Source organism: Odontesthes bonariensis, chromosome 18 (assembly GCF_027942865.1).
Source record: "Odontesthes bonariensis isolate fOdoBon6 chromosome 18, fOdoBon6.hap1, whole genome shotgun sequence".
NCBI classification, from domain to species: domain Eukaryota; kingdom Metazoa; phylum Chordata; class Actinopteri; order Atheriniformes; family Atherinopsidae; genus Odontesthes; species Odontesthes bonariensis.
In genome coordinates, this window is record NC_134523.1 from 33,979,003 (window position 1) to 34,123,181 (window position 144,179).

Here is a 144,179-nt window from a genome sequence, read left to right on the forward strand (position 1 = left end):
AGGGCTCGCTAAAGGTCCGTCTTACTTAACGGTGGTCATGTCAAATCTTCTCCGGCTCCTTTCAGTTTTTTTGTATCTATTTATAAAGTTAATTTATAAAAAAAAGTTTCAGTGCAATCTGTTGGTTTCCTTAGCTAGGAAATTGTTTTTGAATTGGCTCTAGATGAACGAATTGGATTATTTTATGAATAATTATGATTACAATTAATTGAATTCCAATTGGCTTGAATTGGACTTTATTATCTAAGTGCCTTGAGATGACATTTGTTGTATTTGGCGCTATATAAATAAAAATGAATTGAATTGAATTTGATTTACTGTATTTATTGTGTTGTCTGAGTACAGTATGAGGTGTTTAAGGAAAATAGATGAATTGTAGCATCTCCCGACAATCTGCGTGGGAAGTGTTTAGGGGACATCTCTATATGATTGCACAAAAGATGGGGTGGTCGGTGGCGTAGTGGGTTAAGCAGACGCCCTATGTACAGAGGCCGGCCCTTGTTCCAATCCCGCATTGAACGGCCCTTTGCTGCATGTCTTTCCCCCTCTCTCTGCCCCCGGCTTCCTGTCACTCTTGAACTGTCCTGTCCATTAAAGGCATAAAAGCCCCAAAAAATCATTTAAAAAAATTAAAAAATGATTGCACAAAAGAATAAACTGGGTAATGGGGTAGAGTTCGAAAACACATGCTAGATTTTTTTCTTCAACACGTTTCCTTGACCTGGACAGAAAACCTCATATTGATTGAGAGGAGATTTATTGTGGGTCAATTAAAAGAATAAAAAAAGAAAAGAAAAAGCCCCAGAAGTAAAAATATTTTGCCACCGATTCCTCGCATTGACGCTCCTATCCTCACGTCTGCCTACATGAGTCTAAATGGATGGGACTATGAGAGAATAACTAGCTCTGTTGTGACCTGGGACTATCTCCTTTTCTTTGGGAAAGGGTGGTTCAGTGTATCCTTTATATATATAAAGGAGATGATAAAGCAGGCACTGAAGGTCCTTTCCACAGCATTCAAAGAATTCAACCAGCTCTTATAATGTTGAACATATAGTTCAACAAGTGTAGTCAGTTACCACAGTAGTACTACTGTATCCCCGACATAAATGTATCATTCAAATGATCTGACAAGCATCTGATATTTCCAGACAATGGTGCTACTGAACAAGTTGGCTTTAACTCAAGCTGAGACAGACATTTTTCAGTGTAATTCCCTGTGAAAGAAACATCTGTTCAATAAGATGTGACAAAAAGAGCATCGCTGGTAGGGCAAGACATCGGTGGAGTGAGTCCCAACACTGAGACGCGAACCAGTGGGTCCCTGAATCTTTACAATCAAACCCGATCAAACCTCAAATCATAGAGCCCAACCGAAAACCTGATGCTGTATCGATCATTCATTACAGTTAACTGACAAAGTTGCTTCTAGCCTAGCAAGTCAGACCCCTACAGCTGTACAGGGGTCTAGTGACGCTGGATAGCAGTGTGGGCAGGGCCGTGGGAAGTAGTTTTTAACAGGGGGTGCGGTTTAAAAAAAAAAAAAAAAGGGGGGGGGGGGGGGGGGGGGGTTCTCAAACTTGTAGAATATTATGTAAATACAATAAATAGCTGTATATATCTCCTTCAATGAAATATTTTAATGAGCGAAAAACGGAGCCTTTCCTGCAATCTGACCGTGGAACTCTATCCGTGCTCGTCAACGCAAACACCCATACCATTCCAAAAAAATTATGCAGCCTCATCAACTGGTAAAATATTGCATTTTATTAAAGCACTAAAAATTCATGGCAACAAGGTTAAGCCTACTGAAATCATGTGTGTGATGTGTCCCACGTCAGCTCACACAGCATCAGTCGAAAGTAATCACTAACAGAACAAATGAAGAATTAACTACATGCTGCGCGGTGGTAGCTGCAATAACAGCATCGTCGAAAATAACTCAAAACTCAAAAAAATAACTATGCGTACATTACTGCTCGGCGGCAGCTGGCTTAACAGCATTTAAAAAAAAATAGGCTATATAGAGAACAGAATGTTGCTGGGCTGAACTTGTTGGCCACACCTCCATCGAGGGTCTCTGTGGATGACGAGCACAGACAGACAGACAGACAGACAGTGGACATTAAACCAGAGGGGCCATAATATCATAAACCACGTCTCATTCTCAGCCTCCTCATGGAATGAGCCTACACGCAGGAGCAGGACTCGAGTCTTAACTTTATTTTTGTTTAACCTTTTTTTTTTACTATTTTATTATGTTTATCAATGCATTTGTAATGGATGCAAACTAGCAGAGAACAGTCGAGTCTAAGCATAGGCTACATAAGTAAACCGCGCTGTCTCGCATTACGGAGTAGCTACAGATGTCAATAGCAACTTTGTATCGGTAGCCCGGAGCAGTGGCTCAGTTGGTAAGAGACGTGCTTCTGTTGCTTGAGTCGGAACGTTTGTGTTTTGAGACGCGTGTTCGAATCCCGATCGGAGGAGACTGTACAATAGGTTTTCATGAAATATATTTTTGTTAGCTCCCCACCATCTCGCAATGCACATTCAGCAGGGGGTGCAGCCGCACCCCCTGCACCCCTAGTTCCCACGGCTATGAGTGTGGGCGGTATAAACGGTTGTCTGTTAAGTTGCCTCTGCACTCAACGCCACGCAATAGGATGGCACAACAACCAATCAGAGCGATGAAGAAGGATTACATATTCAGCGCGACGGAACGTACATGGTGGAAAACGTCCTTTTTTTTTCAAAGAAAAACTTAAGTGCAGTTATCTGTTCGTCTCGCAAAGAAAAATGTATATTTAAATCTTCTAGAGTCGCTGCCAAAGCCAAATGGAAAGACTGTTCGCTGGGCGCAGCCATTGTGTACCCCTCTCTGGAACTACACACTGAAACGTCGCACCTCTGTCGTCACTAGGTAGCCCGGCCTTCGACCCCGCTCCTCACGATTTGATTGGCCTGATTAAGTTGAGATTTTCAGCCTCGCAAAACGACCACAAGTGACTAGACTGCGCCCATGAGCAAATTCAATTTGCGCTCGCTAGGGGCGTCTAGATTTCTAGGCTAAGTTGCTTCAGGATATATACTTAAACTGTCTTTATCACTATTCAATCTGGTAACTGCAAGTATTATTTAAACAAAAACATCCATAGATGGAGAGGTCCCAGATGGTTCACACAGTTGTAGCAGTCATGTAAAAAAAACACATCCTCAGGTTTGTCCGAATCTGGCTGAGACAAGCTATAGATGTCCATCCATCCATCCATCCATTTTCTATAGCTGCTTAATCCAACTGCCGGGTTGCGGGGGGCTGGAGCCTATCCCAGCGGTCATCGGGCGAGAGGTGGGGAAGCTTGAGATGTATCAACCCAAATTATTATTGGTCGTAAACATCCAACTCCCTTTCAGAACAACTCCTTCATTCAACCTTGACTTTCTGTACATTAAGTTTTAGTAGCCATGACCTTTCTGATAAAGAGTTTGTCTCCCCTTTCTGACATTGAAAAAGATTTAAGTGGACAGTAAGGAACAGACTCATTCACTCTATCAAACTGTAAATTTGTCACCATTTGCATTCCATGAAATGTGGAGGATTCAATTGGACTTCGGTGGCTCTACACTGCAAACAGACGGCAGAGCCAGTAACAGAAACTTAAAGCTATACAACTATTTTTTGTTTGTGAATTTACCTATTATTGAATCATACACGACCCTTTTTCTGTTCTTGTAGAGCTAGTTAGTCATGTAATCCTGAACTGTCTGAAACAGCCTATCAAACAAATTGCCCACAGCGTGAACTCAGAACGACGCTAAAATTCAAACAGACTAGCCGTTATGCAGCACAGAGTTTTCTAAAGTGAAGTCATACTGAAAACTGGCCAGGTTGTAGTTTATGTCACGGGACAGTAGCACGTCAGGGACATGGGGGAATCCCGCCTGCATGGCCACGAGATGAGGAGCCAAAGTGAAAGGGACGTCCCCGAGGAGATCTGGGAGGGCCGACACTGCTTCCATCACAGGGGGCCCCTCTGCTGGCCCCATATGAAGTAAAACTGTCAGCGGCTTTTCGTCAGTGGCTTGAGGTGGAGTTGGACAGGATGACTGTGAGGAGAGGGGGACATTTTTTTTGTCAGTGTTCAGTGTTGAAAGTGAGATATTACTTTTATATAAAACCCACAATGACAAAGTGAAAGCATGCTTTTTGTAAATTTATTAAAGATCGAAAACTGAAAACTTAACAGAAGTGTTCAGGTGCTTCAATACAGTACATACAAGAAACTTCTGCGAAAATACTCTTCTTCAGACAAAGCAACAAAACAGAACCCTCTTAATCTCATGCTACTGCCCACATGATGAGGTACATTTGGAAAATCTCTAAAAAAAAATACACCTGCAAATATTTTCTGTGCATATCATTTCTTCTCAAGCTAAACTTGATGACAGCCTAGAAGCTCATCTGTGGCTTGGGACACCCTATTAGCATCTTCATTCACATATTTACATTTTGTGGTGACTGTTCTTATACGCACACACACAAAAACATTTTTCTATACATATTTACCTCCGCCAAGGAGGTTATGTGATCGCCCGAGTTTGTCTGTTGCTTTGTCTGGATGTTTGTCTGGATGTTCATCTGTTCGTGCTGCAATCTTGCGACCTGCCACAAGGTGGCGCGACCTCAAGGTGCCAAAGCCAAACAGAGCCAAAGCCAGACAGAATGCATAGTGCGCGGATTGAAAGCATAATTGCGCGGATTTGCTGTAATTAGCACAACAAAAGATTGCAACGGCAAGCCAGTGTGCATAACTGCATATAGCGTAATGAGAACGGCGAACACTGCTTCCCGACAGAACACTGCTTCCCGACAAAACATTATAATAATAATAATATTAATAATAATTAATAACGCCAAACACTGCTGTTCAATAATGAATAGGGAGAAGGGAATGCCTCTTCTGCTGACAGCGCCAAAGAACAAGTAGCCCACATCAGGAACGTATGTCCATACATGGCTCGCTATCCACAGGTAGGTTGGCGCTTGGCGGAGGTCTGCACTCTCTGAGTGCATTTCTAGTTTATATTAGGGCTGGGACTTTAGCGCGTCAATTTCGATTAATTAACTACACACATATTAGCGCGTTAAAAAAAAAAAACGCATTTATCGCACACTATAATTTTTTTTTTTTTTTAAATACAGACGGATGGACGCAAGTCAAGCAAGACTGATCGCACCCACTCAGAAATTTACTGATGATGAGGGCTGACGAGGGGCTCGTTGTGTAGCCAATATTTCATGCGGCATTAAATTTCATCTGGGCGGAATGAAAGAAAGATATGTCTGGAGAGAGCTTTTGTGTGTGCGCGAGTGCTTCTGGTGAAAACTTCCGGTGATTTGACAGCTAGCTCGTCAGGTTAGGGCCAGTGGCCGTAAACAAAGGTTATAGCCGAGAAGAAAGATGATAATATAACGTAGCTAAAAAGACTAGCTTTCTTCAGTAGCCTAATGCTTACCGATTTAGCATGCCTAGCAGCCTCGTTGCTAATGCTAGCCGCCGTAACGTTACCAACCATACCCGACGTCAAGGAGTTGGCTGAGCAGGTTATGGAAGGGCTGGCAGAGTTAACTTCATAATGGGTGAGTGCAGGTTTCATTCACTTGTTTTCATTCTTTCACAGGATTGATTCACTTCAATGGTTTATCCGGTTGCTGGCCGCCGAGCCATTATGTGTCTCGGACATGTAGCAGCTAGCGTGGAAGCTAACGGGGGCCCAACGCAGCTTAACATCCAAGATTCTATATACTGTGTTTTCATGCATGCTACATTCAGATTTCAAATAGGGATATGTTCTGTGTTTGTTGAAATATTGTTGAAAATGTTAATTTTCTAAAGGATAAAGTATATGCGATTAAAATGCGATTAATTAATTTCAAAGCCTGTAGTTAACGCGATTAAAAATTTTAATCGAGTCACAGCCCTAGTTTATATATATTCTGACAAATAATTTTAGATACGGACAAGAAAACTTTTTTTTTTTTTTTTTTTTTTTAAATAGGCTTATCGGGGGCTTTCTACACACGCGCTACTGGGATGATGGCATCGACGCGCCGCCGCAGCAGCAGCGTTACACGGAATTTGCTACTGTTGCTGCTAACATGGTTCATTATTGCATATTTCCAAAACTAGCAGATAGCCGACCGTCACAGAGCACGGAGTGAACGAGCTGTGCTGCAGCGGCGTGCGTCGATGACATCATCCCAGTAAATGCGTGTGTAGAAAGCCCCCAATAACAACAACACGGCAGCTCTGAGCAATAGTACGCGTTCATTCATTCATTGGTCTTAAAGTATTGGTGAAATAAAGACAGATAATGCCTTATTTATAGGCTGTACTGTCTCTGCCCTGTTTTCTCCCGTTATATGGATATACGCAAATCTCGAGTGATCTAAATATCTTCCGAAGGACGCCGACTTTCACCAAACTGTGAGTAGATGATTTTATACCAGAAAAAAGGTCCAGGTTTAAAAAAAACGAACTTCCCCTTTAAGACTGAATGGTCTTAACGAAAAGAAAGACAAAAGACCAAGAGCTTACGGTTGACCTTCTTCTAATGATTGCTCCACACTGGAAGGAAAGAAAAGATTTTAGTCTAGATTCTGTGCACCGGCTTGGAAACACCCCCAACCGCCCTCAACAAATCATCATGTAGTTCATCGGAAGAAACCAAGGGATGAACTTTGGAAAGCGACAAAATGCCATCCCATCTGCGAGAGTCTTAACCATCGCTTAGCAGAAGATGTCCCCAAAGATGACCGCGAGGCAAGGAAAGCTGTCTGGCCTTAAGTGGAGGTGGCAAAGAAGGAAAGTTTTAAGACTATGTTCCGGGGTCCCTACATTTACATCAATGGTCAAAGAGTATACAGATGGTCCTACATTTGACAAGTCTGAAGTTTGGTAATGTTGCTCCCCAAAGGGGTTGCTCCCATAACATTACCTTTTATTTTTTTTATTTTTATTTTTTTATTATTCCCGCTTATCTTACCTCTTTTATTTCTCCCCCTACCCGAACCAGGGTTTGCATCCCCACCCCGCTGTGACTGGTGTGCAGTTGGTGAGAGGCTGAGGTAGCTTGTGGCTGTAAAAAGATGGTTGTTGTGGTGTGAGGAGCAGATCTATATAGGGAGTATAGGGAATTACTCACTGAGTCTGGTCCTTTATTTTATTATTTATTTTTTCGTTAGCACAAGTTTCTTGTGTTTACCTTGAATAGGGATGGCTCAGGTAATCCTGAAACATCCCATAGTTAAGCTGCTATAGGCCTAGACTGCTGGGGGGCCTCATCTGTCACACCTTTCCTCACTTTACTCTCTTTATGTATATGTGATATTATTGTGGTCATTAACTCGTGTTTCCCTGTTCCAACAGATATCCTTTGAATGGTGTTACAGTGCCGCCGCCGCTGCGGCCCTCCCCCCCTCCCCCCCTTTCTGTCTTCTCAAACCCCAGCTGGTCGAGGCGGATGGCCACCCTTCCTGGTTCTGGTTCTGCCAGAGGTTTCTTCCTCTTAAAAGGGAGTCGTTTCTCTCCACAGTCGCCTCAGGCACGCTCAGGCCGGGAGATTGGACCAAAAAACAAAAAGTTTTCAGTGCAATCTGTTGGTTTTCTTAGCTAGGAAATTGTTTTTGAATTGGCTCTATATGAACGAATTGGATTATTTTATGAATTATGATTATTATTAATTAATTGAATTCCAATTGGCTTGAATTGGACTTACTATCTAAGTGCCTTGAGATGACATTTGTTGTATTTGGCGCTATATAAATAAAAATGAATTGAATAACATCTCATTAGCTAACACATTTGAGAGTAGCACAAACTGTTTATTTAATTTAATTTTCTATTTTTTGTTCATTGTTTTATGTTTACACTCAAAAATGGCATTTCTCTTTTATCTATTAACGCAAGGGGAATAAGAGACTTGACAAAGAAAATGTACTTATTTATTTTGTAAAGGGAAAAGAGCACGTTTTATTTTTCAACAAGAAACACATTCAAAGGGGAGAGGTTTCATTTGTTTGGCTTAAAAACTTTCCTACTCAGGGTATTTCACACATTGCAGATAGTCTTGAAATTTATTTTACTAAACGTATATGGCTACAATAACATTAACGAAAATAAAAGGCTTTTAGATGAGATAACTTTACATTTAGAACGTTCACATTCAACTGAAAATATTATTATAGGTGGGGACCTCAACTTAGTCCAAGATGACTATAATGATAAATATCCCTTAAGATACCTCTCAAGTCATCCTAATACCATCTTCAATAATTTGCAATTTTGCAATAAACTAAGATTAACTGATGCTTGGAGACACCTTAATCCTGGAGTAACGCAATATTCTTGGTTTAGTCCAAATTACAATTTGACCACTGGATTATTTCAAACCATTTATTAGATTATGATGTCAGCTCCACTATATCTGCAGCTCCTCTAACCGATCATTGTATTATCAATATAGATATTGAATCTAAAACCAAAACTCAGTCAAATAAATTCTGGAAATGTAACTCAAGTCTACTTAAAAATGAAACATGTTGCCAAAATATCAGGTTACCGATACACGAAATGAAGTCATCTGAAAAATGTACGACTCCAGTTAAGAAATGGGAGTTCCTTCAATACAAAATCCACAAGTTCACGATTTCCTTTAACAAGGAATGTAAAAAACATATGGAAAAAAAGAGAGTTGGACATTATAATTCAATTAAATCTTTACTGTAATAAACACATTCTAAATGATGAAGACAAGCATAAAGGTTTGGGCTTGCAACCGAAATTAGATGAACTTTATTCTCATAAAGCTCAAGGAGCATTTGTTAGATCTAGGGCCAAATGGACAAAAGAAGGAGAGGAGAAATCTACATACTTTTGCAGTTTAGAAAAAAAGAAGACGCGAAAAAATGGCCTTAAATCTTTAATAATTAATAATATAGAAACAACTGATGAAAAAGCTTTATCCTCAGAAATCCTTCAATTCTATAGCCAACTCTATAGTTCCAAATATTCCAGAACAGACTGGGAGTCCTTCTTGACAAAATTGACAAGTATGTTCCCAAAATAGATGAAAACTATGATAAACGTGTCATAGTCAGCTCATAAGTGCCCAACTGGATGCAGTTATTAATGGACTCTCTCTTAATAAAGCTCCGGGTTCAGATGGGCTCACAGGGAGTGTTTATAGGCACTTCTGCGGGGAGGTCAGAGAATTACTTCACCGAGTTTTCCTTGAAATCTTTCAGACTCGTACACCCCCAACTACTATGAGACACTGGGTCATAATTTCGATTCCAAAAAACCCTAAAAGGATCCTATATTAATAGAAAATAGAAGACCTATACTCTGAGAAGTCAGACTACAGACTGTTAGCCGACATCTTTGCCTCTCGTCTTCAACCAGGTCTGTCAGATACTTTTGCAGAAACACAGTCCGGTTCTTTGAAAGGGAGCTGATGGAAGGTGATGCTTTTGTTCTCTTTTTTGACTTCGACAAAGCTTTCAATTCGGTAGAACACCCATTTATTTGATCTACACTTGAACACTTTGGTGTTAAATTTAGAGACTTAGTTGGCACTCTCTATAAAAGCATCAGCAGCTGTGTTAATCTACTCCTCACACCTCATCCTGACTCAAAGCGAGCAAGCGAAACTGACGCAATACGACGACGAAATTTCGCGAGGGTGTCCTGATATGCAGCGTGACGATTTTGTCGGGAGTGATTCTATTGGTCCAGAAAGTACTCACTTGAAACACCGAGTTATCTGGTGATCGCCGCCCATGCGGCCTCCCTTCGGTTCAGATCTTTGTGGTACGGGTGTTTGGGGTCATAAACCATTGGGTGCTGTTCCGCGGTAAAGATCAGCTTCTCCTCGTCCATTATTCCCTGAGTGATGCTGACCTGTTGCTAACTAGCTTGTCAACAGGAAGCAGCGTGTTCATTTCAACCAATAAGAAGCATTTAGGGGCGGGACGCCGCCCCAAAATGTCGTCCAAATAGAGACAGCGCAGGCGATTTTATAAGGGTTCGACCTCATCGCTGGACGGAGCCGCATGGCTCGCAGCATGTCAGGACAGGCTGTTTGAAAAGTATGCATTCTAATCACTTTTTATCAATCGATCGCTCGCATTCAGTCAGGATGAGTTGTGACTTTACAGCTGATGTTGGCATTCCTCAGGGCTGCCCTATGTCACCATATTTGTTCATTTTAGTGACTGAGATGTTAGCCATTTCTATCAAAAACAGTCAGGACATCAAACCTTTGGATGTTCTGGGTACAGAGATGGTCATCAGCCAGCTGGAGGATGACACAATGCTGTTTATGAGAAATGAACAGCAGATCCCAATAACTCTAGAGAAAATACAAAGATTCTCCAAGGCTTCAGGACTTGCTCTTCATGACGCACCTCTGAAAGAACTTTGCCAAGTTCCTATTAAATCATGTAGATGAAATAGCTTGGTATACACTTAAGCCTCTTTTCTGAGTCGTCTGCAATGTTTTAGAACCCCCCTCACCGCTTTTTTGATGTTTACTGCTGTCTCTGGTATTTGCCTAATTTTGATTCTTCTCAACCTGCTTCAGAACGGCTAGTCATGTGCATGTCTTAAAAGGTCCGTAAAAGCACAATAAACGTCCGTTTTCAAAATAATCAACTCACCGGAGTGGTTACTGGTGTGCACTGGTAATCCATATCAAATTTCGTAGCGAAAAGTTGCTTCTGTCGTGTTTTATTTGACATTTTGTAAATCCCAGCGGACATGTTTGTAGTTCTCTAGCACCGGAAATGCTGCTAGGTGTATTGCATTTCCGGTGCGAGAGAACTACAAACATGTCCACTATCGACGAACATCCAGTCTTCAATACAACTCAATGGGATTTACAAAATGTCAAATAAAACACGACAGAAGCAACTTTTCGCTACGAAATTTGATATGGATTACCAGTGCACACCAGTAACCACTCCGGTGAGTTGATTATTTTGAAAACGGACGTTTATTGTGCTTTTACGGACCTTTGTAGACATGCGCATGACTAGCCGTTCTGAAGCAGGTTGAGAAGAATCAAAATTAGGCAAATACCAGAGACAGCAGTAAACATCAAAAAAGCGGTGAGGGGGGTTCTAAAACATTGCAGACGACTCATAAATGAGGCTTAATGTTGAAAATACAGGAATTCCCCTTTAACTAAAGACCAAAGAAGGAGTCAATTCATCAATGTTGAAAGCAAACTTACTGAATGCAGAACTAAACTGAATATATGGCTCCAAAGAGACTCGCCAATTTTAGGTAGAATATATTTAAGATATATATCAAGATGTATGAAGCCAATCTACTCAAATGCTGCTTCAGATAAATGAATAAAATCCTTCAATCAAATGAACTTAAATTTAATTTAGAGAAACAGAGCCCATTATATCAAAAACAGTGATATGGTTAAAGAAACAAGCGATGGTGGTCTTAAAGTTCTACATTTTGATTGCCTCAGTGGAACTGTAAAAATAAACTGGCTAAACTCTTGGATTAAAAGTCAGATTTTATTCTGCTTCTATATTCCTAACTTCTTCTTTAACCAACTTGGTGGCTTAAACCTGTTGCTACCGAGTCATTGTCAGAGTTCCATAAACAAATACTGTTGTTCTGGAAAATGTTTCACCGCTCCACAATGATCTGGAATAACAGAGATGTGCTGCACCACAACAAATCTTTGTTCTTCAAACACTGCTTTGAGAGAGATATTTGCTCTGTAACACATTTAATGGAAGATGATGCTAATTTGCTGAGTTCTGAACATTTTTGCATCAAATATAATTTCAACCCTCCCATTTTAGACTTTATGTGTAACGCGGCTCCCCAAGAGTGTATATTTCTGACTAAAAACATTATTTAACCACCGGTTTATACAACCACAACTAGCCCCTCTATCAATCGAGGAATCCTATTTCAAGATAAAAAAATCTAATAACATTTTTATTAGAAAATGCTTGACTAACTCATTTTTTCCAAAATAAAAAATGATATCTTCAGTAAATTTGATCAAATTTCAATCACTAAACTAAGAACAACATATTAAGACTTCCTTGTAGCTCATACAGCAAAAGAAACACACGTCAAAATGAAGAATAACATTTATCCATCTAAACTTAACTTGTTAAATGCTTTGGCATTGATGATAAGATTTGTACATTTTGCGAAAATGATATTGAAACAATATCACCTATTCTTCTTTTGTGTAACTGTATAAAACTTCTGGATAGAATTGCAAACATGGTTAATCAGCAAATTCCCATCATCAGCAGTCTCTTTTCAGTTACGACGGAACTTTTGGTTTATAACTGAAAAACAAAAAAGATTTTACTTCTTGTAAAAGTGACTTCCATTTGGATGTCAAATCTTTCAAACCAAAACAGCTCAGAAGTTCTATTCCCTTTTAGTTGATGTTTCCCATCATTTTTATTTATTTTATCGTTTGTTTTGTTGTTGCACATGTATGTTCTTATATGTACTGTTTCAATAAAAAAAAGGAAAAATAAAAAAGAAAGGTGGAAATTTAAGCGACGTTACAATCACCAGCCTATCTTTCTGTTTTGGTCATTTCTCTCCTCTCACTCTGCTCTTTCCAGCTCTCTGCATCAGTCACGAAAGCCCCGTTTCCACTATGCAGTCCGGTACGGGTCGGTTCGGAACGGTTCGCTTATTTCAGTGTTTCCACTACCACGAAAGCGTACCGGTCCAATGGAACCCGTTACCATGTCTGTAACCCTTCTGCTTGGGGTACCTGGCACACAGGACCGGTTCCAGGCTCTGCTCTCCGGTGTTGGTGAGGAGGCTGTGCAGCGGGAGCTCGATGGCACTGTGCCAAACCAAAAAGTTTTCCAGCTGATTGCCGCAGAAATGTCAGAGAGTGGTTTCAACCGGACCGCGAACCAGTGTGGCATTAAGCTGAAGATGCTTGGAGGTGGTTCCAAATTATGGATGTTATTTGTTATTAGCTGTTATTTGCTATTTACGCTTCGGCACGCACTCCGCCCACCCCTGAGGGTCCCCTTTTACAGTGGGAACGCAAGCTGACCCCAAAGTGATCCGACCTGTACCGTTCCGAACCGACCCGTACCGGACTGCATAGTGGAAACGAGGCTTTAGCGTTATTTTTTTCAGAAACTGGCTGCTTCTGTGCTATGGCAGCATCAGCAGCCTTAACCTCTAGTTAAGAATGCACATACCAGCTATGGTGCAGGTAGTTACCAAATGTCAGCTACAAGTTACAGTTATTCTGTGCCAACTCGGTTTCTAATGCCAAAGTGATCCTCACCTTTTTGTTAATGTTCCCATTAAGTTTAATGGCAGTGGAGATCTAAGATGTGTGCTGCCACATGAGCAGCGGTATGAGAACCATACTACAGCGGAAAAACAGCTGCATCGGAGCAGCGTTCCTTTAACCAGTACAGTTAAATGGACAAACACCCTCCAGAGAGGGTAAATAAGACATTTTATTTGACTTTTGCAGACAACATAAGCCAAATATTTCATGCTTTCTCCTGCCAACTTCATATCATTTGTTAAAATGACATTTTTGCATGTAAGACCTGCAACAATGATGAACTAAAGTTGAATTAGGACATTTGGACAGGTCAGATTGCAGGCTGGTCAGTCCAGTACCCATACTCGCCTGTTTCTTAGCAACGCCTTTGTAATGCGTGCAGAATGACTTGAAAAATGCATGGACATCGCTGGAAATGTTAGACTCTTGTGGGCAGCATATACTGCTCAAAACATCTTGATAAACTTTTTTGCATTAATGCTACCATCACAGGAAGCGCATACCAACAGAGCCTGGCTGCAGGGACAGGTTGCTGAGAAGCGTCTGGATGCTTGAGTCAGAGCACACGCTGTCCGTTTCTTTAGAAAAACATTTGGAATAGTTATTGGTCCGACCACAATACATGTTTCCACTTAGCGTGTTGGACCATCTCAGATGCCCCTGAGCACCAAAAAGTCAATGCCACCTCAGGACGAGGTTTACTTTGTAAAGTAAAGGTGGAAGTGGTATTTGTGAATGTGTTGTAGAGCTTAACAAAGATTTGATCAAAAACTGATGAATAATAGCTCTTTATTCAATGGGTGTCCAGATAAAGCTTGTGCCCTTTGTCCTTTATGCGCTTCAATTCCTCCAGAGTAGTTTAAGAGTTTAATAATCTCCTGCACTCTCGATATAGAAATATGCAAACACCTTCCAACTGTTCAATCATTTTCTCACACATCTGTGAGACTCAGCCTTTAGAGACTGGCTTTGATTTCTTCCATAACCTGTTTAAAAAAAAACTTTTTTTTTTTTTTTTACTGGCCCTAAATTCCACATTAAAGGACAAGACCGTTTTTTTGACATTGGGCCCTTGATTTCACATTATAACCAGGGCTTAATTTGAGGGGGAGCAAGCCCGAGCGCGCTCCGGAACCTCTGACGTTGCCTCCGCCAGCTATTTATAGCCGTCATCCGCGATCCGCCATCTGTCTTGACAAACAATATTTATTTAGAAAAAAAAAAAATCAAATAATTAAACAAATAAATTAAAGTTTGTTTAGTGTCAATGTCTGGTTTTGATATCCATCTTGTTGGTGATTTCTGTCATGAAACGAGATACTGAAAATATCTATATTGCGGAAAAGGAGGGTGCACACTCCTGTCTATTGGACAGTTAGCCAGAGAGTTTATAAAGCGGCGCCGGATTTGATGTGACTGTCGTTATTAGGCCTACAATACATGCCCAGATTATTTTCGGTGTGGCGCACAGGGTTGCTCGAAAGCGCCCGCCGCACGCTTTTTTTTTCTCACCGGAGCCACTCATCCTCTGCGCTCCAGGACCTTCCACTTCACAAATTAAGCACTGATTATAACATGATGTTCTACTCACCCCTGCTCGTTGTTGGTAATTTGGAGCTGTTCCGAAGATATTCGAGAGGCGTCTGGCTGCTCTCTTGAGATATTCGGCCATGAAACGGTTTCCTATGGGCAACGTTATACAGGCACAAACTATGCTGTTTATAATTTATTAATTACTGTACACTAGCACTGATAACGTGGAGGTGCGTCGCTTACTTAAAAAAATCCGGGTTACTGTAATTTTGATTTTTTGTCGTAAAGTGGGTCTGTGGGCTGTCTGTGGTAGTAGCACGATGATGACGTCAGTAACACCCAACCGTTTCATGGCCGAATATCTCAAGAGAGCAGCCAGACGCCTCTCGAATATCTTCGGAACAGCTCCAAATTACCAACAACAAGCAGGGGTGAGTAGAACATCATGTTATAATGTGAAATCAAGGGCCCAATGTCAAAAAAACGGTCTTGTCCTTTAACAGATTGAATCATTTTGATGAGACAAAACATGAAATACATCAATTTAAATGGTCACAAAAAAAAGTAAATGTAAGCCTTTTTAATGAGTATTTTCCACACTGTTCCAGTTTTTTCGAACTTGGATTTGCAATTGGAGGACATGATTTTCCGTAATTGTTAAAAGCTTGTGTTTTGGGTCAGTGTGCTGGACTCATAACGTATAAATTAGTGCTGACATCGATGTCATACTTAAGATATCTTGAGATTACAAACGAGCCTTCACTTCCTCTATATTCTAAGAAAGAAAGTCACAAGAAGCAGTTCTCAGGATGCTGAACCCAGCCAGCATTCAAACACAAAACAGCTTTGACTTGCAGGTTGACTTGCAGGTTGATAAAGGTAGAAGAGAAAAATAACTAAAAAGAAGAGCAATCAGTAAAGGCCTGGATATGGAACTCTAAGTGGCAGATCTGAGATTTGATTTTGTGTATGGGAATGTAATTAAAGGCTAATTCTATTATTTTTTCTTTGAATTTTGTTGCTCTTTAAAGATCACCAACGTCCCGAGCTTTTCTAGCATCCTTCACACACTCAACAGACTCAGGGTGGCTGCCTCCGAGTAATGTTTGAGATGTTCAGTTAACCCTGCTTTCTCCACGTTTATCTGTCCGTGTACATTCTCTAGGTGCTCCTCCACTGATTAGGGCAGAAATAACGATCCTAAAATGACACTTAACGCCCGCAAACTGCAAACCTGCGAGTCCCTTAAAACACCAAGCTGACAGACGTATAGATGAGCCCTCAGGAGATCCCAGGACAAATCTTTTTGGATACTTAAATCCAACATGCTACAAGTCACAGCATTATAAGTGATGACTGCATTCCTGGAGCGGAATGTGAGCATCTCTAATACACCTGTGTATTACCTGCTATGACATGTCAAAATATCTGCTGTGAAAAGGCTCCATGAAGAATCCTCCCGGAACAACCATGTGTGGCACACTACTGTTGAGTTAGAACTGGGAGGGAAAATGTTCAAAAGTCTCGCTGTAGCTTTCTCATAGAACTCTATTTAGTCTCCAAATTGCAATTGTGTTGGTAGAAGTAAATACATCCTTATTTGTTCAAATTTGCTGACCTTAGTGATAGTTGGTGATAGGAACAAAGACTTTCTGCTAGGGCTGGGCAACGATTAAAATGTTTAATCTAATTAATCACATGATTTCCCTGATTAATCGCATTTGTACGCAAAATCCAAAAATGAATCCAAAAGTAGAGTATATCTTTTAGCATTTAGTTTTATTTTAAATGTGCTGCCATATGAATGAAAGTGCCATAACATTTGTTGTGCAAACACACTTTTAACATCAGCATCTTTCTGTAGTTTTTATGTAGAAGCCTCGCTCCACTGTCTGTTTCCTTGAATGACTTGCTGCTATCAGTTGTGTGTTTTGCCTTTAAGTGATATTTTAGACTGGAACTACTACGCTGAGAAGACAATTCAACGTGGCTGTAAATGCAGGAGTTTTTTTCAAATTTATTTTGAAATACGTGCTTTTATGTTGAAACAAGTAAAACAGGAAGTAGCGCCGGTTAGCTCCGTTAGCTTCACACCTGTAGCGGTGATGTTAGCTGCTAGTTTATCTTTATTTTATTACTCCATGCTTCGTGGTGTTTGCTGTAACTGTGTGAATGTGATGCATTCAACAGACTTTTACAAAAATAAAACCTGCGTTAATGCGCGATAAAATATTTATCGACATAAAAATAAAATAAACAATAAACAAACCTAAAGAGACCACCAATTGTTCCCATCAGCAAATAAACCACAGCTAATATCTAATTCCAGTGCATAAGAAGTGATTTACAAATGAGTCGAGGCTGATGTCCACCTCAACATTTTGAAAAGCACATTGTAAAATGTTGCACCATACAAGTAAAGACCATTTCCTCGACATTCAGCTAATAATGCCAGCTGATATAAGTGGACTGTCACACTGAAGTCATCCTGCAGCAAATGGCCAGCTGAGATGCTCTCTTACCGATCTCAGTGCTGAAACTTCAAAACGATAAAAATCAAAGAAACTCAGGCCATGCTGTCATGAAAACAACGGGCTTTCTTCATCTTCGTGCTATTAATCAAACAGTAAGTAATGCTTATTACTGAGGTTGCAAATGGTAAGGCTTTCAAGGAACAATCAGTTCCATATTCCATTTCCTGGTCCGGTATAACCTGAGCCATACAATTACAAAAAAAGATGGGCTTTTCCTCCTGAAAATAATGATAAATCCTCCAATCCTTTGAATTAAACTCAACACCTAGACGAGTGAGAAGGCACCGCAAAGAGCTTTGAGTGAAATCATCCTTGGATCTTTTTCTCATATCATTGCTGGAAGACGCTGAGTGTCAGGGCATGAAGAACCGATACAAGGATGTTATTAATCCCGATACACACACACACACACGTATACACGTATACACGTGTATGTGTGATATGTCTAACTGTTAAGCCCAACTAGAATTATTCTATACAACTAGAGCAAGCTGCAGATGTTTTATCTGCATGCATGGCTTGGCTGAGGTTAGTCAGTGGCTCTTCAAAAATCAATTAGTCCCTAATCTTACAAAAACAGTCTCTATGTGCTTTTCAATCAAAAAACTAAAATTAGATCAAAATTTTAAAATATTTTTCCAAAATTGCAAAATACAACAGGTAAATTAAATGAAATATTTAGGATTGGTTCTTGACCCACAACTAAAATTTGATGCACACATAAAGAAAATATCCAAAACAATTCAAAGAAATATAAATTGCTTTGGACTTATTAGGCTCTTCATTCCAAACAGCACCTCCAAATCTGAGACCATGGTCTTCGGCTGGAAAAGGGTGGAATGCCCTCTCCGGGTCGGGAATTAGATCCTTCCCCAAGTGGAGGAGTTCAAGTATCTCGGGGTCTTGTTCACGAGTGAGGGACGAATGGAGCAGGAGATTGACAGACGGATCGGTGCGGCGTCTGCAGTGATGCGGGCTCTGCACCGGCCCGTCGTGGTGAAGAAGGAGCTGAGCCAGAAGGCGAAGGTCTCGATTTACCGGTCAATCTATGTTCCTATCCTCACCTATGGTCACGAGCTGTGGGTAGTGACCGAAAGAACGAGATCGCGAATACAAGCGGCCGAAATGAGTTTCCTCCGCAGGGTGTTTGGGCTCTCCCTTAGAGATAGGGTGAGAAGCTCGGTCATTCGGGAGGGGCTCGGAGTAGAACCGCTGCTCCTCCGCATCCAGAGGAGTCAGATGAGGTGGCTCGGGCATCTGGTTAGGATGCCTCCTGGTCGCCTCCCTGGTGAGGTGTTCCGGGCCCGTCCCACTGGGAGGAGGCCCCGGGGAAGACCCCGGACACGTTGGAGAGACTATGTTTCTCGGCTGGCCTGGGAACGCCTCGGGGTCCTCCCAGAAGAGCTGGAGGAAGTGGCCGGGGACAGGGACGTCTGGGTCTCTCTGCTCAGGCTGCTGCCCCCGCGACCCGATCCCCGGACCAGCGGAAGATAATGGATGGATGGATGGATGGATTCCAAACCAGGCGGCCCTGCTGTACATGCATGGGATGATATTTTGTCATATCTCCTACTGCATGACAGCATGGGCCCAGGCAGCTCCCTCAGCCACAAAGCGCATTGGTTCACTTTACAATCAAGCACTCAAAATTATGGACAGAAAACCAATCCGTTATCACCATTGTCAAATCCTCTACAAACATAATTTGTTGAGCTTTGATAGTTTTAGCAATTTGTGTTTTCTCAAATTATTTTTTAAATGCTATCACAATTTGGCTCCAGAACCACTCAGGGAATTTATAAAGAGACAGCAGCAGGACAACAAGAGGCAGCTCCAACCACAACTGTACAATCCCTGAGTGCAGAACATCATTTGGACAGTCGGCCTTTTCTTACAAAAGCTGTAAACTCTGGAACTCACTGCCCACAGATATTAAGTCCATCAGTGAGTTTAAATTGTTCACCTTTAAACTTAAATTTTGGCTTAAAACAAACCAAAACTGTACTCACTTGTAAAAATGTGAGAGTGAATGAATGAGATGAAAGTTTGAACTGCACTGTTGTATTTATAGATTAATGTTCTTATGTAAATTAATGTCTATTTTAGGTCTTGTGTCAGCATAGAAAAGCCTAACCAGGGACGGGAGTGGTAAAGTAGCACTTGTTGCTATACTCTGTATGCATCACATCAGCTACAAGCTTTGATTTGTAACTATGTCTGATTGTATTGTCCCTGCCAAATAAACTAAATTAAAAAATTTTAAAAAATTTTAAAAAATTATCAACCGTATGGACTGATGGAATTTTAAGGCTCCACGAGTAACTACTTAACATTGAGGGTCACAACATATAGGTCATACACAAGCACTGACATTGGCATTATTTTTCACTTTTTCATACTGACATTTAATAAAAAATAAAAGATTTTTGTTGCTTTCCTTTCACCAACTGTACTGAAAATGGGCTGAACCCTGACCCTAAATCTAAGGTGCCAAACTGAACCACCCATTTTGTGCACTTCTGCACCCTTGCTGAGAAAAATGCTACCGAGTGAACATTGCTGATGATCTGAAAACCTCCTCCATCTCACCTTTGATGGCTGCACTATGACGTTTGTGGAAGGCTGTACGATGCTGGTGGTCTTCCGCCTCTGCTCCTCAGCCGTCTCTCCTGCAGATCAAATGTAAGACACAGTTTAAGTTAAAAAAACACCCTGGAAAAACAAGGCCTGTCACCTAGTGGATAATATTAATGTTATCCCTGGCTTCTCCATTACATTAAGCAATCTATATCACCTTAAAGAGAGAGAAATAAATGCAGGAAACAGACTAACAAACACAATTCACACAACTGGAAATCACCAACAACATAAGGTAAAACTTTTTAAACCATATCAGTGTATGATCAAGTCCTGTTGAGGCTGAATAATAACTCAACAGCAAGGAACACAAGGACACCTCTAAAATGTGCAGGACACCAGGAGTGGAAATGCAAGAAGGGAGAGACCGGTCTTTTTTGAGAAAACTTAGGTCCTTCAATGTTTCCAACATGAGGTTGTTTATCTTCTATCATTGTGGAAAGTGCTAAATTCTTTGGAGCCATGTGTTGAGACAGCAACATCAGAAGCAAGCAAGTCAGAGAAAAGTAGTTTGTGATTTCATAGAAAAGGGGGAAATGCATTTCTTTTGTTTATGGATTTATTTAATCTTTTTTTGTTCTTAATTTTTCAATTGATATACAAGTCTGTCACAAATTTGTCGGTGAAATACGGTCTAGTTGCTATGTTTTACCACAACTGTAATGTCTCGTGTCAAAAAAAGCCTGCAAGCTTGTAAATATTCAACAAAGCATTCCGACAGTAATTACATGTGATCTTGTTGATTTGAAGCTAATTTGTCATTGGACAAAAACTACACAAAACCCGAATAAAGGAAAAACCTGAAATATCCCATGAAGAAAAGAGGAAAAAAGAGCTGCGCCTGGCCTGGTGTGGGCAGAGAACCAAACAGAAGGCAGCAACACCCAAAGAGGAACTTTCAGAAGACATCCCAGAAAAATGCGTCGAAGCGGGTTTAGGCTGTGCTGAAGAATAAAAATGCTCACACCAAATATTGACTTTCAAGTTTTTTTTAGAATTGTAAACTCCATTTTGGCGTTAGATAGAAAGATAGATTTTATTAAAGACTCGTAGTCCAGATCATATAGAAAAACAATCAATAATAAAAGTACATAAAAAAGAACATTCATAAACAATTAAAAAAATAAAAATACTATTAATAAAAAAACACTCCTAATCTTTTAGGCGGCAATCATACCAATGTTTCCAATATAAAGAAGTATATCTTACTGCACTATATTCAATGTTAGTCAACAGTAGGATAATTTTATTATTAGACTCATTTAGCCGGCAAATAAATGTATACATAAGCTTCCTTAAAACAACCATCAAAGAGCTGACGTTTGCAGACACAAACAGTTCACTGGCACTGCTCCATCTGGGCTTCTTTAACTAAAGTCATAATGCTTCATTATAAGCCACCTTCAATCTCTGAAGGCTGGCTTTTTTTTATAACTGCACCATAAGTGTGCCATATACAGTGAGCTACAATATGATCTAAACAAGTTCAGTTTAACTTCATCAGAGCAATATCCAAATTTCCCAACTAGAACATTAGCTTGAGCGTATAACGTTGGAACCTGACGGTAAATCATCTGATAGACGGTCTGTCAGCACATGACCGAGATATTTTACTTAATTTGAGATGTTCAATAAGATCCCAGAATTTGAATTCTGAATCGGGTTGAATTTACCATCACGAAGTTCACCGTGTACCGAACACACATTAAGCAACTTCTGAAGACCGGCTGAACTTGGACTAAAAACCACTGAGTCATCAGCATACATAAAGTGGTTATAACTGCGTGTCCAACCATACAGCCAGTTTTACACAGATTTAACTGCTTAGAAAGGTCATTCAGATAAAAAATTTAACAATACAGGGGAGAGGATGCCTCCTTGTCTGACTCCATGGTTTGATTGGCATACCAATAAGACAGACTATATATTTAGGCACACCAGCTTGACTCAATTTCAGAAATAATTTCCTGTGGTTTACCCGGTCAAAGGCCTTTGTGGCATCTAAGAAACACAGAAAGATCGTAGAGTTCTTGCTATTATAATTGCTCAATATTTCCTTTAGACCATATATGCACAGATCAGTGCATATAGACTGTATTGTCTATTACATTTGCACATTTCAATGAATCCCTGAACGTATTTCCTGTTTTCCTAGAAATATATCAGGAAATGAAGGGTGGCTTTAGACTTAAGCACACTAATGTACAATACATAAAAGCAGCTGGCCAACTTCCCAAACTTTATGTTTTTAGTTTACTTTGGTGAAGAATACATGTTCCTGTTGTGGTGTAAATGTTTGGCATAATGTTTGATCTGACTTTCAGCAGCTACATCAAAGCTGTCACCAAGGCAGCTTTTTACCACCTCAGAAACATCAACAGAATTAAAGGTTTCCTCTCCCAAACAGACCAGCAGAAACTCATCCATGCATTCATCTCCAGTAGACTCCATCACTGTAACGCTCTTTTAACTGGACTTCCCAAAAAGAGCATTAAACATCTGCAGCTCATCCAGAACGCTGCTGCTGGAGTTTTAACCCGGACTAAGAGATCTGAACACATCACAGCAGCTTTAAAATCTTTACTCTGGCTTCCAGTCAGTCACAGAATAGATTTTAAAAGCCTGCTGATGGTTTACAAATCCTAGAACGGTTTAGGCCCAAAATACATCTGTGATATGTTCAGAGAATATAAAGCCAGCAGAGCTCTTAGAGCCAAGGACTCAGGTCAGCTGGTCCAGTCCAGAGTCCAGACTAAACATGGAGAAGCAGCATTTAGCTGTTATGCTGCAAACAAGTGGAACAAACTGCCAGTGGAGATTAAACTTTCACCAAATGGAGATATTTTGAAATCCAGGTTAAAAACATTTCTTTTCTCATGTGTCTATGCATGAAATCTGCACGATATCTTTGAACCTATCTTGACTGTTGCTTGTTTTTAAATTCATTTAAATGATTTTATTTGTTTCTCTTTATATTCTTTTATGTATTTTAATGCTTCTTCCACTACCTGCTGGAATGCTTTTATTTTATGTAAAGCACTTTGAATTGTTTGTACATGAAATGTGCTATACAAATAAATTTGATTTGATTTTGATTTGATTTGATATGATGCGTTCTTACCGATCATGACAAAGCCTCCATCTACTTCCTTGTCGGATGTTGACTTCTTCGAGTCCTTACGGAGTCCAAGGAAACTGAACATGATTTCCCTGAATAAACAGAACAAAAATCATATTGCATAACAGCATGTGGGCCGCGGATTAACGCCATCGTTTGAATGTAAAAATAACTTCATATAGCTTCATTCTGACTAAATGTTAAGCTTGTTCTCTAAGCCACCAAGTCGTATGTAGCTGTACATTTTAGAAAATTCACAAAGTCAGTTCATACTTTCTGTGAACTTATTTTCAGTTCGTCGGTTTCTCTTCCGTTTCTGCTCAGCGTTGTACACTTCACTTAGCCACTGTTCACACCAGAATACTTTTCTTCGGTACTTTCTGCAATATCGTCCGTACTGTTATAGTACTCTGGTGACGTCACCAATATCGCTTTGCTCCGTGTTCGTGTAGAAACTACAAATGGTGCCTAAAGTTCCACTACAAATCTTTTCTGAGTGACGTGATTCGGAACCGTTTCATCGCTAATTGTTTATTGGGGAATACAATCTCAGAGCTCAGCGGATATGTCGTACTGAAATGGGAGGTTTTGTTACTTTTTTATTTTTTTAAACAAACTTTATTAAAGCTCTTGAATAGTATACAAAACAAGTCAGGGAAGTATTCTTGACATTGTTACAGTTTACAAAACCGAATGTGAAGTGAAAAAGAAAGGAAAAAAAAGTACAATAAGAAAAGAACAGCAAGGGGTTTTGTTACTAAGTTAGCCGCAGTTACAAGACGTAATGTTTTCATTGAAAAGAAAACTGGATACATTTGCACAAAAAGGACATTTTTCTTTACTTTGACAATAACCAAATGGAAAAGGATTTAATTTTTGTTGGTACAACTTGTTTTATTTTTAGGTAAATTTCATATCCACAAAAGGAAATGGACTGACAGCAAACCAAATTTTACACTTTTTTTGAAAGAACTATATCAATACAGCACCGACATCAATGGTTAAGAAATGCCTAAAACAAAACTTTATTTTGGAAAAAGTTTTATTTAAATAATCTTTTTCTCTACAGTGATGAATTTTATATGCATGATATTTCTATACGTTTCTTTGTACATTTATACTTTTATATATATATGTTTTTCTTCTTCTCCTAGCTAAACAGTTTTGTTATGTACATAATTGTTAATAAAGTTTTAAAAAAAAGAAAGACGTAATGTTTTCAACCGGAAACACTCCGACACTCCGCCAGCGCGCGCTACCGTTCCATCCAAATGAAACAACGTCCGATTTCGCGCGCTGTTGTCATTATCCAGAAGTCAGCAACGCCATAACAGCAAGCTGCTAAGATGGCAGGCATACTCGATGTCCCAAAACCAAGAATAAATTGCTCTATGCTTTCGCAGCATATCAGTCGGCCGGTTTGTTTCGTTGGCCGCGTTGGAAAGGTGAGAGTTGTTAAGTTAAAATGTCGTTTCAACGGTTACAACTCCGACTAAAAACATACACTCTCAATATCCGTCCCACTGAATGCTTGCTTTCTGTTTTTGAAGGTTCACTCAAGTGGAAAAACGTTTGCTGTCACGGATGGAGAAGGAAATAATGCAACAGTTGAACTGAACGAACCCGTAAGTATCTTAAAAGTGTGTCTTTGGGTAGCCTTTTTATTTGTAACAGCATTACCATATTTACACATTTTCCCATTAATCTGTTTCCTACCGAAAATATGTTTTTGTTTCTCACAGACTTTCCAGGTATAGGGATTTGTGTTTTATTCTTAATGCTTATTTAGCCATAAAACGGTAATCAAATCAAATCAAATTTATTTATATAGCACATTTCATGTACAAACAATTCAAAGTGCTTTACATAAAATAAAAGCATTGCAGCAGGGAGTGGAAGAAGCATTTAAATGCATAAAAGAATATAAAGAGAAACAAATAAAATCATTTAAATGAATTTAAAAACAAGCAACAGTCAAGATAAGTTAAAAGATGTAATGCCAAGGAAATCCCAGTCAAACTATAATTACTAGCTAAAGTAATGTTATTATTTTCATTATCAAGCTTTAATTTTAAATCGTACAGTTATCCATATCTGCTGTCGTATTCTGGCGTGACATCAGATGGCGATTGCATCTAATGTTGCATTCCTGTTACATTGTGCTGATTTCATATTGTCCAGCAGAATAATGTAGTTCTACTTTTTTCTGATGTTGCTTGCAGGGGTGGGCAACTCGCTGATAAAGATGGTGGAACTAAAGTTCTCTGTTTGTTTTCAGCTTGAAGAAGAGCTGACAGGCATCGTGGAGGTCATCGGTATGGTGTCCAACAAAGGAGCAATAATGGCCACGACATACAACATGCTGCGAGAAGACAAGGGCATTCTCTTTGGTAGCTCTCCACTTGAAAAGAGAAAAAGCTGTGATGATACAGTAGCGTTGATTCATTTTTACTTACTGTGTGCTTCGTCTGACCAACAGATTTGGAACTGTACAACGAAGCCCTGAAGGTCATTCATGATTTCCCCCAGCACTACCCATTCGAAGTGGCTGCAAGTGGATGAAGCTGACATGTGAAGATTGTGTCCATGGTTTATTTTGTGTTGTGTGGAGAAAGTTCAGTTCTATTTTTTTTTTTTTGTATTGATATGATTGTCTTTTAATAAATGCATATATTGGAAGTTTTCATTCATTCATTCATTCATTCATTCATCCAAGTCAAGTCAAGTCTTTTATTGTCAGATACACAGAACAGAGTCGGACTGGGCACTGAAATTCTTAGGACAGGACACCGTACAGCAGCTACCATAACAAGACATAACATGCTGTAACATGTCATGTCATAAGTACTGTACCAAAAATATTTACATGACAGTAACAATAGATAGGCAATGTGGATACTACAATATACAATATACATTTTAACGCTAATTACAAGAGCTGTACTGTACATATAATACACATAATAGCCTATGCTAATCTAAGACCTATACTAACCTATAACATAAGGAAAAATAAAAAATACAATGTTGTACAATATTGCAGGTTGCAGTGCAAACAGCAGTGGAGGTAGGCATGTGTAAAGTGTAAGTGTTGAGTGTAAGTGATGAGAGTGCATTATAGTCTATTTAGGAGCCTGATGGCCTTAGGATAGAAACTGTTCTCCATTCTGCGGGTGCGAGACCGGATGCTTCTGTACCGCCTACCAGAAGGCAGCATGGTGAACAGTCTGAAGGATGGGTGACGGCAGTCTTTTAGGATTCTGCCAGCTCTACAAAGACATCTTGTGTGGTAGATGTCCTGAAGGGTTGGGAGTTTCCTACCGATGATGCACTCAGCAGATCGGACCACAGTGCTTAGGGCCTTACGGTCAGGATGCCTTATATAGTGCACCTATAGAAGTTGGTGAGGATGACTGGGTTCATGCCAAACTTCTTGAGTCTCCTCAGGAAGAAGAGGCGTTTCCGGGCAGCTTTGACCACTTTGTCTGTGTGGGCAGACCAGGTGAGATCATGGCTGATATTAACCCCAAGGAACTTGAAGCAGCTGACCTTTTCTACTTCAGATCCGTTGATGTGAAGGGGTCCATGCATCCATTTCCAGCCCCCATGTCATGAGGGGCTGCGGCCTATCGCAGCTGCCATCAGGAAACGGGCGGGGTGGGTGCTCCTTGGACGGGTCACCAGTCTATCACACGGAGACAAACAAAGCTAACAACCACACATGCTAGTGGAAGCTGTTTTTGTCTGATTTGGCTAATATAACTGACCAAGTAAACGCTGTCAGTGTGAGATGGTTATTACTGAACTACAGCTGCAGTTATTTTCTAATTTGTAAATACTAGACTGAGGTCAGAGTTTACTTCATTACATTAAATTAGAAAGAACTCTTAAAAAAAAAACAATGCAGCATCTTGGGTTTATGTTTTCAATCTTTTTTTCTAGAAATGCTTGTATCACATGGATTGAAATGTGTGTAGTCATGACTACTAATTCCAATAGAGTTCATATTTTATACTGGTCAGCAGGTGGGAGTGTGACCTTAGAAACTGTAGAAGTCCCTTCATGAGCCAAGGGGAAAGTGTTCTCATCCCTAATTAATTGCAAGCAAGCACATACTGATTTGGCACTGAAATGACTCTCTTTGGTCTGTGTGAATTACTAAAAGGGGGACAATGGCTCTGATTTGACCACCGAGTTTAAATGGACATAGAGGGCAGGCATTGGAGCTGTAATTCAATTATCGACAATGACTGCTGTGAAAATGTTCAACATGTCCAACTGCTCCTTTATGTAAAACACAATAGTATTTCTAGTTGTAACAACTTCTTATCCAGCAGAACAGCCAATTGAACGAGTGTTTTACATCATTGGATGTTATTTAGCTGTCAGCATTTCAAGGTAATAATGGTTCAAGATGGGACTAATTTCACAAAGAAAATATACCACAAAGAAAAGACAGTATGTTTTTATAAAGATGTCTCACACTGTAAAGACACCAAAAATACAAACGAAGGAAAGAGGACAGAACAGATTTGAGTTCTATGCAATAAAAGTTGATCAGAATTGTAATCAATGTAATGATTTTTTTCCCACCGCAAAGTTGTTTTGATTGAAATTGATTCTTGCCTCGTAAAAACATGGTGTGGCAGGTTTAATTGGTGTGTTATTGAGACAATCATTATTTCTTTTTGAAGTAGATGAATTCAATTTTATTTTCAAGAATTCAAGAACCTTAAAGTTCAGAAAATTTGATGAAATCTCTGATCTGTTGTCACTTGGTCTTGTAATAAATCCTTATGAAAATTGATCCTACAAGGCCCTAGGGCTGACTGTATTTTGACAGGACTTTAAGTTTGTACGTTTTCCAACCACTTTAGAACGCTGACAAAAATAAATGATGAAGCAGGAAATGATGGCTGTAAAATATAGGCGTATTGTAAACCAATGGGTGGATGTGTATATCATCAGGGAAAGGACAGGGTAATAGTGTCGACCTCTGTAAAAATAACTAAGTATGTCCTCAGTGAATCCAATGCAATGGGTGGGAGAGAAGTAGCCTAAAGGAAGGCAGCTGCCGTGTTTCAGCAAGTTGAAACACTGCCATTTATGTTGCACCGTCTGCTCCATCTGCTCCCATCCAGAGATACGATCACTTCCATCTTCCACACTTTGTCATGGAAACATCCACCCTTTCTGTCATGGCCTATTCTTGTCAAACCCTGCACACCCATTCATACATTCTTTGTTTTCCCCCTTTTGGTTTACTTAATCTAAACCTATCATTTTAGAGGGCTGGAGCCTGCATTTCATCCTGTTATAAAAGCCAGAATTCTTGTCATTACCTCTAAAGAAACTGGGAATCTTACTTCATTAGCCAGTCAATAGAAATGTATTCATCATGTACACCATTTATCCTGTTTCCCCCATATTTTTTGATTGATTGTTGTATTATGTAAGCCACTATTTATTGTAGGTGCGCTTGTCTTTGCTTGCCATACAATTTTCATTGAAGGATAAATAAGATATCTATTTGATTGATTATTTGACTGCATATTGTTTACGCACACACTCCTTAAACAGAGGCACTTTACTAGAGTAAACTTGCTCATGGCATCAATGTAGCAAACACAACAGAAAGTTGGAAGGGGACAACAAAAGATTAGAAAAGTAAGGAATACTGAAAGAAACAGCAAGAGAAAGATGTTGCAGCTAATAAGGTTAATGTACAGTAGATAAGTAACCTGATTGGACATAGGAAGAGCACCTTAAAATGATGTTCGGAGTAGATTCACCCTAGGGTCATTTGAACCGTGACATTCAGCCAAGTAGCCCACCCGAAGTTTTTCCGATATTGGCTGAACATCAGCTGAGTTACTGAGTTATCCCGAATAGCTTAGTACAAGGGTTAATGGAACCTCGTCCATATCTCCAAAATTACCACACTAAAATCACATGCCATGACACCAAACTTCTACAGTAGTACAAATATGGTCTGTACTCACAAAACGATGCATTTGGAAGTTTGTACATAGTCCAGGAGTTTATTATTATCAACACAAGCCTAATAGCTTCTCTGCTGCTAAAGCTGCGTCGACGTCACTTCCTTAATCCAGGAGCTTCAAAGTAAGATGAGGGTTGATCTGCTACTGTAGACAACAAAGCAAGGCTGCTCAATTTCTCCATTGATAAAATAAATTCACAACTCTACAACATAAAAATTCATGTAGAATATAGCATATACTTTGTTGTCCACAGTAGTAGATCAACCCTCATCTTACTTTGAAGCTCCCAGATCAAGGAAGTGACGTCGACGCAGCTTTAGCATCAGATTAGGGTTGTGTTGATAATAATAAACTCCTGGACTATGTACAAACTTCCAAATGCATCGCTTTGTGAGTACAGACCATATTTGTACTACTGTAGAAGTTTGGTGTCATGGCATGTGATTTTAGTGTGGTAATTTTGGAGATACTGCCAGGGTCCGTTAGCGCTTGTACTAAGCTATTCGGGATAACTCAGTAACTCAGCTGATGTTCAGCCAATATCGGAAAAACTTCGGGTGGGCTACTTGGCTGGATGTCACGGTCAACCTGCTATCAAGAAAACGTTGAAAACATATATTAAAATGTTTATTTCATCACATTTTGTTTAACGGCAGTATGTTTCGCCCAAATTTACCAAAATTAATTCTCCTATTTAAATCTTTAAATGCCGTTTTCTCAAAATCAGTTTTTTGTGTTTTTCCAGTATCAATATCTCAGCCTATGGAGCACCTACTAACGCCAAACTTTCCAGTTATACACTTAGCAGTATTCTGAAGATATTTACTGAAGGATTTGTTGATAAATCATTCCTGGCCTGATTTATGTGACATTATAATAAAAAAATATGGCGAAAATTGATGTTTTTTAGGCTATGGACAGTATATGTTGATTTCCTAGGAAATGAAAGCAGATATCCTGAAATCCCTCTGTAATTTTCTTTTCATTTTGTGTGTAAACAAAATGAAAAAATAATTTTGCACCTGGCTTTATCATATGTTCAGATCTATCTTCCGGAAATATATGCAAATTTGCACATATTTAATGAGATAATGCATAATTTGCATAATTAAACATACAAATTTCTAAAACTTGTAATACATTTTTTTCATACTTGTATAAGTAATCAACTGAGGAAGTTTCATGGTGATATCTGTTATTTTAAAATATTACCCTATTCACCTTTAGCGTCTCGCCTTAAGGAAGCAGAGCCGTTTGAAGTAGAGATCGCCTGAGGTGCAGCAATCTGCAAACATCTCTACCGATGAAATGTGGAGAAATGCCAGAATAATGTTCCTCAATGTAAATTGAAATTCAATGCATTGAAGAGGCCTTCGTCTGCAGTACATAATATGATCAAAAGATTGAGAGAATCTCGAGACACCCTTGTGTGCAACAGACATGGTCAAAAATCAATACTGAATGCCTGTGTTAGGGTTAGGGACGTCTTTGCTTGAAATAAGCAAACAAATCTGCCAATGGAACTAGTGAAAATCAGCTTGTCAAGATTTCTTGAAATAAGATGTGATATTTAGGACTTTTGAGATAAAAGTGATCTTGAAATTAGCTTGAAAACCTCTTCAAATGTCAAAAAAAGCTTGTTTCATGTGATATGTGACTCAAAACAAGATGTTTTCAAGACTTTTTCATTTAACAAGATATTCAAGATGTATTGTCTTCAAACAAGTCCCTATATCTGGCTGAAATAGTACTTGTTAGGCAGTTGTGTCTATTAAGTGTAATGAGATATTTTGACGAGAAATGAGACAAATATACTTGGTAAGACTTAGATTTTTTTCCAGTGTGGATAAACCATGGTTGCCAAAAATAAAATAAAAACAATTGTCAAAAGAGGCTACAGGCCTTTGTATAACTGTAGGAAAACACAAAGCTGATCTCATGTGAAAAATCATGATTAAATGCAAAGGTATTTCTGATGTTGTGCTTAACGTTTTAAAGTGGTCAGAATTTTAGACAAGCCAGTCAGCTGAAGAACTATTGAGTGAAATTCTTCGGGCGAACTGAGACATGTTTCATTCCAGGTTTTACAGGCTGACACCCCTGAAACTGTCAAATAGAATGATCCTTTTGATATTTTTGGTCAACCCAGACTGACCAAAATCTTGCATATCTTTAGAAAGCAATTACCCTGCTAATTTGTCACAGTACCAGTCAGTCTAAGGCTGTTTGTGTTTGCCTTGTGTTTGGTCGTGTAACCAATTAAGTCTTTAATTAATATTAAATTCCCCTTCTAATGCACACTTGTTTATTTGAAGGACTGGATGTTTATGATGCCATTCTGTTCTCCTTGTTAACCCTAACATTACCGCAATATCTACAAGAATCCACGATGAATCTTGTAAATCTCTGTTTGAACCCATTCCATTCCTCCAAAAGTTATTAGTCCATATTCTACATGCCAAGGTGGACACTGAATTTTATTATCATTATTTATTTACACTGAAGCTGGCTGTGACTGAGCCCATTATGTACTGTGAGCTAACTTGCCTAAAAATCTGTTGCATATCTATCACATGCATCAGAGCCCCTGAGCAGGGCTTTAGATGGATCGTATGAAGCTGTCAGACCTGCCATAGGTTGAAGTGCCACAGGGAGTGTTAACAAACGATCTGAGCATGGCAAGTTCAAGAAGACGTTATACCTCCAAGCATTTCATGTAAGCACCACAGGCTATAAACTATCTCTGCAGCCTGTTACGGCAGCAGAGATGGTGGCACGTTTCGCTGTGAAGTTCCGAATAAACTATGCTTCTATTTTAGATGCATAGCCTTGAGTTCAGTGTGAGTTTATCACCAGCAAATCCCACCCATACCATTATAGCCCTGTTTTTGATGCTCCAGAGTTAGAGCCACACATTTAGATACCATCCATTCACCCGGTCCACCTCTCACAGAGATATGCTACTTAAACTCGGAAACATTAACATTCGTGCAGATCTGAAACCCTGTTCACTGAGAATCTAAGGCTGGTCACAATGAGAAGCTTCCACTCTAAGAGAGCTTCCATTATGGTTAACCCATAAGAACCCACCATGACACAGGTGTAACACGCCCTTTAAATGTTCTAGAAAATTCCATGAAAAACTTTATCCTTGATTTCAACTCATGAATTGCCAGAGTGACCCATACTTAACATCCTGGTGGGTCATGTGACAGGTTATGTGATTTAGTCTTCCCATAATAACATTTCCAAGATGTCTGTGTGCCAGGTTACCACTACGGGCAGAGCTAGCTAAATTTAAATCGCTTGTTTTTGGTTGCTAAAGGAAAGATTTAAACCATTTAACACCCACTGACACATCTTTGACACAAGCGTTATTTTGAGAAAAATGTCAGAAATGTGCTCTATATAGTCTGTTTTATGTCCCCCATAATTTTCCTTGATGGAGAAATTATCCAGGTTCTTAACGCCCAATGTGACATATATGTCACATTACAGATCTCTGACAGTTGGGGGTGGTATTTTGAAAAAAATGTCAGAAATGTGTTCTATGTGTTCAATGTGGTCTATTTATTCTATGTTATGACCCCCTTAATTTTCCTTAAGTAGAAATGGGTCCGGGTTCTTATGGGTTAACAAACAGTAGCGTAGCAGGAGGTAATTAGATAACTTGCTGCTCAGACATGGCCGCTCATTGTCATTTTTTGGACTTCTTAACCAAGGACCTGGCTGGTCCTAGGTTAAGAAGTCATTTCACTGTAAACAGTGTGCAGACTACATCAAAAGTGGACCGTAAAACCCACAAAGTGAGCTTGAAGAAGCCTAAATGCTCCTCATAGGTGAGTGGAATGTTCTATTGCATACTTTAACAAAGTTGTTGAAAGTATATATCACTAAATGCAAAGAGAGGTGGAGCAATCAGGGTGTGTATGTAGAAACCTTGGATGCCAAATGCTGCCGGGTCTATGGGAAGAGACTGGTGGTAAAGCTGGTGGTGGCACTGTCTGCAGACAGCTCTGTGTTAAGACAACACAGTCAGGCGGCGACAAAGACAATACCATACTGAGAGTTTACAGAGTACTTCCTGATGTAGTTCAACATATTTTGATTGGGCCAACTGGCTTTTTCAAGACAGGGACATGCACACAGACGCTATGGTCACAAGCTTGGTTTGGAGAGGAGCCAGTGAGAGCAAAATACCTGTCACATCCCACAGTTAATCCATATTAAGTAATACCGAAATGAAATGAATAAGAGAACATGGACCGATAAAACAAGACACGCATGTGAAACCTGGATGGGTTAAAAGTGGAGGACAAATTTCGTGTGTTACCTTGTACATGACAATAAAAAAATCTGATTTTAAGATTATTCAAAAAAGGGCAAACAAAGCAAAATATATTTCATGCTGTAGTCTCCTCAGATAGGTCACTGCTGGATTAGGATGTCTTTGAACACTGTTGGCATTAGCAACTAGCTTCATGAGGCTATCAACTGAAATGGTTTTAAAAAATTAGCCTTGTCAAAAGTTCATATGAACAAATACACCCAAGGAAAGAAATGTGTTGTCGTAATCTATTTCATGCCAAGAACCCTTACCAAAGTAAAGAGAAACTGGGGTGAATTACTTCTTTCCAAAATGAAGGCAAGTCATGAAAAGTTTCTGATCACAAATGCCATTCAGTGCCACAATGCTCTCATTTGTGTTATTTACTGTTTGCTTTTCTGCCATCACATGAGTCAAATATTGGTGTTATATGTGAGTGATTTGTGTGGCCAATGACAGAGAAATTTGACCCCAAAAAAAGGAATTTAATGTAATGATTAGCCTGTCGTGGATACTGACGGGAAAATTCATCATCTGGTGTCAGCCGAAACAGTTAAAAAAGTCGGTCTGACCTTGTAGAATAAGCTCTACTGTGTGGAGGAGCTGACTTCTGTGCTATTCTGTGTTGTACTTTTGCAGAAAAAGGAAACTTAGACCAAGACCTCGCTGTCTGGTTCATTAGATATAGCTCTGACAGATACTAAGTCAGCATTCAGTTTTATGCTCCTAACATCTGGAACAGTCTTCCAGAAGATGTGAGACAGGCCTCAACTCTGACAATGTTTAAATCCAGGCTGAAAACAGTATCTGCACTCTTCACTTTTTAAATTAATTAATTAATGATTATTTTTAATGTTTTTGAATTTTTTTAAAATTATTATTATTATTAATTTTATTATTTAAATTTTTTTTTAAATGATTTTATTGCCTTCTTGTGATTTTATGTAGCTATGAAGCACTTTGAATTGCCTTGTGTATGAATTGTGCTCTATAAATAAAATTGCCTTGCCTTGCCTTGCCTAAGTCACTTTTGATGGTTAACTTATTGACCATTTTCTCTTTTATGAGGTCAGTTTAGAAGACTGTTTATTCTAAGCAGTAGCAAATTGATAGCCTGCATCATATGGAAGGACATAGGTTTACAATGGTTTCCCTAATATTCCAGGTGAAATTGATAGAATGATTGCTCACTTTTTACAGAAGGATCAGGTGTGGCCCACAGACATATTAATGATTGATGTCAGGCAATGGGCATGAGGCCTTAAGTTAGCCTGTCTATTTGAATTATGGGAGCTGCTAATAGAAGTTTTGCCTACCGATGTCCCCCAGGTACAGCTTCTTACAGCTGCTCAACCATTTCAAGTTGCTACTCAGGACATGACTCCATAAAGATTAGCTTTAAAACATCCCAAAGAGACCTGTTTCTCTCCCTCACCATGAATCAAACATATTTTTCAGTGTAACCCGCAGACGCTGCCCTGCTTTTATCTGCATGGTCTTTCTGCCTCATACTATAAGTCATTTTATGCGTTCCACTCTAAACAGGAGCATATAGAGCATATGCATCCATTTAGCTGACGAATGAATGGCACGGTTGTCCATCTGAACGGACTGGACTGTGTGGCCGCCCCTCATGCCTCCTTTAGACCCCTTCAGCTCACCTGGCTGTGTCTGGACTTTTGCCTTTGTTCAGGACATCTGGGAACCATCTCTGTGGAACAGCCGGCCAGAGAACCTCAGGGCTGCAGGGACTGTTGATGTTTTTAAAAAGAGGCTCAAGACCTACCTTTTTAGTTTAGCTTACAGCTGAATTTTTATTTTTTTAATCTTTTTATCTATTCATTTTTTATTTCAAATATTTGTCTTTTAATTATTTGATTATGTACTTATTATATACTTATCTATCCGGTGTTCTTCCACACCAGGGACTATGCCTCCTCGGGTAGTTGCTGGGGGGATCGCCCTGGTTGGGGTGGTTGGGGGATCCTGCACTGCAGCCCTGGCTGTGGTGTGGACGCCGGTCTGCCCCGATCTGGGCAGTTCCCCGTGGTCATTGGTGGGCTGGCTCCTGGCGGGGACAGATCCCCAAGATATCGTTTCCTCACCTCAGCCAGATGTTGATGTTTATCTACAGATTTTTGTGGGGGGGCTATGTGTACAGTGTGGTGGTCAGTGGGATGTTATATGTGAGTTTATGTATCTATTGACCTTATTATATAAAGCACTTTGCACTGCTTCTGTTTAAAAAGTGCTATATAAATAAAGTTTGATTTGATTGGATGATTTGAGAAGGGGGGCTGTCATGATCTGGACGTTTGTATCATGGTTTCCTTGTTTTTGTTTTTTTAATTATTTTTTTTGTTTCTTAATTTCAGTGCTGTCTTTTCAACTTCCATGTGTATTCTAGTTCTGCACTGTAAAATCCGATTAGTTAACCTTACTTGAAAAAAGCATGCAAACCGGTTGCACTTAAAAAAAGTAAGTACACTGGAAGAGGGTATTGTGTGTTCAAGCAACTAACGCTTAGAGAGTAAAAAACACTTACATCCAGGTCCCTTGAACAAAGAAAAAAACAGTACTAGGTACTTACAAATTTGCTTAATGTATACTATTGATTAAGTAAAGACAACTAAGGACTACCAGTTAAGAACACTAACTTGCATGATGTAAACTTTACTGTTGTGTGTTCCAAATAACACAATCATTTGAGTCAAGTTAACTACAGCAAAATTTTCAATAAATTACATTTCTGAGTTTTATTTACTTGTCGTAATTCAACTCTACATAAAGGTCTTGTTATAGCTATCAAATAATACCATTCAAGGAAACATCCATGAATCAATGATTAGACGTAGTTATGGTCGCCTTTGTAAGAAATTTCTCAATTTAAAACATCAAAAATGCCAGCCAACTCTCGATAATTGTTACAAAACAGAAGTGGAGTTTAAGCGTAAAATAAAAGTATGTAACACATTAATATTTTAACAGGTTTATTTCAAAATCCTTCAGTTATAATATTTCAAACATCTGTTTAAAACATTTTAATACAACTTTAACCACATTTTTAGTTTAAAACTGTTGGGAATGTGGCCAATAAAAGTAAAGAAACGTATTTTAAAGAGATGCCATATTTACTGAGACAATAGCAACTGACACCCTTTTTATAGTCATAAGCAACAACCAGCAGCCATAACCATCAGGCGGTCAGTCAAATGCATTTAGCTTTACACTTCCAACTGAACCAAACCAAACAAGAGGCAAAGTGCTTGTGGCAGGTTTGTGAGATTTTCCATCTCAATACCTTCGAGAATGATGGCAGTTGATCGGGGGTTTAAGTGGAGACTTGAAGACACAGGAACATCTTCTCCAATAATAGTCAGCAACCCAACAGTCACATGTGCCCAGTCCTCATTGTCATTTGAAGCCTGTATAACATAAAATCACCATTACACCAGTGAAACATGACAATCATATGTCATGCCTACACAGCTTTCAAGTCATCAATTTTCTCTTACAATCTTCCAACGATAAGCTCCAGGAGCATCAAAGAAGATCTAAAGTTACTTGTGAGCACTGTAACAAGTAGAAGATGTCTATGTGAAGACAATATAGCTGCAACAAAAAGAGAAATGGTGCAACATTTATGGACTGATGAGGGCAAGATTATTCTTTTTGGGTCAAAGGTCCACAGATGGTTTGTCAGATGACCCCCAAAGAGTCATTTCAAGACAGAACACTGAAGACAGTGAAGCATGGTGGAGAAAGTATCATGATATGGTAATATTTTTACATCAGGGTGTCAGGTCTGTTCATCGCATGCCAGGATCATGGAATAGTTTGAATGCATCATAATACTTGAAAGAGTTCATGTTGGCTATAATGAAGAGACAATGCCCTTTAAATGGGCAATTCAACAGGACAATGATCCTGAAACACACCAGTATGCTGGAGTATCTTTTTACTGACCAACTGATTGTACAGCAACATATTAGTTCACTGATTCACAGGAAAGATAAATGTTTGAGCATTAATTCATGAAAAAAATGAGAAAATGCAGACGGATTTTTTTTTGGAGCACTCAGATTTCCTGTTTCCTGCATTTTATGTAAAATAAACAATAACATGAAACAATTTGATTATTTCTACTTCATGTTTTAATTTGGAATAGAATGTCCAGTGTTCCCAAATGCAGTGCAATCTGTTGGTTTTCTTAGCTAGGAAATTGTTTTTGAATTGGCTCTATATGAACGAATTGGATTATTTTATGAATTATGATTATTATTAATTAATTGAATTCCAATTGGCTTGAATTGGACTTACTATCTAAGTGCCTTGAGATGACACTTGTTGTATTTGGCGCTATATAAATAAAAATGAATTGAATTGAATTGAATGTACGTCTTCAAAAATTCTGAGAATTTTTAGGTTTACTCACTTCAAGCACATTTCTACTGATGATTTATAAAAACAATTTTGCATGTTCCAAATATACTTTTTACTGTACACAAAACATTCCTGCTGCCAATCTTCCACCCCTGACAGCCAGCTGAATTCTTGCTGTAATAGAGCACAACTACCCAACTTACCACTGTGTTCCTTTCTAGTACTGAGCTCTTAGGAACATAAGTCATATTCTTATTTTTCTGTAACTGCGTGAGAACTTACAATGGTAGTGTTGTAGAAGTTACTCGAATCATCCCCAAGTAGTACTGGGAGGCCTCTGAGAACAAGGGTACGTAGGGCTGTGACATCTGGCTTCTGGTGGAAAGAACAAATTTAGTTCAGGATGAAATAACATTCAACATTACAATACGAAAACAAACTATATATGAAATTAGTTTTATCTAAATGTTTTTATTTCATAATGCAGCTAAGTCATCTCCATATATAGTACACAGTTTATCATGAGCATCAGTACCACTGTGTTAACAGTACTACTAGTTGGCAATTCAAACGATACAGTATCACAATAAAATACAGTTTTTGTAATCAACATAATATTTAACTAAGAGTGCTTTAGTAAACTTACGTCTGAATCGATGTGCTGCACAATCTCAGCCAGTTTTTCTCCAACACTTCCTTTCTTGGACTTGAAGATGCTAATAAAGCGTGGTGTGAAGCGGTCCAAAGCACCAGAAAAGTAATTTTCCAGATTTTTGGTGGCAATCCTGTTGAATTCTGCATATACCTACAAAGGACAGAAATAACACAAAAAAAACTTATGACTACACTGGCAGTTATTAGACTGTAAACAAAAAAGCAAGCTAGAGTCGGTTCAAGATGATTTTTTGTGTATATAATAGGTATAATACCCTCCATTCTTTTGGCTATTGGTATCTTACCTTCAGTTTCTTGATGTAATGGATGACCACATTGATGGAGTAGTTGTTTTGAGCATCCAAGACAGTTGCCTTAAGCTTTTCTGACAACAACAAGGAAATTTCTCAGTTAAAAGGACCCTCTATTTCAAATTTTCCACACTTACAAAATAATTTGCATGTGCAAAAATCCATATTCATTAATCCAAAATCCATATTCACTCAATGTTACTTTATCATGCCATTGTTGCTTTTATTCGACTATTATTTTATCATATTATTACTATTATCATCATCATCAGTATTATAGCAATATTTACATTATGAAAAACATCTTTAAACATCTTTAGCTCTGTTTTACTGACTGATGTGCTGTTTGTGATGCATAAAACAATGAATTAACAGTGTTGCAGTAACACATTACTCAAACTGATTCAGTCAAATAACATCATGGATATCACATCTGACCTGACATAAATTTGAGGGACCAGTCCCGCGGCATTGCAAGGGAATATCTGAAGAACCGCCTGGTGTCAGTGATGCAGAATGAGCTAGCACAGCTCTGAGGCTATCCTTAGGTCTAAATCACATATAGTCGTTTTTTCACCGTGTAGGTCAACAAAAATTAGCGTGGTGATCAGCTACACAGTATGTTCAGTGTTCGTATCGTCTACTCTTATAATAATATCCCACCACACTGTTAGCCCGTTTAATTGAGATTTCTCTACTCTCTCGGAAGCTACGGTACAGTCACCACACGTGTCTCAACTTGTGCAGTGTGCTAGCTTAGGTAATATCACAGATTCTATAATACGGCTGTGGTAATATGTAAACAAATGATAGCTGGAGCTATAACAGAAGTCAAATGATCAAATGTACACAAAAATATAATGTAATTGCTAACTTACCTCACTGTTTTTTTCCGTGACGTGTTTCTCGGCTTCCAATATAAGCGCGAAGATGAGCCACTGGCTTCAACTGCGCATTCTCAGATGTGGTTGGTTGGAGGGTACGTTACAGTTTTTTTCAATCGCTAACAAGCGCTTACCCATACTTCAGATACGTTTTCTAAACTCTTAACACAATTAGCACAGCATGGATATTTTGTGGCCATACCATTCACACATTTCATGTCATTTCACACAATATGCAGTCAAACACATTTCCTTAACAGACAAGCTATACCCCCCAACAAAATTATGGATTGTTTTTGCATTATTTACAAATGTTAACACACGACATCCCACAATAGCAAAAACAATATTCCAAACCTTAGATACAGTATAAAAACCTCTGCTTCTGTAGTGATATCTACGGTGGCCGACACGTGCAAACGCTCTGCAAACGGCGAAACAAATCCAACAATAAAATGCTGCAAGAGGAAAATGCGGCAATAACAAAAACGACCGGAGCACACGCGCTGCAAACCCCAAAACACATGCAAGACAGAAACGCTGCAAACATCAAAACACATGCAAGAGAGAAACGCTGCAAACCCCAAAACACATGCAAGAGAGAAACGCTGCAAACCCCAAAACACATGCAAGAGAGAAACGCTGCAAACCCCAAAACACATGCAAGAGAGAAACGCTGCAAACCCCAAAACACATGCAAGAGAGAAACGCTGCAAACATCAAAACACATGCAAGAGAGAAACGCTGCAAACCCCAAAACACATGCAAGAGAGAAACGCTGCAAACATCAAAACACATGCAAGAGAGAAACGCTGCAAACCCCAAAACACATGCAAGAAAGAAACGCTGCAAACATCAAAACACACGCAAGAGAGAAACGCTGCAAACCCCAAAACACATGCAAGAAAGAAACGCTGCAAACATCAAAACACATGCAAGAGAGAAACGCTGCAAACCCCAAAACACATGCAAGAGAGAAACGCTGCAAACATCAAAACACATGCAAGAGAGAAACGCTGCAAACCCCAAAACACATGCAAGAAAGAAACGCTGCAAACATCAAAACACATGCAAGAGAGAAACGCTGCAAACCCCAAAACACATGCAAGAGAGAAACGCTGCAAACCCCAAAACACATGCAAGACAGAAACGCTGCAAACATCAAAACACATGCAAGAGAGAAACGCTGCAAACCCCAAAACACATGCAAGACAGAAACGCTGCAAACATCAAAACACATGCAAGAGAGAAACGCTGCAAACCCCAAAACACATGCAAGAGAGGAACGCTGCAAACCCCAAAACACATGCAAGAGAGAAACGCTGCAAACATCAAAACACATGCAAGAGAGAAACGCTGCAAACCCCAAAACACATGCAAGAAAGAAACGCTGCAAACATCAAAACACATGCAAGAGAGAAACGCTGCAAACCCCAAAACACATGCAAGAGAGAAACGCTGCAAACATCAAAACACATGCAAGAGAGAAACGCTGCAAACCCCAAAACACATGCAAGAAAGAAACGCTGCAAATATCAAAACACATGCAAGAGAGAAACGCTGCAAACCCCAAAACACATGCAAGAGAGAAACGCTGCAAACCCCAAAACACATGCAAGACAGAAACGCTGCAAACATCAAAACACATGCAAGAGAGAAACGCTGCAAACTTCAAAACACAACGGAAGTTCGCCAGGCCACTAGGGGGTCTCGACCTGTGGGATAGGGATCGACTATGGGAGAGCTACCATATTAATGAAAGAGAATAAAGTCAAAAGGTACATTGTCATTTATGTCTTTTTTAAACACTTGGCCGTAATCTTTTACTTTATTATAGAAGAGCAGCGGAGTTATGACGCTATTATAAGGTAAAAGATTACGGCCAAGTGTTTAATAAAGACATAAATGACAACGTACCTTTTGACTTTCTTCTCTTTCATTAATATGGTAGATCTCCCATAGATATCCCCTATCCCACAGGTCGAGACCGCCTAGTGGCCTGGCGAACTTCCGTTGTGTTTTGATGTTTGCAGCGCATTTCTCTCTTGCATGTGTTTTGAAGTTTGCAGCGCATTTGCACGTGTCGGCCACCGTAGATATCAGTTCAAAAACAATATATCTCAGCTGATAATAAACAAACAATTGAATAATTGTTTCTATGCCCACTTGACATGTCAATAAGGGCATACAGTAATGCATATGTTGATTTATTTTATTTTATTTTATTTTATTGTTTTTGGTGCATTTTTTTCTTTGACCTGGTGGTTGGGGACTGCTGCTCTAAAGAATACAACGTCTTCCTTCCTCTGGGGGAAGATGAAAGCTCCTCAATAATGATCAAGAGCTTGCCATTGTAGAAATAATGCAATAAAACTACATAAAGTTCAAACTAGAATTGTGGAGGACCATGAGATATTTGACAATATCGATAGCATCAGCCTCACAACCATTACTCGGACATTGTCCAAACACAGAGTGCGGATGAAGCAGCTCTACACTGTTCCCTTTGAGAGGAACAGTGAGAGAGTCAAGGCGCTACGACCACAATATATCCAGGTATAGTACTGTATATTCAATTCAATGTCCAGTTCTATAAGCTTTGCACTTTGCAAATAGGTAACCTGCACAGTAATAGGTTACAGTACAGTATGGTATGCAGTAATGAGATTTACATAAACTTTGTTTCAGAGAGTTATGGAATTGGAGGCCAACCAGGCCCCTCATGAATTCATATACAGAGATGAGGCAGGATTCATTCTGGCCAAAAGGCGTCGACGTGGACGAAATGTAATCAGAAAAAGGGCCACAGTTGATGTGCCAGGTCAGAGAGGGGCAAACATTACCATGTGTGCAGCAATGCAAATGCAGGATTACTCCTTCACAGATGCCAGGTTGGACCCTACAATACCGAGCGCCTCCTTGCCTTTCTCAATGATCTCCACCAGCGCCTGGTTCCAGAGCAGGATCAGCAGGGTGAAAACACGAGGACCTTTGTAATCACCTGGGACAATGTGGCTTTCCATCATTCGCAAGCAATAACTACATGGTTTGAAGTCCACCCAAGATTGGTACGTCTCTTCCTTCCACCCTATTCACCTTTCCTCAACCCCATAGAGGAGTTCTTTTCTGCATGGAGGTGGAAGGTTTATGAGCATCAGCCACATGACCAGATGTCCCTCCTTGAAGCCATGGATGCTGGCTGCAGGGACATCACAGTTGATGATTGCCAAGGGTGGATCCGACATACCAAGTGGTTTTATCCCAGGTGCCTTGCCTTGGATAATATTAGATGCGATGTTGATGAAAACATGTGGCCTAACCCTGAAGATCGCAGAGATCAGTAATCAGTAATTTTGTGCTTTCTTTAGTTCCCCCCTTTTTATCTGGGCTTTTTGCTGTTGTTTTTTTGTTCAGAATGCTCTTGTGTATTTCATGGATTTTTTTGTTTTCTGTTCTATCATATTGTAAACAGTATTTCTACTGTACCTCCTGTAGTAAACAGTAAAGGAAAAAAAAAACTTATTTGCTTTTTACTGGAATGCCTTTGAATGTGAACATTACATGTGGACATACAGTTCCCAACCAAGAAATTTGGTGAAAAAATGGTGGATTTCATGTTTTGCATGCAAATACCTGTAAAACTGAAACATAAAAGTCTATGCAGTTTTTGTAATGTCAACAATAGCCAGTATTTTGAAACCTGGTGTACTTTGATTGACTGCATGTACCTTGTGAAGTGTAAACAAGTGTTATTCTTTGACAGAATAATTTCATTTTGAGTCAGATTTCCAGTGTTTTGGTAAAAAATGTGTGCAGAGAAAGATGTGTTCTATTTTGAAATGAAGAGTTATTATATATTTAACAAAATGTGTTTTTGAGAAGAAAATTATCCATTTGGCCAATTGTGTTTTGTAGGTGTGAGTCTGTGTTAAGAGTTTAGAAAAAGTATCTGAAGTATGGGTAAGCGCTTGTTAGCGATTGAAAAAAACTGTAAAAAAAAATTGTTCTGAGCAAGTAAAAATAACTTGAGCCCTGTTGTGACAATAAATCAAGCTCGAATAAGTTTATTGAAAACGGAATTAACGAGTGATGGTGACTTACACCATGTATACTTCACTTAGAATAAAAGGTACAATGTAATTTTTTACTATGCAATTACATGTTACTTTATTAAAGTTATTAAATAGTACATTTTAGTATTGCTGACTTAGGTATGTGACTCATGATAGCTATTTGATTTTACAGTGTGCCTTTCGTAATCAATTTACATTCTGCATCTTAGTTAACCCTACTTTGTGTTTGTACCTGCACCTTTTGCATTCTGTTGAGTTGTGTAGTTTAGTTTTCATACCAGGTTCCAATCATCTTTAATCTATCCGTATTTATCCTTTTGATCTCTTCTATATCATGCAAAGTTTAGTTTAGTTTAAGATTATATGAGGTTCTGCTGAAAACTCTGGATGATTTTGTTCCTTTGGCATTAGTTCAACACGGACGATCTGTTCCCTGATGTCTGCTCACTGTCAGGTGTTTGGGCTTTTCTTCCTGCCATGCTTTTGTTACTTCAAATTTTCCTGGCTGACAACTCACCGTCACGCGTCTGGTCCAATCAACTTCTTGCCAACTACTTTTTGAACTATTGAGTCTGATCACTGTTATTTAAAACTCTTTTGTCATTTCCTTTTCAGGCTCACTTTCATGCAGCCCACCTAATCCCTTTCTCCACCTTTTCCTGATACCAGTTCAATTCAATTCAATTCATTTTTATTTATATAGCGCCAAATACAACAAATGTCATCTCAAGGCACTTAGATAGTAAGTCCAATTCAAGCCAATTGGAATTCAATTAATTAATAATAATCATAATTCATAAAATAATCCAATTCGTTCATATAGAGCCAATTCAAAAACAATTTCCTAGCTAAGAAAACCAACAGATTGCACTGAAAGCTTTTTGTTTTTCGGTCCAATCTCCCGGCCTGAGCGTGCCTGAGGCGACTGTGGAGAGAAACGACTCCCTTTGAACAGGAAGAAACCTCTGGCAGAACCAGACTCAGGAAGGGTGGCCATCCGCCTCGACCAGCTGGGGTTTGAGAAGACAGAAAGGGGGGGAGGGGGGGAGGTCCGCAGCGGCGGCGGCACTGTAACACCATTCAAAGGATATCTGTTGGAACAGGGAAACACGAGTTAATGACCACAATAATATCACATATACATAAAGAGAGTAAAGTGAGGAAAGGTGTGACAGATGAGGCCCCCCAGCAGTCTAGGCCTATAGCAGCTTAACTATGGGATGTTTCAGGATCACCTGAGCCATCCCTAACTATAAGCTTTATCAAAAAGGAAAGTTTTAAGCCTGGTCTTAAAAGTGGAAAGGGTGTCTGCTTCCCGGACATTTACTGGCAGCTTATTCCACAATAGAGGGGCCTGATAACTGAAGGCTCTGCCTCCCATTCTACTTTTGGAAACTCTGGGAACCTCAAGTAAACCTGCAGTTTGGGAACGAAGTGCTCTGTTAGGAAAATATCTTATAATGAGTTCTTTAAGATATGATGGAGCTCGGTCATTAAGAGCTTTATATGTAAGGAGAAGAATCTTAAATTCTATTCTGAATTTAACAGGGAGCCAATGAAGAGAAGCTAAAACTGGAGAAATATGATCTCTCCTGTTAGTTCTCGTCAAAACTCTGGCTGCAGCATTTTGGATAAACTGAAGGCTTTTCAGAGAATATGTGGGACAGCCCAATAATAAAGAATTACAGTAGTCCAATCTTGAAGTAACAAATGCATGAATTAGTTTTTCTGCATCACTCTGAGACAGGATGTTCCTGATTTTAACAATATTACGAAGGTGAAAGAAGGCAGTCCTAGAAACCTGTTTTATATGCGAGTCAAATGATAAGTTCTGGTCAAAAATAACTCCAAGGTTCCTCACTGTAGAACTAGAAGCCAAGGAAATACCATCTAGAGTAACTATATAGCTAGACAATTTCTCCCTGAAACGCTCAGGTCCAAAGATAACGACTTCAGTTTTGTCTGAATTTAGAAGCAGACAGTTCTGAGTCATCCAGGTCTTTATGTCTTTAAGACATGCTTGTAGTCTGACCAACCTATTGGGTTCATCTGGTTTTATAGATAAGTACAGCTGAGTATCATCAGCATAGCAATGGAAATTTATGCCATGCTGTCTAATAATGTTACCTAATGGAAGCATGTATAAAGTGAAAAGAATCGGTCCAAGCACAGAACCCTGGGGAACTCCATGACTTACTCTGGTGTGTGAGGAAGATTCTTCATTTACAAGAACAAACTGAAATCTATCAGATAAATATGACTTAAACCAGCCTAATGCAGTTCCTTTAATCCCAATAACATGTTCAAGTCTGTGTAATAAGATACTGTGATCGACCGTATCAAATGCAGCACTGAGATCCAACAGGACAAGCACAGACACAAGTCCGCTATCAGAGGCTAAGAGGAGATCATTGGTAACTTTCAGCAGTGCAGTTTCTGTGCTATGATGCACTCTGAATCCTGACTGAAACTCTTCAAACAGATTATTTCTGTGGAAATGATCACAAAGCTGAGCTGCAACTATTTTTTCAAGAACTTTAGACATAAAAGGGAGATTGGATATAGGTCTATAATGAGCCAACACTTCTGAATCAAGAGTAGGTTTTTTAAGTAAAGGTTTAATTACAGCAACCTTAAAAGTCTGAGGTACATATCCTGTCAACAAAGACAGATTGATCAAATCCAATATGGAAGTGTCAATTAATGGGAAAACCTGCTTGAACAGTCTGGTTGGGATTGGGTCTAAAACACAAGTTGATGGTTTAGAAGAGACTATTGCTGTTGTTAGTTCAGAGAGATCAACTGGACAGAAGCCGTCTAAATACAAATCAGGTTCTAAAGATACTTCTAAAGCTGCTGTACTTGATGATAAATCACTGATAATAGTGGGAAGGACTCCATTAATCTTCTCTCTGATAGAAACAATTTTATTAATAAAGAAGCTCATGAAATCATCACTGCTGAGAGTTAAAGGAATAACTGGCTCAACAGAGCTCGGACTCTTAGTCAGACTGGCTACAGTGCTGAAAAGAAACCTGGGATTATTCTTATTCTCTTCTATCAATGATGAATAATAAGCAGTTCTAGCTTTATGAAGGGCTTTCTTATACATTGTTAAACTATCTTTCCAGACTAACTGAGACTCTTCTAAATTAGAGGAACGCCACTGTCTCTCCAGCTTTCTTGCAGTCTGCTTTAAAGCACGCAGCTGTGAATTATACCAAGGAGCCAATCTCTTCTGACTGATTACCTTCCTTTTCAGAGGGGCAACATTGTCCAGTGCTGTACGCATTGAAACTATAGTGCTGTCAACAAGAGAGTCAAGTGCTGCTGGAGTAAAGTTTAGGTAGTCGTCCTCTGTCATATCTGCACATGGCAGTGAAGAAAAGGATGATGGAATTAATTCTTTAAATCTGGTTACAGCATCCTCTGATAGACACCTTCTATATGTAAATTTCTTCTCAGAAACTGTATAGTCAAGTAATGTAAACTCAAAGGTTATCAGAAAATGGTCAGATAAGACAGGGTTATGAGGGAACACTGTTAACTGTTCACTCTCAATGCCATAAGTCAGCACAAGATCAAGGGTGTGATTAAGGCAGTGAGTCGCTCTGTGTACACTCTGAGAAAATCCAATAGAGTCCAATATAGAATTAAAGTTCATATTCAGGCTGTCATTTTCAACATCTACATGAATATTAAAGTCACCCACTACAATGACTTTATCTGTACTCAGCACTAACTGGGATAAAAACTCTGAGAATTCAGACAGAAACTCAGAATAAGGGCCAGGTGGACGATACACAACAACAAACACAAGAGGTTTCTGGGATTTCCACTTTGCGAGGGAAAAACTGAGAATCAGAGATTCAAAAGAGCTCAAACTAATCTTGGGTCTGGGACTGATGTACAGCCTCATCTGAAGTATCGGCCACATCCTGTTGTTGTTCAGACATCACCAGCATCTAAACTCTGGACATAAAGACTTATTGTCTAATTATCATCATTATTATTATATTATTACATTTTGAACAGGTTTGAGGCAAACCTGAGTTTAATTCACTGAGTCTCTTAAAAATTGCCAGTTTTTGTGATGTTTAAACCACTAAATTGTCCCATATGTTGAGCAGCTTCAACAACGTTCTTTGATCTGGCTCTGATGCTGCTGCTGCAACAGATAGCTGCACATGAAATGGCACTTTCCACTACAGAGTTATAGAAGACATGCAACACCTTTCTGCAAATATTGAAGGAGCTAAGCTTCCTCGAAAAGTAAAGTCTGCTCCGACCTTTTTTGTAAATAGCCTGAGCCTCGTATTTCCAGAGGTTTGGAAAGGTGAACATAGTTCTTAACCTATTCCCAGTTCTCCTAAAATCCACAACTATCTCATTTGTCTTGTTCACTTTAAATTTTAGGTGATAGTTATTTTAACTCTTTTAACAATTATGTGACGCACAAGCTGCATTACTCAGTTTGTATACTTTTTTTTAAACATACTTTTGATATCAGCACTCATACTATGTCCAAAGTATTGATATATTCACTCTAATCAACAACAGCGCTGTCAGAGCTGTCAGTGATTAATAAAAGGTCTGAGGTCTTTACACTGGCTGCCTGTCCATCAGAGGATAGACTTTAAAGTTCTGAAGCTGCTCTATAAAGCTCTGAATGGTCCAGGACCAGAATACATCAGTGACCTCCTGACCCAGTATGAACCTTCCAGACCCCTCAGGTCATCTGGATCCGGTCTTCTATCAGTTCCCAGAGTCAGAACCAGACATGGAGAAGCTGTGTTCAGCTTCTATGCTCCACATGTCTGGAACAAACTCCCAGAAAGCCTCAGATCAGCTGAAACACTCAGTGTGTTTAAGTCCAGGTTGAAGACACACCTATTTTCAGCTGCGTTTGAATAAAGCTCCAAATCTGAAGCTTGAGTTTCAAAACTTAATCCCATTTTAACTCTGATTCTATCTGATTTTATCTATTGTTCTTATTTCTTTCTTTTTTTTGTTTAAAACTTAAATCATGCTTTTTATTTCTACTGTTTTAATGTCTATGTAAAGTACTTTGAATCGCCTTGTAGTTGAAATGTGCTGTACAAATAAACTTGCCTTGCCTAAATTAGCCCAAAAAGACTTGTGCAATTACCATTTGTATTAAACTCTGCTTCCTCTGCTTACAGGGATGAGCTTGATTTCAGGTGTAACTAGATGACCAAACAATGCCATTTGTGTTTCGTGTATTCAATGTGGTAAAAGCTTCCAAATATTTTTTTCCTCTGTGGCCACTGAGACTGCCCACTAAATGGCATCATGTTTCAAATCAAATCAAATCAAATTTATTTATATAGCACATTGTATGTACAAACAATTCAAAGTGCTTTACATAAAATAAAAGCATTGCAGCAGGGAGTGGAAGAAGCATTAAAATACATAAAAGAATATAAAAGAGAAACAAATAAAATCATTTAAATGAATTTAAAAACAAGCAACAGTCAAGATAAGTTAAAAGATAGCGTGCAGATTTCATGCATAGACACATGAGAAAAGAAATGTTTTTAACCTGGATTTCAAAATGTCTCCATTTGGTGAAAGTTTAATCTCCACTGGCAGTTTGTTCCACTTGTTGGCAGCATAACAGCTAAATGCTGCTTCTCCATGTTTAGTCTGGACTCTGGACTGGACCAGCTGACCTGAGTCCTTGGATCTAAGAGCTCTGCTGGGTTTATATTCTCTGAACATATCACAGATGTATTTTAGGCCTAAACTGTTCTGGGATTTGTAAACCATCAGCAGGCTTTTAAAATCTATTCTGTGACTGACTGGAAGCCAGAGTAAAGATTTTAAAGCTGCTGTGATGTGTTCAGATCTCTTAGTCCGGGTTAAAACTCCAGCAGCAGCGTTCTGGATGAGCTGCAGATGTTTAATGCTCTTTTTGGGAAGTCCAGTTAAAAGAGCGTTACAATAGTGGAGTCTACTGGAGATGAATGCATGGATGAGTTTCAATGAGTTGCCTTCAAAGTAAAGGCAGAGAATCTGTCATTCTTAAAACAAGCTTTGTGTAACCACGATCAAAATTTCTAGATTCACTCCAAATGATATAAAAGGGCTATGAAGGAAAATACGAATAACAGTTCTAACTTTAAAATGCACATCTAAATCATGTAATGATATCTCGTTTTCAACGTCAGGCTTTATTGTGAAGGTAGTACCAGGAAGTTGTAGCAGCTGCAGTAACTTGTCACTGGCTGGAGGTTTGTGTTGCCTGTGCCTGTGCAGGAGCAGTACATGGTGCCCCAAAGGGAGTGCAATGTAGTGGTTCATCTCACTGATGGATTAACTCAGAGCTCTTTTTTTATAAACACACAGGTAAGATCTATTTATCTATAAATTATTCTCATTATTATTATTGTTGTTATATTAAGTTCTTAAGTTATTGCAGCATCAGTGGCAGCACCACAGCAAGGCTACTTTCTTTGTAGGAATATAGGTCATTTTGATGACTGGTATGAGTAATACTAACACAGTAGAGTATGTATCAAAGCAAGCAGTGACGGACAGCTGGAGCTGCAGTGTAAGGAAATGAGTGGCAGCTGGAAAGCAGAATATATACTTGATATACTTGGTGGCAGCAATAAAGGTTATCATTGTGGTAGTAATAGAAATGATCATGGCAATGTGACGGGTATTCTATTTCATGATGATTGTATCAGTTAATATGATACAAAATTCAGGGACATGTTGTTATTAAATAAACTAAGCAGAAAGCAATTTCTGTTTTTTTGCTAATACATCAAATATTTTACCAGCGTTGTAGCAGATCACTACCAATCCCACACACAATGTCAAGGGTTGTCTGCAAACTCTGTGTCTCTGTGGTGTGTCATATCACTATGTTGTAGAGTATTCTAATATTCCAATATACTAGCAGCATTAGTGAGGGCCTGCCAGCATTATCAGAATATAAAATGATGTTCAGCAGTCATAGTATTTGATATTGTATGCCGCTATCCTCACTTGACTATAAAATTTACCAGTAGCATCTGTGAGCAGTTCTAATACCGGTAGTCATTTCTTTCTCTTGTGGTGAGAAGAAATAGCTGGAGCTTTGTTACGACCAACTGCATTTCACAGAAGCACAATCTCATCTGCATGTTTCCAGGCTTGGCAGCGGATTCTACAATGACTGTGCAGTGGTCTGTGAAACTTTTAATTCTCACTTTGGCGCTGTCAAGCCCAACTGGATGCCAAAACAGAAGGAGGAAGGGACGGAGAGATGATAATCAGATCATCAGAAATGAAGTCAAAAGTGAGTGTTGTGTCAGTTATCTTTTCTGTGTGTCAGTTCTTTGAAAGAAAGATTTAATGCATATTAGTCACAGAGCAATGTTGGCCCGTGGAGGAAAGCCTAAATGTGTGTAATGTATTTACAAGGATGTATATGTAAGTTGTTTAAATATTCAGTTCTGGATATGTGGAGGGAGCGGTGTGATCTTCAGTACATTATTTTTTTGTTGTGCGAGGACGTTGCCTGGTTGAAACTGAATTGAACTTGGCTGATTTCATTTACTCACACACAAACCAGTTCTGACCCCTCTTGGGAGCAGCTTGGGAGCATTCTTGGGGGTATACTGCCAAAGAATACTCTCGCATCTTGAGGAGCTCCAACCACCAAACAGGCAATATGAGTTTAACCTAGGGTTGCAAAATTCCCGGAATTTTCAAAGACGGAAACTTTCCATGGGAATTTAAGGGAATTAACGGGAATTTATGGGAATAAACTGGGAATTTTCAAAATTGAAGGTTGGCTCTTCTAGGGAACTTAAAAATAGTTGAGGAAAGTATATTTTAGCGTAATCTTGACTAAAACAAACAGATGCCATTCCTCAATCACATGCACAGAGCACACTGCTTACTGCATGGCTATTGAGACCACACCCCCTACTGGCACTGTGCATGCCTCCATCACATGTACAGAAGATTTCTAGAAGACTGGACCACACTTTTGAGCCTGAAGCACAAAGACTATTGATGGCACACATTTGAGACTGTGGACTTAACAAAGTGAAGTAAGTTTTGAGTCTATTGACTGAGCAAATATGCAGAGGATTGCTTGAAGGAAGATTTGCATGTTTAATGGGACGTTTTGGAGGGAGAGTGGCATTTTTCATTTAACATTTTGAATGGGACTTTGTGGAGATTTTTGGATGGGGGGGGGGGGGGGGGGGGGTTGAATGAGTTGGGTTAGGGGATGGGTAATATTGAACCCAAACACTCCTGTTTTTGTTCATCCATGAAACAAGTAATTAGAACGTGTTCTACTCTACTTACAAATAAATCTGTTGAAATATCTGTTGAAAACATTTTGTATGGATGTTTTCTTATGGCTTCTGTTTATATTTATGCTTGGATATAATATATTCCCAATTAGTTCTCCTAAATTCCCATTAGTTCCCATAATTCCCATTATTCCCATGGAAAGTTTCCAATATGGAATATATCCAAAATTCCCAAGCTTAAATTCCCATGGAAATTTACCGGGAACTTTCCGCCCCTTTGCAACCCTAGTTGAACCCCCAAGTTGCTTCAGAGAAATGACTGTAGTTATAGTCCACCAGTGGACCAACTGCTTGAACGTGTTGTTTATGACAAATGTAAGACAGCATCTTTTTCCTCCTGCCCAGCCCTCATTTGCCCAGTGGAGCTCATGTTCATTGCTGACAGTTCAGAAGTAGCCAAAGCGCTGCTGTTTGAACAACAGAAGGAGTTCATCCTGCGCTTCAGCACTAAGCTCATGCATCTCCACTCTGGCGGCCGGCGTCTGCGCCTGCGCCTGGCAGCTTTGCAGTACAGCAGCACTGTATCAGTGGAGCACAACTTCAGAGACTGGCAGGACTTAGATGTCTTCCAAAGTCGGATTGCCTCCATGACTTTCATTGGCCACGGCGCCTTCTCTGCCTATGCCATCACCAACGCCACCAAGTTGTTCCGGCAAGAGACGTCCTCCAGCAGCCTGAGGGTGGCGCTGCTGCTGACAGACGGAACTGACCACCCACGCAGCCCCAGTGCTGTGACAGCTGCTGCAGAGGCCAAACAGAACAACATAAGGGTGTTCCCCATCAGGTTGTCTGGGCCGCCCAAACAGGGGGCCATGGGTGCAAAGCTGCGATCCATCGCCAGCGCCCCACCACAGCGGCACGTCTTCAGCCTCACTGACGATCAGCTGGACGAGAAACTCTTCAGTGAAGTGGTCAGTGATGATAGTGTTGCCGGGCTGTTAAACTCAACAGTTATGCAATAGTTTCTCAGTAGAGGGAGAAAATATAATATTAAGAGAAAACATATACACACAAAACAAACAAAACATTATTTTTTTTTTTAAAGCTCCGTAAACATACATTAAAAAGGTAATAGTGTGGATTCTGACGCAGATTGATGTGAACAATTCAGAGCAATTCATAACAAAAATACAAGATGCAGGTGAAAGCTGTAGAAAAAGCTTTTTAATTTTGTTTTAAAGACCTTAATTCTAAGCTTTACGCGTTAACTTTCATATCATGTTATATGGCTGTTTCTTTTCTTCTTTCAGAACACAATTGTAAAGACAAGGGTAAGTATTTACTTCGATGATCTAGCGTCTTTATTATCTTATCATTAATGTGACTGTGTTTTTACATGTTGTTCTTTACCACCTTCTTAATAGATGCATAGAGGCACACCGACATGAACCGGTCCACAAATCCACTAATAAAGAAATACAAAACACAGACTTAATACATGTGAAATTTTCCACATCTTTATTTCAGTGCCCACAGCCAAAGACATGTCCGTGTAAGAAAGGGGAGAGGGGTCATCCTGGAAGTCCGGTAAGTGTGTTATACTGTATTCATGATGCCACATCTCAAAATCTGTAGTGGGTTCCAGTACTATTAAAATGACATATTAAAGGGCAAAATTCACACAAGGAAAAAATATCTGTCAGACTGTACTTCACCATAAACTCTTTTATTGTTAAAATTGTTCTCAATATACTTATTTGCACACACAGCATTGAATGTTAATTACTGTACTACCAATTAGCACTGTACAGAACACGGTTTCACTTTGGCTATGACTATTGTATGACTATGGTAACCAAAACCAGACTGAGCGAATCACTCTATTTCCCCAAACCAGCTGATACTACCATTTGTAAAGATTCATTCAGATACATTTAGATGAGATGTCAAGCAAATGTGAACAACTGAAAGTTTTTAGATATTTAGAAGAGTACTTCCCTCTTTCATTCCAAATGCCACAGTGTTTTGGCAACAACCCTAACTTACCAAATTACACATACTCTAACTGGTTTCAAATTTCCCAGATATTCCCAGAAACTAAAGTAACTCCTGAAAAAGAGCTCTGTCCACTTTCTCTTATAGATTTCCACACAGTTCTTGTTGGTTTCCCCCTCAAGGTTTGTTTCTGGTTATTTCTTTTTCTGAATTATTACGACTTGTGACGTAGCCTATGCTGCCACCCTCTGGCAACACCATGCAGCCTAGGTTGACTTCAAACCAGTCAGTGGAAATGTATGGAAAATTTATTTGGATAGAATTAACTTCAAGTTCAAGTGTGATGATTGTGGTATTCCTTAATGATACTACCAGTGCACGTACAACACATATGTTTATGTATAGAGCAGTTGGTGTGGAGATGAAACGGGGTCAGCTAAATCTGGTGAGAATTCTGATTATGACCCAAAAACTGAATGGAAATCTTTCCATTGAAATATGATGAGTAAAATCAAAACAACAAAGGCAAGATTAGGTGTTCACCAAAAACAGTAGATGTTACCTTAGGTTTTTGGAATTATTTATTTATTTATTTTTTTCCTTCTCCTGTCCAGCATTATAGCAGCAGAATTGTAATCTGAATACCGTTTATGCTAAACACATTTGCTATGCCAAGGGAAGCTTTATGAATGTAAAGCTCCCCTTGACGCCCATCAACTCCTCATTTTTATTTATTTATTTTTGTTACAATATTTAACATGATATGATAATAGTGCCGAACCGGACCGGGGGACAGAGAGAGAGGGAAAGTGAAGAAGAGAAAAAAAGAACAGAAACATGAAGAGACAAACATAAAAAACAATGAAAAATCCGACAACCAGCTGCTACACCTGTAAAAACAAAACTGAAGACGATTCACGGCTTTTGTGGGGAATCCAACCTTAGCAGCACCAGGAGCACCTGGAAGCAGACAAGCAGAGAGCAAACACACAAACAAAAAAACAAAAAAAAAACACAAGCAGCAGCAATCTCATATAATACACAGGTGACCTTAAACCACAGGACAGCACAGCAACTGCTTAGTGAGCATGCTACTGGGCTAATGAATGTGTGTGAGTGTGTGTGTGAGTGTGTGTGAGTGTGTTTGAGTGTGAGTGTGAGTGTGAGTGTGAGTGTGAGTGTGAGTGTGTGTGTGTGTGTGTGTGTGAGTGTGAGTGTGAGTGTGTGTGGTTGTGTGTGTGTGTGTGTTCATGAACATGCAATACACATAGATGGTCCCACATAATAACCATGCTTAAATATCAGTGTATAGTGTCACCCCCCCCCCAGCAATCAGAAGCAGGCCAAGAGGGCCCCCAGACCCAGGCCACCAACAGCCCCCAAGGTTTTTGGAAATTAACCACACATTTATTGTATGCTCAGTTGTGTATCTGTTATTAACAGTCACCAAATTTGCACACATAACTAAGTTTTTTTTTGTCAATCTCATTCAGATATAGTCAGTAGTTCAACCAACCACTCGTTTTTTTCTGGAGTTTACAGGCAACTGTGAAGTCAGATTGGCCAGTCACACTTTATCGATACGGCTTCATATGGCATTACTTGCCACTGTGTCATCCTTGAGGGTTTATGAACATCTACACAAAATTTCTCTTCCAGTCTTACGAAAAGATGCCTTGCAACAAAATGCTGTTCAGGTTATCAGAACAACTGACAGCTCTCACCAGTATTAGTTTTTATTTTCTTAAATATTGGAACCTTCATTGGTATGAGATCCCCCAGACCTTTGGGTAATGGTGACACAGTGAACAGCTGATACGTAAATACTACTTCTGCAACAGCCTCCTGCGCAGCTGTGGTCATATCTGCTGGTTTTTGACTGATATTCACTTCCTCTGCCACAGAGAACCCATAAAGCTTCGCACAGTGGTTCGTTAATGTTAAATAGTCCGGCATTCTCTCAGATTTAGCACCGGGATGGTGGCCTCTACAAGGAAAAAATGTGAAAGAGCAGGGCTGTTTTTACAGGTAATAGTACTAAAGAGAGGCCTTTGGAAAGAAGTGAAAGTCAGTGATGGAGGATTAGACATGAGCAAACACATGGCTGTGATGATTCAATTCAATTCAATACAGTTTTATTTATATAGCGCCAAATCAAAACAAATATAATCCTAAGGCACTTCAATGATACAGTTCAATTCAAGCCAATTAGAGTCCAATTCATTGTAATCATAATCCAATCTAATCCAATTAATTAAATTCAAAATTAGTCCAATTCATTCATACAGAGCCAGTTCAAAAACTATTTCCTAGCTAAGAAAACCAACAGATTGCACTGAAACTTGTCTTCAGTCCAATCTCCCGTCCTGAGTGTGCCTGAGGAAAGGTGTAACTTTAAGGCCCCCCAGCAGTCTAGGCCTATTGCAGCTTAACCATGGGATGTTTCAGGATCACCTGAGAGCGAAGTGCTCTGTTGGGAATCTAAAATATCTAACAATGAGATCTTATGAAGATATGATGGAGCTCGGTCACTAAGAGCTTTATATGTGAAGAGAAGAATATTAAATTCTATTCTATTCATGTTTGGACTGGACCAGCTGACCTGAGTCCTTGGATCTAAGAGCTCTGCTGGCTTTATATTCTCTGAACATATCACAGATGTATTTTGGGCCTAAACCGTTCTGGGATTTGTAAACCATCAGCAGGCTTTTAAAATCTATTCTGTGACTGACTGGAAGCCAGAGTAAAGATTTTAAAGCTGCTGTGATGTGTTCAGATCTCTTTGTCCGGGTTAAAACTCCAGCAGCAGCGTTCTGGATGAGCTGCAGATGTTTAATGCTCTTTTTGGGAAGTCCAGTTAAAAGAGCATTACAGTAATGGAGTCTACTGGAGATGAATGCATGGATGAGTTTCTCCTGGTCTGTTTGGGAGAGGAAACCTTTAATTCTGTTGATGTTTCTGAGGTGGTAAAAAGCTGCCTTGGTGACAGCTTTGATGTGGCTGCTGAAAGTCAGATCTGAGTCTATCAACACTCCGAGGTTACCAACTTGGTCAGTGATTGTAAGGTCCCGAGTCTCAAGATATTTACCAACGCCGACCCTCTTCTCTTTGCTACCAAACAGAATGATCTCAGTTTTGTCTTCATTTAATTGTAGAAAATTTTCTCTCATCCAGGTGTTTACTTCCTCCAGACACTGACACAGTAGACATGCTTGTTGTCTGACCAACCTATTGGGTTCATCTGGTTTTATAGATAAGTACAGCTGAGTATCATCAGCATAGCAATGGAAATTTATGCCATGCTGTCTAATAATGTTACCTAATGGAAGCATGTATAAAGTAAAAAGAATCGGTCCAAGCACAGAACCCTGGGGAACTCCATGACTTACTCTGGTGTGTGTAGAAGATTCTTCATTTACAAGAACAAACTGAAATCTATCAGATAAATATGATTTAAACCAGCCTAATGCAGTTCCTTTAATCCCAATAACATGTTCAAGTCTCTGTAATAAGATACTGTGATCGACCGTATCAAATGCAGCACTGGGATCCAACAGGACAAGCACAGACACAAGTCCGCTATCAGAGGCTAAGAGGAGATCATTGGTAACTTTCAGCAGTGCAGTTTCTGTGCTATGATGCACTCTGAATCCTGACTGAAACTCTTCAAACAGATTATTTCTGTGGAAATGATCACAAAGCTGAGCTGCAACAATTTTTTCAAGAACTTTAGACATAAAAGGGAGATTGGATATAGGTCTATAATTGGCTAACACTTCTGAATCAAGAGTAGGTTTTTTAAGTAAAGGTTTAATTACAGCAACCTTAAAAGGCTGAGGTACATATCCTGTCAACAAGGACAGATTGATCAAATCCAATATGGAAGTGTCAATTAATGGGATGATCTGTAGACAAAATTTGGAAAGACTCATTACTGATGAATAAATAAAATCCATCCATTTATCTATTTACTATATCCGCCGTATCCAATTCAAACTTGCTGTTGGGCTGGAGCCAATCCCCTCCTCTGGCCCAGTGGCAGTTGTATGCAGACTGAGCTCCTGTTTAAGTTTAGAAATTCCCTACAGCAGTGATCTAGATTATTTCGATCAAAGCTTCCTTTTATTTGCCACCGGATTTGAAAGAGATTGGAGTGTGTCAGCACCCTGCATGAATGGATGGGATTTGATATTTCTTTGCTAATATCTCATTTCCAAGAAGAATCCAGTCCAAACAGTGGGCTAGGCTATTCTAAACAGCAGTTTGGCAAAAGTACAATCTTAACTTTTTGATCATTTTGTTTGTGATAAATAAATGAGTCAATCAAGTTCATTCAGCAATCTGTAGCTCATTTTCTTGCATTCTGTCAGTCATTATAATTATGACAGTGGCCTGCATGGTTGTCCTGGTTGCTCTGCTTTCTCCCCCAATTCAAAACCATGCATGCTAGGTTGATTGGTCATTCTAAATTTACTCTTGATGTGACTGTAAGTCTGCATAATTATTGGTCTCTGTGTTAGCCCTGTGAGGTACTGTTAACCTGTCCAGCGTGTGCTGTGCCTCTCGCTCAATGGCAGATGGCGTAGACTCCAGCTAGTCAAAATCTGTTGTGACAAAGGATCAGTGATGGGTTTCAGTCAAACAATTCAACAGACGCTTGAAAAGAGTGCCTATGTGACTCACTCAATTACTTTTTCAATTGCTGAAAAGGGTCAAATTGATATTGAAATGGACTTCTTGAATAAAATCACCAGATTATGGGGACTTAATGATGATGACATTATTTTTAAAATAACAAAGAATTGAGGAGCGAAGTGAAAATGTTGCTCCTCTTAATTTAATAAAACAATGTTAATGTATTTGCTCAACTTACCTGTTGCTGAGGCAGCTGTAGCAGCTGAGGCAGGCCCAATTGAAAGGGGGCTGAAAGGTCTTGTTATATCCCCTTGTTTTCATTTAGGGGATACCAGGTGAGCCAGGGTCGGATGGACTTCTAGGTCTAAAGGGATCTCATGTAAGTTTCTGCTGGTTTCATAATGTGTAGTGCTGTAAACAGAAATAATTCATGATGGGAATTTGATGGTCTGGGCTTCATCATTTCAGGGTGATCCTGGTAATAATGGCCGTCCAGGAGTCAAGGGCCTTGAGGTAATTATCCAATATTTTCGTCAACCTTCTCTTGCCAGGACACAGGGCCTCAAGCATTTTCCTTTATTCTTGTTCACAGGTCATAAATTATGTTGAAAAAGGATTTTACCTTTGTTTTTACAGTGTTTATTATTTTATTTTTTTAAATCTAGGCATATATATAGACAGGCGTTTGTCCTCTTTTTGGTTATACTTTACATATTGGAGAAACAGGGTAATATTTAGTGAAAAACATTTACTGCCATTACTTACTTTTACTAGGGGTGTTGATCTTCTCATCTACTATGTAGTTAGGCTGGCAGGTATTTCTATGCTTGTAGTATCTACCCAGATACTAACACATTTGGATCGTTCAGCCGGGTTATCACTTAATAAATAAATAAATCTACAGATAATTTTGTTATTGAACTCATAATAACCAGGACTCCACCTGGTCCCTATCAGATAATGTTTGGTTGACTATTCAATTCTTCTATTACAGTAGCATGTAACAGTTCTATTACAGAAACGTGATGTTTGTTGGATAATCAACAGACTGATTGGAAATAGTGATGTAAAGCATTTGTTTCTGTAGGGACAACCTGGCACCAAAGGGGAAAAGGTATGCATTATAATTTATAAAGTACAGTTTATTTTAGAAAAAAATCACCTATGCTTTAGCCTCAAATTTAATTATTACATATATTATTGTGTAACACTTTATTTAACAGAAGAATGTATCTTTTGAAACAATTTTGATGCTTTTATAGATTCATCTGTTTGGATATATCACACTTATGACACAGACAGCAGCTGTTGTCATAGTTTTCAAACAGACAAGCCTGTGAAGCTTCTGCGTCAGACAGTTTAACTCAACTCAGTGCCCAGATTAGTCTTTGAACTTCACGTCGACTATATTTTTTGTTGTTATTTTTTTCCAGGGTGAAAATGGAGAATGTGGTGCCACTGGTACAAAGGGAGAGCAAGTAAGCTTTGTGGTTGATCTTTTATCGATTCAATAAACAGTAATAGAAATAAAAAAGCATATAATATCACGATACTCTGTTGTGTCTTAACAGGGTGCAGAAGGAACTCCTGGTCCTAAGGGTCCCAAAGGAGAGCAGGTGAAATTTGTGAACTTTTACTCCATTGTCCAATATTCTTTGTGCATGGTGGAGCCCTGCCATGAATTATGATTTTCAAATAAACAGACCTACTTGTGCTCAGATCAAACAGAAAAACTGAAAAATATTGGCTTCATCCCAGTAATCTGTAGAGAGTTGATAACAGCCACATAACTTTGATTCTGTCTCAACTACGTTTATGAATATGCTCTTAAAATCCAAAGACAGTATTCCCCCAGTTAGCACCGTCGCCTCACAGCGAGAGGGTTCCTGGTTAGAATCCCAGCTGGGGCCTTTCTGTGTGGAGTTTGCTTGTTCTCCCCGTGTAAGCGTGGGTTCTCTCCGGTTACTCCGGCTTCCTCCCACTGTCCAAAAACATGCATGTTAGATTCATCGGTGTCTCTAAAATTCTCCCTTGGAGTGAGTGTGTGTGTGTGTGTGTGGTTGTTCGTCTCGTTTGTCTCTGTGTGGCCCTGTGTGGCCCTGTGATGGACTGGCAGCCTGTCCAGGGTGTACCCTGCCTCTCGCCTGATGACTGCTGGGATAGGCTCCAGCCCCCCCGCGACCCGACCGACAGATTCAGCGGGTATAGAAAATGGATGGATGGATGGAGTATTCCTCCACTCCGGTCTTTGGGGGCCACTACCCTGCATGTTTTGGATGGATCTCTGCTCCAACACACCTGATTCTACTGAAATGTTTTTTTTACTTTACTTTTATTCAATTTTATTTTATGTTATTTCATATCATTTCATTTTGTCCTTAAGTTCTGCACAGGCCTCTTAAGGACCCACTTATTTGGGCCAGGGATGTTGAAGCAGGGACACATCTAAAACATGCTGGGAAGTGGCCCCAGAGGGCCAGAATAAAGGAACCCTTTCCTAAACTGTACCTCTTCCGAATTTGATGGAAATAAATGGATTAATGGATAAAAATGATGCACCTCAGTGTTAGTCCAAGTTACACCAAAACTGTGATATTTGTTTGCTCTGCAAAGAGACATTAATGTGAAAAGAGAGAGGTATTTCTCCTGGAGGAGTTTGTGTCTCAACAGGTAGCCAACATCATATGTGTAATCAGAATGATTTTGTCAGATTTGCAACCAGGTTTTAGGTTTTTACATTGAGAGCAAACATCGCAACATGGACTAGTGCTAGTTGTTCTTTTATCAGTTAAAAGTGTTTACTAGTGAACTCTCAATTGAACTCAAATTATTGAGGCTAGATTTTCCCTTTGCTTCCAGTCTTAAGGCAAAGGCTGGCCACATTCTAACATTAAGATGCTGTATAGGGAAATGTTAAAGTGTCTTTGGGCAAGATAAACCCCACAGCTTCCCCTCATGTTATCACCAGCATGTGAGTGTAAGTATGGTGGACAAATTGGCTTAATGTATATCAGAAAAATGTAGTAGCTGTGGGTGTAAATGTTGGCTTTTACTGTACACCACTCTGAGTGGTCAACAAAACTAGGAAAGTGCCATATAAATGCAGTCTGTTTACCAAAGACAGTCCATTTCTCATCTTTTTTAACAAGGCTGCATCTATGCAAAATGATAACCAAAGTGGGAACTTGACATTGATACAGAATGTGCACTGTCCCACAGCTAGCGGTCACCTTCAAGCTTATTTTACCATTATGTAAGTCACTTATGATACAGACACATTTGGGTGTGAGTTCAAATTGAAAGAATTTGGTGTCCCCCTTCATCTTTGATGTAACAGTCAGAGCTGCAGTGAAAACTACACACTCTTAGTCTATCTTCTGCTTTGCACTTGTGGAATGTGAGCTGTGGATTAGGTCTTATCCCCCTCCAAATGTAGCTTTTCTAAAGCAGGGATTCCAAGCTTGCAATGTTTGGTTGAAGTCTTTTAACAGACGTTGTCCCAGAGGATTAGGATTTGGGCACATTTTATCCATTCGCCCTCTCTTTAAATTCTTGCTGCCCCCTTCAGCATTGGTAGAACAACAGGGACCATCATCAGTAGTCCACTAGGTTTTATGTCAATCTAGTCTGTCTCCAATTCCCATGAACTCCACCTCTAGATACCGCCAAAGGTTTAGCCAACTATCTATTGTTGCACATATACCGTTTAAAATATTACTATCCAGCAGTATTTAAGAATAATAGTTCCATATTTCCAGTTTAAATGGCCAACTGGTGTTTTGCTTGAGTCTGCCCTGGTGAAAGAAAGGCACAATGCAAAGTTTGCTGCTCAAGTGTGGAACAAATGTGGCAGATGGTCACAGTTTCTTAGAAAGACGTTGATAGAATTGAACTTATTGGTGTGCATGAAAAACTGTGGAAAGCAGTGGAGCCTATAGACTAACTCCCAAAAATGTTTTGCTCCCTATCAGAACAAGGTCTATTATTATCACTATTATTCTTTTTCTTCTCCTTACTATTATAATTACAATGATCATTATAAATGTTATTGACACGATTATTATTATTATTTTTATTCCTTAAAATAATGGGGGGGGGGGGGGGGGGATCTTAAAACAACCCCAAAATAAATTAATGCATTTAACTAAATTCATAGAACAAATAATTAAAAAAAATCAAATGTATTTGACAGGTCTGACTGATTCAAAATCCCCAATGCAGACAAAGGTCAAAGTACACAAATTGACACAAATTTATATTTCTGATAATTCATGAATCATACACCTACTTTTTGGTTGTCTTACTGTGAAATAAAATAAAACTGAATTTCTGAGGCTTTCTTGGATTTTATAATAGGATTTGTGCATTCAGACATTCTGTTGAATAACAATACTCCTGGAATCCAGCAGATGGCAGCCATAGCCAACCAGAGGCTCTCAACCAAAGGTTGTGCTCATGAAAGATGTCATGTTCAGTTAAATCAGAACACTCTTTGCTCCATCCGACCCTTCTGATATTAACTGAAATGAATGTCTCTGTGGAAAATGGAATAATGAGACATACCTTAAAGCGAGGCTTCACTTTTAATATACAATCATTGTAAATATATATATATATATTTTTCATTTTGAGCTACTTGACTAATTTTGAATTTCCCCCACTGGGTGATGAATAAAGTATTTTTGTATTCTATTCTATTCTATTCACAGATTTCACGCATCTACATGTCTTTCCAGGTGTCCAAGTGAATGCTAGTGAATATGTGCAGATAGGTGGATAAAGCCTTCTGCAGAGTATGTTTGCAGAGGCTTATTTAATGTTACACAATCATCATTGGTAGGCGTTAATTTCTGAAAAAGTTAAAAAGTTGTGGGAAGTTACTTTACCTGAGCTATGTTGCGTATTTCTCATTTCTTCTGCTGAATAAAGGCTCCTGGCGGCATGATGTACTTGAATCTGAGACGGAAGTGTCAGTGGTTGAGCCACGTTATGATTAAAGGGATAGTTCGGTTCTTTTGACATGAAGCTGTATGACATCCCATCCTAGCAATATTGTGCATGAACATTTTCTTACCCCCTACTGCGTCCTGTGAGCAGAGTTCCAGCCTCGTTTTGGTGTTGACGAAGGTAGTCCGGCTAGTTGGCTGGGGTCACAAAAATAAAGCGTTTTGCTTCTCAAAACAATATACGTTCAAAAGAGTAATACATTTGGATCACAAGATCGTTCTCCAGGAAAAAGTCAGACCTCACAATCGCTTGGCCCTATTTTCTCTCCCTCCGTATCACTGCACGCTGCCACCTGCCGACAGCCGCGCCTGTTGCACGGTCTCTTTATATTATTTGCAACATCACATGCATCTTCTTGACCTTCCCTGTTCTTTTTATTTTTTAGGGAACCAAAGGGGCACTTGGAGAACATGGTCCCGAGGGGGGTTCTGGACCTAAAGTATGAACATTGGCAATACTGATACTTTAAGAGAAATCTGCTATGCTTGAGGGAACTTGAATGAATCTTATATCCTTTCCTTGAAAGGGTGACCGTGGTCCAAGAGGTGCACCCGGACCTACAGGAGATAATGGTGTTGGATTCCCTGGGCCGAAGGTGAATTCATACTTCCTTTAAGATTTGATGAAATAAAGACTGTTGCATTACTTGGGAGAGCCAGTGCATGCCTTGCACTCAATCATTATTATCATTCATCTGTTATTAACGTTTCAGGGTGACAAGGGGAACCAGGGAAGATCCGGTTCACCTGGACCGATGGGTATCGGTGAGCCAGGGATGCCTGTGAGTTAATAACATTTAGTTTAGGAACTGCTCTTACATTAGAATAGTGTCAGAACATTTCTCACTACTTTTTTCATATTGATACATAAGAAGATTTTCACATTAGAGAGCCAACGATCAGGCAAAACAATGAACATTGTAATCTATTTCTTGAGGAAATGATCCAGTATTGCATATCTGTGGGTGACAATGATTGGTGGTTTTCTTGAAAATTCCTCTTCATCCAAGGTTGCAATGTGTTCAGATTTTTTCCATTACTTTCTATGGCAACCTCAATGTGCATTGTTACCTTTTGAAATGAGATTTGGACTATTTTAGCAGCTTGAATAGACTTAATTGAAAATCTACATGTATTTACTATTTATATCTATGAATCTTTAAAGATATTTGAAATCACATTGATGATATATGAAAAGGCTATTCAAATACTGCTATTCATATTATAAAGCATAACTCAGACTTTTAAAGTAAATACTTAAGTTAAATAAATTAAACAAGGAAAGGCATATCAGTCCATACATGAATTTGTGTTTTAGTCTGCTGATATATTCAACATTGGGATTTTTACTTCCTAGAAAGTATGGTGGATAGTTAGAGATCCAATCCTGAGATCCAATTAAAAAAATATTTCTTAAATCTAGAGGGGATCATCAGAAATGTGAGATGTATGTAGATTTAGTGGCCTAAAAAAATGCTTATATTTATGTAGTGTAGTAGCCCCTCTAACAATTCTGTTTAGATTTTTACAAAGGTGTACATTTTTGTCTTGATGTGTTTAGGGTTCACCAGGGCCTTCAGGAATACAAGGGTCACCAGGTTTTCCAGGTGAGGGTCTCCCAGGATCCAAGGTAAGTTCCCGGATCATACCTTTTCATTACAAATATCACATGTTCTTACTTTATTGTTATTCATATATATGTGTATCTGTCTATATATATATATATATATATATAAAACTGTGGCGTAATCCAGAAATGATGGTTTTATGATTTGACTCTTTATTTTCCTCTATGTTTCTTACAGGGTGAGAGGGGGTATGAAGGCCCCAAGGGTAGTCGTGGACCTCTAGGACTCGGGTACAAAGGTGATAAGGTATGGTTAGTTGTTGCTGGAACTGCCAACACATGTGCAGTACAAAGCTGTGATGCCATAAAGGTTGATATGCCTCACCTCTTATTACTCTGACTCTAAGGGAAATGTGGGTGACCCTGGGCTGCCAGGTTTATTAGGGTTTCAAGGTGAAGGCATCCAAGGGGAACAGGTAAGGCCATTTGAATATTAGGATTTTCCCTATTCCTATTATTTTCCATTTGATTAAATTTTAAATCTTAAAAAATTCATGCTGACTTTAGGGGGAAGGAGGACCTGCTGGCCCCTCTGGACCCAGAGGACCTCCAGGACTGGGCACTGTTGGATCAAAGGTTAGAATAAACCTGAAACTGTGACTTTCATGTTTGCAGCAGTGGAGAACTGAGAGTAAAGTTCTCTGTAATTAATTATTTTAGGCTTGATGGAGGAGCTGTAAATATATTTTTATAAAAGTTTTGCATATATAACTTTACTTAGATAGGAAGGTTAATAATAAAGTGAAAATGTACTTCACGACAAAGGAAGTGCACAAAGGATTAAAGTACTCATTATAGAAAAGTAACCCCTTGGACTGTCTATATTAGTTCATATACAATATACAACCCCAATTCAAAAGTTGGAAAACTGTGTAAAATGTAAATGAAAACAGAATGTAATGACTGGCAAGTCTAATGAACCAATATTGTTTTACCAAAGAATATAGTGAACATAACAATAGTTAAAAGTGAGACATTTGATCATCTTATGAAAATTATTAGCTCATCTTGATGTCAAATTGATGGCAGTGACAAATCTCCAAAAAGCTGGGACAGGGCCATTTCTATCACTGTGTAGCATCGCCTCCTAATGGTCTATAAAAGTCTGGGAACGGAGGACACCAATTGTTAGACCTTTGGGAGAGGAATACTTTTCCATACTTGTTTTACATAACATTTCAAGTACATAAGACTCATGGGTTTTGTTTTTTTTGTATTTTGCATATCATGTTTTGCCAAATGTTTTCCGTCATTTAATGTACCTGTACTTTGCTTCTCTTTTATAATCACAAATATAGAATAATATTGAAATACTTGTAGTCATGCTAAGTAAAAGTCAAATGCTGTAATAAATATAACTCAGATATTTAAAAATTGCTAATGTCTGAGTTTACAATGATATTGTTCAGTTTGCTGCATGTAGTACGACATTTTGCAGAAACATTAGTAGGCCTCTTCCTTTCCTACCACAGCTGGATTTAAACAATGTAGACTACACAGACAGAGTGAGCCACGGACATTGAGGCCAGAGGCAATTCAATTCAGTTCAATTTAATTCAACTTCATTAATGTATGATTAAAGCAGGTGTTACAAAAAATGCTTGGAAAACATGACAGAATTATAAAATGACAATATCAAAATAGAAATAATACAACTCATAAAAACAATTAGCTATCACAGTAAGATGCTTACATAAAAACAATGGGCCTCATGCAAGATTATTTCGTATTGTTATTCTAAATTTCTTTCACTTTTTTCGTACGAACGTCTCTAAGATTCAACAAACGCTCTTAACTTGGGAAAAAGTGTGTAAACGACCTGCGTAAATGATGAATCCCACCTGTGCGTATTTAAGTGCACGTGCACGAGGATAGTAAATTTGCATACTCCACGCCCAAAATAATACCATATAAGGCTACGCTTCCTCTCTCCTGTGCCAGGATGTGTTGAGTCATGAAAATGGCATCAAGGCACAAAAAGACTTAACTTTATGGGCTCTGAGATTGAAGTTCTGCTTTCAGAGATCCAGAAAGGACAATCTGTCATTTTTAGCAGTGTCAGCAGTGGAATTACGGGACCTGCTGAAGCGAAGAAAAGGAAAGTTATGCAATCAGTTGTTGCCTCATGATGGCTCTTTGACGGGGCGGTCCATGAGGGGGGTCTTCTGGCACCACATCTTCTGGTCTGCCTGGGCTGGTTCTGGGAGACCCTCGTTCATTGCAATATTGCAAAATGCAGCATGCCAGATTATTCTTCTCTGGGCTACATAGCAGTTTGCTGGCCTTCAGCTCAGTGCGCTCCACAACAGCACGGGTGCTTTGATGCGTATTTGTGTGCAGTCTAGTGCTCCGATTATGTTTGGCAGTCCAGCCACGGCATGAATGTCCCTCTTAATTTGTACTTCTTGGACAGCAGTGTATGGGAATTTGATGTACCATGGGTGATAAACTGATGAGAGCTTTGATGACCAAGGGGAGCGCACGACTCACAGAGGACTAGGACACCCCCGATCTGTCTCCAATCTCCCTCTGAAAGGTTCCTGTGGCCAAAAATGAGGGCCTGGACGTATGGTGGAATTGGGGTTTGATCGGCGTGTTTCTCTCTGGAGTTGTGGCTCTAGCAAGCTGCATATTTGCAGCAGCACAGTCCTTGGGGATCTAAATCGTGATGTCAGCCATTCGTCTGTCTCCGCGGTCTATATCTACACGGTCTCGGAACGCACTCTCTCTTCCAAGAGCCTGACGCGCTAAAGGCTCTAGCATGGTTGCCGCGTCTGCTAGCGCGAGTTGCAGTGGTGGAGGACTACAAGTACCTGGGAGTGCACCTAGACAACGGACTGAACTGGAGGACTAACACCGATGCTGTCTACAAGAAGGGGATGAGCCGACTATTTTCTGAGGAATCTGAGATCCTTCAACATATGCAGCAAGATGTTGGAGATGTTCTATCAGTCTGTTGTTGCCAGTGCACTGTTCTTCGCTGTGGTCTGCTGGGGGAACAGCATCAGAGCCGGTGACACCAGCAGGCTTAATAAACTTATAAAGAAGGCTGGTTCTGTCATCGGCTGCAAACTGGATTCATTTGAATCTGTGGTGGAGAGGAGGACACTGAACAAACTGTTATCCATCATGGATAACCCCACCCATCCTCTCCACCAGCTGCTGGTTGGACAGCGGAGCTCCTTTTCCAACAGGCTCATCCAGCTCCGCTGACACAAGGACAGATTCAGGAAATCCTTCCTACCAGCAGCCATCACCATCTACAACACCTAGGGGAGGTGTAGAGAACTTCAAGCTCAATAGGCTTGAAGTCTCTCCTAAAAAACAATTTAAAAAAATTTAAAAAAACTCTTCATACTGTAGATTTGTACATAGCGAATGTTTATTCACTATTTCTTTTTCTTTTTTAATTTAATTTAATTTTTAATTTTTAATTTTTAATTTATTATTTTATTTATTTATTTATTATTTTATTTTATTTTTTATTTTTTAATTTTTAATTTTATTTTTATTTTTTTATTCTATTCTATTTGCTTGTTTTTACTTTAATTGTTTTCATATCTTTTACTGTATGCTGCTGCAACAAAACAATTTCCCAAATTGGGATTAATAAAGTATTTATCTATCTATCTATCTTACCGCTACTCTACAACCACAAAAGTAGAGAAGAAAACAATGCCACTGTCAAGAGCAGGAACACTGTCATCAATGATACTGCTGCAGTACCTGGATAATTTTATTTTTTTAATTCAGTCAATAGAGGTGAAGGTCTGAAGCCCCCGGCATCACCACTTGGAGTCTCTGCCCTCTTCTTTGCCTTCACGCATCTGTCCTGTAGCTTCTTCCACACATTCTTACAGAACTCTCCCTCTTTCCCCAAAGTTCTGCCAATCTCTGTTCACCAGTTTTGGGAGTTTACGTGCTCCCTGTGCTGTTTCCCTGCAGTTTCGTACAGCTGCCTGTACAAACGCACCTCCTGACTGAGCCTGGTCTCACATTGGTCCATCCGGTTTGTAGTTCTCGGCGCAGCCAAGTTACAAAAATCGACTGGTGCACGACAACGCGATGCGCCGTCTTTTCAAGGCAAGCGCCATGCCTGAAACGTCATTTTGACGTCACGGGCCGCCACTGCCATGAGCCAACGCTTCAACTGTAAATCCAGCTTAAGGCATCCAAAAGTAGCAAGTCAGCTGCTGGTTACACTTCCCATTGACCTTGTTTCATACAGAGTCAAATTAACCTTCAATTAGTGCATAAGAAGTCAAACAGAATAATGTCAGCATAATTATGGGGTATAATGTATATATTTATTTATCATATCTTCAAAGTAATGAAATATACAATCTATAAGTCAAGCAAACTTGATTGGAATAACAGCGGACTATTTTACGTGACTCGTACGACAGGTCTGGATCAGTCGTAAATTCTGTTCGTACCTGAAAGAAAACTCAAAATATGAAACAATTGGTGAATACGCAAGTTCTCTTAAATTACTCATACACACAATTTAAGAACAAATCTGTTCGTACGAGTGGTTCTTACATGATGCCCAACGAGTCAAAAATATAGAAAAAGTGAGAATTAAACATATTTTAAAAAGTTGCATAAAAGATCAATGACTTACTGTGAATGTAAGCTCTCTCAAAAATACATGTTTAAGGTTAGTTTTAAAAGCAGAAAGGGTCCAGTGGCGGCTCCTCCATAGGGGCGATTTGTGCGACGCACTACCAAACACAGAGTTTTTTTTTTCTTTTAAAGGGGCACTAGGTAGCATTTTCACCTAAAATTATAGCCTTCAGGAGTTTAACAAAGGTTAAACAAGTCAATAGTAAGCGAATGAAGCCTGTCTCGCTCCCAACAGGGGTCTGTATGCTGAAAATCCCATATGTAACTTCGGCAGGAGCGACCCGCTTCTGAAGTGTCGTGATGCGCGAGAAGAGTCGTTTGTGTTTACGGCACTTAGCTAGGTACTGTATGCTAGCTGTAGTTGAAGGCTATGTGTTCGCTTGCGTTGAAGAGCCAACACCAAGCGTTTCATATTCTGCCTTTCACAGACTGAATATGAAACGTTCGATGTTGGCACTTCCCATCTTTGTGAAATTTCTCCAAGCGTGATCTTGTTCATCTACCATAGTGATCTGCGTTTTAGATCGTACAGAAACAGGTGATGACGGTGCTCTAATTCCTCCTGAGTTCGAGACGTAGCCTAGCTTCAGAAATACACGGACTGACCTGATTAGAATAAGAATAGCGTTTTGATCCGAACAAGAATTGTTATCTACAAATGAAAATTGATTAATTTGTGATTATAATCGGAATAGTGTAGAGCTAGTCTGCGTTTATTGCGGCGTGTGTTGGTAGTGCCTGCGCGCATCTCTGTCTAAGATGTAACTTTTGTAAGTGTCTGCTAATACAAAGGAATCACTCCACGAATACACCATGATGAGGGAAGAATCCCATTCAAGATCAGCAACAGTCCATCCATACATCCATACATCCATTATCTGCCGCTTGTCCGGGGATCGGGTCGCGGGGGCAGCAGCCTGAGCAGAGAAACCCAGACGAGCTGTCCCCGGCCACTTCCTCCAGCAACAGTATTATAGCATATTATCTTGAGTTCTCTCTTCAGAAAATCTCTGATTATAGTATCTTACGTGGGCAGTCTACACTTGTGAATCAGATGACCTAACTGCACTGACTAAATAACACAACGGCAGCATTCGCCACGATGGTTAGTTAGTGGGTGTGTACAGGTGGGCATTTTTACGACAGTGTAGAATTTCAGTTTGACCAATAGAGATCGCTATACTGCCGCTAAACTACCTTGTATCCCTTTAATCTAGTTGCTAAGGTGGGACTGATCTGCTGTAGGCAAACTGGTTGTATATGTCATTGTCCAATCAGTTTAAGGTCGCGCCTGGTGTTGCTACGCCCATTTTGTGCGATTTCTGTCAGGGTCGAATTTGCACCAGGAAGCTCCCATTGACATGAATGGGACCTCGGTTTTTTTCAAAAATCCTGCTCCCAATGCATTTTCTATGAGGGTTTATGTGCTCGCACAAACGACGCACAACGTGCTTTCGTCATATGTCTGTTGCGCGGGACCATGAACATTCTACTTGTTGTTGTAACATTGTGGTTTTCAATAAAGAAAAAAAAAAAAAAAACATTCTATGAAGAAGATGGCGAGTGTCGAGTGCAACAATACGGTAGTGTTTCTGACAGAAGTACCCTTTAGTCGTCGTACTAATGCGGAGAAGGAAGTTTGGAAGAATTTTGCGGGATGTTTGAGCTAGCCTTGCGAGGCAAAGATGAAACCCAGGGCTCCACCAACCCTGCTATTTTTCCAGGTAGTATTTGATGTAGCTAAATAACTTACCCTTTTGTGCTCAATCATTGACTTGTAATGATTTAAATCTTTTATATAATGTTGACAATGATAGCAGAATGTATAATGACACATTCATTGTTAACGGTGCAGTATTATATTTAAAAAAGAGAGAAATCTCACATAAGTAAGCTGCACTTAACCATGTTTGACAACTGGTTATGCTTTTCTAAGTCATATTTTCCAAAACTTCCATAAACACTTGGATTTATATGCTGTCATTTTAATTAGATTCTGTAGAATGAAAATTGAATGAATCTTATCATTAAGAGCTTATGTGTTTACTTATTTCATAGAATCCTGGAACAATATGAGGAAAATAAATAATTAATGGTTACGGTGTAATATTAACTAATTGGCAAATTATGCAAAAAATAACAAAAAATTATTTAAAATTATTACAATAAATTATGCTACCTAGACAAATATACCTCAGTCCTATGGACTTTTATGGTACTTATGGACATAACGGGGGGAAATTGCAGTCACTTTGGTTATTTGGAAGACCAAATAACCCCTCGACTCTGCGTTGTGTTTATTTAAGGAAGACAAGGAGTTTCTGGACGATTGGACATTTTATTTCCTGTGTGGGAACATAACAGGTTTGCATCAGTGCAATCGGTTCAGCTTCGCACAGCACACTCTGATGCAGCTTTCACAGACTGGAAATTGCACTACCTAAAAAAAATGTCAGGAGCCGCCACTGGAAGGGTCTGTGTGCCGTATTCAAGTAGGTAGTTGGTTTCACAGGAGAGGAGCCCCGAAAATAAAGGCTCTACATCCCTTTCTAGTCCTAAAAAACAACAACAAGGAACAACAAGAATAGAGATACTGAGAGCAAAGTATTCTTGTGTGACAACAGAGAACAATGACATTCATTGTTAGGTTGGAGCTGGGGTATGAAGTGAAATGATGTTATGTAATAAAGATTACTTTAAATTCTGTTCTAAGATTCACAGGGAGCAAGTGTGGGGATGCTTGCAAAGAAGAAATGTGAACTCGGATAATAATCGAATTAAAATAAAAACAAAGTACCAGTCATGTGGACCTTTGTCCTTCCAAGACAAGCCTTAACTTTAGAAACTGATTAGTTTCATCAGGTTCCATTGATGAACAGAGCTAGGTGTCATTGCAATGTCAATGGAAAAATGTCATGTGTATGTCATGCGTCCTCATAATGTTTCTCAAAGGAAGCATGTATAGAAAAAACAGTATAGGTCCCTTTTGGGCAATTGTTGTTGTTAAACTTTTTCAATGATATTTTAGAAAAATGAAGATTAGACAAAGCTCTATAATAGGCTAAACACCAGGATCAAGAGCAGGCTTATTAAACAATGTTTAATCAAACCTGCCTTAAAAGCCAGTTGATAGAAACAGATTTATTTGAGCAAATAGAGAGGTGTTGATTGAACATCTTCAGTAGGATGGAGTCCAAGAGACATCAACATGATTTAGATGCCCTTATTATTGACATTAATTCAGAAAGGTCATTGGGAGAAACTCAGTGTAAATATGAATCTGAATCAGGCTTTCCACAATTTTCTAAAGCCATAGCCTTAGACAAAAGAGTGAGTCAATTGTGGCATGAGAAACATTTTTTTCTAGACAACTTTCTTGGTAAAAAGGTTGATAAAATCATTACTACTAAGCACCACAGGAATGCTTTGCTCAAAAGCACTATGACTCTTTGTAAATCTGGCACATATTCACACAGTGCTGAAAAGAAACTTAGGGTTATGCCTCTATTAGCTTTGAATCATTTGCACCAGAAGCTGTGAGAGATTTTATATCTGCAATAAAGGTATCTTACCATGCTCAGTAGCATTAGTCAGTATTTTCTTCTTTAGTGGAGCAACAATATTGTGTGTGGAATGTAGAGAGGCTGCAATACTGTCAATCAGGCAGCCCAATTGTGTGGGCAACACATTTGGAAGGCTACCCTAATCAGAGTTTATATCTGAGGATGTTGGAAATGATGATAATAGTACTTTAAATCGGATTTCAACAGCAACATGAATATTGGAATCACCAATCTAAGGACTTTGTCCATATTAGGTACTATTTCAGGTAACAAATCAGACAAATCAGACAAAAACACCAAATAAAGCTGATTTTTGTGTCTTCCAATGTGGGTGAGACAGGTTGAGTGTGAAGCTTTCAAAATATTTACTTTATTTTTTTCTTTCATATTCAAGGTTTACTTGAATTTACTTTGGCTGCCACTTCTCCTCCTCTGCCAGCGCTACTATTTAATTCAATTCAGTTTTATTTATATAGCGCAAAATTAAGGCAAATGTCATCTCAAGGCACTTCAATAATACAGTCAAATTCAAGCCAATTGGAATTCAATTCATTGTACTCATAATTCAATCAAATCCAATTTATTAAATTAAAGAAATTAAACGGGGGGGGGGGGGGGAGCAAAGTGAGGAAAGGTGTGACAGATGAGGCCCCCCAGCAGTCTAGGCCTATAGCAGCTTAACTATGGGATGTTTCAGGATCACCTGAGCCATCCCTAACTATAAGCTTTATCAAAAAGGAAAGTTTTAAGCCTGGTCTTAAAAGTGGAAAGGGTGTCTGCTTCCCGGACATTTACTGGCAGCTTATTCCACAATAGAGGGGCCTGATAACTGAAGGCTCTGCCTCCCGTTCTACTTTTAGAAACTCTGGGAACCTCAAGTAAACCTGCAGTTTGGGAACGAAGTGCTCTATTAGGAAAATATCCAACAGTGACATCTTCAAGATATGATGGAGCTCGGTCATTAAGAGCTATATATGTGATTAGAAGAATTTTAAATTCTATTCTGAATTTAACAGGGAGCCAATGAAGAGAAGCTAAAACTGGAGAAATAGGAAGGGTGAGCCACACTGAGGGGTAACTGTGGTAACTGACACTGACATGAATAGGAAGACTAGCATATGGCAGATTAACAACAAGACGAACCCTTTAGGAAAGCGTTACATTATCTAAAATGGTCAGCCACACAACTGAAAGTGGATTTAAAATAAAAACAGACTTTGCAATGTCTTTTAAATCATCAAAGACATGGTCAAAATATTTTTTTATGTGGTCAGACTCCCGACAGGTAGTTTAGTCCTAACACGAACAGTAACTTTCTTAATGGAGACCAGGAGTAAGGGCAGTTATTCCAAAATATTACCTTCAATGGCAGGAAGTGCTTCACCTGGGAAACAGACTATTGTTGTGTTTATGAACGAGTACTCCAAGTCATGGAATCACCGATGATTACTCTGTTTGGTAGGAACAGGTAACTATCTTGGTAGGACACTGGATGTTCAGCTTTCGTTGCATGCGCTGCATTAAGTGGCCCTTGGCTGGAGACTCCTGGCTGAAGGGTCTTCCCTAGATTCAGGACCATCACAGGAGTTCAATGTTCATATCATGTGAACCTCACAGTTCCCTGTCTGAGATACATCTGCTAACAAGCACTGAAATCTCTCCTCCTTTATTCTTACCTCTCTGGATGGCAATATATATATATATATATATATATATATATATATATATATATATCTGAAGATGGTTATCCAGATTTCAGGATATGTCCCTAATACTATGTCTAAATCAAGCACATAGTACTGCATTCCAGCGTTCAATGCCATTGAAATAACTGGGTATGATAGTTTAAAATATGATGAATGCATGGTAGAATACTCATTACTTGAAAAAAAGACACGTTCATTTTTTTCTTTTTTCTTTCAGTATTGGTCATGTAGTGTGCAGTATGTGACTTACTTCTGTGATTTGTTTCTTTAAAGGGTGACCAGGGTTTCCCTGGAGACTCTGGACCTCAAGGAGAGAGGGGAATAGGTGAACCAGGACCAAAGGTAGGAGAGGCAATTTCAATTTTCAGTTTTAATTATATAAAACTGAAGGCGCTCAAGGTACTTCAATAATATAGTCCAATTCAAGCCAATTGGAGTTCAATTAATTGTTATCATAATCCAATCAAATCCAATTAATTACATTCAGAAAAATCCAATTCATTCATATAGAGCCAATTCAAAAACAATTTCCTAGCTAAGGAAACCAACAGATTGCACCGAAACTTGTCTTCAGTCCAATCTCCCGTCCTGAGCGTGCCTGAGGCGAGAAACCTGTGGAGAGAAACAACTCCCTTTGAACAGGAAGAAACCTCTGGCAGAACCAGACTCAGGAAGGGTGGCCATCCGCCTCCACCAGCTGGGGTTTGAGAAGACAGAAAAGAGGGGAAAAAACCACTGTAACACCATTCAAAGGATATCTGTTGTAACAGGGAAACACGAGTTAATGACCACAATAATGTCACATGTACATGATATCATTATAGCATAGCTCATTTTTGTAAAACCATATTCAGAAGAAAGAATGGAAGGATGTCACATGTTCAGAGTTGATATATGTGTGATTTTCCAGGGTGAGTCAGGACCTGATGGGGCTGCTGGGATACCTGGCATTCCAGGTGAAGATGGAACCGTTGGTCCAAAGGTGAGTCTGCAGGCCTGGTGACTTGATTGGACTCAAAGGTCAAAGGTCATCCTTTCATCCATCTTTTTTCTGGGACCAGGTTGTGTGGGGCAACAGTTTAACCAGACAGCCACAGACCACCACCTCTCCCCACAGTGTCTATGGTCACATTTTGTTTCAAGGTTCATTCTGGATTAAGTTCAGCACGAACATGATAGTACAGTTTTTTATTTTTCAAAGATTTTGAATTTTTTTACTGGCGACCTGTCCAAGGTGTACCCCGCCTCTCGCCCATTGACCGCTGGAATAGGCAGATTTTACACCACTATTTTAGACTTTATACAATTCTGTGACATGGGTTAAATACTGCAGAATGAGTCTAATATTTGAAACCATATTTCTGATCAAAATATCCATCCATCCATCCATCCATCCATTGTCCTCCGCCTATCTGAGGTCAGCTTGCGGAAGCAACAGTTTCAAGAGAGAAAGCCAGACTTCCCTCTCCCCAGCCACACTCTCCAGCTCCTCCTGGGTGATCCCGAGGTGTTCACAAGCCAGAAGGGACATATAATCCCTCCAGTAAGTTCTGGTTCTGCCTCGAGCCTCCTCCCAGTAGGCCGCGTATGGAAAACCTCCAAAGAGAGGCGACCCGGAGGCATCGTAACCAGATGTCTGAACCACCTCAGCTGACTCCTTCAATGTGGAGGAGCAGCAGCTCTACTCCGAGTTTCCTCTGGATGGCCGACCTCCTAAATTAATGCTATATATTATATTATTGGCCTGCTGATTTAATGATTGTTTGTGAAGAATGCAAATAATGTTTACAAACTAATAATTAGTATCATCCTATAGGTGAGCTGAGCATCAGAAATGTTTCTCCAAAGAAACAGCAACCTGCTGCTATACTTGGTAAAATGGTCATGAGAGCTGTTAGCTCTATATATACAGTATATAGAGTATATACTAGTATATACACTATACTGTGTTGCACTATAATGTCATTATGATTGGATTGGGAGTGACCGTAACAATGCTTTATGAGCTTCTGACATATTATCAGGACCAGGATTTTAGATTTATTGGTATGTATAATACCCAGAAGTAACACCTGAAAGTTAGGAGTTATTGAATATGCCTTATTTAGTCCATCTGTCTTGCCTGTGATACGAGATACATAAAACAACAACAAAAAAAACTTACCTCACACTCTTATTAAAAAAAACTTTTTTTCACATGTGTTATGATGACATCTCACAAGTCTCACATGTCAAGTAACAGACTGTCTTGTGATAAATGTGGTTGTTTAATCCTACTGATGCACGTTCATCTGTCGTTTAAACAAGGGAGAGTCGGGGTTGCCAGGTTTGCGAGGACCAGAGGGAGCACCGGGGAGAGGCATACCAGGAGAAAAGGTCATTTCAGCCAGCCACAGATTTTATAAACACCCTTTGGGAGAATGTTCTGGTTGATTTATGTTGAACATTAACAAATGCTGTTTTAAGAGTCCTACACCTTTAGTTTTCCTGAGCACACATGACATAAAATCACAGACTCTCATGTAACCATTTAGGTACATGTTGGCCTACATATACAGATTATAGTTTTTTTTTAATGTGTGCAAACAGACTAGTAAAACTAACTGTATTATTTACTCTTCAGAGAAGAGGTGGTTTTTTTAAATGTCTTCCTTCCTACAGTGTGAGGGATACTTATTTATGTGATGCTGTGCGTTTGTGGTCTTCCACAGGGAGATAGAGGTGATCGAGGCCCAAGAGGACTCTTAGGGTCTCCAGGCCCAGTTGGACCTGCTGGAGCAAAGGTATGTTAACACAGGTTAGCATCAAGGTCTTATAAGATCAACATGTCAGTGTGAATTTCACAACAGTATTCAATTCAATTCAGTTTATTTATATAGCACCAAATTACAACAAATGCCATCTCAAGGCACTAAAATAGTATAATCCAATTCAAGCCAATTCATTGTAATCATAAACCAATCAAATCCAATTAATTAATTTCAAAATAATCCAATTCATTCATAGAGAGCCAATTCAAAAACAATTTCCTAGCTAAGGAAACCAACAGATTGCACTGAAACTTCTCTTCAGTCCAATCTCCCATCCTGAGCGTGCCTGAGGCGACTGTGGAGAGAAACGACTCCCTTTTAACAGGAAGAAACCTCTGGCAGAACCAGAACCAGGAAGGGTGGCCATCCGCCTCCACCGGCTGGGGTTTGAGAAGACAGAAAAGAGGGGACAACAAACACTGTAACACCATTCAAAGGATATCTGTTGTAACAGGGAAACACGAGTTAATGACCACAATAATGTCACATATACATAAAGAGAGTAAAGTGAGGAAAGGTGTGACAGATGAGCTCCCGACCTATTGGTTTCATAGATAAGTACAGCTGAGTATCATCAGCATGGCAACAGAAATTTATGCCATGCTGTCTAATAATGTTACCTAATGGAAGCATGTATAAAGTGAAAATAATTGGTCCAAGCACAGAACCCTGAGGAACTCCATGACTTACTCTGGTGCCATCCATCCATCCATCCATCCATCCATCCATTATCTTCCGCTGGTCCGGGGATCGGGTCGCGGGGGCAGCAGCTTTAGCAAAGAGACCCAGACGTCCCTGTCCCCGGCCACTTCCTCCAGCTCTTCTGGGGGGACCCCGAGGCGTTCCCAGGCCAGCCGAGAAACATAGTCTCTCCAGCGTGTCCTGGGTCTTCCCCGGGGCCTCCTCCCAGTGGGACGGGCCCGGAACACCTCACCGGGGAGGCGTCCAGGAGGCATGCTAACCAGATGCCCGAGCCACCTCATCGGACTCCTCTCGATGCGGAGGAGCAGCGGTTCTACTCCGAGCCCCTCCCGGATGACCGAGCTTCTCACCCTATCTCTAAGGGAGAGCCCAGACACCCTGCGGAGGAAACTCATTTCGGCAGCTTGTATTCGCGATCTCGTTCTTTCGGTCACTACCCACAGCTCGTGACCATAGGTGAGGATAGGAACATAGATTGACCGGTAAATCGAGAGCTTGGCCTTCTGGCTTGGCTCCTTCTTCACCACGACGGGCCGGTGCAGAGCCCGCATCACTGCAGACGCCGCACCGATCCGTCTGTCAATCTCCTGCTCCATTCGCCCCTCACTTGAGAACAAGTCCCCGAGATACTTGAACTCCTCCACTTGGGGAAGGATCTCATTCCCGACCCGGAGAGGGCATTCCACCCTTTTCCGGCCGAAGACAATGGTCTCAGATTTGGAGGTGCTGATTCTCATCCCAGCCGCTTCACACTCGGCTGCGAACCGCTCCAGTGAGAGCTGAAGGTCACGGCCCGACGACGCCAACAGAACCGCATTGTCCGCAAAAAAGCAGAGACCCGATTCTGAGGTCGCCAAACTGGACCCCTCAACGCACTGGCTGCGCCTAGAAATTCTGTCCATAAAAATTATGAACAGAATTGGTAACAAAGGGCAGCCCTGACAGAGTCCAACCCTCACAGGAAACATGTCCGACTTACTGCCGGCAATGCGGACCAAACTCTTACACCGGTCATACAGAGACCGAACAGCCCATATCAAGGAGTCCGGCACTCCATACTCCCAGAGCACCCCCCACAAGAGTCCCCAAGGGACACGGTCGAACGCCTTCTCCAAGTCCACAAAACACATGTAGACCGGTTGGGCGAACTCCCATGCACCCTCCAGGATCCTGCGGAGGGTATAGAGCTGGTCCACTGTTCCACGGCCAGGACGAAAACCACACTGCACCTCCTGAATCCGAGATTCGACTATCCGGCGGATCCTCCTCTCCAGTATCCCCGAAAAGACCTTACCAGAGAGGCTGAGGAGTGTGATCCCCCTATAGTTGGAACACGCCCTCCGGTCCCCCTTTTTAAAGAGGGGGACCACCACCCCGATCTGCCAGTCCAGAGGCACTGCATGTCCACGCGATGCTGCAGAGGCGTGTCAACCAAGACAATCCCACAACATACAGAGCCTTGAGAGCCTTCCTCTCTGGTGGGTGAGGAAGATTCTTCATTTACAAGAACAAATTGAAATCTTTCAGATAAATAGACCTTAATCGAAATTAATGCGGTTCCTTTGATCCCAATAACATGTTCAAGTCTCTGTAATAAATAACAGTAACAGCACAAACTGTCAATTTTTAATATCCACTGTCATTTTAAAAACAAAAAGGATGCTGTCAGCATTTTTACTGCCAGTAAAACAATTCAATTAACAAATATCATCCCAAGGCACTTCAAAGATGCAGTCCAGTTAAAGCAAATGATTAACTAATTCACTGTAGTACAATCCTAATCCAATAAAATTAAATTTATTAAAATCTAAATTCGGAAAATTCATACCAATTAATAGAACAATAAAAGTTGCCAAACTAAGGAAACCAACAGATTGCATCAAATTTTCTCTTCTGGTTCAGCAGAACTAGACATCTGCCTCGACCAGCTGGGGGTTGAGAGAACAGTAAAGAGGGGACAACAAGCACCATGACACCAGTCCATGGATACCTGCTGAGAAAGAGAAACACAAGTTAATGACAACAATGATGTCATATGTACATGGAGAGTAAAGAGTAGAGGGAGGAGAGGTGCGTCATGGGAGGTCCCTAAATAGTCTAAGCCTATTGAATGCATAACAAAAGGGATGTTTCAAGGTCACCTGAGCCATCCCTAACTATAAGCTTTAAAGGGAAGTTTTAAGACTAATCTACAGGTAGAGAGGGTGTCTTCCCAAACCCTAACTGGCAGCTGGTTCCACAGAGAGGGGCCTGATAACTGAAGGCTCTGCCTACCATTCTACTTTTAGAAAATATTTTATAGTGAGATCTTTAAGATATGATGGAGCTTGGTCTAAGAGCTTCTGAATTTTGAATTTAACAGGGAGCCAATGAAAAGAAGCTAAAACTGGAGGAATATGATCTTTCCTCTCATCAGAACTCTGGGTGCAGGATTTTGGCTCAGCTGGAGGCTTTTCAGAGAATTTCTGCGATAATCTAAAAATGACTTATTACAGCAAGTCCCCTCTTGAAGCAACAAATGCATGCACTAGTTTTTAAGCATCATTCAGGGACAGGATGTTCCTAATTATGGCAAGATCACAAAAGGTAAAAAAAAAAAAAAAAGCTGTCCCGGACACCTTTTTTAAACTCAAGATCCTGTGAAAAAATAAGTCCAAAGTTTCTCGTGGTTGTACTGGAAGCCAAGCTAATGCCAAAGTAGTCAGTACAGTAAATCCAAAACAGTGAATGGACGCTTTTTAACCAATTACAACTGTATGACTGAAGAGAAACAATCCACAAACTCTTGAAAGAGACTTGTGCAGAAAATACTATTTATTGCATATTTGAGCCTCAAGGTTTTGAAATTAATTTAATTCACAACTAATAAAGAGGTCTGTGTTGCAACCCTCTGCTTCTTCTGTCTGCATATATCCTAATATTACCCCAGATTTATCATCGGTGTGTATAGAATTAGAAAAAAAAATAGTTATGATACATATATGTGTAACAGAGCAAATGTAGCTTGGAATGTAAGGGCTTAAAGTGGGAGATAAGGTTGTTTACTTAAAGCAATTGAAGCATTCCACTTATAGCATTCACAGTCTGTTAATAAAAATAAATGATAAAATGAATTTATGAAAAATAAATAAGTAATAAATACTGATTTTACAACCACAGCGTGGCTGAAGAACATCAAGTTTGAGCAGTGAATTTGACTCTACTTACATGTAAGATGATCTCCTACAGAAAAAGTTGGAAGCAGAAGAATGTCTCGTTGGGGTTTGTGGATTTTTTGGTCGTTAGATTTGTTTTTTCTTGTCCGTTTTTGTTTCTGTTCTGTTTCCTTGTTTAGATTATTGGTGTTTTGAGTCATTAAAGTGATCTCATATTAAAAATGAACATACTGACGAGCAGGTCACTTCCTTAATTCAAATTTGGTGATGGATCTTTTATGATGGAAGCTTTCATTTTCAACTGAACAAGTTTTTGTAAAATTCATGAATCCAATGTATTTGCATGTTGTGGACAAAAAAATAAATAAATAATCATCTTTGACGTTTTGCTGACTCAGGGAGAACCTGGCAGCCCAGGAATGGTCGGACTTCCAGGTCCTGCTGGGACTGGCTTTCCAGGGTCAAAGGTGAGTCATTAGTCATACGCAAACAGAATGATTTTCAGATGGAAATGACTAATACTAGGATTTCAATGAAACTAATGCTAAAATTTAAAAAAGAACTATACTTTCAAGACTGATCACCCAGAGTGACAAGATTAATCCTGCTAATTTACATTTAGTAAAATAGCTAAACATGAGCGCATTCAGCATGAGCATTTTGTCAGAACGAGGTGTTGCTCGGTGATGGTGAGAGATGCAGATATCCCCCCCAAAAAATGGATTTATTCCACAGAACTGTAAAGCCGGAATACCAAAAAACCTAACTATGAAAAAACTGACAAAATGATGTTATTTTACGGGGTGTGGATGGTCACAACGTGGGATGCCGCCGAAGAACATATGCGGAGAATACAAGAGCACTATAATCTCCAAGTTGAGGAAATCCATCGACAATTTGAAGTCTGTCTGTCATCTTTCTCGCCAGCCCTTCCAGCAGAGGTCCATATTTCACCGTCCCCGACATGTGGCGGTAAAAAACGTCCTCTGCTCGGAGGCTGAGGAGCTCGCGGACCTCCTTGTCTCCCCACTTGGCCATCTTGCAAAATGTCTCGAACTTGCAGAGTAGAACTTGAAGTGAAACTTGTCCTCACCTGTCGCTGTTGTTCTGAATCAGCAGTCCATTCTGTCTTTTAAACTCCTCACGTCACGCCACGCCCACGTCCGACCCGCGTCAATTGCTTTCACACCAAATTCGGCTCGGCAAAAACACTAGGGTCCGACGTGGGTGGAATGGCGAATCGAGTTGACACCCCAGCCCGGATCGTCAGTGTGAAAGGAACAGTGGACACACTAAATTCGTGAATTAAACGCGGGTTCTTACTCAGTGTGAAAGGGGCTTCTGAGAACAGGTGATGTGAGTGAGGCTGATGGCGGGGCAGGAGAGACGGTGGAAAAAAGTGGCATAACATGGCAAAGCTAAACTCTAAACTAAAGACAGAAACAAAACTCAGATTGTGACACATCCAACCAAAGGTCATTAGTGTTACTAATTATGATATTTTTTCGGTAAACTTTATGTGTGGGATAGAGCAGATGGCGTTGCTGTTAGGATTAATACAAGAAAAATAAGCCTTTTAACACAGCTTAATTAAAGGTGGGGTAGGGGATCTTTTTCTGGAACATTTTTTTACATATTGCTTGAAATACTCTTCACACCCCCATTGCAACCAATTAATTAAAAGTTTTGACAAATATAAAAAGTTTTAGTGGCCTCTAGAACGTACAATCTAGGAAAAACACTATCCAATCATACTGAACGGACCGTTAACAATGATTGGATTCTGATGCCGTCTATCAAACTGCAATCTGCTCCCCCCCTCCCCCTCCTTGCCCCTGTGCACGTACCCTGCTCCGTGAACGAATTACGCGTCCAGAAGCTTGGCAGGAAGCTAAACTAGAGCCAGCTTGGCTAGCACCTAGCATTATTAAACGTATAGTTATCATATACTAAATACGTCAACGATCGATGCTTGCTGTCAGAACAGCGCTCGTGCACCTTCGTGCTTGTGCGCGTTCATGTACTCTAGAGGCGTGCCTTCGGGGGGAAAGTGAAGAAAAGGGTTGGGACTTTTTACATGTGTATTTTCAAAATGCAGCTTCGCTGGACTCAAAATCCAGGATCTCCTACCCTACCTTTAAGAGAGTGTGAGGAGTAATGCTCAGATTATTGTGCCTCTGTTCATTGTAAATATTAACCTGAATAGAATATGTAGCCATGAATGAATTAGTAGGTGTGTTTCTATTATTAAGGTGAATGGATATTGCTATTCTTTTGTGTCGTTTGTTTTGGTTATAGTATCATTTATTATCCATTTTCTATACCCATTAAATCCGACTCGGGTTGTGCAGTCTGTCCATCACAGGGCAACACAGAGATAAACAAAACAAATATTCAATGCACACTCATTCCTAGGGACAAAGAGTTACCAATAACACCAACGTGTGTTTTTGGGTGGTGGGTGGAAGCCAGAGTTCCTGGAGAGAACCCACGCATGCATGGGGAGAACATGCAAACTCCACACAGAAAGGCCCCAATGGGTATTAAAACTAGGAACCCCCTAGCTGTGGGACGAAAGTGTTATCCACCTCACCAAACATGCAGCCCCTTTACATGGCAGTTATACATATTAGTGTTGCTTTGTTCTAAGGTAATCAATTGTATTCATGTCAGCTGTGATTAGGTAGAATGCTTTACTGCAGCTTTTCAATATAAATCTATAAATAGCTGCTTTTTCATCTGCTCAATGAAACACTCACCAGCCATGTATGCATTTGATCATCTCGTAGTTCCCTGTGAGTTGGACTGCACATGGTATTCAGCAGTATTGAGTAAGATTTCATTGTAAGAAAGAAACTATTATATAAGGGAACTTTGGCTAAAAAATGTAACAATCACTTCACAACTGAGTAGTAAACCTACAATTAGAAAGTAAAAAGAAAATAAGAGAGCTTGTTGAAGAGTTCACATATATATAAGTGTGATTAATGCTATTACTGATGTCATTTGTGAGGTTACGTTACCTCAAAAAAACAATTTTCTAATATCTACAAAATTCTTTAAGATTTTTAAGAAAATAAGTTACTGCTAAAATATCTAAAACAAGACTAAGCTGATGTTGGTTCAGCTATCTTAGCTGTGGATACCTTAATGTTAGCTTTTGATGCTAAAATTTATTTCAGCAGCAGTAACATATACATGTACAGTCACGATTCTGGCCCGTCTGCCTGCTGTCTCCCTTCCCTGCTCACCATGTCTGCAGTTCATCTGCTTCACCTGTCCCCTGCTACTCCACACTCAATCAGCGTCATGCCACTCACCTGTTCATTAGCAGTTATTTCAGCTCTCTGGCAGGCAAACGGTGCCAGATTTTTGAAAGTCTTCGAGTGAGTAGATATCCAGCGTTCCTTCTCTGACTGATCTTGTTCTTGACCACGTTCTGCCCCACGGATTTCCCTGCTCTGTCTCGCCCACGTTGGATATCTCTATTCTGGAAACCGACCTTGTTTTTGCCTCTCGACCTCCGTCTCCTGCCTACTCCCATGAAAGGACCGTTTGCCTCTGCCTCCCTGGTTCTGACCCTGTTTCTGCCTCCTGGATTCCGAGCTCTGTTCTGCCCCTCCATTGAATCTCAAGGAGAAACTAGACCTCACCTTTGGTCCTCGGTTTCTGCCAGACAACAACTTCGATTGTTGTCTGGCAGAAATTCTGGGTCCTCCGTCCCGAGCATTACAGAAAAATGGACCCCTCCCCAACACAACAGTGGCGCAGCAGTGTTGATAATTCGATTTCCCGATTGGACGCTGGAATGAGTGAGATTATCTCCATGCTTCGTACCATGAGGCCTGTTCCTGCGTCGGTGTCATCACAGCCGGATGTTCCCAGTTCTCCAGTTGCTCCTATAATCTTAAAGGAACCTCGCTTAACTCTACCAGAGTGTTTTTTTTTTAGTGGGGATTCTGATCAGTGCCGGGGCTTTTTGACTCAGTGTGAAATTCACTTTGAATTGCGGCCTTCGTCTTTTACGTCTGAACGATCACGAGTGGCATTTGTAATCTCTCTTCTGTCGGGCAAAGCCAAACAGTGGGGCACGGCTGAATGGCAGAATAATTCTGTTTCCTGTTTATCATTTTCTGCATTTTCCAAGGAACCCATTAGAGTCTTTGACCCCGTTCTCCCCAGTCAAGAGGCCGCTAGGGGCTTGTTGTCGTTGAATCAGGCAGAGAAAAGTGTGACGTCATATATTATTGATTTTCACCTGTTAGCCGCCGATAGCGGTTGGAATCAGGAGGCTCTCATGGATGCCTTTATGCAAGGCTTAAACGAAAACATCAATGATGAGTTAGCAACTCGGGATTACCCCAGGTTCTCTGGCAGACCTAGAAGATTTGGCTACACGTATTGATCTCCGGTTCACTGAAGGGAGGAGAGAGAGGCGTTATGAGAGGGAATCTACTACTTTCAGATCCTGGGAACCATGGCCCGATTCTAAGTGTCAGTCCTGTCATTGAGGTTGACGACCCTGAACCTATGCAGTTAGGGTAGACCAAGATTTCTATGGAAGAACGTTCCCGTCAAACAGTTTAGACTGTTTTTACTGTGGAGGCAAGGGTCACATTGCTGCCGTGTGTCCATCTAAGGGTAAGACTCATCAGGAGGAGAGAGTTCTGTTGAGCCATGTTTTGACGTCTGCCTCCTCATCACTTTATTTTCCCGCTAACATTATAGTTTCTTCTGTCTCTCATCAGGTATCAGTCCTCATTGATTCAGGAGCTGATACTGAATTTATGGACAAATCCTTTGCCAAGAATCTTGGAATTAAACTCCACTCGACTCAGTCCACCCTTAATGTCCTTGCTTTGGACGGTCATTCCCTCAACCATTCCCATCAGGCCACTGAGAAGGTTACTTTAACTCTCGGTGGAAATCATCAGGAGGAGATTTCATTTATTGTTATCCACTCCCCTCAGTTACCCATTGTTTTGGGAGCTTCTTGGCTTAGAAGACATAATCCCTACATCGACTGGCAAGCCAAGGAGATCCTGGGATGGTCCAGATCATGCTCAGCTTCCTGCCTGTTTTCGGCTGAGACTTTTTCTGCCTCTTGTAAGGCCATTGAAGACACTTACTCTTACTTATCCAATGTGCCGCAGGAATACCATGACCTGAAGGAGGTTTTTAACAAGTTTCGGGCAAAAGCACTTCCACCCCACAGACCTTATGATTGTGCCATCGAACTCCTTCCAGGTACGTCACCTCCTAGGGGGAGACTCTATTCTGTCTGCCTCTGAATACCAGGCCATGGAGAAGTATGTGGAGGACTCCCTCAAGGCTGGGATAATCCGTTCGTCCTCCTCTCCAGCTGGACTAGGGTTCTTCTTCGTGGGCAAGAAGGATGGGTCCCTGAGACCTTGCATTGATTAAAGGGGCCTGACTCATATCACTGTCAAGAATCGGTATCCCCTGCCTCTCATGAACTCTGCTTTTGACCAGATTCAGGGTGCTAAGATTTTCAAAAAGTTGGATTTACGTAATGCTTATCACCTCGCCCGCATCAGGGAGGGTGATGAGTGGAAGACCGCTTTCAACACCCCTACTGGTCACTATGAGTACTTAGTCATGCCTTTTGGTTTGACCAATGCCCCAGCTGTGTTTCAAGCCATGGTCAATGATGTCCTGAGGGACATGGTGGGGTGCTGTGTCTTTGTTTACCTTGACGACATCTTAATTTATTCCCAAGATCTTGAAACCCATAAGAGTCATGTCCGTTCGGTTTGCCTTCGTTTGCTCCAGAATCAGCTTTTTGTCAAGGCTGAGAAGTGTGAATTTCACACTACCTCCAATTCTTTCCTGGGGTTCATAATTTCACCTGACCAAGTTATTGTTGATCCCTCCAAAGTTTATGCAGTCATGGAGTTGCCCACACCTACTGATCGGAAGCAGTTACAGAGGTTCTTGGGTTTTGCTAATTTTTACCGTCGCTTCATTCGGAATTATAGCCAGGTTGCAGCCCCCCTTCATGCACTCACTTCTTCTAAGGTGAGGTTTGTCTGAAACAAGCAAGCGGAGGAGGCCTTTTCCAAGCTCAAGGCTTTATTTACCAAGGCTCCAGTTCTTCGATCCCCAGACCCTGAAAGACAATTTATTGTTGAGGTCGATGCCTCTAACACTGGAGTGGGGGCCGTTCTCAGTTAAAGGACCCCAGAGGGTCGGATTCACCTGTGTGCTTTCCTCTCCAGAACGTTGACCCCGGCTGAACATAACTACGATGTGGGGAACCGGGAGGAATGGAGACACTGGTTGGAGGGGGCCAAGGAACCATTTATTGTGTGGACTGACCATAAGAATTTAGAGTATCTGAAGTCAGCTAAACGCCTTAATCCCAGGGACGCCAGGTGGGCACTGTTTTTTTTTGGACGATTCAACTTTGTGCTCTCTTTCTGGCCTGGAACTAAGAATATGAAACCGGATGCCCTTTCCAGAATTCACGCACCCTCTGAATCAGTAACCTGCGGGGCTGACTAGTTTATTCTCCCGGAGTCTGTCAGATTATCTTTCACCAGATTGGAGTTGGAAGGAGAGATCAGGGACGCCACTAAGGATCTCCCTGTACCTGCTTCATGCCCCCCAGACCGAGTGTTTGTTCCTGATCGCCTGGTTCCAAAGGTACTTGATTTTTGCCATAACTCTCGTTTCTTCTGTCATCCCGGGATCAGCAGAACCCTACAGATTGTCCGGATCCAGTTTTGGTGGCCGTCCCTGACCAAGGATGTAAAGGATTTTGTCACGTCATGTCACCAATGTTGCCGGGCCAAGTCGTCCCGCCGTCCACCTCCTGGGTTACAGCGACCGCTCCCCATCCCGTCCCGCCCGTGGTCTCATATCGCCATGGACTTTGTCACAGGTCTACTCTCGTCCAATGGTTTCACTGTCCTCCTAACTATCATCAACATCCATCCTATCCCAGCAGTCACTATCATCAACAGGTTCTCCAAAATGGTCCATTTAGTCTCCCTCAAGAAATTGCCATCTGCTGAGGAGATGGGGGAGGTTCTGGCTCAAGAAGTTTTTCGTCTCCATGGACTCTGTACGGACATTGTCTCTGACAGAGGGCCACACTTTTGGCACGCCGTACCTGCAACCGGCACGATTTTTCGTAACACCTCAGCCCTGGTTCCAAGTGGGCCGAAGCGTTACTAAAACGTGACGTCAGCTGACCGCCTTCCACTGATTGGGCGATGAGTGTCGTCACTGGAAGCGTCATATCGCGGAAAATAAAAGCTAGCGTTAGCAACCGTTAGCTTACCTCCAAACGTCGTCTTTTTGTAGCTTGTAACAAAACTCTCCAGTACTTTTCAATACTGTTTTGTCTGGCGGCCAGGAGTCTTCTCTGGCCCTCTTCTCTTGCCTTCTGTGCGACAAAAAGCCACAGGGTGAGCAGCAACACGCGCAGCCGTGTTACGACGACCCCGCCCACATCGAATAGGCACGAAGTGTAATGGCTATCAACGTCCTGCCTTCTAGTACCACTGGTCTTTCCCCCTTCTATGTTGTTTATGGTTTCCAGCCTCCGGTGTTCACGGTTCAAGAGAGGGAGGCTAAAGTCCCATCTGCCCGCCTCCGTGCCCCCTCCTCCCACCCGATTCCTGGATGGGGATCTCATATACATGGTTCGCCGCATCCTCCAGTCCAGAAGGAGAGGGCGTGTGTATTATTTGGTGGACTGGGAGGGGTACGGACTAGAGGAGCATACCTGGATTCCTGGTCGGTTCATAATCAACAAGACCCTCATCAGAGATTTCCACCGCCTCCATCCTGATCAACCTAAGGGTCCGTCAGGAGTCGGACCTTGAGAGGGGGGAACTGTCATGATTCTGGCCCGTCTGCCTGCTGTCTCCCTTCCCTGCTCACCATGTCTGCAATCAAGCTCATCTGCTTCACCTGTCCCCTGCTACTCCACACTCAAACAGAGTCATGCCATGCACCTGTTCATTAGCAGTTATATTCAGTTCTCTGGCAGGCAGACGGTGCCAGATTTTTGAAAGCCTTCGAGTGAGTAGATATCCAGTGTTCCTTCTCTGACTGATTTTGTCCTTGACCACGTTCTGCCCCACGGATTTCCCTGCTCTGTCTCGCCCACGTTGGATATCTCTGTTCTGGAAACCGACCTTGTTTTTGCCTCTCGACCTCCGTCTCCTGCCTACTCCCATGAAAGGATTGTTTGCCTCTGCCTCCCTGGTTCGGACCCTGTTTCTGCCTCCTGGATTCCGAGCTCTGTTCTGCCCCTCCATTAAATCTCAAGGAGAAACTAGACCTCACCTTTGGTCCTCGCCAAACCAATCCCAGAAGGAACGGAACCTCAGCCCACAGTTCCACACGAGCTCCGAAAAGGTTAGTGGCAGTTTTTCAGAACTTTCGATCCTCTTTCTGAACCAATATAAGCCACTAACCTGTTTCTCCGTCCTAAGTGGTTCCTGTCCTTGCTGCTGGAGATTCCTGTCCAGAACTCTGTTTTATAATAAACTGATTAACACTTCGATTGTTGTCTGGCAGAAATTCTGGGTCCTCCGTCCCGATCATTACATGTACAGGGTTTTTACATGGAGTTCCAATCATCCATCCATCCATCCATCCATCCATCCATTATCTTCCGCTGCTCCGGGGATCGGGTCGCGGGGGCAGCAGCTTTAGCAGAGAAACCCAGACGTACCTGTCCCCGGCCACTTCCTCCAGCTCTTCTGGGGGGACCCCGAGTCGTTCCCAGGCCAGCCGAGAAACATAGTCTCTCCAACGTGTCCTGGGTCTTCCCCGGGGCCTCCTCCCAGTGGGACGGGCCCGGAACACCTCACCGGGGAGGCGTCCAGGAGGCATCCTAACCAGATGCCCGAGCCACCTCATCTGACTCCTCTCGATGCGGAGGAGCAGCGGTTCTACTCCGAGCTTCTCACCCTATCTCTAAGGGAGAGCCCAGACACCCTGCGGAGGAAACTCATTTCGGCCGCTTGTATTCGCGATCTCGTTCTTTCGGTCACTACCCACAGCTCGTGACCATAGGTGAGGGTAGGAACATAGATTGACCGGTAAATCGAGAGCTTGGCCTTCTGGCTCAGCTCCTTCTTCACCACGACGGGCCGGTACAGAGCCCGCATCACTGCAGACGCCGCACCGATCCGTCTGTCAACCTCCTGCTCCATTCGTCCCTCACTCGTGAACAAGACCCTGAGATACTTGAACTCCTCCACTTGGGGAAGGACCTCATTCCCGACTCGGAGAGAGCATTCCACCCTTTTCCTCTGCCGGCAATGCGGACCAAACTCTTACACCGGTCATACAGAGACCGAACAGCCCATATCAAGGAGTCCGGCACTCCATACTCCCGGAGCACCCCCCACAAGAGTCCCCGAGGGACACGGTCGAACGCCTTCTCCAAGTCCACAAAACACATGTAGACCGGTTGGGCGAACTCCCATGCACCCTCCAGGATCCTGCGGAGGGTATAGAGCTGGTCCACTGTTCCACGGCCAGGACGAAAACCACACTGCACCTCCTGAATCCGAGATTCGACTATCCGGCGGATCCTCCTCTCCAGTACCCCCGATAAGACCTTACCAGGGAGGCTGAGGAGTGTGATCCCCCTATAGTTGGAACACGCCCTCCGGTCCCCCTTTTTAAAGAGGGGGACCACCACCCCGATCTGCCAGTCCAGAGGCACTGCCCCCGATGTCCACGCGATGCTGCAGAGACGTGTCAACCAAGACAGCCCCACAACATCCAGAGCCTTGAGGAACTCAGGACGGACCTCATCCACCCCCGGGGCCTTGCCACCGAGGAGTTTTTTGACCACCTCGGCAACCTCAGCCCCAGAAATGGGAGGCCCCACGTCCGAGCTCCCCAACTCTGCTTCCTCATCGGAAGGCGTGTCGGTAGGATTGAGGAGGCCCTCGTAGTATTCCCCCCACCGACTCACGACGTCCCTAGTTGAAGTCAGCAAAGCCCCGCCCTCACCATACACGATGTTAACGGTGCACCGCTTTCCCCCCCTGAGCCGCCGGATGGTGGACCAGAATCTCCTCGAGTCCGTCCGGAATTCGTTCTCCATGGCCTCCCCGAACTCCTCCCAAGCCCGAGTTTTTGCCTCAGCAACTGCCGAGGCTGCGTTCCGGTTGGCCTGTCGGTACCCATCAGCTGCTTCCAGAGTCCCCTCGGCCAAAAAGGCCCGATAGGACTCCTTCTTCAGCTTGACGGTTTCCCTCACCACTGGGGTCCACCAGCGGGTTCGGGGATTGCCGCCACGACAGGCACCGACCACCTTACGGCCACAGCTCCGGTCGCCTCAACAATGGAGGCACGGAACATGGCCCCTTTGGGCTCAATGTCCCCCACCTCCCCCAGGACATGGTTGAAGCTCTGCCGGAAGTGGGAGTTGAAACTCCTCCTTACAGGGGATTCCGCCAGCCGTTCCCAACAGACCCTCACAATACGTTTGGGCCTGCCAGGTCTGACCGGCTTCCTCCCCCACCAGCGGAGCCAACTCACCACCAGGTGGTGATCAGTTGACAGCTCCGCCCCTCTCTTCACCCGAGTGTCCAGGACATACGGCCGCAAGTCCGACGATACAACCACAAAGTCGATCATCGAGCTGCGGCCTAGGGTGTCCTGGTGCCAAGTGTACATATGGACACCCTTATGCCTGAACATGGTGTTCGTTATGGACAGTCCGTGACGAGCACAGAAGTCCAACAACAAAACACCGCTCTGATTCAGATCGGGGGGCCGTTCCTCCCAATCACGCCCCTCCAGGTCTCACTGTCATTGCCCACGTGAGCATTGAAGTTCCCCAGCAGGACGAGGGAGTCTCCCGGAGGAGCACTCTCCAGTGCCTCCTCCAGGGACTCCAAAAAGGGTGGGTACTCTGAACTGCCGTTCGGTGCATAAGCACAAACAACAGTCAGGAACCGTCCCCCCACCCTGAGGCGGAGGGAGGCTACCCTCTCGTCTACCACCACGGGCAACTCCAGAGTGGAAGAGAGTCCAACCCCTCTCGAGGAGGCTGGCTCCGGAGCCCAAGCCATGCGTCGAGGTGAGTCCGACTATATCTAGCCGGAACCGCTCAGCCTCGCGCACCAGCTCAGGCTCCTTCCCCAGCAGAGAGGTGACGTTCCACGTCCCAAGAGCCAGCTTCAGTGGCCGAGGATCAGACTGCCAAGGTCCCCGCCTTCGGCTGCCGCCCAGCTCACACTGCACCCGACCCCCATGGCCCCTCCCACGGGTGGTGAGCCTGTCGGAAGAGGGACCCGTGTCGTTTCTTCGGGCTGTGCCCGACCGAGCCCCACGGGCACAGACCCGGCCACCATGCGCTCGCCGGCGGGCCCCACCCCTGGGCCTGGCTCCAGGGGGAGGCCCCGGTGACCCTCGTCCTGGCAAGGGAACACGGTGTCCAAAAATATTATTCATCATAGGGGTTTTGTGAGCTGTTCTTTGTCTGGTCCTTCATCTAGGATCTGTTTGCCATGGGTGACCCTACCAGGGGCTTAAAGCCCCAGACAACATAGCTCCCAGACTCATTGGGGCACGCAAACCCCGCCACCACGGTACGGTGACTGCTCAAGGGGAGAGAGTTCCAATCAGTTCCAAATAAATGAATTTTGTTATAAAAAGCCTCTTCAGTTGACCATCCTTGAGCACGGAGCAGTGAAGTATAGTGTTGTACTATACTTCACTTCTAAATTTGTACTGGGATGAATTAATCAGCCCTCACAATGCACTACAGTTATAATACAGTGCAGCCATCTGTTCTATTTTGATCTAAACTTTTAAGTAAATGAATGTATTTCTATGGGTTATGAAGGTTCAGTAAAATCATATCATATGCTATCATTTAGCATAATATGAATAATACCTGCTGTGTCTCTTACCAACAGGGAGATAATGGGCCTGTGGGACCATCTGGACCTGTGGGAGATCTTGGAGTGGGAATCATGGGGCCCAAGGTAACAGTCTTTACAAGTTATACATCTAATATGTGCACATATTAGATGTATAACTTGGCATTACAAAATTTATCATTCTAAAAGTAACTTTCACTTCTTTATAATATAGCAAGTTGATTTGTGTGGTTAGTTGCTTTACATTCAATCTGCAATTGCTCATTTTGTTCCTTTCAGTTTTCTGACTATTCCTTTCTCCCTCTTAAGGGAAACAAAGGAAATATTGGACCTGTTGGTCCACGGGGGGCCAAGGGAGTTGGCCTACCAGGACCACAGGTAAACACAGTTGGGGTGCTACACAATGACTCTTGTATTGAGTGCAAAACTAGAAAGGTTTTGTCCGTGAACATCTTTGACTCGATCACCAGGGTATGCCTGGCTTGCCAGGAGTACAAGGAGAGATGGGACCTCAAGGGAAAGGATTACCTGGAGCGGAGGTGAGTTTTATCTTATTAAATGAAGTAAGATAAAATCCTCCAAATTAAGAAATCGAAATTGTGTTGAATTATGAGGTAGAGACATAATGTACCTAATACATATGGACTGAATATGATGGAAGAGAGGTGGAAAGTTGTTTTTGTTTTTTCTTTTTTGTTAGGGTGACAGAGGCTTACCGGGTGTCCCAGGACCATCTGGTCCTCCTGGAATCAGACTTTATGGACCAAAGGTCAGGATGTGCACACAGAGGAAGAACAATTTTTGTCCTCTAATGAAAAAATTCTTATGCTTCTCATCATACTATTAGCCTTATAACTTGGTAGTAGCTTCAATGTACTGTGTTTCCAGGGTGCTATAGGACAGCCCGGTCCATCTGGCTTGCCAGGGCCTCCAGGAGAGGGTATCCAAGGGCCAAAAGTAAGCAAGAAAAACACCTTTGTCAACATCATAAAATCAGAATTGGCCAAATATGGGTCAGATATTTCTGCCTGGTATTTGTCCACCCCACTATGGTGGAGCTTGCTGTATTGATCTATTATCTTTCTGAGTCACTGGCCTTCACTGTCACTTCCAGTCAATTGGTATGTTTAACACTATGGATGGAGATTTGGATAAGTTTATAGTATATAGATGACAATTGGTACTCCTACCAATACATCTATCTTTATCCTCAGGGAGAGCCTGGGTTTCAGGGGGCAATAGGTCCTAGGGGGAAACCAGGTGACGGTCTTCCTGGAGAGAAGGTACAATAGTTCAGATACTGCATGTGGTAATGATTACACAACTCGTCACATATTGGATTCAACTACCAGTGCACCAAATTGCTATCAATTGTATGATTATTATTATTTTTTTTTTTTACATACGCAGGGTGACCAAGGAATTCCTGGAAACAGAGGAAAGAAAGGAGACAAAGGGGACTATGGGACAACAGGTTCACCTGGACAGATGGTAATATGACATGTTTTGTGATGATCACAATATTTTGTCAATGCTTTGTTCTTTTTGATTTACAAAATTACAATTTATTCTAGGAAAATTTATTCTAGAAACAATTTATTCTAGAACAAAATGTCTTTTAAGCACAATCGTCTCTCTCACCGAATATAAAAAAAAATTAAAAAAATTATTTGAATTTAAAGCAGATTTTAAAGCCAAAGCAATCTTCAATAAAATAATAAGGTCCTGTTTGTGAAGTCCATCTTCAAGGCAGGTGCCGTAGGCACTAAACAAACAGACTGGACATTGACTGGACCAGACAAGTTGCCATTTTAGATTGGTTGTCTTTATGTGCTATTGGTTTTCTCAGTTTCCAGTTCAGGTGGCTTTGTTAAGTATACTGAAAGTAAAAATGCAGCATAATTCTACTTTGTTCTCTATTTTTTCCTTACAGTTTTCTTGTTTTCAAGGTATTATTAGAAACAAAACTTTTTTTAAATCTCTTCCTTTTTAGTGAGAACATCAGACAGCAATGTAGGCCTATGTGGAGTACTTTTTTTTTTCAAATGTAGATATTAGCCAACTGCCTCAGCCATTTTGGCAACAATCATATTCCTATCAACTTCCCCTCAACTTCATTAATAGCTTATTCTTCCATGTTTGCCTACTTCTTTACTTTTTGAGGTTGAAGATACTTATTTTTTTGAGTAACTGATGTTGAGGTAATCGGTAATGAATGAGTTACTGTTTACTCTGCAGTGTATGGTATGATTAAAAAAAAAAAAGAAAAGAAAGCTGAGAGATTTCGTTTTGATTCTATTCGTTTCTGTTCTATATCTATTGCATCCAACAGTTTCAGTAGCTTTAAACCGAATTGAATGAATGTGCTGATTTCACTTACAGTACATTTCCCCTCCAGTCATTGTGAAATTGTAGAAAATCAAGCTGCATTCACATCATGTTTCTTTTTTTTTTTAGAATTTGTTTGATCAAGACTCCAAATGCACATTTTTAGAAAGCTGATTAAAAAAAGATCAGTTGATACCAAAAAAGTCCAGAGCATCTCATTCAAGGTTATATGTACTGTCTTATCATTATATTTGATGTGAGTTCAATCTTACAGGGGAGACCTGGAGAAAGGGGGATACCTGGGCTGACCGTGAGTAACTGACAGACACAAATTACATATGCAGACAATACTAGTTTTCTAATCTTCTTCTTCTTTTTGTTCCTCACATAGAGAGAAGACGTCATTAGAATAATAAGGGAAATATGTGGTAAATTTGATGAAATTAACTTTTATTTGAAGAGGTTTATTTTTGTGTTGCCTTGTTATAAATGAACTTGTCTAATTAATGTAACTTTAGTTGACCATACTGTATATTATTAATATCCTCAAACATAATCCAGACCAAATGAAAAACTTTGAAACATAGGGTTGAGTCAGAGGATTAACTGACCTGAGGTTTTGATGTGATTTTGTTTTCATAACTGTTGTATGGTGCATGTTCCATTATAATGTCTAAGCTGCTAAAAGATTACAAAATGCAAATGTTTAACAATTTTTCATGTATTTATATCTGCTCATGTAAATTTCTGAATATTTAATTTTCCCTTTACATTTGTTGACTAGGATGTGGTTTCAAGTGCAGCAAGAGCCCTCTGGAGCTAGTGTTTGTGATTGACAGCTCTGAGAGTGTGGGGCCGGAAAACTTTGAGATGGTCAAGGACTTTGTTAATGGACTCATCGACCAGGTGACAGTGAGTCGGGAAGCCAGTCGGATTGGTGTGGTGCTTTACAGCCATGTGGACATGGTGGTGGTCAGTTTGCAGCAGCAACCCAGACAGGACGAAATCAAGGCTGCGGTCAGAGGAATGCCCTACCTGGGCGAAGGCACCTTCACGGGCAGCGCCATCCATCGGGCAAATCAGTTGTTCCAGGCCTCTCGGCCGGGTGTGAGAAAAGTGGCTGTAGTTCTAACAGATGGGCAGTCTGACCCACGGGACGTCATGAAGTTTGAAGAAACAGCCACAAAGGCCCATGCAGAAGGGATCGAGATATTTGCCATAGGAGTAGTGAACAAGAGTGATCCTCTGTATGAGGAGTTCCAGGCTGAGATGAAGACTATCGCCTCTGACCCTGATGAAGACTATGTCTACCTTATTGATGACTTCAGAATGCTACACAGTAAGAAAAAACAGCAAAGCTCACTATTGACATAGGCATGCTGACACATTTATAAAAGAATAATTGATACAGTATTGATCACTTCTATAACATGTTGATAACTCTTCAAATCTGATGCAGTTTGCACCAAAACTTGCACCACTTCACAGATTTCAATCTGACAGGAATATAAGATTTCAACTGTATGAAGAAGAACGCAACTTAAAAGGAACTGTGTAGGGAAGAACTGAGCAATGGTTCATCACTTTAGAGTTGTATAGGAAAATTACCAGTCAGTCACTGCGTTCCATTTTCCTTTACAACTCTATACTAAAAAAAGAATATAACCACATACACGTGTAATCACGGAAGATACAACTTCACAAGTTTAGTATCATGGGCATGGTTTGGTTTACATCTTGAAGTCAGGTTCCAAAAAGCTCAAGAGATGGGGCCAGTAAGTAAGCAAATATTTCATCATAGTTCTCTTTTATACCCCTAACAAAGGTATCCACCTGCATTGCTCTCAGACAGACAATTTTTCGACACAGATGTGCAGTCCTCCAAAAAACTAAAAACGCAAAGACTCACACAATGTGTTGAACTAGTACTGATTGATTGAAAGTTATCTCAACCTGATTACAATCGATTTCAACAAAAAAAAAAAAACAACAACAAAACGATAAAGCTCCAAAAAGCATAAAAAGCAAATTAAAGAAGCACAGGTGAATAGTTTACACAACAGCTGCACTAGATAATCTTCATTATCTTATGGCCCTGTCACACTGTTGCGTATGGCACTAGCGTATGCCAGAGTATGAAAATTATCACTCATACGCTGGTATACGCTGACATACGCCAGGGGAACGTTAGGCATAGGTTGTATACGTTTCAAGCACGCTGGCATATGTTGGCATACGCTGAGGCAGAAATAAATTTTTGAACATGCTCAAAACTTTTGTGCGTATGGTTAATACGCTAAGCATACGCTAGGCATACGCTGAATACGCTAGAGGTACGATATAGGTACGTTACTGATAGGTCGAGAACGCTGGACATAAGTTGCCATACATTGGCATGAAGGTGTACCGTACAGCTAGCGTATTTATAGCCTCCGCCCGTCACTGACATATTTGAGGCAACCGACGATTCACGGGAGCGGTCAGGAGGAGGAGTTGGGGATCTTGATCGCTCAGAAGCATGTAACTCATCAGCCGCAGGTGCATCAGGCATTTCAGCAGGTTTGGGTGAGAATGATTCTTGTGTTTTTTTGCCTTTTCCTCGACCTCGGCCTCGGCCCAGGGCCCGGGCAAACTACGATTGCTTCTTGGGAGGCATGATCGAGATGAATGTCTCGAGATGTTGATAGCGCGTCGTCTACTGCAATAATGGAGCAATGTGGAAAGGCTGCTGATATAGGCGCGTTGAAACGTACGCTGGGCATGCGCAGTTCATATGCTACTCATACGCTAGTTATACGCAGAGTACGCTGGTTATACGTTGTTCATACGCTGGCCATACGCTGTCAATACGCTGACTATAAGCTACTCATACGCTACTCATAGGTTCAATACGGTAAGTATACGCACAATTCTTTATTTTCAAGGACTTTTCGTGCGTATGAAAATTATATTATTAATTTTCATACGCAACTCATACGCTTTTCTCATATGCAACAGTGTGACAGGGCCATTAACCCTCATTCACTCCTTCTCAAAGCAGATCTTTATCCACTTTAACATACACTATATTGCCAAAAGTGTTCACTCACCCATCCAAATAATTAACTTCAGGTGTTCCAATCACTTCCATGGCCACAGGTGTATAAATTCAAGCACCTCAGCATGCAGACTGCTTCTACAAACATTCGTGAAAGAATGGCTCGCTCTCAGGAGCTCAGTGAATTTCAGCGTGGTGCCGTGGTAGGATGCCACCTGTGCAACAAGTCCAGTGGTGAAATTTCCTCACTACTAAATATTCCACAGTCAGCTGTCAGTGTATTATAACAAAGTGGAAGCGACTGGGAATGACAGCAATTCAGCCACGAAGTGGTGGGCCACGTAAAATGACAGAGCGGGGTCAGCGGATGCTGAGGCTCATAGTGCTCAGAGGTCACCAACTTTCTGCACAGTCAATCGCTACAGACCTCCAACCTTCATGTGGCCTTCAGATTAGCTCTAGAACAGTGCGTAGAGAGCTTCATGGAGTGGGTTTCCATGGCTGAGCAGTTGCATCCAAGCCATACATCACCAAGTGCAATGCAAAGCGTCGGATGCAGCGGTGTAAAGCACACCGCCACTGGACTCTAGAGCAGTGGAGACGCCTTCTCTGGAGGGACCAATCACGCTTCTCCATCTGGCGATCTGATGGAGGAGTCTGGGTTTGGCGGACTTTGTGGAAAAAGTTTGGGGATGGCCCCTTCCTGTTCCAACATGACTGCGCACCAGTGCACAAAGCAAGTTCCATAAAGACATGGAGGAGCCAGTTTGGTGTGGAAGAACCTGACCGGCCTGCACAGAGTCCTGACCTCAACCCGATAGAACACCTTTGGGATGAATTAGAGCAGAGACTGTGAGCCAGGCCTTCTGTCCAACATCAGTGTCTGACCTCACAAATGTGCTTCTGGAAGAATGGTCCAAAACTCCCATAAACACTCCTAAACCTTGTGGAAAGCTTGCCCGGAAGAGTTGAAGCTGTTATAGCTGCAAAGGATGTGCCAACATCATATTTAACCCTATGGATTAAGAATGGTCACTTAAGGTCATATGCATGTAAAGGCAGAAAGATTAAATTCCAGTACTTCAATATTCAATTCAGTATATTATAATAGCGCCAAGTCATAACAAATATCATCTCAAAGCACTTCAATGACAAAATCCAATTTGAGGCAATTCATTGTAACACAATCAAATCAAACACATTAAATTCAAAATTAGTCCAATTCATACATACAGAGCCAATTCAAAAACAGTTTCCTAGCTAAGGAAACCAACAGATTGCACTGAAACTTTGTCTTCAGTCCAATCTCCCGTCCTGAGCGTGCCTGAGGCGACTGTGGAGAGAAACGACTCCCTTTTAACAGGAAGAAACCTCTGGCAGAACCAGAACCAGGAAGGGTGGCCATCCGCCTCCACCTGCTGGCGTTTATTCAAAATCTAACCATAATACAATGTTGATTTAATAGAATATTTTTAACATTTTACCAATAAAACATAGCCTGGGAATTCCCATGCTGCTTTGCGCTCGATTTCATTCTCACTGCAAAGTCAGCCTGGAAACCACCGCCCTTATTTTTGCCAGAGTTTGGGAACCAATCACAGAACGGGGGGGGGGGCGGCGGCAGCAAGACGATGACGACGTCTATGCGCTACACCGAAGCTTGTAGAGTGTTAATTCAACATGACAGCGGACACAACGTTACCGTTCAATGCAGCCTTAGAAAGTGATAGTTCGGAGTAGATTCACCCTAGGGTCATTTGAACCGTGACATCCAGCCAAGTAGCCCACCCGAAGTTTTTCCGATATTGGCTGAACATCAGCTGAGTTACTGAGTTATCCCGAATAGCTTAGTACAAGCGCTAACGGACCCTGGCAGTATCTCCAAAATTACCACACTAAAATCACATGTCATGACACCAAACTTCTACAGTAGTACAAATATGGTCTGTACTCACAAAACGATGCATTTGGAAGTTTGTACATAGTCCAGGAGTTTATTATTATCATCAACACAAGCCTGATAGCTTTTCTGCTGCTAAAGCTACGTCGACGTCACTTCTGGGAGCTGGGAGCTTCAAAGTAAGATGAGGGTTGATCTACTACTGTAGACAACAAAGCAAGGCTGCTCAATTTCTCCATTATTAAAATAAATTCACAACTCTACAACATAAAAATTCATGTAGAACATAGCATATAGGCCTACTTTGTTGTCAATTTAAGTAGCTTAGAGCGCAAGTTTACTTTTATTTTCCATTTTTTTCTTCTTCCTCGTCGAATTTCTGTCGTCATCTGGTATAAGTGATACAATTGGCTATGAATCGCGCGCAAAGCAGCATGGGAAATACCTGACGTCATTTGATAGACATTCGTAGCGCCCAATAAACGGCTCTAGGCATTCGTAAACCACGCCTCAAATACGAGAAAATGCACACCTAGTTCCCAGACCACCATCTCATCGAGATTGTGGACGCGTCAGCCAGGCTAAATAAAACATTCATTCACAATAAACTTTCAATGTAAACCAAAAATCAATCATATTGGCCCTAAATTAAAACTGAATTAATAGCCTACTGTTCACTCACTCTTTAACTATGCGGCATTAAACAGTTGCATGTGGATGATAAACTATTGCCACTGACATCCTTTAAAATGAGTCAATATAATAGCAAACACTTTCTATTTTTTTTTTATGATTTATTATTAATTTCACCACCAAATACAATTATTTTCTCTTTAGTTCTTGTAATGACGATAATCTAGAATAACTTTTCTGTTACAGCTCTAGAAAGTAACACACTGATGCAGATTTGCGGTCGGGATGACACAATGGCCTTTCTACCAAAGTCTGTCTTTCCACCTGTGGAAATCTCTCCAGGCGCTCCAAAAGACAGCCACACTAAAGAGATCCCAGAGGAGAAAAACCTAGAGGTAATGATGCACTCATCTCATTTAGAGATATGATAGATTGACATAATAAATGAAAATTTTACTTCAGCCCTCAGTCGATGAATGCTAACATGTAACATATGGTCATTTGAGTTTCCGTTTTGGAATCAGATTATTATTTAGAATGTTAATTGTCTTGACGTTTGCACAGACAGCATCGGACCTACTGTCTCATAGCTTCAACGTGAACCTGACATTTTTATTGTTGAGAATGCCTCAACAATCACTAAATTGTTTGCTATAAAGTTTAAAAGGAGCTGTACCACTAAGGATGATATCATTTGGGTTACCCCTTTATATTTCTTTGAGTACCATCAAATCACGATTTTTATCCTCTTTTTTTTTTTTTTTTTTTTAATTTGTCAAGTTATTTGTTTTCTGATTAAATGCATACATACTTTCCCTTCACCTTCCGGGACACTTAGTGCTAATTCTGTCAGTGCATACCAGTTGCTGTTTGATGAAAGTGTAAGTAGGCTACATGTGGCCAGGGTGGTTGTGGCTCAGTGGTTAGAGTCGGTCATCCAATAACCGGAAGGTTGGCGGTTCGATTCCCACTCTCGTCACTCAAAAAAAAAAAAAATAAATTGGTGGAACTGATAGCTAGAGGGATGTCAGTCCACCTCCTTGTCACGGCCGAGATGGCCTTGAGCAAGGCACCGTACCCCCATGCTCCCTGAGCGCTGAATGATATAATTCAGCCCACTGCTCCAGGTTGGCATCTGTCTCTGAGTGTGTAACCGTGTGTGTCAACAGGTGCCAACCTGGATGGGTTAAAAGCAGAGGACACATTCTGTGTGTATTTATGACCAATAAATCAGATCTTAATCTTAATGTAGGGAGTGAGTACCATTTGGTTTTCGCCTATGTAACTTCTAGAACTTTAGACTTCACAAATTAATCTTTGTGGTAACTGCTATTTGAGGAAGGGGGGAAAAAAGAGACAATACTTTGGAAGTATTAGAAGTTATAAAATCAGTCATTTTGGGGGGAGCATAACTTTACTCAGCTTTTTTTTTTTTTTTTTTGTACAAGTGGAAAGAATGTCCTAATGGTCAGGAAAGGTCAGAGTTTCAGGACTCCACTTGTGGGGACCATGAACATCCTCAACTAATTTATTATCAGTCCACCCATTAGCTTTTGTGTTATCATTGTGTAGAATACTTACATGTGTAGTTAAACCAAATAAAACGCAGGAAGATCATCAACACCAAATCATCTTTAAGCACAACTAGTTCTACTAAATGTCATTGAAGCTATTCTGGACAAAGTCATTAAATCATGTAAAACTAGAGAATACTTTGTTGGTTGGTAAGACTGCTTTAAACCTAAAATATTGTCAAATGTGTTGTGTTTATTATCATCCTCCACTTCTCAGCTTGAGTTCCCAGAGGAGACCGCAATGGTCCAGCCTTCACAGACCCCTGAGTCAGGAAATCCTGATGAGAACCAGGTTGAAACTGATTTGTTGTTGGACCCCAAAAATAAGCCGGCAGACTTCACATATACTCTCCCTGATGGCAGGACAATGCACGGCCCAGGGCTGACCTCGGTTACAGGCCGACAGAGTCTGACCGACTGGCTGCATGAGACGGAGAGCACACAAGCTCCCTACAGTCCTCCTCCTCCCACCCTGACAGAGTCACCAGTGTCAGGTAAACAGGCAGAACAACCACAGCTTGATCTCACTGATGTGCTTTACCTTTGTATTATATAACTGACAATAGATTCACGCAAAACAAAACCCTTTATATATTTATATATGTGTGTGTGTCTATAAGTATAAAATGATAGAAAATAGAAAGGGAAAACTAAAGTAGGCTGGACCCACTCTTGGCATGCATGGTGTCCCTGATAAAGTTTTCAGTGACCTACATTTTACTTTGTATTTTTTAATATAGGAATTTAACTTGTGAGTGAATGGAAGGAACTCCTGATTCAAAACTGCTAAATGCTGTTTACGCCACAAACGGATTATAATGTGCTGAGTCGTCATATGTTGAAACTGAAAAACTCGGGGGAACTAGTAAAAGGTCCTCTTAGATCCTTTTGGCTATATTTTGATATATTGGTATGCAATCAAGAGGCCCACGACATCACAATAAGCTGATGTTAGTGTCCAGTGAGTACGGTTAGATTATTTTTAACCACCTTTACAGATGTCTGTTGTTTAACCTTTGTCTCAATGACTGGCACGTTGGCAGGTTTAAAATAATTGCCTGCCACATTATGAGGTAGCTGAAATTATTGTAATAATTTATCAACCTAATTGAAACAGTTCACACATTGCAGATATCTTCTTCTTTCAGATGATCAGTGCAGTCAGCCTTTGGACCCAGGTCCCTGTCGGCAGTACATTATCAGGTGGTACTATGATCCCGAGGCCAATGCCTGCGCCCAGTTCTGGTATGGAGGCTGTCAGGGCAGTGCAAATAACTTTGAGACTGAAACCACCTGCAGGAATACTTGCATCTACACGTAACATACTATTAAGGGGGAAGGGCGTACGCAGAGCTAACAGACTCCATCTGTGCCACTTATGAACAAAATGACTCAGGCTTTACTTTTCAACCGGTGCCCAGGCCAGCAGCTGTCGCAGTCACGCTCTGTGGACTACTGCAGTTGAAGAAGATGATGGAGAGCAGATCTGAGCCTTTCTGCAGTCTCTCAGACTACATTCACACCGCAGTCCCTCCTGCTATCTGACCGACTGCACATGATGTGTCATCATTGTAGGGAAAAGATGCAAAGACTCATTTGTTGTGATAACTCCATGCCCCCCTAAGAACAAGTCTTTTGAGTCGTACTTTGTTTTTTTTGTTGGTAAGTTGCTGTTCAGATCAACAAACGCTTTGATTTATATAAGTCACCAGGGGATTATCATAATGTAAGTTGGACAAGTCTGTCCCTCTTTGCCTTACCTGATTTTACTGACTACTGTTACCTGACAATGAAAAGACATGGCTTAAGGTGGTCAGTTAATTACATACATTCAGATTTGATTTCAGCATCGAACATAACCATCATTAGAATATGAAATCGAGCACCTCCAGAAAGTGAGGAATAAGCTAATATGAGAAAATAGAAGTAAATGAGAATAACACGCCTGTATATACAAACACATGAATATTTTCAGTATTTTAAGTAGTCCATTATGAGTATTTCATTCTTAAATGCCCTTCTGGTCTCAGGAAGAATTTATGACAATGTGAGGCACCTAGTTGTGTTGAGATCCATTGAACTGATTCTTCTGTTAGCAGGCTGATCATACTAGCAGTGTAGCTGCAGTTATTACTGGCTGTAATCCACGATTGATACATTCAACTCCACACATGTTCAACTCTGCCCACACCGAATCTGACTGGTTAGTGGGCGGGGTTAGTGTTTAGTGGGTATTAGTCTTATGTGTAATAAATCAATAAGCGAGGTCTTGGTCTAAGTTTCTTTATTCTACAAAAGTACAACACAGAATGGCAGGTCAATTTTATGACTGGAAGCTTCCCTTGAGTAATAAATCATCTTATCTACCTAAGCAAACCTAGCCCTGTGTAGTGTCCCTGATACCCTGAGCATTCTGTACCTAGCACAACTACAATCAGATACATTTTAGATTACCAGTATCCATCCATCCATCATCTTCCGCTTCTCCGGGGATCGGGTCGCAGGGGCAGCAGCCTGAGCAGAGAAACCCAGACGTCCCTGTCCCCGGCCACTTCCTCCAGCTCTTCTGGGAGGACCCTGAGGCGTTCCCAGGCCAGCCGAGAGACATAGTCTCTCCAACGTGTCCTGGTTCTTCCCCGGGGCCTCCTCTCAGTGGGACGGGCCCGGAACACCTCACCAGGGAGGCGTCCAGGAGGCATCCTAACCAGATGCCCGAGCCACCTCATCTGACTCCTCTCGATGCGGAGGAGCAGCGGTTCTACTCCGAGCCCCTCCCGGATGACCGAGCTTCTCACCCTATCTCTAAGGGAGAGCCCAGACACCCTGCGGAGGAAACTCATTTCGGCCGCTTGTATTCGTGATCTCGTTCTTTCGGTCACTACCCACAGCTCGTGACCATAGGTGAGGGTAGGAACATAGATTGACCGGTAAATCGAGAGCTTCGCCTTCTGGCTCAGCTCCTTCTTCACCACGATGGGCCGGTGCAGAGCCGCATCACTGCAGACGCCGCACCGATCCGTCTGTCAATCTCCTGCTCCATTCGTCCCTCACTCGTGAACAAGACCCCGAGATACTTGAACTCCTCCACTTGGGGAAGGATCTAATTCCAGACCCGGAGAGGGCATTCCACCCTTTTTTTAACCTATTATGTCTTATTCTATTTTAAATTAACACAAAAGGATCCGTCAGACTTGAAAGCTTCAGCTGTTATTGAGCTGTAAAGGCTTCTTGTCGTTTCTTCTTTCATCAGAAAGAAGAAACGACAAGAAGTTCCGTTTATTACAAAAACCAAAAATGGCGATACAAAATGGTCTAATGAGTCTCAACAAAAAAGCAGCTGGAGGGTTTTACAGCAGCATCAAAAGGATGTTCGGAACACAACTACCAATGCAGAAAAGGATGCTGATTTATACCTGTTGAGGAGGAGTGGTTTTTCGTCTCGGTGAGAGTTGTGAGTATGTGTTGAGCATGAATGAGCCAATGACAAGTGTGGAGAGAAGGAATGTTCAGCCAATTAGGAATTTGTTTTTGTACTCTCAAACTGCTATACTATGCTTGTAGGCGCCATAGTGGGGCGCTGCTGCACCATGGCTTGGTGTCCGAGGGCGAATTTGGATGAACAAATGATGCAGTTTCCAGGCTAGCTGTGCGCAGCTGTGAACCACAGGATGAGTTTGGGATGGAGTTGTAGGTATGGATGTGGGATAGCTCTTACAGCTTGATATTGCCAGCAAGCTGCAGGGGTTTGTCTACAAGCCAGAGTGGGTGCCATTGCTCAGTTTACATGTCAATGTCTGAGGGTACTGAGGTGCGACTGAGGTGTGCGTTATTGTAACGCAGAGCATTGAGCTCCAGGTTGTTCAGCCCACACCAGGTCACCAGATGGTCAATCTCCCACCTGTAGGCCGACTCATCCCCACCAGAGATGAGTCCAATGAGGGTGGTGTCTTCCGCGAACTTCAGGAGCTTGACAGACTGATGACTGGAGGAGCAGCTGTTGGTGTACAGGGAGAAGAGCAGAGGGGAAAGAACACAGCCTTGAGGGGAACCGGTGCTGATAGTCCGGGAGTCTAAAACCTGTTTTCCCAGCCTCACGTGCTGCCTCCTGTCAGACAGGAAGTCTGGGATCCACCTGCAGGTGGAGTCAGGCACCTGCCACGAACACAGCCAGAGACTCGCGGAGACTGCAAAGGGTTGTGATTGGTCGGCTAACAACATCATTTCCGGAATCACTTTTCCGGTTCAGCTCCTTCCTCTCACGACAACAACACGGCCATTTTTGAAAGAGTTTACTGTGTGCCGGTCAACATTTGGTCAAAATGATTTGCATTTCAATGTCAATAAGCTCCAACTCCAACAACAGTCTTTCTCTCCCGGTCGCCATCGTTCACTGTGAGGAGTGGAACGGAGCCGGAAGGTGAACCCTCAATCAACTACTTTCACCATAGACGTTGCCAGATTGGGTCGTTTAACGTAGCGGCGCCTACTGATCGGGAGGTGAACTGCCTTGGGTATCCGACATCCCGTTTGAGAACTTCGAAATGTTTAATAGCCTCTCCGTGACCACGGAGTCGGATTGACGGATAGCGACGGAGTAGCATTCCGAGGCCTTTAGATTAACAGCATCAGCAGCAGAACGACTACAGGACTTACAGCCAAGTGACTGAAATTCTGGAAGGCGTGCCCATCATGCAAAGATGACCATAATAATAATAATAATAATATGACGGTGGAACAACAACACAATCTTCAACCACTGTCAACAAAAAGTATCTGAATTCTCTCCTGAATTGTCCTAAAAGGAGATTAGTTAGATTGAAAGGATTAGGGGTGGTAAAGACCCCTTCATGGAAGTGAAGTGCTAGTAACCTCTCCTTCCGAGTTAGCTCCGGATCAGAATGCTGAACTGAAGTTCAGCCAGAAGGAGAAGAGAGCCCCAAGCAGAGACAGGAGTGGACCAGAAGAGACTGAGCTGCACTATACGACTCGGCACATGGTCATCATAAAATTTTCACTTAAAAAGAAATTGTCAGTTATTACACATCATTGTATCATTTATAATCATAATTTCTCAACAGGGTCATATGCTCATATTTACATGGTTAAATTTGCAATGGTTATGTTTTTCATTTTCCAAAATCCTTTTTGTGTAATCATTTAGTTAATTCCCCTTTCATATTGTTGCTGAATAATTTTAAGTTTACAAATTACCAATCATAGTCAATCATACATATGTCCATTGCCATTGTTGTTAATCAACTCTTCGGAGCGGGACCTTAGGCACTGAAAGGTAATTAAGTGGTGGCCGGGCTGCCCACCCCTCCAGTGTTTGTGCCCCTGTGCATGAATGTGTCAACAGGTGCCAACCTGGATGGGTTAAAAGCGAGGACAAATTTTGTGTGTCTGAATGACAATAAATCTGATGTCTTAATCTTAGCTATTCTGCTACCCTGTGCGGTAATTAGCATTCTCAGAAGCTGCTTCATGGTCAATAGGTTCAAAACAGCCTAGTTTTCTACTGTCTTCTACAAAAGCTAAGAGAAATTTCACTTCCAATCATGTATTTTAACTTTTGATTATGTATTTAAATAAATAGCTCCAATTTCTTAAATATTTTTTCGAACCTTCCTACCTGGAGTAAAAAATTGCCAGTTTCTTTAACTGGATAAGAGCTTTCATATGTCAGCACATGGTAGCTCACGAATATATGTTTGCTTTTACTCTACATACCAATCATCAAGTTTCATGTTTTCTATGCAGAACATTGCAGAACTCACAGTTGTGGGGAAGGAAGCAGTTGTAGCAATAACATGAAAAACCAATTTGTTAATCATAAGTTAAGTCTAAGGATTAGTGGCAGGCTATCGAGGACCTCTTTTTTCTGCCTATGAGGAGCAACAGATCAGTGAAAGAGGCTCGGATCTGCATTATTATATAAAAACAACAGAGTTAAAAGACAAATAAATCAGAACCAAAGTACTTCCACTTGGATTGTGAATGTGGTTTACTGTATATACTTTTATTACAGATGGGATCGTATATTTTCTATTACAATATAAAATCCTATGTTCAAGCATCATGTTATAACCACTTCAGTGTTATTTTCATGAGATATAGTTGTATTCTTTCATGACCAAATCTATTAGCATTCGTTTTATTGAATGTTGCATGAAAGAGCAGCACTGTATATAATTTATTGTTTAACATTGTTCAAGTATCTGAAGGGATAGTAAGCAAGTAAGTAATGAAAAAATGAACTCGTTTTTAATAGATAAAATTATTTTATTACAAGCTTGGTCATTTCTGTTTTAAAATCCACAACACACATCTGGGAGTTTTAAAGCCTTTACCAGTCTCAGCTCTTACATTATAGATTGAAACAACATGTTCACAGGTTTATCAAGAGGTAATTAAATAGACGCAGAGATGTACAGCACAAATGGAAGGCAGGGTTGACTGTAAAAACGGGGGTGCCCTGCCACAAATGTAGATGTCAAGATTGGAGGGTTTAAACTCGCAGAGTCCATCCGGATGCCTCAGTAGATACAGGCATTTTGAACAGTTAACTTCAATATTTTAGAAAATAATAAAAATATCCAGCTATAATCTCAAGCCATACAAAAAATAAAATGTGGAAGTTTTTGTGTTGCTTTACTTTACAATCCAACAGCTGTAACTTTGTGAGGTTACAGAGAAACACAAAGCTTGCTGGTCTTGGCTATGACTAAGCACACTAAATTGTGGGTTTCACAGGCTGCTGAAAGGTGGATTGTGGTACTGTTGGACAGAACCAGCATAGCTGTTTCCCCAATTCCCTGTGTTGTGTTGTTAGTCCGATTCTTTCATTGGAAGCCCAATAACAAGCCAGAGGAATCCTGAGTTCACAGACAAAGTCTTTATTTTGGTCACAGGTAAAGTATGGCAGTGCTGGCCCTCGCAGGGCCTCCGTCAGAACGAGCCCCGATCTCTGAAATTAGTTCATATTTTTCTTCTTGGGCTGGGTCAGCCCCCTACAGAAGTTGGACTTACACGCAACCGAATGTAATTAGCCAGTTATTAGTGACGTGAGCAGGTCAACCATCGTCCACGTCATGTTCGTTGGGATGTGATAAACAACGTGTGTGTGAGTGTTGTTTTAGGCGTGTATCTAATGTAACAGACCTATCTGACAAGATGTAAAAGCTTCATCTGACCCAGTTATTTACATACATTGTGTAGTATGAGCAGAGTGGAATACAGAATATGAATCCATAATGTCTAAGAACAAAGCCAATTTTAACAGTGTAGAGGTAACCAACATAAGTAACATTAACTTTGATTCGTCTTTTTTTTGGTAGCATAAGCAGAAAAATACTCTTAGAAAAAAGAAGACACCCTTCTTCAAGGACCAGTTTGCAGCATCACCTTCAGTTATGTTATAGGATCATCATTTTTTGTGGCCTTTCCAAACAAAAAGGAAGAAAGATTTTTGGCAGGGACTATCTTTACATTTGATTTTTCATCACAATTCTTCGTGACTTATTGTACTAACGCATTTAATTTCAGTACATTTATCATTCAACTGCTCAGTAAAACTCACTCACACTGCCAAACATCATGATCACAGTTGTCACAGTTAACAGAAGACCTCTGTGGGAATACTCCAGTCAGTGCACAACCTTTTGGTTGCATGGAATTAGCTGTTTACTTCCACCTTTGCCTCTGGATTGAATCTGTATTTGTATCCATATGGCCGTAGATGGTAGGTCAGGTAGTTCAACACATAGAGCTGGACACTGTCGATGTAGTGAAAGGATACAGCTAAATCTGAGCAGCAACCTGGACCCTGGAGACAGTAAGAGAAAAAGCATTTGTGTCAAAGTGAAGCAGGCAAGCAGAAGTGTAGACCTGAAAATTGTCTGCCAGAATACACAGTGACTCATTGTAAGATGAAGCGGCATTAATCTTATAGTTTTTGTACATTCTAACGATTTTTTTAAATCTATGATCGGGTTAAGTGGGATTCAACTTAACTTTTGTCTGAGCCGGCTGACCTTATGAACTGGCCTAAAATGCAACCACCTTCCCTTTTATCTATTTCCTGTTTATTAAGTTTGAGACAGCAAGTACTCGCTAGAGCTAATTTTGTTAACCCAAAAGTGGGTCGGTATAGAAAATGAATGAAAGAATGAATGAATACTTATACTGACATTTAGGTAATTGCAAATATATTTCTTGATTTATCTTGTAAAACTCATTTCAACTTACATCAGACAGGCAGTGTGTCCTTTATGTCGCATCAGTGCAATAGATGAAGTGTTTTGAAAGAAATTGGTTATGTTCGGGGTCTTATACACCAAATAGACAGTTGGGCACCCCTGGAGCCTTGGCGAACACCAAATGTTGCATAAGTGTTGGGTCTATCTATCAGAGAGAGCCCACTCTGATTGGCAGTTCACGTAGAAAATCGTGCACAGGAAAGGAGGCTAACTTAACATATCCCACACTCAAATCGCTTGAGTGGTCAGAGAGACTAGAAAAGCACAAAAGTGCAGTCCATTCACCACTACCATTGACAACATCTTCTTATTTATCATATTTTTTAAAATCCAAAACAAGCAACACTTATGACAACACTTTCTTTTGGAGCAAAGAAACTGAGTACTCAAGAGAGAACTGCTCTGTATGACAAACAGAAAGCAAACACTGCTTTGTTTCATTTTATTCATATGATCGTACGGTTTCCCGTATTGTACAGCAAACGTACTATTAAACTTAAATTTCATCTTGCATAGGTATTGACTTTACATCCTGTCCAGCTGTCGGAAGTCTTCTTTGCAGTGTGTTCATATGCTATTTTTTGCCCAGACCCTGGCAACATGAGGAGACCCATTAGGGTCCCTCTTGTTGCCTCTGGTTCTCCAAGTTAGTTTGGAGTATAAGAGCTTTAAGTTTGAGGTCTCAGATTTTGACTTGACTTCAAAACCAGTTTGGAACCTGTGTCTTTTTCATTTTTGTTCTAAGTTTAATGTTCACTCAGCGTATAAGTTTCATTCCGGCTGGTTTATCCTATCCTCCGTGTCTGGAAGTGATTCACGTTTATAAATAATTATTTAAGTTACCACTGTTGGGCCATGTTGATAAATGTGCACAACTCTCTTGCTTTGGAGATACTCACATGAATTCTGCAGCTGTATGAACCTTAAATGACTTATAGTGACACTTCGTGAAATGGCATGAATATAATAAAATACAAAAATTGCATCTGAGTCTATAGAGTAATTGAGTAGTTCTCTTCAAATGATGTTAGAAAAGTATCGATATGGGGTACTTTGTTAGACATTACCATCAGCATATGTTGTATTTGTGTTTATATGTTTTATGGAGTTACTTACCTCTACTGGAGTGTAATACTCATAAGTCAGATGTGAAGGGAGAGGTCTAGGTGGCTGTCGATCTAGGTATTTTTCTGGAGGAAATGGATGAAATGTTTGCCTCTCTTTCATGTCTCTGGTGTCCACTGGCTTCACCTCCATTTTCTCCATACATGTCCCAAGAGCCATGTCTTCTATGCTGGAGAAATGGGTGCACGCTCCTGTACTGAAACCTGTGACAAACCTCCTCAGTGCTTCCTTACTCAGGATGTACCCTGCTCCTCCGCTCATGTAGCCTTGGCTGACAAAAGGTCTAAACCTTCTTCCCAAGTACAGTGGCTTCTCTGGATCATACTTTGATAGCATGTAGTGCAGATTCTCTATGACTACAAACGTATCGTCATCTGCTTTCAAGAACCAGTCTGCTTTGTCCAGGTAGTGCTGGTGGATGTACTGGAAGGCCCGGATGGTCTTCCAGTACAGGTTTTCCCTACCCTCACTCACGTTCAGTCCCACGGTGGGGAAGTCGGTCTTCTTCGAGCTTATGTACAGCACGTTCTTGCAGCGTTTGGCCCATGTTTCCCTGATGTGCTTGGTTCGGGATTCCAAATAATTGGGTCCTGTCATGATCCAGCATAAGATCCGTGTTGTGTGAGAGGAATTAGCCGAAGAGCTGTTTTCACCTGCTGATAGTATAAAAACAAAATATCATATATGTGTTGCTCAATAACAGGTAACCCCTCAGCATTGCCAGTTTAATCCCAGAAACAAAAGTAGTCATTTCATCACAGTACAGCATTAAACACTGAAGGTTTTGTGAATGAACGACCCACTCAGCCTCATAAAAGTGCTGTGTTTTTGTTTCAATGATACAACGGCTGATTATAATATTACATGTACAGTTGAGTCAAGCCATGGTTAGAGTTCAACTTGGCAGTTTAATTGGTCCACAGTCTGTGTCCCAGTTTACATGCATGGGAGGGGAATTTACTGTCCCTTGCGAAAGTATTCGGCCCCCTTGAACTTTTGAACCTTTTGCCACATTTCAGGCTTCAAACATAAAGATATAAAATTTGAATTTTTTTGTGAAGAATCAACAACAAGTGGGACGCAATCGTGAAGTGGAATGAAATTTATTGGATGTGTCAAACTTTTTTAACAAATAAAAAAATGAAAAGTGGGGTGTGCAATATTATTCGGCCCCCACTTGCGTTAATACTTTGTGACGCTGCCCTCTTGCTGCAATTACAGCTGCTGCCAAATCTACAATGGAAGGGTTCACAAATAAACGTATCCTGGTGTTGGAATGGCCAAGTCAAATTCCAGACCTGAATCCAATCGAGAATCTGTGGAAAGAGCTGAAGACTGCTGTTCACAAACGCTCTCCATCCAACCTCACTGAACTCCAGCTGTACAGCAAGGAAGAATGGGCAAGAATTTCAGTCTCTCGATGTGCAAAACTGATAGAGACGTACCCCAAGCGACTTGCAGCTGTAATTGCAGCAAAAGACGGCGCTACAATATTGCACGCCCCACTTTTCAGTTTTTTTTTTTGTTAAAAAACGTCTCTATCAGTTTTGCACATCGAGAGACTGAAATTCTTGCCCATTCTTCCTTGCTGTACAGCTGGAGTTCAGTGAGGTTGGATGGAGAGCGTTTGTGAACAGCAGTCTTCAGCTCTTTCCACAGATTCTCGATTGGATTCAGGTCTGGAATTTGACTTGGCCATTCCAACACCAGGATACGTTTATTTGTGAACCCTTCCATTGTAGATTTGGCAGCAGCTGTAATTGCAGCAAGAGGGCAGCGCCACAAAGTATTAACGCAAGTGGGGGCCGAACAATATTGCACACCCCACTTTTCATTTTTTTATTTGTTAAAAAAGTTTGACACATCCAATAAATTTCATTCCACTTCACGATTGTGTCCCACTTGTTGTGATTCTTCATAAAAAATTAAATATGTTACATCTTTATGTTTGTAGCCTGAAATGTAGCAAAAGTTCAAGAGGCCAAATACTTTCGCAAGGCACTGTATTGACCGACGTATGTCCACTTCCAGAAGGCTGCCCTTCCAGTCTGGTTCTGATGGAGGTTTCTTCCTGTTAAAAGGAAGTTTTTTCTTCCCACAGTGCATGGTCAGGATGGGTAATTGGATCGAAGAGAAGTTTGATTCCAATCTGTTGGTTTCCTTAGTGAGGCAACTTTTTTTTTTTTCAATTGGGTTGGACCATTTGGATTTTGATAAATTTGACTTGATTGTATTACAATGAATTAGATTTTAATTGGCTTTAATTGGACTGTGTCTTTGAAGTGCCTTGAAATAACATTTATTGCGATTTGGATTTTATTGAAGTGAATTGAATTCTAACGTTCTCTGAAGGTGATTTTTGTTATTAATACATAAGTTATACAATTAGAATTTCACAAGAGCAGAGAGAAATTGCTTTCAGTTACCATGAGTTCATGTTGTCTTAATTGGTTTATTTTTAGTCACAATTTCTGAAGAGTTTGGCCATCTGACAAAAGAAATAAACAAAACAAGACAAAAAAAATAAAAAATGACAGCAGCCAAAATAATATACACTTTACACTTTACCATTACATTACTATGTCAGGATGGGGAAATGTGTTTCTGGAACACTGGAATGCAGTACTGGGGCTCTGCAGGGTACTGTTTTGGCTTCTTTTCTTTTCACCCTGTACACTTCAGGAGGGGCCAGAGCCGTCTCTTTTTCCTGAGACGGCTCAGGTCCTTCAGTGTCTGCAGTGATATGATGTGCATGTTTTATCACACTATAATTGAGAGTGCACTGTTCTATGCTGCTGTCTGCTGGGGGAGTTGCACTACAGACACAAACTGTAAGCGCCTGGACAAACTGATGAAAAAGGCTGGTTCTGTTGTAGGCAGAAGGCTGGACCCTCTCAGTGCTGTGGTGAAGCAACGGATGAGGAGGAAGTTAATAAACATCCTCTCCACAGCATCCTGCAGGACAGAGGAGCAGCTGCAGTGAGAGGCTGCAGGACTGAGAGCTTCAGGAGGGCCTTTGTTCCCACAGCCTGAAGGCTTTTTAACAGTGGCTGCTGACATGTTCTTCTAAAATTTATTTATTTAGTCATTTAGTCATTTATTATTATTATTATTATTATTATTATTATTATTATTTGCAGTAATATTTTTATTTGTATTATTATTATTGTTATCTAATATACAATCATTGTAAATATTTATAATTAAATATTCAAAAAAATTGAGCTACTTGACTAATTTGAATTCCCCCCACTGGGGGATGAATAAAGTATTTTTCTATTTTCTATTTCTATTTATACAAGAAGATCTAAAACTTGGAGCTTTGGAGCATGTGTGGAGCCCTGAAGCTTGTTTGAGGTTAGCTAAACTTCATCTTGGAAGAGGGATTTTAACCACAATTTTGTTAGCCTGGAAAACCAGCGCCAACTGCTGGACGGCAAAATGTTTTGCCTGCGGTTGGGTCTGGCTTCGAACCACTTTTCATTTTGAAAACACTGCCCTGAATCTGGCAGATGGCAACTAAACCAATCACAACGCAGAGATGTGTTTTGAATCAACGCGGGCGGGGCAGAGGGTCAGAGCGTTGGCCTATAGGCACAGACACGGTTTGAAAGACGGGTTGTGCTCATCAACAATGTTCCGTTGTATCCATTCATCGGAGCCAGACTAAATTAGACATCCAATCCATTTAGGCTGGTTTATCAGGCTACAATTTTGTGGTTGTACCAATCCAGTTTGCAGAAACTTGATTTTATGCAGTTTGTGTGGGAAAAATGTGTTTACATGCAGTTTAAAAGTCTAGTTTTGGTCAGACAAACTAAAAACTCTTACGTAGCTGTGTAATCACTGTAATGTGTCTTGTTCTCCCTCCTGTGTAGGAGTTTTGGTTTTGTTGCTGTCTTTCGGTTACTCCTGACCTCGAAATTCCCTGATTATTTTCACGGCTCTTTTGTTACTCAATCACTTGTCAATTTGTTCAGTCTCAATCCCTGCCCTCACCTTCCCACTTTATATCATAACCTCCTCCACCAGAGATGAAAATGGAGCAGAGGAACAGACATGAGATAGAGCAGTTGAGGCAATGCAGATAGAATAGAACACAATGTCTTTATAGTCATTGTAAAATCGCAACTGAATTCATTGCAAACACTAGTGATCCTAAAACCATGAAAATATTATCCCTAAAGATGCTTGTACATCTAAAATACTATTACAAATATAACAAAAAGTATCTAAAAAATTAGTAAATAAATAAGAACACACATACAACCAAATACAGACATTTCTGCTATTACACAATCCTAAAAAATATTGCATGTGGAAATTGCAATGCAAGAATTCAACTTTTAACAGAGTTTACTACGTTTGTCATCTCCGATGTAGACACCTAGGAAATGGAAGTCCAGGACCCTCTCTACACAGTATAAACTGGGGCTATATGTCCATCTTTTTACTCTTAAAGTCAAATTTCAGCTCCTTTGTCTTGGTGGTGTTGAGGACCAGGTCATTGTCCGAGCACCACACAGACCGCCGCTCAACCTCATCCCAATGCGTTGTAGCAAATGCCTGGCATGGCAGTACCAGAAGAACGTAAACAGTTTGACAAATGGTGTTCTCACTATTTAATTAATTAAAACTCGATAGGGGGCACTATTCCTTGGATAAAGGGGGAAAAAATTAATATTAAAATGAATGTTAATCAGCCTCAAAGTGCTACTTCATGAGTTATCGCTTGAATTGACTGATATTACATAAAGAAGCATTCAACAACGACTTGTTGAACACATTAACTATTTATTGAAAGCTGTCACAAAACCATGAACCTTAAAGGACAAACAGGAGAAATGCGTGGACTATGTATGGTGGTATAGGGCAGTGGTTTTCAAAGTGGGGGCCGCCAGGGGGCACTAGGGGGGCCTCAGAAAATTGGAGTGAAGATAAGAAAAAAATGCAAAAATATAATTAAATTTTTTTTAAACATCATTATAAAAAATTGTCACATTTTTTTAATCAGTATTGTAAAATACAATTTATAATAACATATCATATCGAAATGTTATTTGCCATGCTTGTCTTTCTGATTAGCTGCCAGTCAAAACATCGTAGACCTGGCGGTTTGCGCCTGTTCTCAAGCTGCTCTGCTCCTCAAGCTAGCATGTAGGTATCTTAGCCAAAATGGACAGATTTTTGACTTGGAAGATACTGAAAGAACTGGCCGACTAAAATCAGAAAGTATGAGGCAGACCCTCTCAAATGAGTGTTCAAAACCTTCGAAACTTCAGCGTCATACAATACAAAACAAAAACATCCGTCAGAGTCAGACTTCTTCAGATGTAAAGAAGAGCATTTAGTGGCTGCATTCACACGGCAAGCTACTGTCCGTGAATAAAAGAAAGAAAATACGTTCTAAAAGTTGATGTTTCTTCACATATTTTGTAGCATTGTCTGTGGTTTGCAAAGGGGGTCCCCGGCCAGAAGCTGTTTGGGGGGCCTTGGCATGGAAAAGTTTGGCAACCCCTGGTATAGTGAACACTTTGTGAAAGGGGTAAGAGAATGGAGAAATGTATCAGAGTTGCAAAAATTGGGTCTTAATTTTAGTCACTGTTTACGGTTAAAGGCTTACAACTTTGGAGTCATTTATCATTTTTAACAGTGAATTCTCTCAACATCACCGTACCGTCCGAAAAAGGAGAAGAAGATAGCAGACCTTACTTTGGCTGACATTTAGCCCAGTTAGTCAGCTGTGAACACACCAGGTCAATGGCCAACAGTGTCCAAGTGGGTCTCTCTCGGGGCCGCTGTGTCTTGGACTTTTTCAGGAGTTAGCTGATGGTGGATGGGTTTCTGTGGACTTTCAATGTGCCTGGGAAGTTGCCAAAGAGACGGAGGTTTGATATCGAGACTTCACCATCAAAAATAACACAATGGTAGATTTTCACGTTGGTTGTTTGTTTGGTAAAATAACCGACTCTGGTGAAGTGAACTTCAATTCACAAAATTATTCACAAAAAGTTGCCATGTTTACGCTGGCTTTGTTTGCAGGAAGAACCATACTGTATGGTAGCTTATGCAGCAGCGGAGGTTAAAACGTGCGACGAAAAACAGACATGGAGACGAGATAAAACGAGGAACAAACGAAAAACAAAAAACATATCTTTCTGTTAATTCATTCTACTTTCTTCTTACTGTTCACTTTTTTGCACTTTCTCATTTCATTCTGTTGGAATGCTTGCCAAGAAAAAAGATTAGTGGGAGAGCAGGGCCTTTGCACTGCTGGAAGTACACATTGTGCCTTATTGTTGCTCGAACCGTACATATTGTTTGAGGTTAGGATGAACTCTGTCTAGATAATGGCGAAGATGTAGCGCCAGCCTCGGACACCAGGTGCGGAATAGAGATTGGGTTTGGGCCACGTACGCACAGAATGACAGCGAAGGGTATAAGAGGTTATCACAAACTGAGGTCATTGGAAATTTCCATGCATGCTGAAATGTAAATGTCTCTGTGACGGTCTGTTCAATAAATTCCCCATAAGAGTCTGACCCGACGAGTCCGACTCCTTTTTCTCCACAACATTATCTTGCAAACACAGTAATCTTAGTACAGAAAATTGCCCACTCTGAGGTAATTTTGTAATACGCTACAGGCTCTTGTCTCAGTTGTTGTCTAAATCTTGAAAAAAAAATCTTTATCTACCTGTATGTGGATGCTGGAAATTGATTTTGGTTTCAGCATCCCTCCCTGAATAGATAGGCTGTTGATAGGGTTGATTTTGTTCAGAATCAGAATCAGAATCAGAATTCGTTTTATTGCACCTTACTGCGGCGTAAGGTGCAAACATGTAACATAGGATATAATAATAAAAAATAAAGAATAAAAATATATGAATATAAAATGTACAAGGTGTGTACAACAATTCACAGTATCCAATATACAGAGCAACAACAGTGCAGCTTCATTAGTGCAATTTTAATGATGGTAAAGTGACTGGGGCAGGTTATGAGGTGATTATGAAGTGTTCATAAGTCCAACTGCAAGGGGGAAAAAACTGTTTTTGTGATGGGAGGTTCTGGTCCGAATGGACCGAAGCCTCCTGCCCGAGGGGAGCGGTGCAAATAGAGAAGGGTCAGCTGTGATCCGACCTGCTCGCCCCATAGTCCTGGAGACGTGCAGGTCATGGATAGATGGGAGGCTGCAGCCGATCACCTTCTCAGCGGAGCGCACAGCTCGCTGCAGTCTGTGTCTGTCCCTGTCGGAACTGACCCTCTACTGAGCAAAATTCCGACTGAAGCCTGCTCGGAATCGTGCAAGGTTTGTGAAACCGTACTCCGTGAAATGTGCAGCGCAAAGGAAAAGTCGGCGGTTGTATGTACTGGGGATGCTGTTAAAAATAAATAAAAGCCATTGATCGCGAACATTGCTTTCCGGGATCGTAGTCCGCTTTCACAGCCTTGGAAGGCTCACCAGTTCCTGTTTCTTGCCGAAGGGGCGTGTCTGAAACGGGGTGGCTGTGGATTTGGGTGTGTGTGTGTGTGGGGGGGGGTGATTGCTGAAAAAGTGACGTCACTTTTTCACAAAAACGGATTGGCACTTTTTCTGGGGGATATTCAAAATAGGGGGAGTACTAGAGGTTCCGACACTTGCTGGCACTTGGTGTGTACTCCCCACAGCGGGGAGACTCAGAACTAACACCAAAAATGTGAAAAAGATGATTTTGATGATTCTCTATCCCCTTTAAGTCATTTGATCTTCATCCTTGTACATGTGTTAAGATCATTGAAATGTACTTTATTGTTCTTTTTTTTTCTTGTACTGTTGGGGTATTTTGAGGCACTTTAAGAAAGGCATTAATAATTGATTCTATGCTTATGGCAAATTTTCTCTTCTGAGTAACTTCTGTAGTTTTTGCGCAACCAAGTCACTTGTGTTGCTGCCAAGAAAAAAGATTATCATCTCGCAAACACAGTAATCTATCCAGAGTGTCCTGCTTGGCCAGTTTGCCCCTCCTTCAGGATGCAACACACACCCTTTTTAATGTGCCATTGGAAAACTGTGGAATGTTTATGCACAAAAAAAAGTGTTCAAGTTTAGACAAATATTAGTTTGACTTAATATAAGCATTTTTTCTAATGATGAGAGCACTTTTGTTGCCATGGTTAACTTATTAAATATGCAGTTTTAGAAACAATGTTGTTTTTCAATAGTGTAGTATAGCTGTAGTCATGGACAATATCAAACTTTCATATTTTTGCCCAGTTTTAGTGACATACTGTGTCCTACCATAGTAGCAAGTAGATAAGTACTCAGTTCATAATTAATAACAAAAGTATGAGCTAACTCTGATTAATAACATATATGTACAAAAGCTTCTTATTGTGTAGTTTTACATAAAGTTCCACAACAACTACATACAGAATACGTTACATTCTTAGTACAGAAAATTGCCCACTCTGAGGTAATTTTGTAATACGCTACAGGCTCTTCTTTCAGTTGTTGCCTAAATCTTGGAAAAAAAAATTGTTACCTACCTGTATGTGGATGCTGGAAATTGATTTTGGCTTCAGCATCCCTCCCTGAATAGATAGGCTGTTTTATCCTATGGCTTGAGTCCAACAGGTGAAATAAGAAAAATCCAGTCACAAGGCCAAAAGTGAACAATAAGGTAGATTTGATGTTTTCCATTTTCCTGATACCCCTGCTAAACACAGACATGATTAGATGGTGAGAGGGGAATTAAGGAGGCTCACAGAGGAACAAATAAGCACAAAACACAAAGTTGCCGAAGCCACACAGGCTTTGTTTACCTATTCAAATTCTATTCAGGTAGAGCTAAGGTAAACACACCCTGATGTCACCGACGAAAGCAAACAGTGAGGGAAGGAAGAGTTGGAGGGGAGAGAAGGTGTGGGAGGAGGACAAAGAACAGGCCGAGCAGGTAGTCTGCCATTTGCTTGGTTGGATAGATATTGACTTTTAATATGCATGTTACAGGGTTACAGCACAAGCACAAAATCCTTCAAAGGAGACAGGAGGACCAACATTGTTATTTTTAACTCATTTTAGTTTTTACACTTCAGATTTATGTTCAGTTCATAATTCAACAACACTTTACTAAACACACTTCACACTTCCTGGTTGAGTTTTGCCAACTGTCAGGGTGGGGTGGTGAAGGTAGGACACGGATGCGGACCTTTCAAAAGAAAACTTGGTTTATTTCACAAAAAACAAAAAATCAAACAGAAGGCTTAGCTTGGCGGGTGACGAAGATCATGGGAAAAAACAGGTATCATGTCCTCATCATATCCAATAGTATTTTAGAAGTACAAGCATTTTATAGGGATAATATTTTCATGGTTTTATGATTACTAGTGTTTGCAATGAATTTAGTTGTGATTTTACAATGACAATAAAGACATTGTGTTCTATTCTATCTGCTCTATCTCATGTCTGTTCCTCTGCTCCATTTTCATCTCTGGTGGAGGAGGTTATGATAGGTAAGGTAGGTCAGGTAAGTATGACAAAGATCCGGCAAACAGACAGGGGAGACAGGAAACTAAATAGAGGGCTGGGAGATTAGTGACTGGGTGCAGCTGGTGGGGAATGAACAGGTGCAGTGAATGAACTAATGAACTGAGTGAAGGGAAACTAAAACATGGCAAAACTAAAAACTAAACATGGACTAAAACCAAAACGTGACCTAAAACATAAAACTTAAAACATAAGTTCCGTGGCGTGACACCAACAACATTACATGGTTAAAGTTAGGAAAACATCATGGTTAGGGATAGAATACATTATTTTTTCAATTCAGCTGTCACTCTCAGCGATGGCATTTGGCCGGTTTCCTTTGATGCAAGTAAGCACAACGTGGTACAACAAAACTGTATCACTTCCTGGTTATGTTTCACCAGAAGCTTGACTTAAAGGAACAGTTCACTATTTAAGACCTTGAGTCCCAGTTCCAGCTTGTTTATCAAGAATAAGAAATGAGGAGACCATTTTCACAACAATAGCTCATTTCTATCCATTTTGGCTGTTTTCGCTGGTCCATCCTGCTGCTACAGACAGGGTTCCATTGGGCACTCTGTTCAATGTCCTTAAAACAATACTAATGTTAATTTTAAAGAAAAGGTCAACTCACCGGGTGGTTAGTGGTATTAAAAAAAAAAAATGTCGGCGCATTTTATGGTTTTCCATCCGTGTAATCCGTGTTCTTTGCTGTTCAGGAACTATTTTTCATGCTAAATCACGACACACGTAAACATCCGCTCTATATTTGAGTCTGAGGCTCTAGCCCTGGCGCAGTGATCTGACAGTGAAAGTGAAAGTGAAAAGTCTTCCAAACGGAATACAATCACTGCACGAAAAGAGGGATTTGTGTCACTGTGGACGGCAGTGAACATCCGCGAATTTGCCTAATTTTCGGACGCACCTGGGCGCTTGCAGGCAGACAAACTTTAAGTTTGTTGAGCGAGAAAATCGTCGGAAACGAACCCGACTCGCCAGGCTCAGCGATTAGCACCCCGCTGTGAGAGTGCCTGGACCTCTCACTGGCCTCGCTGGTATTGGACGAAAAAGGCACGTGATTACATAAAAAAGCTCCTGTAAAGCTGACCGCCCATTGGCCAATAAGGTTAATATATTCATACTTTATATGGGCATATCACTCAGCAATTATGATTAATAATTGTGATTATGATTACTAATATTCCTGGGATGTTTGTGTACTTCATATATTCACGTCATTCTTATAAGCTGCACTATGACTAGGCTATGAATGCAGGCATGAATGACGTGAATCTATTGAGGAAATGAAAAAGGAAACTTTTTTTTTTTAAAGCGCTTTTATTGCCACACCACACAATGTACATAGCTTACATTGTAATAAGAACCATATTGACAATAAAGAATTGAAAACTATATACACACACACTGCTGTAGCCTACAATATACACAATAAGCCTAAACGCCGCCGTTTGGAATCCGCATTACTCCGGTCCCTGCAGGGTCTGCGGGAGTTGTCAGACGTCCTCATCCTGGATCAGAAGCTGGCTTCTGGGAGCTGTTGGAATAACCAATAAATAATCAAAACATAGTCTATCCATGCACAGCATATTGACAACTTGTCTATAAAGTAACAAAAGTCATATTGACAGCGTATATGTTCTTACTCTCTTTTACTCTTCTGTGGTGAGACTGTGAGTATTTCGGGTTGGCTTCAAGACGCGCCTGTAGCACAGCACACAGGTCCGTCACGCTGCTAAAAAAAACAAACAAGAGGAATGAATAAAATGACCAGTGCTTAAAAGTATCAGTGCCAGCCGTGGTAAAAGTCAGCGCCGCTCACCCTCGATAGTGTCGCCGTCTACCTCTCTGAAGTTCGGACTGTTTGACACCGCCTCCTTCAAGCGACTCGTTACATCCATATTGTGAGGTGACAGTAGCCTGTAAAAACAATAGTCCTATGGTTAATAAAAAAAAACCTGCATTGACGTAACGTAACATCGGGTCCAACTCAACTAGATATTGGGAGAACATTCACTTATTCTTACCCTTGACCTGGATTATAATGCCACGGTGAGTTATGCAGGCGGCGAACTGCTTCCTATAAATTGAAAACACGAAATACATTTTTTTAAATAAAGCAACTCACACTGGTTTTCACGTGATGGACACAATTAAGTTGAGTTTAGCCTAAAGCCACAGTCAATAACCTACTCTTACCGCGATTTTCGGATTCTGTATCCGCCTTCTCTTGGGGGTGCGCTCTTCAACTTCTCTGGAATGTAACTCCAGTCCGTTCTCGACGGCCATCTTGCCTCCAACCTAGCGAATCTCTGGTCGATTCCCTCCAGAACCCTCTCCACGACCGTATCCACAGTGCTGGCCACCATACGAGACATTCCGGTCATAGCATTCAACAGGACTTTCATTTTATCTGCCTGTAAGCAAGTGAGTAAGTAAGTTTAATACACAGCACATTTAAAATCAGCGAGAACTGTCCCACGTGCTGTACAGTGTCAACAAGACTAAAATTAAACAATCAAATGGTCATGTGCAAGTAGAAAAAAACACACAAACCTGTAGACCCGCAGAGAGTTGCTGGGGAGTTGAAAGCAAGTCGTCTTCCAGCCATTGTATTCCGCAAACCAGGGCAGTTTTCACAGCACGGGACTCTGTCTGCCTTTCTGCCCCCAGATCTGCTCCTTAAACTTTTTGTTTACACTGCACGACACAATGTTTCTCATACGTGATTGAACGAGAGCTTATGCCCAGCCGTTAAGCTCCACCAATCATATGCGTAGACGTCATTACACCGAATACTCGCGAGACAACCTCCCGTCCTTTTGCTATTTAATGTTGTCTGACCACAGCTGGCAATTTGCACTGTTTTGACACAAAAATGGACTCTGCAAGGACAAAGAAAAGACCTCGGCGATATTGTGACCATTGTGACACCGAATTAAGCCATACACAATAAAACACTGAGCGCACTACTGCACATTATGTATACAGGCCAGATTTCTATATTTTTATTTCTATATTTCTATTTTATTTAAGAAACCTTTTAGAATATTGCTGTTGCATGCTTATTTTATCTTTATCTTATCTTTATTATTATACATTTGGACATCCAGTGCGGGCAACAAAGAAAAGAATTTCATTGTTCAGGGAAACACGTTTCTAACTGCACATATGACAATAAACCTTTGAATCCTTGAATCCTTGAATTTTGCCCACAAAAAGCGGTATTACAAAAGAGGTGTTTGGGAGAAAAAAAACCAGATATGCATCACCTGTCACCAGCAGACAGCGTGCACCTCTTCTTTTTCAAGACAACACAGCAACAAACTTGGCTGGAGTTGGAGGTGATAGTGATGAACGTGTAGAAACAGGCCTGCCCACCCCCCACCTCACCTCACCTCACCCCACCCCACTTGAAAATGACTGTGGCAGCTCCTGACCTGATCACTGGCATTTACATATTAAAGGCTCTCCTAAGTAGGGGAGGGGAGGGGGGCATGGGAGGGGGGCATGGGGGAGCAGTTGCCAGGTCAATTTGCGACAACTTGGGCCAAGTTTTCACTTTTACCACCGCAAATGCAGGGGCTTAACGTATGCGGACATGTAAGGGGCCACATACATCCACAAATCCCTCTTTTCATGCAGTGAATTGGATTACAAAATGCTAAATAAAGCAAGAAATAACTTTTATTTCGCAACGCAATTTTTTTTGGGACACACAGGAACATCCACGAACCACCCGGTGAGTTGACCTTTTCTTTAAAATTAACATTAGTATTGTTTTAAGGACATTGAACAGAGTGCCCAATGGAACCCTGTCTGTAGCAGCAGGATGGACCAGCGAAAACAGCCAAAATGGATAGAAATGAGCTATTGTTGTGAAAATGGTCTCCTCATTTCTTATTCTTGATAAACAAGCTGGAACTGGGACTCAAGGTCTTAAATAGTGAACTGTTCCTTTAATTAGGGTTAGTAAGGAAAGCTACACGGTTAGTGTTAGAAAACGGTCATGGTTTGGACTGTAATACATTCTTTTTAGAATGTGACCAAAGCTTTAAAGATGCCATTTTTACTATTCACTTTGAAGTGTCTGATATTTAAGAGAGGATTCGAAAAGGAGCATCACAAAGGTCACTGAGTGTATAGCCCCTTTCACACTGCCGAATAACCCGCGTTTAATCCGCGAATTTAGCGTGTCCGCTGTTGCGTTCACACTGCCGACCCGGGCTGCCGTGTCAACTCGACTCGCCTTTCGACCCGCGTCGGACCCTAGTCTTTTTGCCGAGCCGAGTTTGATGTGAACGCAATCGACGCGGGTCGGACGTGGGCGTGGCGTGACGTGAGGAGTTTAAAAGACAGAATGGACAGCTGATTCAGAACAACAGCGACAGGTGAGGACAAGTTTCACTCTGTTTTAGCCTACATCAAGTTGGAGACATTTTTTAATATGGCCAACTGGGGAGACAAGGGCTGTGTTCGAAACCGCCTACTACATACTACATACTTGAAAATGGCATACTGATCGATCAAACAGTATGCAGAGCGTTTACACACAGTGCACTTCACTCCTGCCCGTGCCGAAATCAGCCGGCCTGAAAAGCTGATTTCACTTAAGCTATAAACTCTGTAAATATATAACTTTAGCAACATTTGAAACATTTTCAGGCGAGAAAGTAGTCGTTTAGACCCCAAGGTGTTGAAAATCTGACAAAATACCGGCTATTTACAATTTTGTTCCCACAAATTCGGCGCTGCTAAAGCTAGCCGCAGTGAGCAACGCACTTCCGGTTCAAATCAAAATCAAATCAAATTTATTTGTATAGCACATTTCATGTACAAACAGTTCAAAGTGCTTTACATAAAATAAAAGCATTGCAGCAGGGAGTGCAAGAAGCATTAAAAATACATAAAATAATATAAAGAGAAACAAATAAAATCATTTAAATGAATTTAAAATCAGGCAACAGTCTAGATAAGTTAAAATATATTTCATGCATAGACACATGAGAAAAGAAATGTTTTTAACCTGGATTTAAAAATGTCTACATTTGGGGAAAGTTTAATCTCCAGTGGCAGTTTGTTCCACTTATTTGCAGCATAACAGCTAAATGCTGCTTCTCCATGTTTAGTCTGGACTCTGGACTGGACCAGCTGACCTGAGTCCTTGGATCTAAGAGCTCTGCTGGGTTTATATTCTCTGAACATATCACAGATGTATTTTGGGCCTAAACCATTCTGGGATTTGTAAACCATCAGCAGGCTTTTAAAATCTATTCTGTGACTGACTGGAAGCCAGTGTAAAGATTTTAAAGCTGGTGTGATGTGTTCAGATCTCTTAGTCCGGGTTAAAACTCCAGCAGCAGCGTTCTGGATGAGCTGCATATGTTTAATGCTCTTTTTGGGAAGTCCAGTTAATAGAGCGTTACAGTAATGGAGTCTACTGGAGATGAATGCATGGATGAGTTTCTCCCGGTCTTTTTGGGAGAGGAAACCTTTAATTCTGTTGATGTTTCTGAGGTGGTAAAAAGCTGCCTTGGTGACAGCTTTGATGTGGCTGCTGAAAGTCAGATCTGACTCTATCAACACTCAGGTCACCAACTTGGTCAGTGATTGTAAGGTCCCGAGTCTCAAGATATTTACCAACGCTGACCCTCTTCTCTTTGCTACCAAACAGAATGATCTCAGTTTTGTCTTCATCTAATTGTAGAAAATTATCTCTCATCCAGGTGTTTACTTCCTCCAGACACTGACACAGTACGTCTGCTGGGCTGCAGTCGTCCGGTGACAGAGACACATAAAGTTGTGTATCGTCTGCATAACTGTGATAATTGATGTTAAAATTCTGCAATATCTGACCCAAAGGGAGCATATACAAGTTAAACAGAAGAGGTCCAAGAATTGACCCCTGGGGGACTCCACAAGTCATGGCCACTCGCTCAGATTCATAGCTGCCAATAGTAACAAAATAACTCCGGCCTTCTAAGTAGGACCTGAACCAATTAAGGACCGCTCCAGAAAGTCCAACCCAGTTTTCCAGCCTGTGCAACAGGATTCTGTGATCTACAGTATCAAACGCAGCGCTGAGGTCCAACAGAACCAGGACTGAAACATTACCAGAATCAGTTTTCAACCTGATGTCGTTTAACACTTTGACCAGAGCTGTTTCAGTGCTGTGATGACGTCTGAAGCCTGATTGAAACTTATCAAGACTTCCACTTTCATTCAGAAAGTCGTTGAGCTGGTTAAATACAACTTTCTCAATAATCTTGGATATAAAAGAGAGATTAGAGACAGGTCTGTAGTTGTTCATCATAGAGGCATCTAGAGTTCTTTTCTTTAGGAGTGGCTTAATGGCAGCTGTCTTTAGTGACTTGGGAAAAATGCCCGATGACAGTGAGCGGTTATGCCGTTTTGACTGCTCTCGTCCCGTTAACGGAATTTGACCGTTCAAATGGCGATGGGCAACATCACGTTACGTTGCATCTTGGGTAGTTTGAGTGTGACAAGTGACCTCATGATGAATACTCAACATTTCGGCGAATCTAGTATGCATCTAGTGTACATCCGGGAACTTAAAAAAGTAGGACTAGTAGGAATAGTAGGACAAGTAGGCGGTATCGAACACAGCCAAGGAGGTCCGCGAGCTCCTCAGCCTCTGAGCAGAGGACGTTATTTACCGCCACATTTCGGGGACTGTAGTGCTCTTGTATTCTCCGCATATGTTCTTCGGCGGCATCCCACGTTGTAACCATCCACACCCCGTAAAATAACATCTCCATGAACTGTATATACAATTGCAAAAACGAGTCCTCAAGGTGTATTTAACCCTACCTCCGACGCATGGCTTGTGCCTACGTCATTGTACACGCCCAGCATTTTATGTATTTCGTGTGACGCTCTGCCACTAGGCAACGCCCCCTGAACTCGGCTTCAGGTGACACGGGTCACCAACACCCCAAGCGTTCACATTGCTCGACGCGGGTCGAAGGTGCAATTTGGAGCCGCTAAGGTAGCGGGTCTCAGTGTGAAAGGGGCTTATGTGTCCCCAGCCAGAGGTTCATACAGTCAAATATGGAGACTTGGTGGAAAACACAACCTAAAGGCGTGAAACCGTTTACATTATTTTCTGGCTAGATGCCTGGAGACAGGGACATGGAGCATCTTCAGGGCTACCAAATAGGGGAAAGTTATCCCACATAAAAACGAGCTGCATACGAAGAGAGGCAGAGATTTCATTCAAACATTGGGCTCGGATCTCTCCAGACTTGATGCATCATTCTAGCCTGGGAATTCCCATGCTGCTTTGCGCGCGATTTCATTCACACTGCAAAGGCCGCCTGGAAACCACCGCCCTTATTTTTGCCAGAGTTAGGGAACCAATCACAGAATGGGGGGGCAGCAAGACGATGACGATGTCTATGTGCGACACCGAAGCTTGTAGAGTGTTAATCCAACATGGCAGCGGATATAACGTTACCGTTCGATGCAGCCTTAGAAAGTGTTTTAAGTAGCTTAGAACCCAAGTTTACTTTAAAAAAAAGAGCAACGTTCTTCTTCTTCCTCGTCGAATTTCTGTCGCTCTACATACGTCATCTGGTATAAGTGATACAATTGGCTATAAATCGCGCGCAAAGCAGCATGGGAAGAACCAGACGCCATTTGATAGCGATTCGTAGCGCCCAATAAACGGCTCTAGGCATTCGTAAACCACGCCTCAAATACGAGAAAATGCACACCTAGTTCCCAGACCACCATCTCATCGAGATGTGGACGCGTCAGCCAGGCTAGCATCATTCTGTAATTCTGAGATGGACCTGGTTGGCAATAACGGTTTCTATGTTCGACTAAGTCCGTGTCACCAGAGTTCTTCATTACCCATCTACACATCGGCTGATTAAAGGTGACCATCCTCGATTCACCACAAACTTGGCGTCACGAACTAAGAGGTTGCTGCTCTGCGATTCAGCTTTTACCTGACCTCTCAGTGGGGCTGTGGTCTCTGAGGCCGGCTAATCAAAACGGTTAGTTTTTCCATCTTCTCATGGGAGCAGGAGCCGTACTAGGGGGTTGGATGAATTCTGTTTTGCAACTGGGCATGCTTAAAGTACCTGTTCGGAAGGTCGCCTGCCATGTATTATGAGAGAGGAAACTCTGTCTAAATTTGTGTTGGTTTAAAGGTTAAAAGTTTTTTTTAAGGAACTGAAGTAAATGAAGAATGATATAACATAACGAGCTGTTGTTACAGGTTTATTGACCTGATGGTTGCATGGACATTATCAGAAACTTTTTGTCGGTAAAATGATTTTGGGCACGCTGAATTATAGTAAAAATGGAAGTAAGTTGCTGAGAAAGTTGTTAAGTGCCGCCACGGGGCACGCTGAGCTCTAAGAACTTTAATTCTATATTGGACTCTATTGGATTTTCTCAGAGTGTTCACAGACCGACTCACTGCCTTAATCACACCCTTGATCTTGTGCTGACTTATGGCATTGAGAGTGAACAGTTAACAGTGTTCCCTCATAACCCTGTCTTATCTGACCATTTTCTGATAACCTTTGAGTTTACATTACTTGACTATACAGTTTCTGAGAAGAAATTTACGTATAGAAGGTGTCTATCAGAGGATGCTGTAACCAGATTTAAAGACTTAATTCCATCATCCTTTTCTTCACTGCCATGTGCAGATATGACAGAGGACGACTACCTAAACTTTACTCCAGCAGCACTTGACTCTCTTGTTGACAGCACTATAGTTTCAATGCGTACAGCACTGGACAATGTTGCCCCTCTGAAAAGGAAGGTAATCAGTCAGAAGAGGCTGGCTCCTTGGTATAATTCACAGCTGCGTGCTTTAAAGCAGACTGCAAGAAAGCTGGAGAGACAGTGGCGTTCCTCTAATTTAGAAGAGTCTCAGTTAGTCTGGAAAGATAGTTTAACAATGTATAAGAAAGCCCTTCGTAAAGCTAGAACTGCTTATTATTCATCATTGATAGAAGAGAATAAGAATAATCCCAGGTTTCTTTTCAGCACTGTAGCCAGTCTGACTAAGAGTCCGAGCTCTGCTGAGCCAGTTATTCCTTTAACTCTCAGCAGTGATGATTTCATGAGCTTCTTTATTAATAAAATTGTTTCTATCAGAGAGAAGATTGATGGAGTCCTTCCCACTATTATCAGTGATGTATCATCAAGTACAGCAGCTTTAGACTTATCTTTAGAACCTGATTTGTATTTAGACGGCTTCTGCCCAGTTGATCTCTCTGAACTAACGACAGCAATAGTCTCTTCTAAACCATCAACTTGTGTTTTAGACCCAATCCCAACCAGACTGTTCAAGGAGGTTTTCCCATTAATTGACACTTCCATATTGGATTTGATCAATCTGTCTTTGTTGACAGGATATGTACCTCAGACTTTTAAGGTTGCTGTAATTAAACCTTTACTTAAAAAACCTACTCTTGATTCAGAGGTGTTGGCTCATTATAGACCTATATCCAATCTCCCTTTTATGTCTAAAGTTCTTGAAAAAATAGTTGCAGCTCAGCTTTGTGATCACTTACACAGAAATAATCTGTTTGAAGAGTTTCAGTCAGGATTCAGAGTGCATCATAGCACAGAAACTGCACTGCTGAAAGTTACCAATGATCTCCTCTTAGCCTCTGATAGCGGACTTGTGTCTGTGCTTGTCCTGTTGGATCTCAGTGCTGCATTTGATACGGTCGATCACAGTATCTTATTACACAGACTTGAACATGTTATTGGGATTAAAGGAACTGCATTAGGCTGGTTTAAGTCATATTTATCTGATAGATTTCAGTTTGTTCTTGTAAATGAAGAATCTTCCTCACACACCAGAGTAAGTCATGGAGTTCCCCAGGGTTCTGTGCTTGGACCGATTCTTTTCACTTTATACATGCTTCCATTAGGTAACATTATTAGACAGCATGGCATAAATTTCCATTGCTATGCTGATGATACTCAGCTGTACTTATCTATAAAACCAGATGAACCCAATAGGTTGGTCAGACTACAAGCATGTCTTAAAGACATAAAGACCTGGATGACTCAGAACTGTCTGCTTCTAAATTCAGACAAAACTGAAGTCGTTATCTTTGGACCTGAGCGTTTCAGGGAGAAATTGTCTAGCTATATAGTTACTCTAGATGGTATTTCCTTGGCTTCTAGTTCTACAGTGAGGAACCTTGGAGTTATTTTTGACCAGAACTTATCATTTGACTCGCATATAAAACAGGTTTCTAGGACTGCCTTCTTTCACCTTCGTAATATTGTTAAAATCAGGAACATCTTGTCTCAGAGTGATGCAGAAAAACTAATTCATGCATTTGTTACTTCAAGATTGGACTACTGTAATTCTTTATTATTGGGCTGTCCCACATATTCTCTGAAAAGCCTTCAGTTTATCCAAAATGCTGCAGCCAGAGTTTTGATGAGAACTAACAGGAGAGATCATATTTCTCCAGTTTTAGCTTCTCTTCATTGGCTCCCTGTTAAATTCAGAATAGAATTTAAGATTCTTCTCCTTACATATAAAGCTCTTAATGACCGAGCTCCATCATATCTTAAAGATCTCATTGTAAGATATTTTCCTAACAGAGCACTTCGTTCCCAAACTGCAGGTTTACTTGAGGTTCCCAGAGTTTCTAAAAGTAGAATGGGAGGCAGAGCCTTCAGTTATCAGGCCCCTCTATTGTGGAATAAGCTGCCAGTAAATGTCCGGGAAGCAGACACCCTTTCCACTTTTAAGACCAGGCTTAAAACTTTCCTTTTTTATAAAGCTTATAGTTAGGTCTGTTGAATCTGCTAGTGTATCTGCTAGTGTGTCTTGTTCTGCCTCCACCTCTGGCACCCTCTATACTTTCATTACCCCCTACCCGAACCAGGGTTTGAATCCCATTCCCGCTTATCTTACCTCTTTTATTTCTCCCCCTACCCGAACCAGGGTTTGCATCCCCACCCCGCTGTGACTGGTGTGCAGTTGGTGAGAGGCTGAGGTAGCTTGTGGCTGTAAAAAGATGGTTGTTGTGGTGTGAGGAGCAGATCTATATAGGGAGTATATTTTTGAAAACAAAAAGTTTTCAGTGCAATCTGTTGGTTTTCTTAGCTAGGAAATTGTTTTTGAATTGGCTCTATATGAACGAATTGGATTATTTTATGAATTATGATTATTATTAATTAATTGAATTCCAATTGGCTTTAATTGGACTTACTATCTAAGTGCCTTGAGATGACATTTGTTGTATTTGGCGCTATATAAATAAAAATGAATTGAATTGAATTGAACTGAATTAAGAAAATAAAAGAGTTTTTAAGCGTGGATGCACGCTGGTGTTGAGGTTTTAAGTCAATACCAGCAGGATGCACGCAGGTTTATGTTTTGAGTTAAATTCACAGCGAACTTGTGCATACATAAGTCAGTGTTCATAGCTGAGATAGAAAAATACTTTATTCATCCCCCAATGGGGGAAAACATGGGCACTGTGTCCATGTTGATGACAAAGCCGATGACTGACAGATACCTTCAAAAGAAAATGTTTCATCAATATGATCATGGCAAAGCAAGACACCTCGCAAGCAACTAGTAATTGTAGTTATTGAAAGACGTTAACTGACTTTTCTACAAATATTTATACATGCATCAATACATATTTTGCTCCAATTCAATTCAATTCAATTCAATTCATTTTTATTTATATAGCGCCAAATACAACAAATGTCATCTCAAGGCACTTAGATAATAAAGTCCAATTCAAGCCAATTGGAATTCAATTAATTGTAATCATAATTATTCATAAAATAATCCAATTCGTTCATATAGAGCCAATTCAAAAACAATTTCCTAGCTAAGGAAACCAACAGATTGCACTGAAACTTTTTTTTTCTTTTTTTGGTCCAATCTCCCGTCCTGAGCGGCGACTGTGGAGAGGAACGACTCCCTTTGAACAGGAAGAAACCTCTGGCAGAACCAGACTCAGGAAGGGTGGCCATCCGCCTCCACCAGCTGGGGTTTGAGAAGACAGGAAAGAGGGGACAACAAACACTGTAACACCATTCAAAGGATATCTGTTGGAACAGGGAAACACGAGTTAATGACCACAATAATGTCACATATACATAAAGAGAGTAAAGTGAGGAAAGGTGTGACAGATGAGCTCCCCAGCAGTCTGGGCCTATAGCAGCTTAACTATGGGATGTTTCAGGATCACCTGAGCCATCCCTAACTATAAGCTTTATCAAAAAGGAAAGTTTTAAGCCTGGTCTTAAAAGTGGAAAGGGTGTCTGCTTCCCGGACATTTACTGGCAGCTTATTCCACAATAGAGGGGCCTGATAACTGAAGGCTCTGCCTCCCATTCTACTTTTAGAAACTCTGGGAACCTCAAGTAAACCTGCAGTTTGGGAACGAAGTGCTCTGTTAGGAAAATATCTTACAATGAGATCTTTAAGATATGATGGAGCTCGGTCATTAAGAGCTTTATATGTGAGGAGAAGAATCTTAAATTCTATTCTGAATTTAACAGGGAGCCAATGAAGAGAAGCTAAAACTGGAGAAATATGATCTCTTCTGTTAGTTCTCATCAAAACTCTGGCTGCAGCATTTTGGATCAACTGAAGGCTTTTCAGAGAATATGTGGGACAGCCCATAAATAAAGAATTACAGTAGTCCAATCTCGAAGTAAGAAATGCATGGAGCAGTTTTTCTGCATCACTCTGAGACAAGATGTTCCTGATTTTAACAATATTACGAAGATGAAAGAAGGCAGTCCTAGAAACCTGTTTTATATGCGAGTCAAATGATAAGTTCTGGTCAAAAATAAAATCCCTGATTGGTAAATGATTTAGGCACACTACAAATCTACTGGGTGCTTCTTGAGAGTATATGTCAGTGTCAGGAACAACTAGGAACTATACTAAAACTGAAAAAGGAGACCTTAAAAACAAGAACATGTCATACATACCATTTGACACATGTATGACCTGAAAAACACTGAACACAAGAAGATTCCAACAGGCAGAGACAAACATCATAAACAAGAAGAAGTGCGATACAGGATATGCTCCTGAAAGCAGGAGGGACTCACATTACCACCTGACTCCTCCTGGTTTTGCACACAGCAACATCATATGAACATAAATACCATTTTTGACACCTGTCCTGTATGACCTGAAAAAGACTGAACAGAAGAGTCCACAGAAACAAAACTGCTGACAGCAAAAAGATCCAAACAAGAGAACAGAGCATCATATTAACTTATGATGTCGTGAACCTTTTATGGAAACCATTCACTATTCTAAAAAACCTCTTTGTTTGGTGGAGGGGAGTGCCATCTTTCATCTTTCCAAACTGAGCAAATATTCCCTGCCTCTCAACAAGAGCGCTACTCTCTCTGTCCAATCCAAAGCACCCAGGGGAGTTTGGATCCCTTGGGAATGCGGATTGCGGTTGTTCAGGATGTCAAACAACCTGTCAATCATCTAAAAAAAGCACAAGGCTCTGTTAAGTGATATTTTACCCCAAACAGTGGTGTCATATCATGGACATCAAATTATAATCTAATTTCAATATATAAAACAAGTAAGTATTTGAGTACACAGCTCTGCTTGGATTCCCCTCTACAGGTAAGTATAAACAAAGTTGAATTTCATGCAGAATATGCAGTGTTATATATCACAGCGTTTGTTTGTATGTTATTACCTCAATGAATTCCGCTGTTGCTTCACAGTTTTTAAACTGTGAATAACCAAGGTCCCTCAGTGTGCGCAGTGCTACCACTACAGAGTGACTCAAAGTGTTTGTGCAGCCAGGGACACCTTCATCTTCTGGTTATCAAAGTGGACATGCTTGTTTGTGATCTTGTTGGCCGTATGCAGTCCTTCTTTTGTTTGGACATTGTTGAGCTCAACAATGTATGACCAGCGGATTTCTCCAGTGGCGCTGGTTATCGGGCTGTAAACCTGCAACATGTTGCGGGCCAGTTTCAACATGTGACACAAACACCCTGTCGGAAGTCACTGGATGTTCAAAGAAAGTTTTTAATGGCTCATGGGGGTTTCCCTTTAGCTGACACCCAAGCTGGTTGCACATGTTGACATTGGAGGCATGCCCATCCATTGTCATGCTTACCACTCTCATGCCATGTGCATGCAATTCCTCCAGAGCATGGACAACCAGGACTTTCTGTGTGTCTGATGACAGAGACTTTGTGAGGTAGAAGGCAACTGGAGCTTTCCAATGACCCTGTATGCCTACCACCATAAAAACAAGCACCTCTGTGGCTAAATCAGTCTCATCCATGCCATTCCCCATATCCACATATCCAGACATTTTCTGGGTACAGGGATTGTACTGGACATGTTTTTTGATGGCCATGGCATCCAACATGAGGACCACAGAGCCATATTTAGCGGGGTCTTCTTCACATCTTCTCTGCAACATGTCCAACATCAGGGGCGATTTTAGGATCTGGTCTTTAGGGGGGCCCAGCCCCCAGTGCTCACAGAGGCACATTATTTCTCACTAATTGAGGCGAACTAGTACATTTATAAATTTTGGAGCCGTATTAGTTTTGCTTTGAGTAGTGTTTTCTCCTACAACATTCAATTTTGACCTCTTCATTTCAAAAGACTGTGGCTTGACAGGGATAACAGAGAGCCTGAGACAAATATTGAAGATAACTCAACATTTATTTTGGGAGTAAAGAGTTAAAACAACAAAAAAAAATGCTAGAAAATAAATAAAATGGTCACTAAAATAATGCATCCTTGAGCAAAAAAAAAAAGTGTTTTTGCATAATAGAATATTTTAAAAATGTGCTGAGCCAGGGGGTGCCAAGCTATCTCACGGTGGTGCCTTGGCACCTGTAGCTTGCTCAGAAAGGGAGAGAAAGAACATTTGTTTCTTCCTTCTTGACAACCAAGAGACCAAGGAAAACCTCTTAACGGATTAACAAAAAGATAAGAAACCAGGTGTGGGACCTTAAAACCCCAAAAGGTCCTTCGTTCAGCCTTTCTCCCCCAACAGGATACCACCATGCCATGTATGCATATTAAATTATCCATCAACACCTCCTGATAAGGAATGCAAGCTGCGGTACTCCTTTTGCCTTGGTTTCAGCAGAGGAATTTTCAGTTATCTATTTCCCAGAGAGTGAAAATCCACTAGAAGCTACGGTTTTCTTGGACTAAAAGTGTGAAAATCGGGACTGGATGAGTTCACAGGTCATTTTAAGACTTTCCACATATTTCTACAAAGATTATTCGAAAAGTTACGAAAACATTATTTTTATAGAAATCCTCCCGTGGAGCCACAGTGCCACCAAGAGGACATGGATAACGAACACTTTTCGCTGTATCAGCCAGTAATCAGAAAATTAAGATACCATGTATGTTTTAATGTTTTCATTATTGCAATGCCTAATCCCATGGTTTAAATTGTATAGGTATTAACCAAAAGTTGCATTTGCCTTCATTAATAAGAATTCACGAAAGTTGTCATATCATTTTCATTGTGATAATGTGAAGTATTCTGTGTTGATGACCGTTTCATGCTCATATTTGTGTTCATGCCTGTTCTTATGCCATCTTCAACCCCCTTTTACAACCCTAGGCTCCCGTGTCAGCTAAACGCTGATTGGTCGAAAGCTGAGCGTCACACTGAGCTTAAAGCCAGAAGCGCGCTTTCGCCTCGCTCTCTTGTTTTCAAATCCTTAACTCTTGGAGCCCTCTCTTGGTGCTTTGAATCCCGAACTCTTAGGCTCTCTTTTGTTTTGCTCCTTAACCATTAATTCCCATTTTTAGACTTCCCTTTTTGTTATCTAAGTCTGGTTCCGATACCCGCGAGTGTTTGGTTAAGCTTGGACAGCACCGGCCAGAACTCAGACCCTCTACGCCAGTGTTTCCCAACCGGGGGTACGCGTACCCCTTGTGGTACGCGGAGGTACTGCAAGGCGTACGCGGCGCACGGGGAGTTTTATTTTTATTTTATTTATTCATTTATTAAGGCGTCACACTTTTAAGGAGGACTGTTTATGAAGGAGACTCCAGTTTTGTGATGAATGTTACATGAGTTAGGCCTGTTAATGTATTCTTAAAAAGAGAGAGAAATGTTACTTGTTTAAGTTAGATAACAAAGGAAGATTATTTTGATTTAGTATTTGTGCTATTTTGGTTAATTATTCATATTTCAAGAAAATGTTTTTTATTCTTGTGTTGAATTCAACTGAGGTTAAAAAAAGAGAGAGAAAGCCTGAGAATTTTATGTTCAAGTTAAGGATATTAAATAAAATGATTTTCATGTAATAACCACTGTGTTGCTCTACTTTTGGAGAATCATCGCACGCGTTGTATGTGTGAGGGGTACTCGTGGTGTGACAAGAAGGCTCAGGGGGTACTCAGGCCAAAAAAGGTTGGGAAACACTGCTCTACGCCAAAGAAGAAGAAGAAGAAGAATTTGGAGGTTTTATTCGACGTCATCCCGCTGGTTACCACGGAAACACAGCCTCCGACAACGACGTTCATCAGAAGAAAGCCACGCGAGCCTCCGACTCTACCACAAAGTAAGGTGCTGAATTCTGAAATCCTTGAAAACGGTGGACATGCTGAATCCTTCCTCTGAAAGTGGTGGCTGTGCAGGAATCCTTGGAAAGTAACCGGCCGAAGTGATTAACCATATAAACTCCGGGTGAAGACCCAGACTTAGGATTACGTGACAAGTCATTATTCATCCCTCTTAGTTTAGCTATCTCTCTCTCCCAACCGTATTTCATTATAACGACAGCAAATTACCCATATTCTGTCCCTTTATCAACTGTTTATATATATGCTTGTGGAATGTTAAATAAATGCTTGTAATAAGTCATCAGAGCGTCACGGAAAAGTTATTAAGCATCGGTTGTCTCTTCAGAACAGAACTCATTTCAGTGAGACTTCTTATTTCATAACCTTAACAGTTTCTCCTCCCAGGACTGTGACGAAATTAAGGTTAATAATCACATGGGAGGTGCTGCCCCCTTTCTGTTATTTTAATCCATTATCAGTGCATAACGCTTCACACCACTAAAAATACCCTAGCCTCGCCCCTGTCCAACATCATTGTATTGAGCCCAGGCTTGGCATCCACAGATTGCATCCACCTTTACCAAAAGAAAATAAATAGCTATGTAAGTGCTATAACCCTTGGATCCCTATTTTGGGCACTTTTTCATTTTTTTTCTAAGATTGTTCTTTTTTCCAAGACTTTCAAAAAAAAGCACATACACGCTCAAAACTTCTGCAATAGTTCCCTGTTTGTTGTACATCACATAGAGCTGAAGTGTTTTAAGTATTTTAACCAGTATGTTTAAAAAGTGTAATTAAAAAAAACATGTACTACAATGTATGTGGATGTAGCAGGGGAAGATGCAGAGAATCCCTCAGGTAACTGTATGCTTTCGGACCATGGAGTTGCAGTGTGAGGGCAAACTCTCTCTGGTCCTTCGTGTATTAATGGCCCCGCTTTGAAAAGAGGTCTCTCTGAAGATCTGAAATTCAGTTAATCCAAACTGGTTAGTAAGTTCCCTTGAAATAATACCTTTATAAAGTTTGACAAAGAGTTTAAACAACATAAAATTCAAGGTTGTATTATCAATTTCTTTTACCTGAGTGGAAGTCAAGCTTATCTTTCAACTCCTCATTTCTAAGGTTCTTTTTCTTCAGATCTTCCAGAAGACTCTTTACGGTTTTCTTTGCTCTCCGTTCTCTGGCCTTTGCATTTTGCTTCTCCCGCTCTAGACTCTCCACTCTAGCCAAAGAAAGAGAGAAAGGGTGTGTGTGTGTGTGTGTGAGAGAGAGAGTGTCAGTGAAAGAGGGTGTGTATGCGTTCACCTGTGTATTTATTTATTTATAACATATGAAAAGTGTACATGAGAGTATGTCTGAAAAGAGTTGCAGAAAGCAAGGGAAAGATATTGATATGACCACAGCCTTGATGCTCACAGCTGTATGGGACATATCAAATAGCCTACAAATACTCACATCATTGATCTGAGGTTCACTTTCAGGGAAATGCCGAGAAAGGTCCACTGGTAGGCTATCTTCAGCTTTCCTTGATGTTTTTGTAAACCTTGTCACTACAGGCTAAAATATAAGAAACATAATACTTAAAATCAACTTAATTAAAAACACTAGAAAAGGTGTTAGTATCCCACAGTGTATTGTAATACACAATACATCACTAATTCTAAAAAATACACCTACTCTTTGGAGATGAGATGGGAAGTTGAAGACAGATGGGGTCGCACCATCTCTAAGCCAGACAGTCTAACCCGTCCTGACCCGTCCTGACCCGTCCTGTCAAAATTACCAGGCTCACTACAGAGCTTTAACGACTCAGTAGCAACAAAACCCTCCCGTCTTATAGCAACTTCCCATTGCCTTCTCAAGCCTGTATCACTGGGAAACCTTCAAAATATGAAGAAAAAAAAGAAAACAGCAAGAGACAATGAGAGAGAGTACCAGTTCCTGCTGTAACAACGTTACACGGAAGTAATGTTAGTTACGATGACATAATATTATATATGGTAAAATAACCAAAGTCATTGTTCAATCTTACTTGTGAAAGGTAATCCCACGCGATCTGGTGTCAATATTGCGCCGGTTATTGCAACCGTAAGCTGCACAAAATACTGGCATAGTTGCTCGCTCTCCGTCGACTCCAATTGATTCTAGTGCTAGCCTGGATTGATGAGACCCACCCAATATGTTACGTTTCAGCACTCTATGAGGCGTCTACGTATATTATGTCTATGGCAGAGTGGTGTAAAAAGAGAGTGGCGACACTCCCATAGACTTCTATAGAAAGAAAGGAATGCGGAAGTCAGGGGGGTCATGGAGACGCCAATAGTTCCAAACAAGAGACGCAGCTCCGTTGATCTCAATTTCTCGTTAAAAGTTAAGAGTTAAGAGTTAAGTTAAAGAATGAACAGCATTTGAAACGTTTTTTTTTTTTTACATTTCTAAGCATTAGCTATCTGAAGTATACTCTTAGACAAAGTTATTTTTACATTTGGTGTGCATGAAATGTCGATGTTGATGTTAAAAATGTAATGGATTTAGGGACCTAACGAGGCTAACGTGAGGTAATTAACGTGAGGTAATTTCAATAAAGTTTGTTAACTTTTTATTGTCAGGTGACATTTTTGTTTTGTTTTGATTGTTAGGTTTTACAACATTGCCAAAATACTATATAGGCCCATAGTAATAATACATTTAATACATTTTTGGTATTTCTGACGTATTTTCTCCGGTAAATTGATTAAATTACAAAATTTTTGGCAATGTGAGGCATTAGCTGACTGGTCTTTAATGAAGAAAGTTTTTTTCAGCATGACTTTGCAGCTGTGATCATTGATTTATGAATTTCTCTGTTGTTGTTGTTGTCAGGGAGGACATTTCTACAATGTCCAAACCCTTAAATTTGATCAAATACAGTTCATTGTTGCAGATTAATTTACCCAACAGCATAAATGCAGTGAAAGAACTTCTTTGTTAAGGCTTGTTTTACATTTTCCATGAAGACATTTTATGATAAAATGTTTGGTTTAAATCTTTTTTTTTTTTGTTGCACTACTGACACTTTTATTTTGTCATTTAATATGGTTTTAATCAGAAAAAAGTTTTTAGATTTGTTGCGGAAATTTTAGTAAGGCACAGAGTCAGTTATTTTCTGAGGAGATAAGATGCTTTTAATAATATCTTGCAAGAGAGAACAACACAGAACAGAGTTCAGATTTGCTCTGAGAATCTTAGACGAAAACAAGTCAGTTAATATACAGGTTAATACGTAGTCACTCCTTTGATATGTTCAAGACTTTGTTATCTATCTTTCCTCCCTTTCTACAGCCAAGGCGCCTCTGTATCGTGCCATCTTCCCTGTCAAACCCCTTAAAGTTGTTAAATCATAAGAGCACAATACCCTCATTGAAAGAGGGAGAAAAGAGAAAAACAAGTGTCTTAAATGAGTTATTACCGGGTGATACAGAGTAACACTCATACGATGTATATGTGAATTAATTTTTCCCTTACACTCCACCCTTTTGATTATAATAATACCATTATATTAATCAACCCAAAAGAAGCAAGAAAAATAATAACTTTATCCGTAAACATCAGCCTGCATTCACACACAACGTGAGTTTAAAACGCAGGCATCATAGTGATAAAGGGTCCAATGATAAACAATCAAAACATCAACAATTAAACAGAAACATCATCATCCATGTCCAAATCAGACAACCTGAAAGCAAAGGAGTTTGCTGAGTCAGTTGAATCATTTGCAGATTCAGGTTGGGATTCATAGCAAATTATATAAGTATTTCGTGCTCTAGATAACTTAAAATGTGGCGGTGGTGGAATAATGCTACTGGTGAGTGGCGGACATTCAGTACTCCAAGGATAATGGTCTCCCTTACTATGATATTTGCCATCCACGCCCTTAAAATAACTTCCTCTCATCAGCCAACAATGTGTCAAACACAGGTGATAAGTACAATTCATATCACGGAATGGAGACGTTGTCATCTCAGGGTCAACTTCAGGCAGGTACAGTGTCACATTACGACTGCCTTTAGAGCAGATAGCATAGGAAGTACAAGTTAAAGGATCAACTTCCCCAGGCACACCTGTAAAAGCAACAGGCTGTGCGTCTTTCATACAAACCACACAAGAAGCATCGGTGACAGATTTAAAGCTGCAGTCTGCAGGATTTGTTGTTGTCATACGTAAAGTCCTACTTTTTGGCATTTTAAGAGTTAACATGATCTATCAGAACGCTTGAAGTTGAAAACGGTGACCTCCGTAGTCGCAAAATGCAAGAAATGCTTATTTTTTAACCGAAAAATAAAAAGTTATTCAACTTCCTGTCCAGCCCCATCAAAACACATGAGAACTCGTGCACGTCTACGTGCACGCCAGATGCGCGTACACGACTCCTCATTCATCAACTCACCTGTCATTTGCGATCATGGAAGACACAGTAAGTAGACTAGCCCGTAATGAAGTTCAATAGTCTAGATAAATAAGCGTGGGGACGAGCCTACCTTGTATCGCGCGTGCACAATTGACAGGCACCAGAGCCCAGCTCGTAACCTGATTGGTTACCTTTTACCGGTCCGGTCTGCAATTTTGTAAACAAACCTGCTGGCTTTGGAGGGACCTAGCGGGACATATAGGGGACCTAGAGAACTCATTTTTTATTTTTTTTTTTAGTATTGGGGTATTTAATGTACTACTTTCAGAATCCCCGGACAGTTCCAGGCATTATGCTTGAAAAAGAGTTGCAGACTGCAGCTTTAACAGAATAATTCGCCAATTGATACCAAACGTTGCGTGTCACCCATTGTTCTTGTAAAACATTTCTGGACTTGCCACCAGGAGAGGCATCTTTAACATGATCTGCATTATTGCTGCCTGTGAAATCAAGATAAAATGTACACATGCTGGTTACAAATAATAAAATACAAACAACAAACAGTTTCTGCCATTGTTCACACGTGTGATGATCACGTCGCTTCATCGCAGGTCTCGGTGAGGATGTCTCAATCTTCGGTGTCAGAGGTTACTAGCACTTAACACACCGGTGGAGTACAGCTTTTACTGCTGACTCTTTTCTTCGTCCTTCAGGGCGAGTTGGTTAGGCTGATGTATGTCAGGGTGGAAGTTATCTACTGGTTCTGGCACCTTCTTACAGTGACTGGCGTGAATCCAGGTTGCTCTTTCTGCGACTTTAACAGCTGTGTGAGTGACCAGTAGCACCTGGAACGGGCCTTGCCAGCGTTTGGACTTCCAGTGTTTTCTGCGAAATTCCTTCACCACTATCCAATCACCTGGTTGGAGTGGGTGCAGGGATGTGTCCGCTGAGGCTGGAAGTGCTGCTTTCACTGTCTGTGAAACTTGAGAGAGGACAGTGAAAAGGTTTCGACAGTAA

General features: G+C 40.9%; 4 protein-coding genes across 9 annotated transcripts; 2 read left to right on the plus strand and 2 right to left on the minus strand.

The window, feature by feature from the left end:
- Positions 1-1,986: 1,986 nt before the first annotated feature.
- Positions 1,987-23,689, minus strand: umad1 (UBAP1-MVB12-associated (UMA) domain containing 1). Its single transcript, XM_075449408.1, has 4 exons — positions 23,476-23,689; positions 23,206-23,294; positions 20,037-20,116; positions 1,987-4,107 (listed from the first exon to the last, which is right to left on the minus strand). The coding sequence occupies exons 2-4, from the start codon at positions 23,285-23,287 to the stop codon at positions 3,832-3,834; spliced, it is 438 nt and encodes a 145-aa protein (XP_075305523.1). The 5' UTR covers positions 23,288-23,294; positions 23,476-23,689; the 3' UTR covers positions 1,987-3,831.
- Positions 23,690-24,440: 751 nt separating this feature from the next.
- Positions 24,441-25,881, plus strand: rpa3 (replication protein A3). Its single transcript, XM_075449675.1, has 4 exons — positions 24,441-24,647; positions 24,753-24,827; positions 25,481-25,592; positions 25,682-25,881. Exons 1-4 carry the CDS (start codon positions 24,549-24,551, stop codon positions 25,762-25,764), a joined length of 369 nt encoding a protein of 122 aa, XP_075305790.1. The 5' UTR covers positions 24,441-24,548; the 3' UTR covers positions 25,765-25,881.
- A 24,234-nt stretch (positions 25,882-50,115) lies between these two features.
- On the plus strand, positions 50,116-105,477 carry col28a1a (collagen, type XXVIII, alpha 1a). The gene is made up of 35 exons (XM_075449256.1): positions 50,116-50,205; positions 50,999-51,145; positions 52,521-53,086; positions 53,426-53,446; positions 53,643-53,702; positions 59,071-59,124; positions 59,214-59,258; positions 59,833-59,859; positions 60,179-60,223; positions 60,317-60,361; positions 64,138-64,191; positions 64,279-64,347; positions 64,465-64,533; positions 65,313-65,381; positions 65,557-65,625; positions 65,726-65,794; positions 65,886-65,954; positions 75,547-75,615; positions 76,184-76,255; positions 77,581-77,649; positions 77,985-78,056; positions 82,339-82,407; positions 93,862-93,930; positions 94,135-94,203; positions 94,296-94,364; positions 94,526-94,594; positions 94,714-94,782; positions 95,040-95,108; positions 95,236-95,316; positions 96,428-96,463; positions 96,545-96,581; positions 96,938-97,492; positions 101,970-102,118; positions 103,515-103,791; positions 104,446-105,477. The coding sequence occupies exons 2-35, from the start codon at positions 51,019-51,021 to the stop codon at positions 104,616-104,618; spliced, it is 3,531 nt and encodes a 1,176-aa protein (XP_075305371.1). The 5' UTR covers positions 50,116-50,205; positions 50,999-51,018; the 3' UTR covers positions 104,619-105,477.
- Positions 105,478-110,419: 4,942 nt separating this feature from the next.
- On the minus strand, positions 110,420-121,552 carry c1galt1a (core 1 synthase, glycoprotein-N-acetylgalactosamine 3-beta-galactosyltransferase 1a). 6 transcript variants are annotated; one of them, XM_075449258.1, is made up of 4 exons: positions 121,485-121,552; positions 121,209-121,375; positions 112,672-113,336; positions 110,420-111,122 (listed from the first exon to the last, which is right to left on the minus strand). In XM_075449258.1, exons 2-4 carry the CDS (start codon positions 121,360-121,362, stop codon positions 110,973-110,975), a joined length of 969 nt encoding a protein of 322 aa, XP_075305373.1. In that variant the 5' UTR covers positions 121,363-121,375; positions 121,485-121,552; the 3' UTR covers positions 110,420-110,972. The 6 variants fall into 6 exon arrangements, with proteins under 6 accessions (XP_075305373.1, XP_075305374.1, XP_075305372.1 ...); XM_075449259.1 differs by having other exon boundaries at positions 112,672-113,333; positions 121,209-121,378; XM_075449257.1 differs by having other exon boundaries at positions 121,209-121,378.
- Between the last annotated feature and the right edge of the window lie 22,627 nt (positions 121,553-144,179).

Bases quoted from the DNA above. Each gene is read 5' to 3' on its own strand.
- rpa3 (XM_075449675.1), top strand. From the start codon at position 24,549: ATGGCAGGCATACTCGATGTCCCAAAACCAAGAATAAATTGCTCTATG. The intron at 24,828-25,480 runs GTAAGTATCTTA...GTTTGTTTTCAG, and splicing joins CAGTTGAACTGAACGAACCC to CTTGAAGAAGAGCTGACAGG. The intron at 25,593-25,681 runs GTAGCTCTCCAC...TCTGACCAACAG, and splicing joins AGACAAGGGCATTCTCTTTG to ATTTGGAACTGTACAACGAA.
- c1galt1a (XM_075449258.1), bottom strand. From the start codon at position 121,362: ATGGAAAACATCAAATCTACCTTATTGTTCACTTTTGGCCTTGTGACT. The intron at 113,337-121,208 runs GTAGGTAACAAT...TTATACTATCAG, and splicing joins TTTCCAGCATCCACATACAG to CAGGTGAAAACAGCTCTTCG. The intron at 111,123-112,671 runs GTAAGTAACTCC...TACTGTCTCCAG, and splicing joins AGTATTACACTCCAGTAGAG to GGTCCAGGTTGCTGCTCAGA.
- col28a1a (XM_075449256.1), top strand. From the start codon at position 51,019: ATGACTGTGCAGTGGTCTGTGAAACTTTTAATTCTCACTTTGGCGCTG. The intron at 60,362-64,137 runs GTGAAATTTGTG...TTTATTTTTTAG, and splicing joins AGGGTCCCAAAGGAGAGCAG to GGAACCAAAGGGGCACTTGG. The intron at 97,493-101,969 runs GTAAGAAAAAAC...TTTCTGTTACAG, and splicing joins TGACTTCAGAATGCTACACA to CTCTAGAAAGTAACACACTG.
- umad1 (XM_075449408.1), bottom strand. From the start codon at position 23,287: ATGTTCAGTTTCCTTGGACTCCGTAAGGACTCGAAGAAGTCAACATCC. The intron at 20,117-23,205 runs GTAAGAACGCAT...TTTGATCTGCAG, and splicing joins TGGAGGCTTTGTCATGATCG to GAGAGACGGCTGAGGAGCAG. The intron at 4,108-20,036 runs GTGAGATGGAGG...CTCTCCTCACAG, and splicing joins TCATAGTGCAGCCATCAAAG to TCATCCTGTCCAACTCCACC.